The sequence below is a fragment of the Zalophus californianus genome, chromosome 1, assembly GCF_009762305.2.
Source record: "Zalophus californianus isolate mZalCal1 chromosome 1, mZalCal1.pri.v2, whole genome shotgun sequence".
Taxonomy (NCBI): domain Eukaryota; kingdom Metazoa; phylum Chordata; class Mammalia; order Carnivora; family Otariidae; genus Zalophus; species Zalophus californianus.
This window is the reverse complement of record NC_045595.1, coordinates 206462444-206604675: the sequence shown is the minus strand read 5'-3', so window position 1 is coordinate 206604675 and position 142232 is coordinate 206462444. Positions and strand designations below refer to the sequence as shown.

At 43.2% G+C, this 142232-nt stretch overlaps 4 protein-coding genes and 2 pseudogenes across 7 annotated transcripts in view; 3 read left to right on the top strand and 3 right to left on the bottom strand.

The window, feature by feature from the left end:
* The window catches only part of LOC113918757 (carbonyl reductase [NADPH] 3), a 7652-nt gene extending 5406 nt beyond the window's left edge, over positions 1 to 2246 (bottom strand). Inside the window, exons 1-2 of the mRNA XM_027587525.2 lie at positions 1730 to 2246; positions 229 to 336 (exon numbers count right to left, since the gene is read on the bottom strand). Of these exons, the coding sequence (XP_027443326.1) occupies positions 229 to 336; positions 1730 to 2018 (397 nt within the window). The 5' untranslated portion in view covers positions 2019 to 2246. The remainder of the gene's footprint in view (positions 1 to 228; positions 337 to 1729) is intronic.
* A 19378-nt stretch (positions 2247 to 21624) lies between these two features.
* LOC113917624 (aldehyde dehydrogenase, mitochondrial-like) lies at positions 21625 to 23327 on the bottom strand. The gene has a single exon (XM_035721882.1). The coding sequence runs from the start codon at positions 23310 to 23312 to the stop codon at positions 21747 to 21749; it is 1566 nt and encodes a 521-aa protein (XP_035577775.1). The 5' UTR covers positions 23313 to 23327; the 3' UTR covers positions 21625 to 21746.
* LOC113918451 lies at positions 23311 to 39908 on the top strand (annotated as a pseudogene).
* Positions 39909 to 42177: 2269 nt separating this feature from the next.
* Positions 42178 to 43690, top strand: LOC113918456 (annotated as a pseudogene).
* Positions 43691 to 46570: 2880 nt separating this feature from the next.
* On the bottom strand, positions 46571 to 60020 carry LOC113918461 (carbonyl reductase [NADPH] 1-like). The gene is given in 6 exon segments (XM_035722590.1): positions 46571 to 46760; positions 46762 to 46821; positions 46823 to 46939; positions 46941 to 46971; positions 59055 to 59162; positions 59732 to 60020. Coding segments are annotated over 6 exon segments (795 nt in total).
* A 4585-nt stretch (positions 60021 to 64605) lies between these two features.
* On the top strand, positions 64606 to 97507 carry SETD4 (SET domain containing 4). 4 transcript variants are annotated; one of them, XR_003518062.1, is made up of 11 exons: positions 64606 to 65047; positions 66420 to 66589; positions 73049 to 73144; positions 77208 to 77245; positions 79357 to 79445; positions 82755 to 83184; positions 85255 to 85429; positions 86864 to 86945; positions 87973 to 88053; positions 96322 to 96404; positions 97244 to 97295. XR_003518062.1 is itself a non-coding variant. In XM_027583971.2 (11 exons), exons 2-11 carry the CDS (start codon positions 66517 to 66519, stop codon positions 97376 to 97378), a joined length of 1323 nt encoding a protein of 440 aa, XP_027439772.1. In that variant the 5' UTR covers positions 64610 to 64914; positions 66420 to 66516; the 3' UTR covers positions 97379 to 97507. The 4 variants fall into 4 exon arrangements, 3 of the variants coding, with proteins under 3 accessions (XP_027439772.1, XP_027439773.1, XP_027439771.1); XM_027583971.2 differs by having other exon boundaries at positions 64610 to 64914; positions 96281 to 96404; positions 97244 to 97507; XM_027583972.2 differs by having other exon boundaries at positions 64610 to 65047; positions 66484 to 66589; positions 96281 to 96404; positions 97244 to 97507.
* The last annotated feature ends 44725 nt before the right edge of the window (positions 97508 to 142232 follow it).

The window sequence follows — 142232 nt, the reverse complement described above, 5'->3', positions numbered from 1 at the left end:
GTTGAGTTCATGACATGGGACTGAAGGGCATTGCCATGTACCATACATATCTTTTAAAGCTAAGATGTGCAGGTGAGGAGCCAGCTCTTGTGAGAAAATAGTGCAGTTTTCTGTCCCCCCCCCCCCCCCCCCGGGGAAATGGCATCCCTAGGTCACTCCTGAGGGACAGCCCCATGGCCCACTTCCTGCTGAGGGATGCAACCTGACAATCCACATGGCTGGACTTACCATGAGGTTTTATTATTGGCAGTAACTCGATGCAGACATTTCTTGTGCCAAAAAAGTTTGTCTTTAGTGTTATCTCAGCTTGAATGTCAAAGGGCGTTGGATCATCACCTTCCGAAAAGAGAAGGAAACAAAGTCACGCATTTCCCCCTGAAATTATATGACAAAGCGCATCTTACCTCTAATCAAAGGAAAAACAAGCTAACTTTAAAACGATTTTTAAACCCCATAGGTCGGTGGTTCTCAAAACTTCAAGCGTGTATCTGAATCACCTGCAGGGCCTGTTAAAACACAGCGTTCTGGGCTCCGCCCACCAGAGTTTGGGACTGAGAAGGGCTGGGGTGAGGCTCCAGAATTTGCATTTCTAACGCGTTCCCAGGGGGACGCTGCAGCTACTGGTCTGGCCCCACTGAGAAATCCCGGCTTTCACGGCTGCTCCTCAATCCTGAACGGGTTTGGGACGCAGCTGGGGATTCTGTTAAAACGCAAATTCTGATTCAGCAGGTGTGGCATGAGGCCTTAGCTACAGGTGCAGCTGGTCCACCTCCCACACTGTTGAGGGGGCGGGGGCTTCCAGCCGACTTGTGTTCCAGGAAGCGGAGTACCTATTCGTCAGTCGTCAATCGGCCGCTGAGAAGTGCTCCAGCGGGTGCCGGCCGCTTCCCGCCTGCGCTGCCAGAAAGCCCGCAGGCTGATTTGGAGGTGCGGATGCACAGCGACGGTGAGGGGTCAAGGCCGGGGCGGGAATCGATCAGGGCCTCACACTAGTTTTTACTCTGTTCTGCCTCTTGGGTTTCTCTTCCCCATTAGGTTGGTAAATGAGGCCGGCTTGATTATTCTTTCTACCCCCGACACAAGGTAGCTCAATTTCTAAATAGAGCAACAGAGAAATTAATCTCCTTGACTTTTTCTCCCCTCCAAAGATGCTGCTTCAAATCACAGTTAAATGTATGTTTGATGACAAACAACAAATTCCCGGGGGGAGGGAACAAGGCTCGCTTCCTTTCTGCCTGAGCCTATCAAAGCTCTCCATTAAACGAAATCTCAAGTCCACTAATGTGCAAAGTGCGCGCTGATCGCGTCTCAGCGATTCATTTCCTGTCCCGAGCAGATGCCTCTGGGCATCTATGAATGCACCCTTTCAAGGAAAGCGAAAGCCCAAAGTGAGGTCGGAGACCCTTCGCAGAGAAAATGTTTTTTGCATTAGACAGAAAGCTGACGAGCTTGGCGGGGCGTGGTCCCCCTCCCCGGAGGCCGATTTTCTGGCAAACCGCAGCGGCTGACGGCTCCGGGAAGGCCCTAGGCTGCGTCCCGCCCGCCCTGCGCTGAGCGAACCGCTCTGGCGACTCCGTGGAAAGCGAGAATCCACCGCGCGAGGCCAGTGCTGAGCGCGTCCCGAGGAGCCGCCGCTGCGCTCCGCGATCACTCGAGTGGACGAGCGGCGGATGCCTGCGGCTTTCTGCCCCGAACCCTTGGCGCGCCCAGGGACCCACCCCCGACCTACGCTTGAAGGCGATGCCCGCGTTGTTGACCAACACGTTGAGGCCCCCGTACTCCTTGCGCAGGAAGTCGCGCAGGGCGCGGATGCTCTGCAGGTCGTCGATGTCCAGCAGGTGGAAGCGGGGACTCAGGCCCTCGGCCTGGAGCTGCTGCACGGCCGCGCGGCCCCGCGCCTCGTCCCGCGCCGTGAGCACCACGTCCCCGGAGAACTGCCGGCACAGGTCGCGCGCGATGGCGAAGCCAATGCCCTTGTTGGCCCCGGTCACCAGCGCCACGCGGCTGCAGGACGACATGGCCGGGGGAGGCACTTGGCGCGTGGAGAGCGGACCCGGCTGTGGGCCACCGGGGAGCGCGCTGCAGAGGCGTAGACACAGAGAAGCCACAGAGAACTGAGTTCTGGGATCCAGTGCTGCGACTTCAAGAGGACGAGGCCCCAGCCCTCGGTCCCTCCCCTGCGAGGAGTGGCCGTCTGTTCCCCAAGGTTTCGTAACGGCTCACTCCCGGGCCCGCCCCTTCCCCCGGCGCTGCGCGCTCTGGATCCCGCCCCCGAGTCAAGCGGTGGTCTGCGGGGTGGAGTGGTTGTAGTTTTCCCAAAGCCAAAGCGGATGGTGATGGGTCGATGGGGTCTAGAGATGCATTGCAGTTGGATTGAAAGAAACTATTTTAGGAAAACCCCTAAAGGAGAAAAACAAGGGCTGAGTAATTTTCTTGGGCGTGCGCCCACCATCCGCTGCAAAATGAAAATGTTTGCCTTTTCCTCAAATGCGATCAAAGTATTTAGACACGGTAACTGCTTCTCAGGACATAGATTCCCCCTTTTTGCTTAAACTCAAGAAAGGCAATGAGAGAAAAGGTCCTATGTGTAGATTCACAGGTGTGGGCAGGGTTCTTCTCTGTGTGTGATTCCCAGTGCGCCCCCAAGTGGGAGGGAGTGTTAACGAAGCTCTTGTGTGCCAAGCCTCTTACTGGAATGTTTTTATTAATCCTTACATAACTCATGTGGGTGCTAAATGTCTGCATTTTAGGTTTGTCCAAGGAGGATGGATATCGATATATTTTTTTTCCTCCCAGTGAAACCTGTGCACCCAGGAAGTTCAAATGAAAATGAAAATGAATCCCCAGGTGTGTCGAGGTCTGCACAGGCAATTAGAACGGCCCCCCCCCCCCCCCCCGGCTTTAGTGTAATCTGAAGGTGTTTGATTAGTGACACTTAGATTTATGGACAGCTGCGACCTCATTGTGACTCAGCTTTTCCCAAGCAGAGCTGGCTACGCTGCTTGTGTCTTGTCACCTTGACTCCATCCTTCTCCATCAAATCAATAAGGGAGGTCAGGAAGGTGGGCTCTTGCTGTGTGGTCCCCTCCTGTGGCTCAACCTGCAGTTTTTTCCCCTCTAAAAATTATTTGGAACTTTATTTTAAATATGCAGGGCTATTCAGGATTTCTATTTCTTTCTGAGATTAATTCGTGTTTTTCAAAAAATTTGTTTATTTCATCTAAGTTGTTGATTCTTTTGATGTGAAGTTGTTAATAATATGCTCTGATTAGTCCTTTTAATATTGATAGTGATGCCACGTCCTTTATTCCTGATGTTGGTCATATTTTTTCTCCTGTTTTGCCTGGGGAAAGGTTTGTCAATTTTCTGGATTTTTTTCCCCCTCAAGGAAGCATCTTTTGCTTTTACTGATATTTTTCTCTTTTTTTTCCTGATTATATTTTTATTCTAACCTTTACTTCCTTTCTTTTGCTCACTTTGGGTTTTGTTTACTTTTTCTAGTTTCTCACCATGGATGCTGAGGTCCTTAATTTGAGATCTTTCTTCTTTTCTATACAGGTGTTGAGGGCTATTAATTTCCCTTTATTTTTATTTATTTATTTTTGAAAGGGGGAGGGAAAGAGAGACTCTCAAGCAGACTCCATGTTGAGCAAGGAGCCCTATGTGGGGTTTGATCTCATGATCCTAAGATCATGACCTGAGCTAAAATAAAAAAATCAGATGCTTAGCCGACTGAGCCATCCTGGGCCCCTATTAATTTCCGTTTAAGTACTGCTGTTGGTATCACATAAACATCCATATGTTGACTTTTCAATTTTAATCAGTTTAAAATACTTTCTAATTTGCTTATTGATATCTTCTTTGGCTTGTATTTAGAAGTATTTTTATTTTTTTTTAAAGATTTTATTTATTTATTTGAGAGAGAGAGAGAGAGCACATGAGGGGGGGAGGATCAGAGGGAGAAGCAGACTCCCCGCTGAGCAGGGAGCCCGATGTGGGACTCGATCCTGGGACTCCAGGATCATGACCTGAGCTGAAGGCAGTCGCTTAACCAACTGAGCCACCCAGGCGCCCTAGAAGTATTTTTAAAAACATTTTAAGAAAATATTTTATTTTTAAATAATCTCCACACCCAACGTAGGGCTCAAACTCACAGTCCCTGAGATTAAAAGTTGCATGCTTGGGGCGCCTGGGTGGCTCAGTGGGTTAAGCATCTGCCTTCGGCTCAGGTCATGATCTCAGGGTCCTGGGATCGAGCCCCAGATCAGACTCCCCGCTCAGCAGGGAGTCTGCTTCTCCCTCTGCTCCTCTGCCCCTTAGCCCCTCTCCTGCTCATGTGTGCTCTCTTTCTCTCTTTCCCAAATAAGTAAATCTTAAAAAAAAAAAAAAAAAAAAGGTAGCATGCTCTACTGGCTGACCCAGCCAGGTGCCCAGGAAGTGTATTTTTTTTAAATTTCCAACTATTTGGAGGTTTTCCAGATATCTTTCTGTTATTGATTTCTAACTTAATTCCATTGTAATTGGAGAACATACTGTGTAAGACCTGAATTCTTAAAGAGTTTTAAAAGCGGGGAGAGAAATATTAAAACATGTTTTTGTGCAGTGGTAATACTCTCAAAGGGAGGTATAAATTGGTGATGGAGAGAAAGGGAATAATTCAAGAACAAAATGTGTGGGAGGCAGGCGCAGTTGGGATCTAGGGCTCAGATGGGGGCTTGTCATTGGAAGCAGGCACTTCTTGTAACAGGAGGAAAGCAGAGTGTGTGGGTCTATCTAGGTCATTCTTGAAGCCATTATTTTCTCTTTGAAAAATGAGCCGTTTGAGGTCATTAGCAAGAGGTTTCAGTCTGGGAGATTTGAGGAAATAATAGCCATCTTGTGGAGTGTGGAGGTGAATGTATTAGGGAACTGGGCAGCATTAACTAGTGGAGCTGGGGCCCCATTTGTGATCTGTGATCATAAATGTCAAGACAGCATGATCAGCTTCCTGCAATTGCCCCGCCCCCCCAACCCCCAGCATGTCTAGCTGCTAGTGTAGGCTGGGAATGGTGGTGAAGTTGAGGGTTGGTGTTTTGCCAGGCACACACAACAGCATGAAGGATGTTTGCAAGGAAAGGATTATAGTGTAGGGCTATGGCCTCAAAGGATAGAGGAAGGGACATGTTCCCTCATTTATCATGAGGGAAAAACAGTAGGGTTGATAGAAGGGGAGGTCTCCGAAGGCAGGACACCTCTGGAGGAAGCCAGGTCTTGGGGCGTCACTGTGGGATGTTTTGAGATGGAGGTCTCAGAGGTTGTGTGGATGAACCATGTAAAGGGGGCAGGGAAATCTTGTTGGGGTGATGGAGGTCAAGGGACTGGGAAGCCAAGATCCTGGATGGCTTCTGACCTCATCAGAGATGAGGACAGGTGTGGAGAGGAAGAAGATATTGAGCCATGGGCCTCAAGGCGTGTGCCCTTCTGCTGTTGCTGTCCTGAAATTCTTGTTTTTTTTTTTTTTTAAAAGGTTTTATTTATTTGAGAGATAGAATGAGATAGAGAGAGAGCATGAGAGGGGGGAGGGTCAGAGGAAGAAGCAGACTCCTTGCTGAGCAGGGAGCCCGATGTGGGACTCGATCCTGGGACTCCAGGATCATGACCTGAGCCGAAGGCAGTCGCTTAACCAACTGAGCCACCCAGGCGCCCCAAAATTCTTGGTTTTTTAAATAAGGGTCCCTCATCTTCATTTGGCACTGGGCCCTGCAAATTATGTAGCAGGTTCTTGTCACCCCCATGAATGAAGGGGTATGTGGTGAGATTGGCTTGAAGGAAGTGTGTCACTCATAACAATGGGGCCCGGGCATCTGGGTGGCTCAGTTGGTTAAGCGACTGCCTTCGGCTCGGGTCATGATCCCGGAGTCCTGGGATCGAGTCCCACATCAGGCTCCTGGCTCAGCGGGGAGCCTGCTTCTCCCTCTGACCCTTTCCCCTCTCATGCTGTTTCTCTCTCTCTCTCTCTCTCTCTCTCTCTCTCTCTCAAATAAATAAATAAATAAAATCTTAAAACAAAAACAAAAACAATGGGGCCCAAGTTTTTCATGTTAGAATCTCCCGGGGATCTTCAGGAAAAAAAAAAAAAAAACCCAAAACACAAATACAGATGCCTGGCTCCATCCCCAGACATTGTGATTTCATTGGTCTGGGGTGTGACCTAAGCACTGGGACTCCTAAAAGCTCTGCTGGTGATTCTGGTGTCCAGCAAAGGTTGGTAGCCATTGGGTTAGAGTAGCAAGGTGGGTTGATTGGTTAAAATCGGCATGATCTTCGAAAGGGTTGGTGATTTCAAAAGAGAAAAGCTGAGAAAAGGTTTGGCACAGGTTATTGTGGTAGACAGAATAAGCAATGCTCCCAGGGGTTCCTGGCCTAATCTCCAGAACCTGGGAATGTTGCTTTACACGGCAAAGGGGACTTTGCAGATGTGATTCAGTCGAGGATCTTGTGATGGGGTGATTACCTCGGAGTATCTTGGTGGGCCCAGTGCAATCCCAAAGATCCTTAATTACATTTTATTTTATAATTATGATTTAGTAATCTTTACACCCAGTGTGGGGCTTGAACTCATGACCCTGAGATCAAGAGTCACATGTACTACTGACTGAGCTAGCCAGGTGTCCCCTCCCCCTTCCCCCCACAGGGTCCTTATTAAAGGGAAGCAGGAAGCTCAGAGGCAGAGGAGATGAGAGACAAAACAGAGGGGAGAGAGAGAAATTGGAAGATGCTGTACTGCTGACTCTGAAGACCACAGAAGGGGCCAGGAACCCAGGAATGTAGGCAGCCTTCAGAAGCTGGAAAACCCAAGTAAACCCTCCCCCCTCCCCCACATCCAGAAAGACTGCAGCTCTGTTGACATCTTGACTTTAGGACTTACGACCTCTACAACTGTAAGATGATGAACTTGTGTTGTTGTAAGCCACTGAGTTTGTGCTAATTTGCACTGGCAGCCACTGGTTTCTTCGAGGATTCTTGCCTCACCTCCAGGATGTCAGGAAAACACCCTTCACTTGGACCCAGCACAGGATCATACAAAGGATTGGCATCATGAACACATTTTTATTTTTTATTTTTTTTATTTTTTTTATTTTTTTTATTTTTTTATTTTTTTTTTTTTAAAGATTTTATTTATTTATTTGAGAGAGAGAGGATGAGAGCACGAGAGGGAAGAGGGTCAGAGGGAGAAACAAGACTCCCCGCCGAGGAGGGAGCCCGATGCGGGACTCGATCCCGGGACTCCAGGATCATGACCTGAGCCGAAGGCAGTCGCTTAACCAACTGAGCCACCCAGGCGCCCTGAACACATTTTTAAAGAAAAGGACTGGTTTGGGGAAAAAAAAAGCTTTGATACATTTCCTGAGGATTGGGGAAGAATGAATGAAAGGGAGCAAGATGCTTGACATCATCTGTCTCACAGAAAACTTGACTCGGATGGTGGGTTGATGTCAACTAAAAGCAGAAGTGCAGGGCAAACTCCTAATCCAAGTTGCCACCATTTGAATAGTAGTGGGTACCTATTCCGAAGAGTTAGGGGTTCTGGTGTGGGTTTTTTTTGTTTTGTTTTTTACAGCTGTGATTCTTCTTCGACTGCCTTTGCACTCCCTCACTGAGGCTACCATCCCTTCGTGTTCCTAAATCCTGAGGGTAAGAACCAAAGTATTCACCAGCAACATGCTGTGTCCATGGTTCTTCTCCAAAAGGCACATTTTCACCTCGGGGACTGGGTGTCCACGGCATTCATTCACTCATCTGCATCCCTCTGGGGAATGTTTGAGCATCAGTTAGGTTCCAAGCGTATTTAGGAACGAACAGACGGGGCATAGCTCTCTGCCCCCATGGAGCAGCTCTTAGCTTTCCTGCTTACTGAACTCAGTCTGGCCATTTGTAAAATGGGAATGATTACAGTGCTCAGTTCTTAGGACTGGTATATGGGTTAAATGAGTTAATATTATAAAGGTGCTTCGAGTCGTACTTGCAAAGGGGAACCCTTTAGACATGTTTGCTGGTTATATTCTCCAGCAAGGGGAGGCAGTCAGTCCTCTAAAACCAACACACCCGAGCGCTTACAGGCCCGTATTGAGGTCCTCCTGGAAACAGGGGCGGCACTAGGCATTGTTAGAACTGCTGACACTGCTTTGCTGGAGACAGCAACGTCGGCAGAGGTCAGAGGTCGGAGACAAGGAGAACCTGCCTCCAGCCTCGCCTTCAAGGAAGTACTGTTGACTCCCGCAGCTTCTCAGAACACTTAGGAAGCTCAAGGCAGGCCCGGGCAAGAATGGGGCCATTGTCTCTCTGGAAGTAAGATTAAGGTCAGATCCCTGAGTCAAATGAAGAAGTCAACACAGTGTGGTAACTGCTCTCCTCCTCTTCCCCATCCCCAGTTCTTCAGCCCCTGCCCTTCCCAGGAGTGCACAGTGAAGTGGTTCAGAGGCAGAACCACGGAGCTGTTGAGTGCCAGGCAGGCTGTGGGGGTGGGGAGGCAAATCTTGGCAGCGCTGCCTGCCTCCGGTGCCCCCCACCGTCCTGTCGCTTTGCACCTACCTGCGGACAGGGGCTCATCCCAGGCCCCAGCAAGGCTTGACCAGGCAGGCAAGAGGCCGGACAAGCAGGTGTGGGATGCTCTTCTTCTTCTTCTTTTATCGTATATATTTTTACTGTTGTAAGGAACATATAACGTAAAATATTGCCCCTTAACCATTTGTAAGTGTACAGTAAAGCGGCGTTAACCACGTGCCTATTGTGGAGCAGGTTTTCATCTTTCATAACTGAAACTTTGTGCCCCTTGAACAACTCCCTGTTCCCTCCTGCCCCCCAGTCCCTTAACCACATTCTACTTTCTGTTTCTGCACATTTGACCACTTTAGGGACCTCATATAAGTGGCATCAGGCAGTATTTGTCTTTTTATGATTGGCTTATTTCATTTGGTATAATGTCCTCAAGGTTCATCCGTGGTATAGTGTGTGACAGGGTTCCCTTATTTTTTAAGACTGTATAATATTCCATTGTATGTATACATCACATTTTTTAAAGATTTTATTTTTGCACGCACGTGTGAGAGGGAGCATGTGCATGAGTAGGGGGAGGGGCAGAGGGAGAAGCAGACTCCCTGCTGAGCAAGGAGCTCAATGCAGGACTTGGTCCCAGGACCCCAGGATCATGACCTGAGATGAAGGCAGACGCTTCACCTACTGAGCCACCCAGGCACCCTGCGCCACATTTTCTTTACCCATCAGTGGACACTTAAGTTGCTTCCACCTCTCGGCTGTTGTGAATAATGCTGCAGTGAACATGGGGGGTGCGCATTCGACTGCTTTCTTGAAGGCCTGCAGGTGGTTGTACTGCATGTTGATGCCTCCAGGACTAAAAGTAGGTCTCAAACTTCCAGTTGAATTTTCTCTCAACGACATTATTGTCTTGACCAGGACCAGGGTTAGTGCCACTAGCAGGTCCATTCAGGTCTTATTTCTATTAAACTACCCAAGAGTCAAAGTATCCTATCTTTTTTCCAGCTTTACTGAGCTCTGACATAGAATATTTTTTTATGATAAAAATAGTTTTTGTTTTATTTGTTTTTCTTTACAGAAAACAGCATGTTTTTGTTTCTTTTCCCCCCAGCTTTGTGGAGGTATGATAGACAAGCAAAAATTGCACATATTTAGACTTTTTTTAAAGGTATACAACGTGATGATTTAATATACATAGACATTGTGAAATGATCACCATAATCAAGTTAATTAACATATCTGTCACCTCACATGTAGCCCTTTGTTTCATTTTTGTTTTTTCTTTTATCTGTTTTCTTGTTTTTTCAGTATTTTTAAATTTAAATTCAATTAATTAACATACAGTGTATTATTAGTTTGAGGTAGAGTTCAGTGATTCATCAGTCTTCTGTAACACCCAGTGCTCATTATAATATCATGGGCCCTCCTTAATGTCCATCACCCAGTTACCCCATGTTTACTTATTTTTAAAGATTTATTTATTTTAGAGAGAGAGATTGGGAGAGAGAATGTCAAGCAGATTCCATGCTGAGCACAGAGCCTGATGCAGGGCTCAATCTCACGACCCTGAGATCATGACCTGAGCCAAAACCAAGAGTTGGACACTTAACTGACTGAGCTGCCCAGGGGCTCCAATAGCCTTTTGTTTTAAAAGCTCTAGTATGTGCAAGGTATTCTGCTAAGGCATGTACATTGTATTATTTACTCCTTCATATTATTTTACCCATTTACATCCTTTATGTTGTTTCATTTACTCCTCACACCGATCTATGAATTAGGCATCATTCTTATGCCTATTTGACAGGTAAGGAAACTGAGGTACAGAGTGCAGCAAGCTTGTCTGGTGCTGTGTTAAAGGCTCTATACCAGTGGCTATCAACCAGCACTGATTTGGGGGGGGGGTCCTCATTCCCCCCAGGGAACACTTGACAATGTCTGGAGACAGTTTTTGGTTGTCACATGATGTTGAGGGGTGTTGCTACTGGCCTCTAATATGTAGAGACCAGGGATGTTGCTATGCACCCTACAATGTACAGGACAGCACCCCCAGTCCTACCCCTGACAAAGAATGACCAAGCTTGAACTGTCACTAGTGCCCAGGCTGAAAAACCCTGCTGTGTGCAAGTGATCTACTGTAATCCCTACAACAACCCTGGTGAGAAAGTTGAGGTTCACAGGGGTGAACTCATCCACTCAAGCACTCAACTGGTCAGGGGCAGACCTGGGGTTTGAAGCTGTGTGTGTCTAATTCCTAAGCCAGTGCTTTTAACCACACGGGTAGACTGCTCCAAAGGTGTTGGTATGCTACATTTCAGGGATAGAGAAGGCGTGGGCTTGGAAAGTCAGATGTGGCTATCACAATGGGTGAGCTACAACTTGGGGTCTTCTGTGGGAGCACAGTGTTGAGCGTGGGGGAACTGTGTTCCTGTTGACACCAGGGGGAGGGCACATCAGCACCAAGCACCTTTCGGACGGGAGGAGGATATCCCATAAATGGATTTGGTTTCAAACTCATTCATTCATTCATCCATTCCATGTTTATTGAGCATCAATCTTGTGCTTGGTGCTGGCGATATGATGGCAAAGGAGACAGGCCAGTTGGCTGCCCCATCAAGCATATATATTCAAGTGGGGAGAAGGACAATATGCCAGCCGACAAACTCCTAGATTAAGTAGAATGTGATTAGCACCTTGAAGAAGATAAACAGGGTGCTATGACAAAGGATAATGGATTGGTAGATATTTTACATGCGAAGTCAGGGAGGCCTTCCTGAGGTGGGACCACGTCGACCGTATGAAGGCTGGGAAGGAGCCAGGGGAAGGTAACTTCAGGCAGTGGGAATGGTGAGGATAGAGATCATAAACCTGAAGTGTTCTAGCAAAACACAGAAGAAAATCTGCAGGGCTATTCAAAGTACCAGTCTGTGGCTCTGTGCCAGGCTGTGACATGGTAAGGAGCTTACACCAGAGTGCACAGTGTGTGGTGCTTGATTCACTGAGGAAGTCTTGCTATGAATAAAATGTCAGTAGAATCTAGTATGTTTTAATGATGTAGCTGATCAACATTCTGGCCCAAGCTCCTCATCTCATCACAGACTGGTTACATTCTGTGGAAGGGAGCTGGTCTGGGGACCACATACTGAATAGTCCTGAAGGAGCTGGTGGTATTCCATCCAGGTCCTCTCAGTCTGTCTAGGTGGTCATGGCTTCCCGAGTCTTCTGAAGAGTGTTCTCCAGCCCTGGATGGGCACCCGACAGAGCACTGGGAAGTTACATCTCCAGAATGATGCTCAACAGTGAGAGATGGGGCATGGTGGATAAACTCCCCACCTTCCTCACTCTGAGCTGGGATGACTTGGAGGCATGTCCACACAGAGGGTCCCCAGTGGCGCTGATCCCCAGTTGTTCACAGAGGTAATCCACTCATTAATATGCCCTGTTACACTTTCCCACTCGTTCACCATGCTGCCTGGGATCTTCTCTCAGATTATCTACTTGAACCAAAATCCTTGTCTCGGGGACTGCTTCTGGGAAAACCCTATTAAGGGAGCGTGGCTGAACTATAATGTGCAAAGGGCAAACCATGGCAATGGAGGTTAGATAGCTGTGCAGGACAGATCATGCAAGATTTTGTTGACTGTGGTAAGACACTTGGACTCTTTCTAAGCATGTGGGGTGCTACTGAAGAGCTCAAGCAGGGGAGAGATATTACTTTGATCTGTTTGTAATTCAAAAAACTCCTTGGGTTGCAATTTGTGTAATGGATTGGGTAGAGCAGAAGTAGAAGCAGGGGACGAGTTGGGAAACTGCAGCAGTCCAGGGAGGAGCTGGTGGTAGCTAAGGGGTGGTGGTCCAGATGGAAGCACATGCATAGCTTTGAGATCTATTTTGGGGGATAAACCCATAGGACTTGATGGTGGATGGACTATGGGGGCAAAGAAAAGTCAAGGATGACATCTTGATCACTTGATTCCCAGTGTGGATTGAGAGAGCTGGGGGGCAGGTTTTTGCCACAAAAGGCTCTCAGAAAGACTGACATAAAATACTGTGTAAGTTTAAGGTGGGAAACATAATGATTTGATGTACGTATATACTGTGGAATGATGACCATACTAAGTTTAATGAACATCCATCACCTAGTTACAAATATTTTCTAGTGATGGATATTTTTACCATCTACTTTCCTAGCAACTTCAAATACACAATACGGTATTGTTGACTGCAGCCAGCATGCTGTGCATTGCCTCTCCAAGACTTGTGTATATTATAACTGGAAGTTATGAGGCAGTCTCTCACAGTTTTGATTTGCATTTCCCTGATGATAAGTGATGTTGAGCACCTTTTTATGTACCTGTTGGTCATTTGTTTATCTTCTTTGGAAAGATGTCTATTCAGATCCTTTGTCCACTTTTAAAAATGGATTATTTGTTTTTTGTGGGTTTTTTTTGCAATCGAGTTGTATGACTTTTTAATATATTTTTGATATTAACCTCTAATCACATATATGATTTGCAAATATTTTCCCATTCTGTAGATTGTCTTTTCATCTTGTTGATGGTTTCCTTTGCTGTACAGAAGATTTTTAATTTGAGGTGGTCCCACTTGTTTGTTTTTTGTTTTGTTGTTTGTGCTTTAGATAGCATATCAAAAAAATCATAAAAAAAAAAATTAAAAAAAATTAAAAAAAAAAATCATTGCCAAGACCCATGCCAAGGAGCTTTCTTCCTACTTTTCTTCTTCTGGTTTCTAGTCTTATGCTTACATGTCTTTAATCCTTTCCAAGTTAATTTTTGTGAGTGGTGTAAGATGGCGGTCGTCTAGTTTCATTTTTTTTTTTTCATGTGACTATCCAATTTCCCAGCACCGTGTTTTGAAAAGAAAATGTCTTTTCTCCACTGGGTATTCTTGGCTCCCTTGTCAAATATTAGTATATGCTTGGGCGTGAGGGCTGTTGTTGAGGACGCCATGGTGGCTCTGCCTGTGGCACCCTGGCATTGGTTTCAGGCCTCTGTACTCAGAGGGACTGAGGGAAAGGAGTGCTGCTTATTAGAAACATCACAGTCTTGGAGCCAGACCTTCTCCCTGCAGTGTGGTGTGAACCAGTGTAGTGTGTTGTCTGAAAGGCTGGGCTCCATGCCTGAAAAGGGAATCAGTTGTGCCCATGCTTGGCTGGAGAAATTTCGGAAGACTGGGGATCGTTAGTACCCATCACACTGGCGAGTCCCCTGAACTGGGAGATGTGGGTCTAAGGGCCCTTAGCCCTGCCCTTGGGACCCACCTCACTGCTTGTTCTAGAGCAGTATTGCCAAGGTTGGGAAAACCCGCCATTCTTGTACATATCTGGTACGTATGTAACAGGGTATTACCGCCTTGCGGAGGAATTAGGCCCTGTCTTTTGAAATTCGGAATATACACCTGTTCTGGGAAGGGAAATTGTTAGGAGGAATTTATCCTACAGGTACCCTCCCATGGGTACAAAATGGCAGCAGGGCAAGGATGTTCTTTAAAAGCTCCCAGCCAAGTGGTTGCAAAGGTCACACGTTACCCAGCAAGAGGATAATGGTTGTAATTTTTGTAAGTGATAAATTATAACTTGTTTACCATCATTAAAAATGTGTAAGTGTTTAAATGGTCTGAACGTTGTGTGGCGTGCTCTGTAAACTTCTGTCTTGGGCCCTGGTTTATGTGTATGCAGGACTTGCTGGTAGACAGTGCTCTCTGGTGGTCAAGTGGCCAAACTTCATGGCATCTGGATCCATCTCCTGTGGCTGTCATATCAAGTACCACAAACTGGGGGCTTAAAACCACAGAAATGTATTCTTTTTTTTTTTAATTTTTAAAAAGATTTTATTTATTTATTTGAGAGAGAAAATGAGAGAGAGAGAGAGAGCACATGAGAGGAGGGAGGGTCAGAGGGAGAAGCCGACTCCCTGCTGAGCAGGGAGCCTGATGCGGGACTCGATCCCGGGACTCCAGGATCATGACCTGAGCCAAAGGCAGTCGCTCAACCAACTGAGCCACCCAGGCGCCCCACAGAAATGTATTCTGTTATAGTTCTGGAGGCCAGAGGTGCGGTATCAAGGTGTTGACAGGGCCATGCTCCCTCTCAAGGTTCTAGCAAAGAATCCTTCCTTGTCTCTTCCAGCTTCTGGTGGTTGCCGGCAATCCTTGGGGTTCAGTGGTCTGTGGTTGCATCATCCCCATCCCTGCCTCTTCCCCTGTGTGTCTGTGTGTGTCTTCTTCCCTTCTTTTCAAGATACCAGTCTTTGGATTTAGGGCCCTCCCTGATCTAGCATGACCTCATCTTCACTAATTACATCTGCAAAGACCCTCTTTCCAAAATAAGGTCATGTTCTGTGGTTGCGGGTGGACATGAATTTTGGGCGGACACTTTCAACCTCCTACAGAATCTTTCCTTAACCGTTCTATTGATTCATTTTAATTAATCTAATAATTGACTTAGTCCCGAGCTGTTGTTTATCACGAATGAGGATTCTTGTCCGCATACATAACACTAGTTTTCTTTTGCTGTAATTTGCTGTGATACGCACACTTTTTTCTATCACCACGGAAGTTATATATGCTAACTTTACTGTTGTTCTTGTATGGGGTATTAGGTATCTCTACGGAGCTTAACTGGACTGTCAACTTTCTCTTCCCTACCTTCCTCCCTGGCTTGTAAAAGAAATGATAGCTAATCTGCTGAGTTCTTGCCCAGAGCAAGTTGCTGCTTTTAGTGCTTCACACTGCAACTCATCCCATTATCATACAAGGTTCACTACACTGTAGAGTCTCGCTTGGGGGAACCCTTTCAAAAATAGGCTTTATGGGGCACCTGGATGGCTCAGCTGATTGGGTGTCCAATTCTTGATTTTGGCTCAGGTCATGATCTCAGGGTCCTGAGATCGATTCTGCTCCAGCTCGATGCTCAGCGGGGAGTCTGTCCCCATGCCCCTACCCCCGCCCCCTTGCGTGCTCTCTCTCTCTCAAATAAATACATCTTAAAAAAAAAAAAAAAGACTTTAAATCATCTAGGTTGTAACACTGATTTTCTTCCATAGCTGTCTCTGTGCTTTCTGCTCCTCTTTGTTTCAACTGGTGATGGCTACTCTCAATTATCAGTGGTCTACAGAAGAAAAGATTCTTTAGCAATCATTTTCCAGACCTCACATTCCTTGGAAAAGAATCTTGTGCTGCTGTCAAAAGATATATTTATCTTCTGCTATTTGGCAGCTCTTGTTCTTTGAACCCTCCCTTTTTAGAAAAACAGCTTTGAGATATAATTCACGTACTGAACAGTGTACCCGTTGAAAGCCTACAATTTTAATGGTTTTTAGTATGTTCACAGAATTGTTCAGCCATCACCACAGTTTTAGAATATTTTCATCACCCCTCCAAAAGAAGCCCTATACCCATTTGTAGTTATACCCATGCCCCCAGCACTAGGCAACCACTAACCTAATTCCTGTCTATAGATTGGTCTATTCTGGATGTTTCATTTGACTGGAACCTTAAGATGTGTGGTCTTTTGTGACTGACTTCTTTCACTTAACATAATGTTTCAGGGTTCATCTGTGTTGCACTGACTTTTGAAGTTCACATTTAGCAAGTCTGATTCTTGATAAGATTTTATTTTATTTTTTTAAAAAAGATCGTATTTATTTGAGAGAGAGAGAGAGCACAAGCAGGGGGAACATCAGAGGGAGAGAGGGTGAAGCAGGCTCCCTGGGAGCCCGACTTGGGGCTTGATCCCAGAACCCCAGGAACATGACCTGAGCCAGAGGCAGATGCTTAACCCACTGAGCCACCCAGGTGTCCCTTGATAAGATTTTATAATGAACTTTTAGTTCATAGAAATAGTTATCTTTATTTATTTATTTTTTAAAGACTTTATTTATTTATTTGAGAGAGAGAGACAGCGAGAGAGGGAACACAAGCAGGGGGAGTGGGAGAGGGAGAAGCAGGCTTCCCGCGGAGCAGGGAGCCCGATGCGGGGCTCCATCAGGACCCTGGGATCATGACCTGAGCCGAAGGCAGATGCTTAACGACTGAGCCACCCAGGCACCCCTATTTATTTATTTTTTAAAGATTTTATTTATTTATTTGCAGAGAGAGAGAGAGAGAGAGCACAAGTAGGCAGAGCAGCAGGCAGAGGGAGAGGGAGAAGCAGGCTCCTCGCTGAGCAGGGAGCCCGATGTGGGGCTCGATCCCAGGATCCTGGGACCATGACCTGAGCTGAAGACAGCCGCTTAACCGACTGAGCCACCCAGCTGCCCCATAAATATTTATCTTTAAAAGTATTAATTGGAGGGCGTCTGGGTGGCTCAGTCGGTTAAGCGACTGCCTTCGGCTCTGGTCATGGTCCTGGAGTCCCGGGATCGAGTCCCACATCGGGCTCCCTGCTCAGCGGGGAGTCTGCTTCTCCCTCTGACCCTCTTCCCTCTTGTGCTCTCTGTCTCTCATTCTCTCTCTCAAATAAATAAATAAAATCTTAAAAAATAATAAAAGTATTAATTGGATATAATAAAGGTGATACAATAAAGACATTATAGACTTTATGGCTTTCAAAATAAATTTTTCGAAAGTACATGTGTATATTTTGTCAGTTTTTCAGAATTTTAAATAAAACATTTCAGTGTTCTAATTTGCTCATCTGTGCTTAAATTTATTTATTTATTTATTTATTTTTTAAAGATTTTATTTATTTATTTGAGAGAGAGAGAATGAGAGATAGCACGAGAGGGAGGAGGGTCAGAGGGAGAAGCAGACTCCCCGCCGAGCAGGGAGCCCGATGTGGGACTCGATCCCGGGACTCCAGGATCATGACCTGAGCCGAAGGCAGTCGCTTAACCGACTGAGCCACCCAGGCGCCCCTATGCTTAAAATTTTTTAATAATTGATTTGTTTTAAAGTGTTCTGAAGAAGTGGCTGATGTAAAACTTTTTTTTTTGAAATATCAAATTTGTGAAACTGTTAATGTCTTCAATCCCTCAAATACTTTATATCTAAATAGAATTTGACAGATATAGTTCCCCATTACCAATTTTAATTTTAAAATTAAAGCTGTGGTTTAGCAACTTATTGCTGCATAACATATTACTCCAAAGTCCAGTGGTTTAAAACAAGAAACATGTGTTTTCTCACAGTTTCTGGAGATAAGGAATTTTTATTTATTTTTTATTTTTTTTAAGCAGGCTACACACCCAACACAGGGTTTGAATTCACAACCCTGAGACCAAGAGCTGAGACCAAGAGCTGGATGCTCCACCAACTGAGCCACCCCAGCAACCCTATGGAGATAAGGAATTTGGGCGTGGCTTTGCTGTGCAACCTTCTGGTTGAAGGTGTCTCATGAGGTTGCAGTTAGATGTCAGTTGGGGCTGCAGTCATGCAAAGGCTTTACTGGGGCTGGAGGATCCCTTCCAAGATGGCCTTTCGTTGGAGGCCCCGGTTCTTAGCCCTGCAGACTTCACAGGCAGCTTGAGTATCTTCAAGATTGGCACCTGCTTCCTCCAGAGTGAGTGAGCCAGGAGACAAGCAGAAAGAAGTCAAAATGTCTTTTAAGGTCTAGGTTCACAAGTTACATGTCATTACTTTGCCATGTTGTCTGGCCACACAGATCCACTCTGATCCAGTGTGGGAAGAGCCTACACAAGGATATTAATAATAGGCAGGGATCATGTGACAATCTTGGCTGGCTCCACTGGAAAAGTCATCTGACTCCCCAGATTGACCTGGTCGCAAAATAATTTGAAGTCGCTCATTAGGCAGTAAATATTAGGTCAAGTTTGGGTGTGTTTTAACTGGCATCTGAACACCTGAACTTAAAGAATATTGCATGGACCACGTGAAAATATATTTTATATGCGTGTGTACTTATATATGAATGTATGTTGAAAAAGTTTGCATTTTTAAAGCAAAACTGCAACTTTTGAAAAAGTTTAGAAATTGTGTAGTAGCAATCACTAGTCTAATAAATTGAATCCTAAAAAAGAATTAGACAGGAGAGTAACATCTGTACATGCTTGAGGAGAGGCTTCGCTGTTATTTTAAAATAAAACTGCTGTGTCAAATATGGTAGCCACCGACTACATGTGGCTATCAAACACTTGAAATGTAACTAGTCTACATGCAGATGTGCCATAACATTAAAATTAAAGACTTAGTTAAAAAATTGTAAATGATCTCACTAATATTTTTCATACTCATGACATGTTACAATGATGGTATTTTGGTTGTGTTGGGTTAAATACATTCAAACTAATTTTACCAGTTTCTTTTTACTCTAATGTAGCTACTACAAAATTTAAAGTTACATGTAATTGCATTTGTGGCTCACATTCTATTTCTTTTGGGGATTGCTGATTTGAAATGGAAAAGTTTGGCTGGATTTACAATCCTTTGGCGGGATCACAAGAAAACATTAATCTGTGAATAAAAACAAAAGCTGCTAGATTTAAAGAATGGATCATTTCTCTGAACTCTGCATTAAAGAGACTGAATTATCTGAAACCTGGTTAATGGCAAGAACAGAGAACTTTTGGAAAATGGGGAAACAGTCTCCTGTTTGTTACTGCCTACTTGTTTCTTTTTTTTTTTTTAATTTTATTTATTTGAGAGAGAGAGAGAGAGAAAAGGAGCAGGGGGAGGGGCAGAGAGAGAGGGAGAAGCAGGCCTCCTGCTGAGCAGGGAACCCAAAGCGGGGCTCCACGCCAGGACCCTGGGATCATGACCTGAGCAGAAGGCAGACACTCAACCGACAGCCATCCAGGCAGCCCTGTTACTGCCTACTTGTGCAGATGAAGCTGTCCATCAGTGGTAACTCTAAAAAAATGGGAAGAGATCATCTTTAGAAAGTCATCTTGGTCAGGGATTGCATACACACTTGGTCTTCATTATTCATGAACCCGTGTTTGTCAATTTGTCCACTCACTAAGATTCGTTTGTAACCCCCCAGTCGTTGCTTCCAGGGCTCTCAGAGTCATTGCAGAGGTGAACAGTGTGGCAAAATATTTGGGTGGTGCAAAGTGCAGTTTTCCAGCTGAGGTTAAAAAAAGTGACACTCTGCCTTCTTGTTTCTTCTTTCATACTGTATACAAGTGTCCTTTTTTTGGTTTATTTATTGACCTTTTTTTTTTCACATATCTGTGCTTTTCGTTGGTGATTCTGCTGTTGGAAATGGCCCCGGGGTTAGAGCCGCAGTGCTGTCTAGTGTCGTAAGCCCAGGAAGGCTGGGATGTGCCTCATGGAGAAAATCGACATGTTAGATAAGCTTCCTTCAGGCACGAGTTTGTAGGGGAGGAAAAATAATTGTCCCTCTACCCTTCTGGGTTCTTAGCTGAGACCCCTGTAGTAAAAGATTAACAAGAAAAAAAAAAAACCTATCTTGTTTGTTTGTTTATTACCATGTAATTTGCTTTGCTTTGTTTCTATTGAAGTCTGGTTGACACATAATGTTCCATTAGTTTCAGGTACAACAAGTCTGGAGCTGTGTTGTGCTCCCTGCAAGGGTAGCTGCCATCTGTCACCATACAACACGATCACAATGCCACTGACTTCATCCCCTATGCTGTGCCTTTTATCCATCCCCATGACTTATTCATTCTGAAACTGGAAACCTGTGCCTCCCACTCGCCTTTGCCCATTTTGCCCACCCCCCCGCCCCGCCCCGGCAGCAAGCAGTGTGTTCTCTGCATTTATGGCTCCTTGTTTGTTTCTTCATGTTTTGTTTTTAAGATCCCACATGTAAGTGAAATCATATGGTATTTGTCTTTCTCTGTCGGACTTATTTCACTTAGCACAATACCCTGTAGGTCCATCCACGTTGTCGCAAATGGCTGAGTCAAACAGAAGTTTATTAACACATCTACCTCGTGTATAGGTGGGAGATATATAGGGAACTATGAGTAACTCCTCGAGGTGGCTTAGAACTCAGGATTAAATGCCATCTTCATGGGGGAAGGGGAGGGGATGTAGGTCTCTTGGGGCACAGCAGATGGTTTTTAGGAAAGCTAACGGGGCCCTCAGAAGACTAGATGGGAGGCCGACAGTTCTGGACAGAGTGTGTCTGGGTGCGGTGCTGACTTCTAGTCTCGTCTCCTGCGATGAGATTCTGTCTTCCCTGCTGAAGACACTCCCGGGAGGGGATTGATGACGACCCTGAGGTCCTTTGGAGGAGCTGTCTTCAGCAGGTGAGGGAGATCAGAGTCTCTCCTGCACCTGCTGTTTTCCAGTGTCTTCAGTTCAAAGTAATCAGTGTTGGGTGGCATATTCTGCCACCCTTCATGTTTTGGTGCTGTGGTGGTGAGTTTAATGTTAATGCACGAAAAGTACGTTCCATCCAGAGAAAGGAGTAAGAAATGTGCAGACCTGTACAGGAGGCTGCTCTGGAAAGTACTAAAGTAACACCTATAGTGTGTGATGGAACGGAGAAGAAAGAAACGGGGCCAAATGTGTGGATTTATGAGATGACTATTCTTTAAAAAACAATTAAAAATTGCAGTGGAGAGCACTGTTGGGTGGCTGAAAGCCAAAGAAATTCACAGTCACGTTACCCGGCATCAGGAGAATTGTTATGCCCTTCTTGGCTGGCTCAACGTGTGTCCAAATAAACGTGTCGTGTGTGGAAGAGCAGGTTTTCAGTGTTAATGAAACTGGCTCGTTTTACAAGGATGTTGGCAAATGAATCCATATAACACAAATGGCCTCTTGGTTGAAAACATTCTACCAGAGGCTTGCAGGAACCTGACCCTAAGAAATAGTCCAGTAGTTACTAATGCAGTGTCTGCAGGGACTCTACAGAGCGTCACTAACTACTGTGAGTAATGGGAATCAACTCTCTCATGCACACAGCCTGTTGATTTTTAATAAATAAATAAACACTATTTTTTAAATGATTTATTTATTTATTTATTGAGAGAGAGAGAGAGAATGGTAGAGAGAGAGCATGAGAGGGAAGAAGGTCAGAGGGAGAAGCACACTCCCTGCTGAGCAGGGAGCCCGATGTGGGACTCGATCCCGGGACTCCAGGATCATGACCTGAGCCGAAGGCAGTCGCTTAACCAACTGAGCCACCCAGGCACCCCTGAGACTTTCTTGATCAAGAGATTTTGTGAGAGAATTTCTCTTTCGAGACTTCTAGTGTTCAAGTGTCATTTTTCTTGGTTTTGCTGCTGATGTCCTTGACCTCCACCAGGAGTTGGCACAGTTCTTCAGGAGTTCTTCTGAGGCACTTTGACCGTGACGGTTTTCACTTCGGTGTATGCCTGCAGCCCATACTCTCCTAGCCCCCGGCCGCTCCCGGACATCTTGTAGCCGCCGAATGGGGACTGGGCCCCAAACACATCATAGCAGTTGACCCACACAGTGCCAGCCTGGAGGGCTTGGGACAGATAATTGGCCTTGTCCAAGTCCTTGGTGAAGACAGCTGCAGCCAGCCCATAGTTGGAATTGTTGGCTCTCCCAATGACTTCCTCTATGGTCTTGAACTTCAGGATCTGCATCACTGGCCCAAAGATCTCCTCCCTGGCGATAGTCATGCTGTCTTGCACATCTCCGAACACGGTGGGCTGGATGAAGTAGCCATGGTCAGCAGCCGCCCCTCCACCACACAGCAGCTTTGCCCCCTCCTCCTTCCCAGATTTGATATAACCAAGGATCTTCCTAAACTGAGTTTCATCCACCTGTGGCCCCTGCTCAGTCTGGCTGTCAAAGGGGTTCCCGACCACACGAGACTTGGCCCGGGCAACGCTCCTCTCCACAAACTCGGCGTACACATCTTCTTGCACAAAGGTCCGGGAGCCCGCACAGCAGCACTGGCCCTGGTTGAAGAACAGGGCGAAGTGGGCCTGCTCCACAGCCCAGTTCATATCTGCATCTGACATGATGATATTGGGGCTCTTTCCCTCCAGCTCCAGGGTCACTCTCTTGAGGTTACTCCTCCCTGCAGCAACCTGGACTAGGCGGCCAACCTCGCTGGAGCCTGTGAAGGCCACTTTGTCCACATCCTCATGGGAGGTGATGGCGGCCCCAGCTGTGGGGCCAAATCCGGGAATAATATTGACCACGCCAGGAGGAAAGCCGGCCTCCTTAATCAGGTTGGCCACATAGAGGGCAGTCAGTGGAGTCTGCTCAGCTACCTTCATCACCACCACATTTCCGGTCGCCAGGGCTGGGCCGAGTTTCCAGGCTTGCGTCAGGAGCGGGAAGTTCCACGGAATGATCTGCCCGCACACCCCGACGGGTTCATGGCGGGTATAGCTGAAGAAGTCCCCATCGATGGGAATAGTTTTCCCGTGGTACTTATCAGCCCAGCCAGCGTAATAACGGAAGCATTTGAGAACCATGTCCAGATCCACCCGGTAGGAGATGACATAGGGCTTGCCGTTATCCAGGGTCTCCAAGGCTGCTAGGTAGGTCCGGTCCCGCTCAATCAGATCAGCCAGGCGGTTCAGCAGGCGGCCCCTGTCAGACGCATCCATGCGGCGCCAGGGTGAGCCCCGCTGGAAGGCGGCCCGGGCAGCCTTTGCTGCCTTGTCCACGTCTTCCTTGTCTCCTTCGGCTACCTGACAGATGACTTCTCCGGTGCATGGATTGATGGTGGGGAATGTTTTCTTGCTGACAGCATCATGCCACTCATTGTTTATGAAGATCTGGTTGTAGAAGACTTCAGGCTGCTGGTTGGGGGCCGGCACCGCCTGCGTGGTGGCGGCCGGCAGGAGACGGCGGCCCAGGCGAGGCCCGAGGCCAGCGGCGGCGAGGGCAGCGGCTCGCAACATGTTGCAGAGGGCGCGGGCGTGCAGGACGGTGTGTGCCCGGCGGCCGGCTGGCGCTGCTGGGGCGGTGAGGGGTGGGGCCAAGCCCTATTTATTTTTAATAAATAAAAAAAATTAATTGAAGAAAATCAACTTTCTCACTTAAAGATTGAAAAGACTTGAGAAGTTTTATACACATTCAATATTTAATATCTTCCTTAGTGTTCTATATTCTCGTAATTATGTAATATAAAGAAAATACTGTAATCTTTTCTATCAAGGCTCAGTGTAAATGGCCTCTGTGCCTCCGACTCACTGCTGCGTTTTATATAAACAGCAACATATCTGTGTGTGCTATCAGATGAGAAAAACTGGGAATTACGACATCACAGTCTTATTTAGAACTCATTTGTATGCAACTCAAACAGCCTCATGACCGTCCTTGACAGAATGGATAAATATCCATTAAAAAGAATAAGGCAGCTCTAAATGTAGTGAAATGGAAGTGGCTTAAAAATATACTAAATGAGAAAAGCATAGTACCATGTTGTGTGTACATAGATTTTTGTTGCTGCTGCAGCAAATTATCACAAATTCCACGGCTTAATACAACACAAATTTATTATCTTACAATTCCATAGGTGGGAAGCCTGACACAGGTCTTGACTGGGCTAAAATTAAGGTGTTAGCCGCTGCATTCCTTTCTGGAGGTTCTAGGGGAGAATTATTTATTTATTTACTTAAACTTATTTATTTAAATTCCATTAAGGAGGGCACGTGATGTGATGAGCACTGGGTGTTAGACGCAACTGATCATTGAACACTCTATCAAAAATTAATGATGTACTTACTATGTGTTGGCTAACTGAATTTATTTATTTATTTGAGAGAGGGCACACGCGAGAGCACTTGAGTGGGAGTAGGGGGAGCAGAGGTGGAGGGAGAAGCAGTCTCCCTGCTGAGCAGGGAGCCCAACCTCAGGGTGCCATCAGTCGATCAATTCCAGGACTCAGAGATCATGACCTGAGCCGAAGACAGATGCTTAACTGACTGAGCCAGCCAGGCGCCCGTAATTGTTTTTATTTTATTTTGTTTTGTTTGCCTTTTCCAGCTTCTGAGGCTGCCTGTATCCCTTGGCTTCCTACCTCTTCAAAGCTAGCAATGTTGCATGCCTGACCATTCTTCCGTAGTCACATCTGTCCACAACCTAGAAAAATTCTCAGCTTTAAGGGTTAGTATATGATGACATTAGGCCCACCTGGATAATCCAGGATAGTCTCCCCATCTCAAAATCTTTAATCTGAAGGACACCTGCAAAATCCCCTTTGTCCTGTAAAGGAATCTTTTCACAGGTTCTAAGGATTAGGATGTGGACCTCTTGGGGAGAAGGCATTATTTTGCCTGTAGTATGCACCTTTGTGTATAAGAAATATTTATTTAAAAACAGACTATCTCTGGAAGGGCACACAAGAAATTGGTAACAGTACTAGCTTCTGGGGAGAACTGGGTACCTGCGGGATATGGAGGCTGACTTTAGAGTGTGTATCTTTCATTCGTTTTGATTTTTTTTTATTGGCGTGCATATATTTAAAATAAGTGAAGAAAAAATTTAAAAGTCTTAAACTGCGTGGTGGTTCATCAATATTGTATTGTTTGTCTTGTGTACATATCTTAAATACTACTTAAAAGAAAAAATCCAGGGGCACTTGGCTGGCTCAGTCGGTAGAGTATGCAACTCTTGATCTCAGGGTTGTGAGTTCAAGCCCGGGTTGGGCAGAGAGTTTACTTAAAAAAGAAAGAAAAGAAAAGAAAAGAAACAAAAAAAATCCAACTGCTTCTCACCAGTAGGATGGTCACTAGATGGCGCTCTCTCACCCTTCCCGGTCTGTCCCGGTCACACACTTGGTTTTTACTTTGCCTGTGTGTTTATCTTGGGGGAGGAATGATGATAAGGCTTCAGCACAGACTAGTTGCATTCAGTTTCACTGATTTCTTTATAGTCCCATTATGTTTGAAGCCTGTTTCCTCCCCTGTGAAACGGGGTTATAGTAATACCAGCTCATAGAGTCATTATGAGGACTATACAAGAATATCTCTAAAATGCATAAACATCTCTCAAAAGGCACACCTAGTAAGCACTGGATAACTTAGCTATTAATATTAACATCCACCTCCCTGGTTAGTGAGTTTCCCCAACAACTTTTTTTTTTAAAGATTTTATTTATTTGAGAGAGAATGAAATAGAGAGAGAGAGCATGAGAGGGGGGCGGGTACGAGGGAGAAGCAGATTCACTGCTGAGCAGGGAGCCTGATGCGGGACTCGATCCCGGGACTCCAGGATCATGAGCTGAGCCGAAGGCAGTCGCTTAACCAACTGAGCCACCCAGGCGCCCTTCCCCAACAACTTTCTGATTGTGTCCCAGTTTACTAGTCTTTGGATGCCTCCAATACTTGTTCTAGGTAAGAAAGAAGTGTATCTTGCATTTAGCTTTTTGTGAAATACCTTATTCTAGAATCACACTGATTTCCCCAAATAGGGCCAACTCCACAAACCCAAGATGCATACCAAATAAAGTTAAGGTATACCAGAAATCTATGACTCTTGTGAGCTGATCTCTCAGTGAATACCTTAAGGGTTATGATACAATTAGCAGGAACTAGTAAACTCATTTTTTATGAAACCCAAGCTAGCACCACACACATTAAAAGGATGTTTTCTCAAATGTGGCTCCCTATTTCCAATCAGAAAATAAAATTTTCAAAAAGCTGAAGAGCTCTATGAGGATCCCAAATTGGAGGCAAAAAGCAAAGGTGAAACACATAGTAGGTGCTCAAGAAATGCTACTCTACCCTGTTCTATGGGACTGTTGGTGTTGTTCTCCCACTCAAGCCTCTTATTTTTAGAAGGCTCAAGATAATGCCATTAAATGGAAGGGTGTGTGTGCTAAGTACAGAAACAGATGTATTGAAAGAGATTTTATGGATTTAAGAGCCAAAGATATCTTTGGGATATTCACTGCCACATATCCCTAGATGGGACAGTGAAATCTGCATCAAGAAAGGGGGTGTCCTGGGGATAGCTCTGGTGTGGACACAGGGTATCACTATTTTTAAGTTTTTGAAAGATTTATATGTACTTAGAGAGAAAGCAGGAGGAGGGGCAGAGGGAGAGGGAGAGAGAGAATCTCAAGCCGACTCACCACTGAGCGTGGAGCCCGATGCAGGGTCCGATCCCAGGACCCAGACATCATGACCTGAGCTGGACGCTCAATGGACTGAGCCACCCGGGTGCCCCGTGGGTGTCACTATTTTTAGAGGCATGCTAGTCTCTGAGGCTGTACCTGGGAGGACCTGGCTTATCTGTTCTGTTTGACTCTTTAAGCTGATACGTGAGAAGGGTAGGCTGGGTTCACAGCATCCTAGAAGCAGGATGTGCAGTGGTGTTAGAGATGCTGTGGGAAAAGTTTCCGGTTGTGCTGCAGGCTGGTTATGGGGGCAAAGCCCTGGTGGGTGGCAAACCCCTGGGGCAGTCAGAACAGAGAGTCTGAGCCAGCAGCACAAACAGCTTGAAGAAGGTGACCTGGAGGACTCCAAGAAGGAGGCTGACTCTGACTGCAAAGGTCACCATGCCCAGGTTGGTGATAGCCTGGCGGTCATGGGGACGGATAAGACCAGAGCAGTGCGCAGAGGTCACTGACTGCTGGTTGCAGGACTGTGCATGCGGGGGAGTGAGGCAGCCTGAAGGATCCTTCACAATGGCCAGCACAGCTAGGACCTGCACTTTATTTCTGGGTTTCATCCCTAGAATCTCCTTGGCACCGAAGACCCTGATCTCCAACTAGAGCTGAAAACACGAGCCTGGTTGGCATGGAGACCTGGGCAGAAGGACTCCTTGGTGCTCTGGTCTGTGGGGAAGTAGGTGCTGGAGATAGAGTCAGGGAACTTAAGAATGGTCATCTTTGTGCCCAAGTTAACCTGCGCATCTGGATGGGGGCAGAGGAGCTGACTTAGAGTAGCAGCAAACCCCAGTTCTGTGGTGAGATCCCACCTGCTGGGAAGTCAAAGACTTCTTGCTCCAGCTGAAGCTGGCCACTGATGGCCTCTGCCTGAGAGTCCTCTGGGTAGCGAGCACCGTGCTCTTAGTGTGGAGCTTCTTGTGAGGGACAATTGCTTGAGAGGCTGAGATATCCCAGAGGCTGGTCTTGATAACACCCACCTAAAGTGGCCCTTGGAATTCAGATAAATTGTTGGAGTACCTGCATTGAAGATCTTGAGTATAGACGTTCCTGATTCGGAGGATGAGGTCACACTGTCCCAAATACAATGCTATAACCATGATGTTTTTTGGACCAAAATGGCAACAGGCTGAGTCAGGAGTCCTTTGGTTCATAGGAATCCTATGAACCTTCAGTTCATATTGGTCAAAAAGCATTAAGAGTTCTGTAATTTTCCTTGTCAGGTTTTCTGCACCTTGTAGTGAATGGGTGTCTATACCATTAGGTAAACCTCATAAGCTTTATTAAGAACTGCGTTCTCCAAAATCAGCAACTTGAATCCTGCAGGATGTATGTTCTTATAAACTGCCTCCTGGATTTGTGTCTTCTGTTTGAAACTTCTGGTCTTCCTCCTGAACACCAAGAGAGTTTCCCCATGCTCGGTCATCTTCTCCATCTTGGAGGAGATGTAAGTTAATGCATAGATCCTAAGGATTTGAGAAATCTCACAGGTTTTTGTTGGAGTAGGTCATTGAGGGGATGTGACCACTGGTTGAGCCTCTGGCCAGACCTGGGCTGTTGAAGGCCCCTTATCCCTCCCCTTTCCTTGGAATGTATGCTCTGTCCCACCGTCCCCATGGTGGGAGCTGTTTTCAAGGACATAGCCTTGAGAGAGTAAGGTGTTGTGGAGACTGTCTGTCCTGTGCCATCTGCCTGCACCCAGTTAAGGCCTCCATAAAAACTTTTAAGATTCTGGTGGGTGGGTGCAGAGATATACTCATCTTAACAGCCACCCAAGACAAGCCTTGTAAATAAGTTCCCTTGCTTATTAAACTTGCCACCTAACAATCTGGAGTGGTCTGCCTCTTTCTTTGATCTCTCCTTGCCCTCTTTGAGTACAGAACCAACACTTTCTTAGAAGCTGTCTGCTTCTCTGCCCTTCACAATTATCATTAAAGACCGGCCTTGCCAAGGGCTTGGTCGTATTTCCAGTAGTAGCTGTCCGTCAAGGCTTTTAGTGTGGAATGGATGTGCAGGAAGGTCAGAAGTGCTTTAGAACATGGGATTGGGGTGGGAAATAGCACTAGCAGCACCAAAAATGTGAACAGTGATAGCAGTTCCAGGCCCCACATCATGTTGCCTCACATCACCTCCAGTGAAGTTGCTACCTCTGATGCTTCTCCCATGTCCCCCTACCACCACCACCACCACCACCACCACCACCACCACCACCACCACCACCACCACCACCATCACCACCACACACACACACACACACACACACACACACACACACACACACACTTCTCACCTGCCCCGGAAGCGTGCAATATCACACGGGAGAGAGAGATGGGAACAGTGACCTGGAGAGGTACTTCTTAAAGTCATAGTTTTAAAAAAATCAATTATAGTAACTTATTGTCGTATCTTCTACCTATGTAGGTTTGCAGTAGTGATGTATAATCTTGTAGTTTCAACAGATTTCTTTCTCCAGCACTACTAGGGGATGTATCATGCCTCTATTACTGACTGGCTTACTGCAGTTGTGCTTCTCAGTTTTGAGTTGCATAGCAGGTTTTGCTAGAGAATCGGTAAGGTAAGGGGATATGCAATCTGAGAAAACCACTTCCTCATTCTTATACTTCCCATCCCAGAATTGTTGGTGATAAGCAGTATGGAGGAAAGCAAGTTCAAGGGAATAAAAGGTCCTATTTGCTTTTTCCTGATTATTACCCAAGGAGCTATCAAAGAGCCCACATGAAACTATCAGAAAAATCTGTGGTTACTAAAAAAGAAATAACAAAAGCTTAAGTTTATCAGAAACTTGCCAAGCAAGGGAGTCACTGGTTGAATGGATTTCATCTAATAGCCTCCCCTAGGTTCTTGAACTATTGAATTTTATAAGGTTTTGTTTGGATTGTTAGTCACAGGAAGAAATTAGAAGTTGAAATCTAAACTGGAGTTGGTCAGAATTTATAAATTAGGAGAGTTGTTGAAATAGTTTGTATCTGAATAGTTTTTCTCTGAGCTTATTCTTTGGAAACATACAAGGCCACCAAGCAAACTATGGTCAAGCTGTTTCAGCTTAAACAGTCTTCCTGTACTTAAAGTTTGTGGTTTCTGTATAGTTTATCTGGTTGGCAAGAGATAAATGCTTCACCTTTCTCACAGTCATACTTTTTGGATTTTACTTCAACCGTATCTATGGGACAGACCACATCCTGGACTATGTGATCAGTCTAGAGCTATGCCACTGGCTTAAGTACTTAGTCATGATGGAGGTCACTTGAGTTTCAATATTTTGCTTCTGTCAACAAGATCATTTGATAAAGCAGCTGTGGGGCAATATTTAAGATTCTGTGGAGTCATATATTTGATCATGGGACACTGACAAATACTGAGTTGGCAGTCTACTTCTAAGCCAAGTATGTCCAGTTTAAGCCAAGAAAACAGATCTTACCCCAATTTGAGGAGTCTGTTGAACCAAATATGGGGTACTCTCCGGATTACTGAATTTTCTAATATCTTTGTTTTCTAGATCTCTTTAATTAACATTAAAGATCAAAGAAGACTTCCATAGGGATGGAGGTACGACATTCTTTCTTTAAGATGGCACATGTTCTGCCTTGAGAAGGCTATAATATGTCTAGCATGACTCTGTTTTAATCCACTCTCTGTCCAATCTTACAAATTTCTCAGGCAAGGAGATCTTTAGCCTTAGTGGCACTGTCTGGTTTTGCTGTCATTCCCTGAACCACAGCATGAAGGGTTTTTGGCACCACTTTTGGAACCTTCTTTAAAGTGGGAAATGGGTATTCCTGAGGACAGAACAAAGCAGCCCAGAATTTTTCCTTAGAGGTTAAAATTTGAGGTTTCAAATCGAGGCTCATATTTTCTCCTTCTTGAATTAAGAGGTCTAAAGACTGCTTTTTTTTTTAAACTTTTTTTTTTTTTTTAAGATTTTATCCATTCATTAGAGAGAGAGAGAGAGAGAACATGAGTGGGGGGCAGGGAGAGGGAGAAGCAGGCTCCCCACTGAGCAAGGAGCCCGACGCAAGGCTCGATCCCAGGACTCGAGATCACGACCTGAGCCAAAGGCAGACGCACAACTGACTGAGCCACCCAGGTGCCCCAAGACTGCTTTTTCTTAAGAGGGAAAATCAGAGGGCCAAATGGTCCCACAGGAAGATCAGGGAATTTCCTCACAGTGGGCATCAGTATATTGAGATGGTAAGTCACTGTCTAATCTGTGAGCAGTAGCCAACAAGTTTCTTTCTTTTCTTTTTTCTTTTCTTTTCTTCTCTTCCCTTCTCTTTTCTTCTCTTTTTCCTTCCTTCCTTCCTTCCTTCCTTCCTTCCTTCCTTTCTTCCTTCCTTCCTTCCTTCCTTCCTTCCTTCCCTCCTTCCTTTTTGTAGGACAAATCCATTATCAGTCATTGGGGGCCATCCAATGACCCACTGTTGGCCAAAATACCCCTATGAGGTTGTCTGATTGTATCCTCCAGCTTTGACACAAGTCAACAAGTGTAACTGAGCACCAGACAGTAAAATATACGGTGGAGATCAGCAGGTAGATTCATAGTTCAGGAGACCAGCTTTTCCTTGTAGGAACTCTATAAGAGAGGAATTTTCTATTTGCATAATTTGTCTCTTACTTTGTCTCTTACTAAGCTCTATAAACAGGCATTGGTGTCCTGATCTAGAAGGTGCTAAGGAAGGCAATGGACAGGTCTATGACTAAATAAAGTGATTTCAGGTAGCATTAATGATAGGATGGTTTGGGGTTTAATACCACAGAAAAATAAGGTATGACTCTTTGTATTTATGTCTGCAAAGTCCTGGATGAATCAATAGCTTTGTCTATTGGATTTCTCCATCACATTTCTGTTAGGCATGATAAATTTTCTTTCTATCATAATTTGCATTACAAGGCTTTATGTTTTAATTTCTGGTCTGTGAGGGTACCATGAAATTTCAAGTTACATGGATCAATCTGTAACTTAATGACTTCAGCTCCAATAATTCTCCTAATGTCAACGGAATTCTTTGTCCTAAAGCAGTACAGAGTTCCTCAATTTGGGGTTAATTTAAACATAAGGGCAGTGGTAAGTTAATGTCTAAATTAATTTTAACCTGATTATAAATAGGGGAATCTTCAGAATTTCAAGTGGAAATTTCTGGAAGGTCATTTCATCTGGCAATTCCATTGGCATAGTGAGTGTTTCTCTCTTAAATGAGGAGATGAGGTACCACAAAGAAAGGAGGAATGTCCTTCTGTTAAAGTCCAAAAGTGAAAACTAAGTGTTTGGACATAGGATTTGGGGATTGGTGGGCTGGCCTTTACTTCTGAAGGAAGTATGTTAGTGGTACATTCACTGTTGTTTGGTAGTATCCATATTGTATTCATTTCCTGTGTTTGCTATAACAAATTGCCACAGACTGGGTGGCTTAAAACGAACAAACAAAATATTCTTTCCATACTGAAGGCTTAAAGTCTAAGAACAGGGCACTGACAGGGCCATGAAGACTCTAGAGAAGAATCCTTTCTTGCCTCTTCCTAGGCTTTGGTGGTTGTCAGCAATTCTTGGCATCCCTTTGGTTTATAGAAGCATCACCCTAATCTCTGACTCTGTTGTTACATGGGATTCTCCCTGGATATCTTCAGTGTCTTCATATGGCCTTCTTATAAAGACACCAGTTTTTATAGGGCCCACTCTATTCTGGCATGGCCTCATGTTTACTTCATTACAACTGCAAAAGCCCGGTTTCCAAATAAGATCACATTCACAATCTCAGGGTAGACATGAATTTTTTGAGGACCCTATTGAACCTAATATCCACATCAATCAAATTTGCATGTTTGTCCTTTATATTTAGATAAATGTTTCCATGTGAACTTAAAGTTACAATAGGGCATTGGATGCTTGTTTTTCTGTTTGGGCATCTTAATTTTCTCTTTTTATTTCATGGCTAATACAGGATAATTATTTTTCCCATTCTCCCCTTTTGCTTGCAGTATCTGTAAGCTCACTTTCCTGGGAATCTCCTTGTTTATGGTTCTAGCAATTATTTCTGTGGGAAACATGTCATTGTTTATTTTTACTTTTTTATTTTTTTTTTTAAGATTTTATTTATTTATTTGACAGAGAGAGACACAGCGAGACAGGGAACACAAGCAGGGGTAGTGGGAGTGGGAGAGGGAGAAGCAGGCTTCCCACTGAGCAGGGAGCCTGATGTGGGGCTCGATCCCAGGACCCTGAGGTCATGACCTGAGCCAAAGGCAGTCGCTTAACCAACTGAGCCACCCAGGCGCCCCTATTTTTATTTTTTTTAAAGATTTTATTTATTTATTTGAGAGAGAGAGTGCAGAGAGAGAGAGAGAGAGAGAGAGAGGAGAGCACGCGCATGAGTGGGAGAGAGGGGCAAAGGGAGAAGGAGAAGCAGGTTCCCCAGCGACCAGGGAGCCTGATGGAGGGCTTGATCCCAGAATGCTGGGATCATGACCTGAGCTGAAGATCAATGCTTAACCGGCTGAGCCACCCAGGTGCCTGAAACATGTCACTGTTTAAGTTGGAAAACCTTAAGTTTATTATTCTGAGTTTTATTCTGGGTTTGATCTCTTCCCCTCTAAAAGTATTCTTCTGAGTGCTGTAGTTGAGGGAAGGGAGTTATTTTCCACTCTAACTTGCTTTTGCTAGTCAAATATCCAATAAGGTTTTCATTCATTGATGAACAATAAAAACAGGTCTATACTGAAATTGACCCCAGCATCTATGCTAAGTGTTGCTTAATAATCTGTCTTTGAATTGACCATACTTTCATCTTTGCCTTGTTTATAAAACTGAGGAAGAACCTAGTCTATCTTTACAAGATGTGTCTGATGTGATCTTTAGGAGAGTGTCTTCTATCCTTGCTGACCCCACTGACTGTCCTAAGAAATTCAGGGTTCCTAACATTCTCTGTGGTCTCATCCTAGTGAGTCTTTTTTCATCCAAGATTTGACATCTGAGGAGTCCACCAGTGTGTGAATTAGTCAATATAGGCCTGGCAGTCCAGAATTATAAATTCATATGACTATTCTAAGTTCTCAGTAAAATGTTAGGATAGTCATTGATAGCTCTGAATTCTGACCCAGACAGTGGTTTCAAGTCTGTTTTAAGGTTTCCAGTTGTCTGACTTTAAGGAGCTATTGAGCCTTAGGTGATTCAGGTAGACCAGCAGGACAATAAAAAGAGTCAGAGCCAGGTAGAGAGCAAAAGGTAGAGAAGGCATGTGGGTGTGAGGAGGGGGAAGTAGATTTATACATGGTATGTGTTTGCTCATGATGAATCTAATGGACACACAGTTTTAAGCTTTTCACCTTTTTTATTAGCTTTGGCTAAGCTATATTGTAAAGGTCCAATTTTGAATCTGAATTTCTTTTTGAAACTTACTCATATCAGTCAAAAGTGTTGACCAAAAATATTAGGGGTTTTGTTTTGTCTCTCTTTTAATGTACCCCTTAGATGATCAATTGTCATATCAAAAATTCACCAAAGTAGCACCTGCAAATTCATACGACCCTTGGTGGAATTGTGACATATAAAGGCACAGCAGCAGGGGTTGGGATTAAGTGAGAATACATGTAGCCAGCCAGATCTCTGCCAGGAAGAATTGTAGATGTATTCGTTAGCAGGTGAATCCATGTGGAATTGGCGAGGAGTCAGTAGGAAGTGTTGTTTCTATAACCCATGTCTTGGGCCCCTCAACCTGAAGTTGAGCCATTTCCTGTCATTGAAATGATAAATCAATGGCCCTGGAAGATGGGGTATGGTGAGAGATCTTTTCTAGAAGCAATTTCTTACATGTAGACCAAACTAAAGAAAGCTGTTGTAAAGTTTTGATGGGTGACTCAAGAAAAAGATGTCTAAGAAAGGAAGCCAGACTAATAAGACCTTTTATTCATTTATCCTCAGGGCCAGTTTAGAGGTAGACTTATCAGACCTATGTATGCCCCCTACCCTTAGAGCTTCCTCTTATAGACAGAAAACATGAGAGGCAAAAAGAACAAAAAATGGTAAATAAATGCTTTGTCAGTTTTCTAACAAGGAATTTGAATAGAAATTTACTGAAAGTTGAACAATTCCTGAAGGATAATGATTGAATTAAAATAATTGCAGCTAGAGAGTTCACAGGAAAGGAATGGGAACTCAGACTTAATGTTGGAGACTCAGTGGCTTTGAGAGCTGAGGACCTCAGATCAGGGTACTCAGGGGGTTACTGATGTGGGGTCTTGGGCCAAAATGGATGAGGGGATTTTGGCTAGATATCACTGGACCTTCAGGTCTGTTAAAGCTCCCCGTAAAACCACCAGGAGAAAAATTTTTTTTTGATTGAGAAAAACAATCTCACAAGCTGGGTTTATTAGAAACTTGTCAGGCAAAAGTTCCACTGACCAAATGAATTCATCAAATTATCTCCTCAATATTTTGAGCACTTGGATTTTATAAGGGTCTTTTTTTGTTTTGTTTCTTTGTTTTTAGTAAGGAATTAGGGGAGTTTTAAGGCAGGAGTTTACTAGGACTGGGATCTGGGCAGAGATTGACAAGCATTTGTAAATTAGATCCGTTGCTGAAATAGTCTGTGCTTAAACAGTTTACTGTTTATAGTCTTATCTTCCTGGAACACAAAACCAAGCAAGCTGTTGCTGAGCCCAGTGGGAAGAAGCCTGGGGCTCTGTTGACAGAACTCAAACAGAAGTCAGAGATAATCTGGCTTTTTTCAGAATTCCAGAACAAGTTACAGAACAATTTTGTAAATTGCTTTTATCATATCATCACATTGAATGCATGGTTCTACCATCAACCTCTTTATCCTGAATTATGATACTCAAACTGTAGAGCATAAAACCCCTATTGTTCCCACCACTTCTTTCCCCCTGATCTCTTTCCAGCTGATGGACACTTGTTTAGATCCTGCATTTAGGAAACTATACTGGTCACTGGTGGGCAAGAATCAGTTAACCCTCTTGCAGGTGCTTCGAAGTCACCTGCTCCTAGACTGAGGTCCATATGGTAGCCTCTCCTTTCTTGGCCTGCCTAAAGAGCCAGCAGTGTCCTGTACCACTCGATAGCATGTTCTATGTGTAGGGAGAGGTAGTAACACTAGGACAGGGACCAAGAGCACTCACAGAAGAAGAGACATAATTGCTGGTTGTGTGTGTTCCTTTGCTGAAGACAAGGAACTTTCTGAACTCTTTTGTTCTTCAATAGCAATACTTTGGTACAACCTGTAATCCTAAGGAGAGCTGCCAGAAAGAAATGCAAGAGGTTTTTACCTGAGGGCTCTTTAGGGTAATCTCCCAGAACTTATATTGAGTCACAAATGTGGTTGAACTCCCAAATAAACAAAGAACATGGGTATCTTCTCTAGAAACTGGAGAGCGCACAGCACTGGAAGCACCTTGATTTCAGACCTCCGGCCTCCAGAACTTTGAGAGAATAGATGGCTGTTGTTTTAAACTACCCAGTTTGTAATCACTTGTTATGGTAGCCCCAGAAAAGTAAAACCCTTCCTTGCCTCTTCCACCTTGTGGCCGCAGGTGTTTCTTTCCTTGTGGCTACATCAGTCTACTTACTGCGTCCATGGTCACATGCCTCCTCTTCTCCCTCAAAACTTCCTCTGCCTCTGTCTATAAGAGTATACATGATAACATTTGGGGCCCAGCAAGATAATCCAGGATAAGTTCCTTTGCTCAAAATCCTAACTTGAACATCTCTTGCAATATAGAATATTATTTATTCTTTTGCCATAAGTATTAATCAATTAGTCCAGAATCTCGAGAGAGAAATGAACAGATAGGGTGCATGCATGTGTGTGCGTGTGTGTACACATACATAGAGGAAGAGAGGGAAAGAGTGTATGAGATTTATTTTAAGGAACTTTAAGGAATTTCTCACAGTTATGGAGGCTGGAAAGTCCAAAATCATCAGGGTAGACCAGCAGGCTGGAGACCCAGCAAAGAGTAAATGTTGCAGCTTTATGTCAAAAACAATCTGAAGAGTAACATCAGCAAGATGGCAGAGTAGGAAGTCCCATCCATGGTTTTCCCACGGAAACACAGAAATGCAAGTTGGTACAGCCACTTTGGAAAACAGTGTGGAGGTGCCTCAAAAAATTAAAAATAGAGCTACCCTATGACCCAGCAATTGCACTACTGGGTATTTACCCCAAAGACACTGATGTAGTGAAAAGAAGGGCCATATGCACCCCAATGTTCCTAGCAGCAATGTCCGCAATAGTCAAACTGTGGAAAGAGCTGAGATGTCCATCAACAGATGGATGGATAAAAAAGGTGGTCCGTATACACAATGGAATAGTACTCAGCCATCAGAAAGGATGAATACCCAACTTTTGCATCAACATGGATGGGACTGGAGGAGATGATGCCAAGTGAAATAAGTCAAGCAGAGAAGGCCAATTACCATATGGTTTCACTTATTTGTGGAACATAAAGAATAGCAGGGAGGACATTAGGAGAAGGAAGGGAGAAATGAAGGGGGGGAACCAGAGGGGGAGACGAACCATGAGAGACTATGGACTCTGGGAAACAAACTGGGGGCTTTAGAGGGGAGGGGGGTGGGGGGATGGGTTAGCCCAGTGATGGGGATTAAGGAGGGCACATACTGCATGGAGCACTGGGTGTTATACACAAACAATGAATCATGGAACACTACATCAAAAACTAATGATGTACTACTGTATGGTGACTAACATTACATAATAAAAAAATTAAAGCTAGACTTCATGGACATGGAAATGCACATGGAAATGCAAGGACTTTCTCAATGTGAAAGCAGGGTTTTCTTGCCTTTTGAAATAGGAGAGTTCTTCCATTAGTTGGGGGGCTGGCAGCCACTGTGCCCTTGTTACCAGGACTTTGTCGTCTTTGGGGAGACTATCTGAGAGAAACCCTAGCTAGGAAAACCAAAAGCAAATACTGTCCCTCCCCTCCCATACTTCACAACCTAGGATACAAAGAACAATCTTGAATGACTTCACCAGTTCTCTGTGGGTGCAGAACACATTCCAGAGGCCCGTGTTTGCTCTGTTTTTTGGCATGGAGGGACAAAACGAGAAAGAATGTGACCTTCAGGCCAGAGGCATAGTAGACTGACTCTTCTCTTTTAATCCTTTCTTCAAAAAAGAGTTTTACTGAAATAATTGAGCCACAAAAAAGTTAAGAATCTACAACCACCAGGTGCCCACCACCTTTTTAACCAGGCAATCGGTATCTAGGCCATGTACGTCTCCTCCCACATTCCATGGCTTTTCTTCCCCATTCCCCGAAATTCATAGTCCTGAATTTAAAGGATACGCTCTCTAAAGTGATAAACTGTTGTTCTTCTATTTTCTCTTTAAATTATACCATGCATTTAGTTTGAAAAAGATATTAAAAAAACAGATACTCCTTTAAATATAAAAACTGTCAACAATTACACATGTCAATATAAGTTCATTGCTATAAATACTAACTATATATATATATATATGTATTTAAATGTTTTACTTATTTGTTCATGAGAGTCAGAAAGAGAGAGAGAGGCAGAGGCAGAGGGAGAAGCAGGCTCCCCACCGAGCAGGGAGCCCGATGTGGGACTCGATCCCAGGACCCTGGGATCATGACCTGAGCCGAAGGCAGACGCTTAACCCTCTGAGCCACCCAGGTGCCCCAATACTAACTATATTTTCAAAATAGAGGTAGTGAGAACTATGTCAGTGCTTTACACTTCTAGCAGCTTATTGAGACACAATTCATGTATTGTACACTTCACTCATCTCAGATATCCAACTCAGTGGATTTTAGTAGACGGGCCAAGTTGTGGGACCAGCACTGCTTCAAGATTAGCACACTGTCATCAGCCCAGGGAGATCCTGTGACTTAGCTATCAGCCTTCCGTTCCCCCATCCCCCCTGCCCCGAGCACCCACCAATCTACACTCCCCCCTTCATTTCCTCTTCTGGACATCCCATGTATGGAGAAGCATATAATGAGTGGTCTTTTGTGACTGGCTTTTTAATTTTGAATAATGCTCTCCAGGTTCATCCATGTTGTAGCACCAACATCATTTCTTTTAATAGCGTCCATTTAACAGATTCGTTTTCCACGGCTCCTTTCCGTGACCATATTGCCAGGACATTAGTCACTCCTTCTGAGCCAATAAAAACACCAACAAGGAGAAAACCCGCATGCAGTTCAGCCCACTGAGGTGACTTGTTTTTACCTACCTAGAGCACAGTGACAGTCTACCAAACCCGATGCAGTCTGTTTACCTTCAAAAGACCCTCAGTTAAGCGATCAGCTCTTTGTTGTTCAGTAGACACCTATTCATAGAGCACTGCCCAAGTAACCACAAGATCTTCAGATGGTCCCAAAGGGACCAATGAGGAAAAGTGGCTCTCTACTCATGACTACACTGAATGTCTCCTATCACTCTGTTTAGCGTGTTCCTGTAAAAAGCACGTTCTTTTCTTTATGGAGCATCTGGGCACTGCTCAGTCCCATTAGATCATTTCTCTGACATCCTCTGAGACATGATGAGTAAAACAAGGTTCAAGACTGTATCGTGTCCTTCATTTGCAGAGGCAGTCTTCATCGCCACTCATAGCAGACTAGTAATTGTCTCCCAAATGGGAAAAATACCAGCAATTTTGGTATGCATCATCCTCAGGCATGCCATTCTACATGACTGTCTATGTTGTATTTTAGGCAGAGTGGGTGAATGTGTCTAGCGTAATAAGCCTTGTAGCCCTTAAAAAAGTGCAGCCCAGAACTTCAGCAGAAGTTTATGTGAGGCCATCACAGAAGAGGAGCTGGTGGGGCTCATGAACAAGTTCGTGGAAGACACAAAGAAAGGCGTGCACAGGAAGGAGGCTGGTCTGATACAGCCTATGGAGTGACAAAAATCGGTGTCACGGTCCTGTCCAGAATCCATGCGAGGAACCTGAGTGAGCAGAGGAAAGGAGACAAAATACTCCTGAATGCCTGCTGCCCTGGTTGGGTGAGAACAGATCTGAAAGAGCCTAAAGCCATCAAAAGCCCAGAAGGAGCAGAGACCCCTGTCTACTTGGCCCTTTTGCCCTCTGATGCTGAGGAGCCTCATGGGGAGTTTGTTATGGAGAAGAAAGTTGAACAATGGGGACCGCTCTATCAGTTACCTTCATGGCTCCCATCTCAAATCCCACCACGACTGACCAAAAAAACTGTTACACTGTCAACAATATCCTTATCAGACAAACAAACAAACAAAAACTAAAAACAAAAGAACCACTATCCTTACTGCATATTCACATTGAAATGGCCACTAATTCTGTGAAGTTTGTGATTTCTTCTGTGATATAAGAGGAGAAAAAGTGGAATTGATGAAAATAATGAATGGACATCACAGAAGAAATAAACAATTCTAAGTAAATTGTTTTTCTACATGTATGCAGATTGTTTTATGGCAACCAGCCCAAAAATCACCCTTTAGTACACTAAGTACTAACAACAAACCCTAAGGTAGATCAACAAAAGGGACATTTAACTCAGGGCTTGGTAAACATTAGTGAAAGAGGCAAATAATAAGTATTTTTGCCTTTGCAAGGCCAATGGTCTCTGTAGGACCTACTCAAATCTGCTGTTGTAGCTTGAAGGTCACCACAGATGATATATTAACCCATGAATGGGGCTGGTTTTCCCCGGCCAGCCTCTGTGCTTTATCAGCCTCTACTATGACATGGGCGACCCATGAAGGATAGACACCCTCTGTGGTCTCGTTAAATATCAAACTCACTGGGGGAAAAACAATTGTGAGTATGAAATGGGAGTGGGTGCTTAAGATACATCCATAAGACAAGCTGAGACAAGGGGAAAAGTGAATGTGGATTGGTATCAATGGATATGAAAGAATGATTGTCAAATCTCCTCAAGGTGAATGTGTTATTGAAGTAGGGATAAAGGGTCACCCAGTTTGTAACATGAACACAGTTCAGAAAAATATCAACAGAAGGTGAACACAAAACGATAGTAAAATATTCGTCATTGTTGAGGCTAGTTTGGTGGATTCATGGGTGTCCACAATACTATTCTTCCCACTGTCCTCTTTGAAAGCTCTCAACACAAACATCTAGAAACTAAAAGGTCCTGGCTCTGCTACCTTACTGGGTGACCTTGAGCAAAATCCTGCATGTTGCTGTATGTCAGTCTCCACAAGTGTACCATGGAGGAAACGACATAGGATTGCTGTGAAGAGTAAGTGAACTGATACAGGTGGACAAGCTAAAAACAATGGCTGCGCAAAGTGTCCTCCATCATGAGTCCCTGTAGTGGGGCCTGACACATCCATAGCCCTGAGGGGAAGTTCTTACTGCCCTGCACCAAGCCTGGCCCCCCGTGGGCTCAGTGAATGCCCACCACCTCCCTCCCCTCACAGAAGCATCCATGTGGTACAGACTCCTCTCCTCTCATGATTATTTCTCACTCTTCACCAGGGGTTTTCAGGCTAAAAGAAATGAAAACTGAAGGCCCATGCAAGCAAGGGGAAGTTTTTTATTTTGAATGTGAGGTTTCCTTTGGGGTACCTGGCTGGCTCAAATGTTTGAGCGTGGGACTCTTCATCTCAGGGTTGTAAGTTTAAGCCCCAAGTGGAATGCAGAGATTCCTGAAAAACTCTTTTAAAAAATAAACTAAAATAAAAAATAAATATCCGGTTTCCTTTAAATTTTCCCTTCAAGAAGCCTGTTAATTTCCTTCTTGTTAGCTTGTATTTCTAAACTGACCCATGTCTAGGTCAAGACCATAGAATCTCGACTGCTAGTTTGGAAATGTAACCTGGTATCACAAAGACCCCCTTTTTTTGATACTTTAAAAATAATCCAAACTATCTATACGACTCATTAACTATGAGGTTGGACTAAAAGCAGGCATTGTAACAAGCATATGCATGTGTACCCATTAAATAAAACATTCCAATCACTGGCCTGGCTCACACTAATTTACACAAACATCCACTTGCACTGGGAGCCCCCTGGATCACACAGGCGAAGGAGCCCTGCCCACAGCCAAGTCTCAGCACAGGAATGATTTCTCCCTCTTGATTTTCCCTTAAGAAAGCAAAGGGATCTGTAGCCTGAGAAGCAGTCTCCCTGGACATATAATTTCACTGTGTTTTAGAAGAAAGCAACCATTCTCATTCTGCAGAGGAAGGGCACATTCCCAAGACAATTACTCAGCTCTCTTTTTTTTCTCCCTCTAAGGTTTTTCCCAAAATAGTTCACTTGAATGCTATGAATCTCTAGCACTCTAGTAACCCATACCCACGACCTTTGTTTCGGAGAGCACATCTGTATTCCCCAAACCATTGCTTGGCTCAGAGTTGAGATCCTAAGAGGGAAAAGTTCTGGTTGGGTCGGGGTGCAGCCCCAGGAGGGATGGATCTGGTATAGGCTCGTTAGGAAAACTTCTTACATTTGGTCTCTCCTTTGATGGAGGGATTGAGGCAGGGCCTTGGGCCCAAGGAGGCACAGCCCTGATTCCTAGAACACAGTTCTATTGGCATCTCTGACTGTGGCCTGGCCTCTGCACCACAAGCCCTTGGTGTGGCCCACGACACGATTCTCTCACCAGACAGGGCCTTGCATGACCTGCATGGAGCCATGTCCTCAGCCACCTGCCTGGCACTGGTGACCAGGGACAAGGGCATTGGCTTGGCTGTCCCGAGGGACCTGTGCCAGCAAATCCCCAGGGATGTGGTGCTTATGTCCCAAGACAAGGTGCCGGGCTGGTGGTCATGCAGCAGCTCCTGGTCGGGGGCCTGAGTCCCCACTTCTACCTGCTGGACATCGACACCCTGTAGAGCATCTATGCCCTGTACGACTTCCTGCACAAGGAGTACGGGGCCCTGGCCATGCTGGTCAACAACTCAGGCATCGCCTTCAACAGTAAAAACATGGGAGCATGTAGGGCAGGAAACCTCCCTTAGGGGACCTCCCAGGGTGGGTTGGGGGTGGTGATTGAACCACTACTCTGGGACCCACAGCTCCAACGGGATCTAAAACGGCCTCCCTAGGGAAGGAGGTCAGATTGGAGGTACAGGAGAGCAGAAGCCTCTGGGGGTGCAAGCCTTTCCAGCCAGAGCCTCTTGGCATTGCCATGGATCAGACTTTCAGGTAAATCACTAGATTTTTGCAAGTTTCTCTCTGATTGGATGTGACCATTTGGTGAATGTTTAACCTATTTTGCAATACACAACAAACTGCAAAGAGAGATACACAAATATCTCATTGTGCATCCTTCCCATTGCCTCCAAATTACAAAGCTACACAGCATCAACGCACCCCATAAGTAACATTGGGTTCACGATGAATCATGGAACAGTACATCAAAAACTGATGATGTACGGTATGGTGACTAACATAACATAGTTAAAAACACACACACACACTGGGTTCACTGATCCAGAAATTATAGAGAAGTCACCAGATTACACAGGCAAAAAAATACATATACATGTATATATATTACTGTCACTTCATGGGATCTTCTCAGATGGCTACTACTTTTTTAAAAAAAATTTATTTATTTATTTATTTGACAGAGAGAGACACAGCCAGAGAGGGAACACAAGCAGGGGGAGTGGGAGAGGGAGAAGCAGGCTTCCCGCGGAGCAGGGAGCCCGATGCGGGGCTCAATCCCAGGACCCTGGGATCATGACCCGAGCCGAAGGCAGATGCTTAATGACTGAGTGATCCAGGTGCGCCTGGCTACCACTTTTTAATCTATTCTCCTCCTCCCCTAACAGCTGTTGATCCCACACCGTTTCATATTCAAGGAGAAATGACCATGAAAACAAACTTCTCTGGTCCCCGAGATGCGTGCACAGAACTCTTGCCTCTAATGAAACCCCAAGGTGAGCCTGAGCAGGGGCCCAAGCTGTGGTGGTTCTGCCCTGATCTGGCCCCTTGCCTCTCTGACCTCATCTACAGACCCCTGGCCCCTCTCCTCCCGGACAGACAGCCCTCTGCCTCAGGACTCCCACACACTCGTCCTGCAGTCAGCAGTGCCCTCTGCCCCGCCGGTCCTTCACGACTGCCTCGGTCTTATCCTTCAGGTCTCTCCTCAGAGAGGCCTTTTACTCGCTCCATGCCACTCACAGGTGCAGGACCCTGAGGATTCCTTCCTGGACCCTTCTCCCTCTCCCTCCCCCTCTCTCCCAGGAATTTTATTCAGACTAGTAGACTCCTCACTATTCAAACTTAGTCCAGCCCTAAAATCGGGTGACCTGCCTAGAACATTCCCAGAGCTCTAAATACACATAGATATTTTTGCTGCCTCTCCTTTTCCTGATGACCTCCCATGTCTCCCCAAATCCCACCCCTCCACACTCCCACCCTCATCCCCATCCAAACATCTAAGACATTTCCAGGTGACTCATGTACTTTCCCCAAATCATCCTGACCACAGACCCCAATCCACCCACCAGGATGCTGGAGGTCACCATGCTCAGCTCCTGATTATCACTGACCAGGTCCTAGGGTTGTCCTACAAATTGAGTCCCCAGCCCTCTCCTCCATCGCAGCTCTACAACAGACACTTGCCTGTCATTTCTGAATCACTGCAACCTTCCTAAGCGATCCTGCTTCTCCGGCCTTTTCTTTCTCTGTGCTCTCTGAGTACTCATTTACTCCCGAAAGTCCTTCGGGAGCAAAGTGACTTCTAAGGGAGTTGCAATGGCACACCGGCAAGATATTTACCATCTTCATTCTTTAAATAAGAACCATCAGGAAACCATGAAAAATCTGCTTTGCTTAGAGGAGTTTCCTATAAATTGTCATGGGGAGTCAAACGTAACCCGTCAGTAGCTAGTAGTCTTGAGAGGATTCATCAGGCTCCAAATGTAGTCCTCATTGCAAAATCTGATGCCTTAAGTATCTAACCCAGGTCTGGGTAAACGGCAGTTTTTTTTTCATTGGAAAACGTATGTCCCCTGATGGCCAAGAGTTTTAACAGGTGGAAGCTGTCCTGTGAACCCTGGACATTACGGTCCAGGTGGATTGCCATCCTTCCCAAGTGAAGGCAAAAAGTTATTGGCTATCCTTATCAACTGGAATACTAAAAAAAAAAAAAAAAATGCACTGCTTAGGGTAATTACAGGGGTAAAAATGTGCTTTCCATGGGAATGGATGTCAGTAGCATTCCAGGTTTGGGAACAACAGGGTGCTGAGGGATAACGATGTTATCTGTTGCTCGGAGATCCTGGACAAACCTCCATCCTCAGCTGTTGGGGTCCTTTCCCAAGTGATCCTGCTTCTCCGGTCTTTTCTTTCTCTGTACTCTCTGAGTACAGAGGTGAAAACAGGTGCATTACAGTGACTAGCGCACGGGATGATGAGGACCTGAGTCTTGTAATCCATTATGGGATTGATGCCTTGAAGGTCTCCTTTATTCATAGGGTATTAAGTAAATTTGGGGAGAGGTTTTGAGGGATCTATTTGAATCTTGATGGGAGGTACACTGTGGAGTCTGCCAGTATCAGTTGACGATTTTTCCCATGGAAAGACAATGGCAGCTGATCTAATAGGAATGAATGATCAGCACCCTCAGACCCGGTTATGTTGCCATCAGAGACACAGCATAGGAAAGGTGCCCAAGGGCCACTTATTTCCCCTTGTTGGCCGTGTTGGTTCTTATTGTCAAATTCTATAATTTCTTCCTGCTTTGAGGAGTAAGTCTGGTATGATACGTACCTGAGAAATCTCAGCCCAGTAAACGGATAGGGGCAGGGGAACAAGAAGAAAAGGGTGTGTATCTGTCAAAGGGGCTAGACACAAGGGAAGAAGTTCAGAGACAGGAACCTGTTGAGGCTTATTAGAGACCCCTCTATTTGAACTGTTTTCGTACTCTGAGGCAGGGGCTGCTTTATAGCAGGGAGGTTAAGCACCGAGAGTGTAGGTCCTGTGTCAGTAAGGATAGAGAGAGGTTCATTCCCAATCTGGGGAGTGCTTTGCCCTAGTTGATTAAGAGGGAGGATTGGGAAGAGCCCCTGTAGTTCCTCGGAACCCCATCATTGGAGATCAGGGGGACATGGGAGAGGGTGGCTAGTGGGCTGAAGGTGCCTGAAGCACGTGCCTGAAGAGTGTAACAATCTCTTTCCCAGTGTCCTGGTACCTTGCAGTAATAGCAGAAACTAGTCTTTCAGTTTTGTTTAGGGGCCTTCATTTGCCGGAGTTGAACGTTAAAAATTTCAGCAATCCCTCCTCTACGTGACTTATCTGGGGTGCCAGCAAGCTGCTTTGCCAGGTTACTTAAATCTGGAGTGGCCATAGTTCCCTGGTCCATCCTGGTCCTTTTAGCTAAGAGGGAAAGGTCCGAGATCAGCCCAGAAATAAACACAGAGTTAAATGCTACCCAGGTGGATGCAACGCGACAGGACCGGACTCCCTGTCCTGTCTAAGAAAGTTCTACTACTTCCTTTTTTTTTTTAAGATTTTATTTATTTATTTGAGAGAGAGAGAGAGAAAGAGAGAGACAGACAGAGAGTGCACAAGCAGGGGCAGAGGCCGAGGGAGAAGCAGGCTCCCTGCTGAGCAGGGAGCTTGATGTGGGACTCGATCCCAGGACCCCGGGATCATGACCTGAGCCGAAGGCAGACGCTTAACCGACTGAACCACCCAGGTGCCCCGAAGGTTCTACTGCTTCTAAAGGAAGACCATGAACAGACACTTCTCTAAAGAAGACATACAAATGGCTAACAGACACATGAAAAAATGTTCATCATCACTAGCCATCAGGGAAATTCAAATCAAAACCACATTGAGATACCACCTTACACCAGTTAGAATGGCAAAAACTGACAAGGCGAGAAACAACAAATGTTGGAGAGGTTGTGGAGAAAGGGGAACCCTCTTACACTGTTGGTGGGAATGCAAGCTGGTGTAGCCACTATGGAAAACAGTGTGGAGGTGCCGCAAAAGGTTAAAAAGTAGAGCTACCCTATGAGCCAGCAATTGCACTTCTGGGTATTTACTAACATAACATAATAAAATAAAATTAAAAAAACAACAACAACAACTCTCCATGAGGCCTCTCAGCATCCAAGGGCAAAAGGGTCAACTGGATGGGGGTCTCTGCTCCTTCTGGGCTTTTGATGCCTTTTGGTCCACCCATGTCTGTTCTCACCCACCCAAGGCAGCAGGCATTCAGGAGGATCTTGTCTCCTTTCCTCTGCTCAGTTTCCTGGTCTGGACAGGACTGAGAAACTGATTTTTATCACTCCATAACTGGTATCAGGCCAGCCCTCTCCTGTGCACGCCTTTCTTTGTGTCTTCCACATACTTGTAAATGAGCCCTACTAGCTCCTCCTCTGTGATAGTCTTGCTTATAATCTCCTGGTGCAGTTCTGGGCTGCACTTTTTTAAGGGCTACAAAGCTCATTATGTTAGACACAGCTCCTTATGATAGACACATTCACCACTATGCCTAAAATACAACATAGAGAGTCATGTAGAATGGCATGCATGAGGATGATGAATACCAAAATTGCTAGTATTTTGTTCATTTGGGAGACAATTACCAGTTTGCTATGAGTATTAATGAAGACTGCCTCTGTAAGTGAAGGACACGGTACAGTTTTAAAACTTGTTTTACCCATAATGTCTCAGAGTATGTCAGAAAACGATCTAATGGGACTGGGAAGTGTCCAGATGTTCCATAAAGAGAAGAAAGTGCCATATACAGGAACATGCTAAGCAGAATATAAGGAGACACTCTGTGTAATCATGAGTAGAGAGCCACTTTTCCTCATAGGTCCCCTTTGGGATCACCTGAAGATCTTGTGGTCACTAGGTCAGTATGCCATGAACAAGTGTCTATTAACCAGTAAACAGCTGAGCCGTTTATTGATGGCATTTGAACGAGAACAGACTGCATGGGGTTAGGCTGACACTCTGCTGTAGCAGGTGTAAACAAATCACCTCGATGCGCTGAGTTGCATGCTTTTTTCTTTAGGTTTGGGATTTCATCATCTCAGGAGCAGTGACAAACTGCCTGGCAATATGGTCATGGAAAGGGGGAGTGGAAAAGTGACATGTTAATGAGATGCTATAAAAAGGAATGAAGTCCAGGGGCACCTGGGTGGCTCAGTCGGTTAAGCGTCTGCCTTTGGCTCAGGTCATGATCTCAGGGTCCTGGGGTGGACCCCTTGGGCTCCCTGCTCATCAGGGAGTCTGCTTCTCCCTCTCCCTCTGTCTCTTCCCCCTGCTCATGCTCTCTCTCTGTCTTTCTCTCAAATAAATAAATAAAATCTTTAAAAAAAAAAAAGGAATGAAGTCCATGCTACAACATGGATGGACCTTGATAACATTATCTGAAATAAAGAGACCAGTATAAGAGACCATTTATTTTATGATTCTATATATATATGGAATGTCCAGAAAAGGAAATGTAGTGAAAGTAGATTGGTGGTTGCTTGGGGCAGAGAGAATGGGGGAACAGAGGGCTGATAACTAAGGGCACAGGATCTCTCTGGGCTGATGACTGTGCTAATCTTGAAGCGGTGATGGTTCCATAACTCTGCCCATTACTAAAGTCCACTGCGTTCTATACCTGAAATGGGTGAAGTGTATGATATGTGAATTGTATCTCAATAAAGCTGTTAAAAGTGTAAAGCATTGACACATTTCTCACTAACGCTTTTTTGAAAATATAGTTAGTATTTATAACAATGAACTTGTAGTGACGTGTAAATAGTTTACTATTTTTATATTACAATGAATACTTTAAACTTTATGAAAATGTAATACTGCAATTAGATTCAAGAAAATTACAAAACTCTCTTTTCTAACTGTAAATATCCAGGAAAGGCTGTCCTCATCACTGAACTCTGAGCTCCCTCCCACCAAGGATGGCAGTGCCACAAAAAATCAATAAAAAGATAATGCATGGCTGACTCTCATTGGTGATCTTTAGAGATAATTAAAAGGAATTATGGAAACTGTCTTATTAATGTAGGGGTCTTCGAAGTTGAACACCTTTTAGAAACAGGTCAGTTGTTCCAGTTCTTCATTTCGTCTATAACAATGAAAGGATAAAAATAAAAGGAACCTACCTCTGAAATGTTTTAGTAAGCACTTCTGAGAGATTTATGACTTAGCACTACTAGAATTTATTTTATTTTCAAAAATATTATCTGCCTATGTAATACTAAAAATAATACATGTTCATGACTGAAAATTGCAAAACACAGAAGTATATGAAATAAAATAAGATAGGGCAGAGGGACCCATACTGGGTAACTGGTATACCAGAAAGGCAGCTGCCTTTACTCACAGGGGCTTGGGACCATTTTCTTATGTACCTGTAGTGAAGACAGTAGATGGAGAAACTCTACTAACTTTCTGTAGACTGTTAGTAATGAAGTGATGACCTCTTTTCTATTCTGAATTGTCTATCTCAGGAAGTCTAGAATCAGCTGTGGAAATATTGACCTGTTTATATGAGGGAAGCCTGATAGGGAGTAAAAGGTTTTTGTAGGTAAATTCCTAGATGTGGATGCTGCAACCAGCCCCTTTTCTCCAAGCCTGTCCTACCCACTGACCACATCCCCAAGCGGGCAGAGCGGCCACCTGCGGCTTCTCTGTATAACTGAGTAAGACTGTAGACCCTTCGGGACTGATAGCTCAGGACAGGAAACACAGGTGCAGGAAGCATGAACAACTTGTAGAGCTTCCATATCAAAAGACTCTGATCCAAACATTTTGGTTCAAGTGTAGTCATGGCTTTCAAGGGTTATTTCAGAGACTCTGAACTGTAATGTACATGACCTATGTGTTAAGAAGTATATGGGCCATCCTGATGTCCTTGTGCTAAGTGTTTGTGAGTACATGGAAGTGTGTGAGATGTGTGTGAATGTGAGTATGTTGTGTGAGACAGAGACACAGAGACCGTGCTCGTGCACAGTCCTTTAGGTTTCTCAGAGAGGCCCCAGGGGCTCTGTGGTGGGAAGACACTGGCCCCAATCAAGCTGAGTTTTTTTTTTTTTATTGTTTGTACCTCTAGGCTTCCTGGGTAAGAAATCACATGAGGAACAGGATCCTCAGCATAAAATATTTGAGGACCTTGAGTAGTGGGAAGAACCATTAGTTTGGATGCCACACGACCTCAGTCTCAGGCTGAACATGTGATCTTGAGATCTGTTTTTCCTTCATGTTCTTAGTGGGGACAGTAGATAAATTGCCTAGAACATCAAATCTAGTAACATCCCTACACTGCACCTTTCTAGAACCACAATATGTCAGGGTGTGTGTGAGTGAGCTACCTTTATTCCCCCCACACGCCCCCTAGCTTCCTCTAGTGATTTTTCTAGACTATAGGCAGTTGACAAGCAGTACCGTCTCAAATCAAGGTTGTTAACACCTTCTTCAAGGTTTACATGGTATGTGTGGCCTTAACAAGACTGTATTTCCTCCTAGTACTTTTACACTACTATCTGATGGACAAGAGTGTTCAGACTTCACAGGTACGCCTGATTCCTCAGGATGGTCAGTCCGTAATATATTTTGGAAATAAAGGTATATTATAATTTAAAGAGAGTAAAGAAGAATAACAGCTTATCAGCATTAAAGAGAATATTCTTCAAGTTCAGGAATAGGAATTTGGGGGAATAGGAGGGAGAAGACATGAAATGTGGGAAGAGATTTAAATGGCTCTGATATTGATTGAAGCGTTAAGATTGGTGGTGGGTACCTGGTCACTATAGATTCTTATATTTTCTGTGGCTCAATTATTTCAGGAATACTGTTTTTACAGAAAGCATTAAAAAAGAAGAATTCCCCATCTGTTATTCCTCAGTATCTGTAATGTCACCCTATTCTTTTGTATTCTCCTTCCAAAGCAAAAAACAAAGTGAACATTGGCCTTTTCAATGTGTTCTGCGTCCACAGAGATCTGGCGAAGTCATTCAAGATTGTTTTTTTGTTTTGTGTTGTTTTTATTCTTTTTAAAATTCAAACAAGTTAGCATATACTGCATTATTAGTTTCAGAGGTAGAATTTAGTGATTCATCATTGCATACAACTCCCAGTGCTCATCTGGTGCCCTCCCTAATGCCCATCACCCAATTGTCCCTTCCTCCTATCCACCTCCCCTCCAGCAATCCTCAGTTTGCTTCCTAGAGTTCAGCTCTCTTATGGTTTGCCTCCCTTTCTATTTTCATCTTATTTTATTTTTCCTTCCCTTCCCCTATGTTCATCTGCTTTGTTTCTTAAATTCCACACATGAGTGAAATCATATGGTATTTGTCTTTCTCTGACTAACTTATTTCATTTAGCAGAGTACCCTCTAGTTCCATCCATGTCATTGCAAATGACAAGATTTCATTCTTTTTGATGCCTGAGTAATATTCTACTGTGTGTGTGTGTGTGTGTGTGTGTGTGTGTGTGTGTACCACATCTTTTTTTTTAAATTTTATTTTGTTACGTTAGTCACCATACAATACATCATTAGTTGTTGATGTAGTGATCCACGCTTCATTGTTTTCGTATAACAGTCAATGCTCCATGCAGTACATGCCCTCCTTAATACCCATCACCAGGCTATCCCATCCCCCACCCCCTCCCCTCTAACACCCTCAGTTTGTTTCTTGGAGTCCATAGTCTCTCATGCTTCATCTCTCCCTCTGGATCTCCCCCTTCATTTTTCCCTTCTTTCTTCTAATGTCCTCTGTGCTATTCCTTATCTTCCACAAATAAGTGAAACCATATGGTAATTGACTTTCTCTGCTTGACTTAGTTCACTTAGCATAATCTCCTCCACTCCCATCCATGTTGACGTAAAAGTTGGGTATTCATCCTTTCTGATGGCTGAGTCATATTCCATTGTATATATGGACCACATCTTCTTTATCCATTCGTCTGTTGAAGGGCATCTCTGCTCTTTCCACGGTTTGGCTATTGCGGACACTGCTGCTATGAACATTGGGGTGCATATGGCCCTTCTTTTCACTACATCTTATATCTCATCTTCTTTATCCATTCATATGTCCATAGACATCTGGCCTTTGCATCATAGGTTCTGATATATGAGAAAGGAGGGACAGTATTTTCTTTTGGTTATCCTAGCTAGAATTTCTCTCAGATAGTCTCCCCAAAGAGGCTAATGACCTGGTAACATGGCCACAGTGGCTGCCATCCCCCCAACTAATGGAAGAAATCTCCTATTTCAGAAGGCAAGAAAACCCTGCTTTCACACTGAGAATATAGCTTGCATTTCCATGTCCATGAAGTCCAGTTTCCACGAGGCAAGATGAATTGTTTGATTAAAGCCTGCCTTAGCAAATGCAGGAGAGCACTCACTCCTCATTCTGGTCCAAGGTCAACACACAGCAAGCACCAACACTGTTCAGTAAGTGAGAAAAAAACTCGGCCAGAAGTCATTTTTGACTTCTAAGGGGAATACCTGTAGGATGTATGGTGGTGGCACAAGGAACTCCATCCCATTCTCAAGTGTTGGGATGAGTAAAGGAGTCAGGTGACATTTGGAAAAGCTGTCCTTCGTCTGAAGCACTAGTGAACTCAGTATTAGGAGTAGTAGAACTACTAGTTCTTAGAGAGGACAGGGAAAGGGGGCAGAGCTGAGAGTAAGTTGTTCCTGCAAGTATGCAATTCCAATCCACAAATCTTAATCCTCTGTGAATGGCAAACATCACTATATGGAGTTGGAAGGCAGGCTGGAAGGAAGCTCTCACACCCTACTACTCCTACTCAGTTGCAGACTCAACATGAAGAGAGGGACTTGATCATACAATGAGCTGACCTTTACATGGATACAACTGTACTCTTCCAGCCGGAATAAAATATGCTTTCTTTACTTCCTGGAGCAACAGCCTAGCCCAGGAAAAGCCACTACACTTCCAACTCCCACTTTACTCCAATGGACTTTTAGTTTAAAGCAGCTCTCCCAACTTACCTATTTTCTCCTTAAAAAAGTATACCTTTCCTTTTTCCCTATGGTTTTGTTGCAGCCTGTTTTTCCTGGATTGCAATTCTCTTTATTCCCAAATAATAAGTAAAGTAGCTGGCATTTTTTACAAATTTTTAATATATTTTTACAATTAAAATTATTCGGTGATATGTACAAGGATCCAGGGAAGACAAGGACTCTCGGGCTGGTGGACAAGCAGGTGTGAGATCCATGGAGGTGTTTGGGTTCACTGCTTTCTAAGGGACTCTGGGGTTTGAAGGTAAGCTTTTCTCCTGGATTTCTAGCTCCATGCTTTGTGTCTGTGTTCTCTAGGCTCTATTTGGGATCTGTTTCAGGTATTTATTTATTTGTTTCTTAATCTCTGAGAGTATTCATTTGGCTTGTGGTGTGATTCCTTCTGAGAATTAGATTGTTTGTAATGGAACTGTTTTTGGCCTGTGGTCCTATTCCCCTTTGGGATTAGACTGTTCCTGTGGGAATGGCGCCAGTTTGAACTATGTTGGCTCTCGGTCCCATTCTCCTTTGGGATTGGACTGTTTCTGTTGGAAAGGTGCCAGTTGGAATTGCATAGGCCTTTGATCCAGTTTCTTTTTGGGATTGGGCTGTTCTGGTTGGAACTGTGCCAGTTGGAAATGCACTAGCCTTGGGTCCAAGTTCTGTTCGGTACTGGACTGTTCCACTTGTAACTGGCTGGCTTCTGGTCTGATTCCTTCTGGAACTAGGTTGTTTTGTGAAACCTCTAAAAATGAGATCCTTGTCCTCAAAATGCTGTCAGGGCGCCCCTCCCATTGGGACTGTGGCTGGTTTTATGTTTAAAATCTATGGTCCTTCTGCGTGTACATTGTTAACTAAATGGACTGACTTAACCAAAAGTAATTTAGAACTTGTTAACGTTAAAATGGAACAGCCAGTTATTTTACCAGTAACAGATGGGTATATTCGGGGATAAAAGAGAAGTGTAAGCCAGATTGGAAAAAACAAGCTGCAACAAAACCTTAGGCAAGTCCAGGGAATGAAGGAGAGGCATGCTTTCTAAAGGAGAAAAGGGGTACGTTGGGAAGGCTTTTTTTAAATTTAAATTTAAATTTTTTTATTATGTTACGTTAGTCACCATACAGTACATCATTAGTTTTTGATGTAGTGTTCCATGATTCATTGTTTGTGTATAACACCCAGTGCTCCATGCAATACGTGCCCTCCTTAATCCCCATCACTGGGCTAACCCATTCCCCCACTCTCCTCCCCTCTAAAACCCTCAGTTTGTTTCCCAGAGTCCATAGTCTCGCATGGTTCATCAACCCCTCTGGATTCCCCCCATTTCATTTTTCCCTTCCTTCTCCTCATGTCCTCCATGTTATTCCTTATATTCCACAAATAAGTGAAACCGTATGATAGTTGACTTTCTCTGCTTGACTTATTTCACTCAGCATAATCTCCTGCAGTTCCATCCATGTTGATGCAAAAGCTGGGTATTCATCCTTTCTGACAGCTGAGTAATATTCCATTGTATATATGGACCGCATCTTCTTTATCCATTCGTCTGTTGAAGGGCATCTCGGCTCTTTCCACAGTTTGGCTATTGTGGACATTGCTGCTATGAACATTGGGATGCATGTGGCCCTTCTTTTCACTACATCTGTATATTTGGGGTAGATGCCCAGTAGTGCAACTACTGGGTCGTAGGGAAGGCTTTGATAAACTAAAAGTCCCTTGGTGTAAATTGGGAGTTGGAAACGCAGTGACTTTTCATTGGCTGAGTGTTGCCCCAGGGGATAAGGAAAGTGTCTCATTTTCTGGCTGGAATAGTAGAGTAGTATCCATGTGCAAGGCCAAGTCTGTTTAAGGTCAAGTTCGGCTCTTCTTGTTGAGTCTGCAATTGAGTAGCTGTGGTAGGGCATGAGAGCTCTCCCTGTGGACACCTCCCAACTCCATTTAGTGAGGCTTCTTGTTACTAAATTTCAGAAACTTTAGTAACCATAATGGGGGACTTTTACTATACCCAAACATGTTTTATTCAAAATTCGGTTATAAAGCCGCGTCTCCTTAAAAGGAAAGGAAAAAAACTCCAACAACCCCGAATGCAATGCCTATTTTAGCTGGTAACTTGAGGCTTCCAGATGTTTTCAGGATTCTAAGTTTGCCTCTTTGAAAAGTACTATTTCTAAATCAACTGAAGCAAAGAATTGAAAGAAGTCAAAATGGCTTCTGAGGCCTCTCTCTCCCTCCCCTCCTTCTGTATCTACAGAGGGGAGGTGGTCATCTTGGCTTGCCAGGCCTAGGCACCACCTTCTTCTGTCTCTCTGCACCCTATTACTCCCCTCCACCCTCTCATTCTGATCCTTTCCTGAACCTCCCTTTTTGTCTGAAGCTTCATTGGCTCCCTCCTCTCCTGAACCTATTCAAACCTGCCCCTTTCAAGCATCTAAATAGACCCCACATTTCTTATGTTCGGTGGACTAAGGCTGAATTGCGAGCCATAATAAGAGAGTTTGCTAAAGCCACTGAGGATCCCCATGGGTTTGCTGAAGAATTTAACATAATTATTCAAACTTACCAACCAGGTTTCTCAGATTTATATCTGTTGGTGCACATGCTTGTTGGTGAAGTTCAGGCCAAACATTGGATGAAGCTAGCCCAGTGGGAACATCCTGAACAGGATTTAGAGAACAGATCCTTAACTTCTGGCAAGGCACTAGCAAATTTGCTGGAAATCTCCACTGAGCAATTTCAGTGGCTTTTCTTAAGCCTGTGGACTGGAACAAAATTCAGTCCTGTCCACAAGAGTCTGATGAATCTGTTCATGGTAACTACTCCAAATTGTCTTTAAAGAAAATTCTGGTCTTCCTTTATTTTTATTATTATTATTTTTAAATTTAATTTAATTTTATTAGGTTATGTTAGTCACCATACAATACATCATTAATTGTTGATGTAGTGATCCATGCTTCATTGTTTTCATATAACACCCAGTGCTCCATGCAGTATGTGCCCTCCTTAATACCCATCACCAGGCTAACCCATCCCCTCACCCCCTCCCCTCTAAAGCCCTCAGTTTGTTTCTCGGAGTCCATAGTCTCTCATGGCTCAGCTCCCCCTCCGATCCCCCCGCCTTCATTTTTCCCTTCCTTCTCCTAATGTCCTCCGTGCTATCCCTTATGTTCCACAAATAAATGAAACCATAGGATAATTGGCTTTCTCTGCTTGACTTATTTCACTTGGCATCATCTCCTCCAGTCCCATCCATGTTGATGTAAAAGTTGGGTATTCATCCTTTCCGATGGCTGAGTCATATTCCATTGTATATATGGACCACATCTTCTTTATCCATTCGTCTGTTGAAGGGCATCTCGGCTCTTTCCACAGTTTGGCTATTGTGGACATTGCTGCTATGAACATTGGGGTGCATATGGTCCTTCTTTTCACTACATCTATGTCTTTGGGGTAAATGCCCAGTAGTGCAATTGCTGGGTCATAGGGTAGCTCTACTTTTTAACTTTTTGCGGCACCTCCACACTGTTTTCCATAGTGGCTACACCAGCTTGCATTCCCACCAACAGTGTAAGAGGGTTCCCCTTTCTCCACAACCTCTCCAACATTTGTTGTTTCTCGCCTTGTCAGTTTTTGCCATTCTAACTGGTGTAAGGTGGTATCTCAATGTGGTTTTGATTTGAATTTCCCTGATGGCTAGTGATGATGAACATTTTTTCATGTGTCTGTTAGCCATTTGTATGTCTTCTTTAGAGAAGTGTCTGTTCATGGTCTTCCTTTAGAAGCAGTAGAACCTTCGGGGCACCTGGGTGGTTCAGTCGGTTAAGCGTCTGCCTTCGGCTCAGGTCATGATCCCGGGGTCCTGGGATCGAGTCCCACATCAAGCTCCCTGCTCAGCAGGGAGCCTGCTTCTCCCTCGGCCTCTGCCCCTGCTTGTGCACTCTCTGTCTGTCTCTCTCTTTCTCTCTCTCAAATAAATAAATAAAATCTTAAAAAAAAAAAAAAAAGGAAGTAGTAGAACTTTCTTAGACAGGACAGGGAGTCCGGTCCTGTCGCGTTGCATCCACCTGGGTAGCATTTAACTCTGTGTTTATTTCTGGGCTGATCTCGGACCTTTCCCTCTTAGCTAAAAGGACCAGGATGGACCAGGGAACTATGGCCACTCCAGATTTAAGTAACCTGGCAAAGCAGCTTGCTGGCACCCCAGATAAGTCACGTAGAGGAGGGATTGCTGAAATTTTTAACGTTCAACTCCGGCAAATGAAGGCCCCTAAACAAAACTGAAAGACTAGTTTCTGCTATTACTGCAAGGTACCAGGACACTGGGAAAGAGATTGTTACACTCTTCAGGCACGTGCTTCAGGCACCTTCAGCCCACTAGCCACCCTCTCCCATGTCCCCCTGATCTCCAATGATGGGGTTCCGAGGAACTACAGGGGCTCTTCCCAATCCTCCCTCTTAATCAACTAGGGCAAAGCACTCCCCAGATTGGGAATGAACCTCTCTCTATCCTTACTGACACAGGACCTACACTCTCGGTGCTTAACCTCCCTGCTATAAAGCAGCCCCTGCCTCAGAGTACGAAAACAGTTCAAATAGAGGGGTCTCTAATAAGCCTCAACAGGTTCCTGTCTCTGAACTTCTTCCCTTGTGTCTAGCCCCTTTGACAGATACACACCCTTTTCTTCTTGTTCCCCTGCCCCTATCCGTTTACTGGGCTGAGATTTCTCAGGTACGTATCATACCAGACTTACTCCTCAAAGCAGGAAGAAATTATAGAATTTGACAATAAGAACCAACACGGCCAACAAGGGGAAATAAGTGGCCCTTGGGCACCTTTCCTATGCTGTGTCTCTGATGGCAACATAACCGGGTCTGAGGGTGCTGATCATTCATTCCTATTAGATCAGCTGCCATTGTCTTTCCATGGGAAAAATCGTCAACTGATACTGGCAGACTCCACAGTGTACCTCCCATCAAGATTCAAATAGATCCCTCAAAACCTCTCCCCAAATTTACTTAATACCCTATGAATAAAGGAGACCTTCAAGGCATCAATCCCATAATGGATTACAAGACTCAGGTCCTCATCATCCCGTGCGCTAGTCACTGTAACGCACCTGTTTTCACCTCTGTACTCAGAGAGTACAGAGAAAGAAAAGACCGGAGAAGCAGGATCACTTGGGAAAGGACCCCAACAGCTGAGGATGGAGGTTTGTCCAGGATCTCCGAGCAACAGATAACATCGTTATCCCTCAGCACCCTGTTGTTCCCAAACCTGGAATGCTACTGACATCCATTCCCATGGAAAGCACATTTTTACCCCTGTAATTACCCTAAGCAGTGCATTTTTTTTTTTTTTTTTAGTATTCCAGTTGATAAGGATAGCCAATAACTTTTTGCCTTCACTTGGGAAGGATGGCAATCCACCTGGACCGTAATGTCCAGGGTTCACAGGACAGCTTCCACCTGTTAAAACTCTTGGCCATCAGGGGACATACGTTTTCCAATGAAAAAAAAACTGCCGTTTACCCAGACCTGGGTTAGATACTTAAGGCATCAGATTTTGCAATGAGGACTACATTTGGAGCCTGATGAATCCTCTCAAGACTACTAGCTACTGACGGGTTACGTTTGACTCCCCATGACAATTTATAGGAAACTCCTCTAAGCAAAGCAGATTTTTCATGGTTTCCTGATGGTTCTTATTTAAAGAATGAAGATGGTAAATATCTTGCCGGTGTGCCATTGCAACTCCCTTAGAAGTCACTTTGCTCCCGAAGGACTTTCGGGAGTAAATGAGTACTCAGAGAGCACAGAGAAAGAAAAGGCCGGAGAAGCAGGATCGCTTAGGAAGGTTGCAGTGATTCAGAAATGACAGGCAAGTGTCTGTTGTAGAGCTGCGATGGAGGAGAGGGCTGGGGACTCAATTTGTAGGACAACCCTAGGACCTGGTCAGTGATAATCAGGAGCTGAGCATGGTGACCTCCAGCATCCTGGTGGGTGGATTGGGGTCTGTGGTCAGGATGATTTGGGGAAAGTACATGAGTCACCTGGAAATGTCTTAGATGTTTGGATGGGGATGAGGGTGGGAGTGTGGAGGGGTGGGATTTGGGGAGACATGGGAGGTCATCAGGAAAGGAGAGGCAGCAAAAATATCTATGTGTATTTAGAGCTCTGGGAATGTTCTAGGCAGGTCACCCGATTTTAGGGCTGGACTAAGTTTGAATAGTGAGGAGTCTACTAGTCTGAATAAAATTCCTGGGAGAGAGGGGGAGGGAGAGGGAGAAGGGTCCAGGAAGGAATCCTCAGGGTCCTGCACCTGTGAGTGGCATGGAGCGAGTAAAAGGCCTCTCTGAGGAGAGACCTGAAGGATAAGACCGAGGCAGTCGTGAAGGACCGGCGGGGCAGAGGGCACTGCTGACTGCAGGACGAGTGTGTGGGAGTCCTGAGGCAGAGGGCTGTCTGTCCGGGAGGAGAGGGGCCAGGGGTCTGTAGATGAGGTCAGAGAGGCAAGGGGCCAGATCAGGGCAGAACCACCACAGCTTGGGCCCCTGCTCAGGCTCACCTTGGGGTTTCATTAGAGGCAAGAGTTCTGTGCACGCATCTCGGGGACCAGAGAAGTTTGTTTTCATGGTCATTTCTCCTTGAATATGAAACGGTGTGGGATCAACAGCTTCCCGGGGAGAAAGAGAGTAGCGTTAATAGTAGTCTTGTGGGAAAATTCCACAGAATGATGTATGTTAAAAAAGTGCATGTGAAGTCTGGTGAATTTTGTGTAAAACTGGCATCTAGTTTACAGTCTTGTGACACTGACAATTTTCTCATTTGATAATGCTGTAGTGCTATAAGATGGCACCACTGGGGAAGGCTGGGTGAAGGGCTGGTGGCCACATTGGCTTTCTTGTTAACCAATTTGTGCAGTTTTCTTGTTTATTTCAAAATGCAGTAAAAATAACCCAGTTGCCTTAAAATCCAATGAGAGAAACTCACTGACAATCTGGAAAAAAATCCCCGGGAATCGGAGGAAGCACAAAGGTCCCTCTGGCTGATAAGCACTGCAATTTCTGCTGGACTCTGCCTGAGCCCCACCCCTGGCCTTCCATCCCTCCTCCTGCCCTAAAGAGCCAGTTGGATGCCCCAGGCCTGAGGAGCCGGACCGCATTGATTCCCCAACAGACGGAGCCCACCCGGGCTGGAGGAGCTCAGGAGGTCCGCCTCCCCTTCTAGCTGCCATCCCCTTACGCTTGAAGGCGATGCCCGCGTCGTTGACCAGCACGTCCAGGCCCCGGTACTCCTTGCGCAGGAAGTCGCGCAGGGCGCCGATGCTCTGCAGGTCGTCGATGTCCAGCAGGTGGAAGCGGGGACGCAGGCCCTCGGCCTGGAGCTGCTGCACGGCCGCGCGGCCCCGCGCCTCGTCCCGCGCCGTGAGCACCACGTCCCCGGAGAACTGCCGGCACAGGTCGCGCGCGATGGCGAAGCCGATGCCCTTGTTGGCCCCGGTCACCAGCGCCACGCGGGTGGCTGACGACATGGCTGTGTGCGGGACGCCCTACTTATATCCAAGCCCTGTGGTGTACAGGTGGGAGGAGGGTTTTGAAGCCCTTTCTCAAACTTAAAAAAACTCGTCAGGGTCCGTCTTATTTTCCCCACTTTAAAGTGAGGAAATGGATCCTCAGAAATTTCGTAAATTAGTTCAGTGTTAGGAAATGATTTTTCTTCCTCTTATTTCCTATTTACAACAGAGGAATAGGGGACTATAAAATCAAATCTCATTTGTGTACTGTCCCGCATGGGAGCCACAGCCACTAGGGTTAGTTAAACATAAATTTAATAGAAATAATACAATTTAAAATTCAGTCTTTAGTTGCATTAGTTATATTTCAAGCACTCAGTAGTCACATGTGTTAGTGGACACTGTATTGGACAGTGCAGATCTATAGTATTTCTGTCACAATAGAAAGTTACAAGCAATGCTTTAGATAGATTCCAATTATGTTGCAATTTAAGGTGGGTTTCCAAGCAGTTGCAAAAAACAAAACTAACACTCTGGGAAAGACCTTTGCTTTCTTTGACCTAAATTTTTATTGAGATAATTGCAGATTCACATGTAGTAGTTAAAAAAAAAAACCCCAAAACCCCAAAGATTCCTTATACTTTACTCAGTTTTCCTCTATGGTAATATTTTGCAACACTATAGTACAATATCATAATGAGGATATTGACATCAAAACAATCCACCAATCATATTCAGATTTCCTCAGTTTTACTAGTACTTATTATTGTTTATATTTGGATTTATACAATTTTACCACATATAGGTTTGTGCACCACTACAGTCATCAGCACAAGGACCCCCCAGTGTTGCTTTTTTATAGCCAAACATATCTCTTTTGCCCCCCACCCCCCATTCCCACTGCCTCGGAACCAGTAATCTGTTCCTCATTTTTTTTTTTTTTTTTTTTTTTTTTTTTTTTTGTTTTTTTTTTTATTTATTTATTTGACAGAGAGAGAGAGAGAGAGCACAAGTAGGCAGGCAGGCAGGCAGAGGCAGAGGGAGAAGCAGGCTCCCCGCTGAGCAGGGAGCCCGATGTGGGGCTCGATCCCAGGACCCCGGGATCATGACCTGAGCCGAAGGCAGACGCTCAACCGACTGAGCCACCCAGGCGCCCCTGTTCCTCATTTTAAAAATTGTTTTAAAAATGTTACATAGATGGAGTTGTGCAGTGCAACCTTTGGGGACTTTTTTTCCACTCAAGATATAACTAAGATCTTTGTTTTGCATTTTCCTCTTTTATCCAAGTGTATACTTGGGTCTGTCATTTGCTGGCCTTTCTCCACACCACTCGCTACTTTCTTCTATAGCTGGGTGAGCTAATGTTATTAAATTCACTGAGAGCCATTCACAGATAGCATATGGTGTGCAGGAAATTTTGGGCATGGTGAGGGCCTGCTGTTTCAAAAGGCAAATTCCAAAAGGGCCATGAATTATATTTTCTGCCTGATTTGTTTATCCTTTCAGTACTGATCCCAACACAAGACTTGACAGGTCAATGAGGCAGGACACTCAAGAAAATACAATACATAAAATATCACAGGGAAATAAGAATTTAGCATATGATGAAAGTGGTGTTAACAATTATGGGGGTAAGAAGGAATTATTCCAAAAATGGTACTGAGGAAAGGGAGTGATAATTGCATAATGTCATCAGTTAATATCTAAAAAGAGAAAAAAGTGCTTTCTCACTTTTAAATTTACAGCTTTATAAATGTAACCATAAAACAAGTATAAGAAACTATAACTAAAATTTGTGGGAAAAGGACTTTGTAAGCATAAGAACAGCGAAGAATCACAAAGGAAAGGATAGATTGGAGTATGGGAAATGTTTTGAAACTTTTTTGAAAAGCATGCTAATTTAAAGCCAGTGAATTAAGCTCTATTTGCATGATTTTTAATTTTTTTTCTCCTGTCAAATTTGGATCTTGACCCTGGCTGTGTGTTTGTGAAGCCCCTACGACTTTCCATACAGAGCACCTTGTCTGACCTCTGAACAACTTGAGAAATGAAACAAAAGAGTAAAGATGGAGGCCCCAGATCTCTGCTAGTACTAGCTAGCTTGGAAGATATTGCTTAGCTGTGAGTCAACTCTGAGATCATCCTGGCTGCTAGATGGAGAAAGAATGTTTATCACATCTTTTACCTTGTGGAATAAACTCACATCTTTACTATGCACTGGTTCAAAGCAGTTATTTTATTTGCCTGAGAGGACCCAGTTCTATGGTGTCTATTAACATAAAAGATGTAGGGAAAACAGCACTGTTAAATGACAAGTTATTAAGCTCTCAGGGTCTTTTCTTGCCCATGATTATTTACACTCATAGAGCTCCACTTGGCACTGGTTTTCTTCTTACACATTTTGCTTGTTTAGGATGTTCAATAAGCCTTCTTAAAAGGGTGGAGCATGGATTTTGATTCCCAGAATCAAATTGTGGCTGAGATGCTTAGTAGATAGGCAACTCCAAGCAATTTACTTAATTTTGCCAAAGATAAACAACACTGGACACTGTTTAATGTGTTAAGGAGAGATTTTAATCAGCAATATACTACTGAAATAGGGAAGTGGGTCCAGCATGAACTGAACTCAAACTTGGATTTGTACAGAGGTGGCTGATAGTTTTAAAGGGAGAATGAGGGAGTAGGGAGGGGGAATGGAGGGGCTTGAGTAGAGTCGGGGAAATGAGAAATTATAAAGAGTGGGTCAGTGTAAATGTCATTAGGCCAGCTGTGTGGGCTACACAGAGACTGGGAGACAGAGGCCCTATCTTTTCTGATGATTATATTTCAAAGGAATGGCTTTCAAATCCTTGAGAAAGACACTACTGAGTTGTAGGAGGTAGATATATACCTCAATTGGACAGAGGAAGGACTCACAAATTATAAACCCTTTTTAGTAAATGCTCTAACAAAAGGTGGTGAAGGGCTTATTATCAGTTGTTGGCTAAAACAAATAGTAAATTCTTTTTGGCAGCCTTGAGTGTGTTACAGAGGGCGAGGGTCATCTTAGGGTTGCAGCTTTGAGCTATCAGAAACTATGTTAGTGTTCGCTTTTTAAAAAATATAATTTTAATGTGTATGTGTGGGAAGGGGGATGAAATCAGTGTATTGAGTATGTAGATTTTATAGGCCAAGACTGAGGTCTAGTTCAGAGGAAGGCTCAGAAGAGCCTGGCTAGAGTTTGCTCAAGAAGAGACTCTGCCAATTCCCATCTAGAAAATGGGAGTATGCATTATTTTCCTCCCTCATAAAGGAAAATACTTCTCTCTTCAGATCCCTTTCTTCCTGTCTTGAATTCATTTGTGTGAGAATGTGATGCTTGGAGGTGCAGCAACTCTGTCTTGACACTACGAAGAACAAACTAACAGGTGAATAGCTAACTCCCTAAGAATGGCATTGTGGAAAATTAGACAGAGCCTTGATCCTTGATGACAGCCTTGAATCATAGGTCCAAATCTGGAACGAACTATTTCCAGTCCCCCCTTTTCTTTCTTTCCTTATTTTTTTAGAGAGAGAGTGTGCTAGAGTGGTGGGGGTGGGCAGAGGGAGAGGGAGAGAGAGAATCTTAAGCAGGCTCCATGCCCAGTGCAGAGCCCAATGTGGGGCTCAGTCTCATGACCCTGATGTCATGACCTGAGCTGAAATTAAGAGTCAGATGCTTAACTGACTGAGCCACCCAGCGGGCCCCTATACCCCCTTTACTTTTCAATAAACTTAATTTTAGAATATATTTACTAAAAAGTTGCAAATATGGTAGAGAATTCCCTATTATTAACATCTTACTATTATTTGTCACAAGTAAAACAGCAACATGGAATAGTAGTATTCACTAAGCTCCGTGCTTTATATGGATTTTACTAGCTTTCCCCCTAATAGCTTTCTTCTATTCCAGGACGCCCTCCAGAATATCACATTTCATGTAACTGTCATGTCTCCTTAGTTTTTTTTTCTTTTTTTGGTTTATGAGAGATTTTGAGTTTGCTTGTTTTTCATGAACTTTGACAGATTACACGATCGGCTGTTTTTGGGTTTGTCTTATATTCTTCTCTATAAGAATTGGGGTTATGGGTTTTGGGGAGGAATACAATAGAGGTGAAGTACCCTTCTTACATCTGGGGAGCACGCTACTAACATGATTTATCACTATTAATCCTCATCACCTGACCAAGGCGGTATTTGCCAGGTTTCTGCACTGGAGTTAATTTTCTTCCCTCTCCATACTGTACTCTTGGGAAGCAAGTCACTAAGCCTAATGGGGCGTGGGTGGGCAGAAACTGAGCTCCATATCCAGGAAGGATTTGGAATTCTATAACGCCAGGACTTCGGAAGCTAGGCTCAAGCATGTGAGGTGGGGCGAGGCCAGGCCCTGGCCAACCAAGGGACGGGTAGGGAAGGGTGGGGAGGGGTGGGGAGGGGTGGGGAGGGGTGGGGAGGGGCGGGGCGGGGAGGGGCGGGGAGGGGCGGGGAGGGGTGGGGAGGGGTGGGGAGGGGTGGGGAGGGGTGGGGAGGGGCGGGGCGGGGCGGAGGGAAAGGTTGCCAGGTAGGGCCAGATGCGGGCCCCGGGGCGTGGCGAGGGTCGAAGGACCGAGGGAGGAGGAGGGGAGCTGGCAGCCTTAGGGCCCGGACTGTGCCGGCTCTGCGCCCTAGGAGGTCCCTCCCCTCTTCTAGGGAGTCAAAGACTGCAAAGGCGGACGCTACGGAGCGCAGCTTCCCCGCCCGAGTGCCGCGGGGTTTATTTACCCCTGACCCCGGCTGGGTGGGGCGGCCGCGCCGCCTCCGGGAAACTAGGCGCAGGCGCAGGCGCAGGCGCACGCCGGGAGGCGGCGGCCACAGCACACGGAGCCCTCTGCCCGGCGACTGAGGACTTGGGTTGGTGAGGACTCGAGGCGGGCGTGCCTGCGCTCGGCCTCTCCCACTGCTGCTTAGGCCCGCTCCTTAACTCGCGTTCATCTGGGGTGCTCTTCTTTCTGGGTTTCCTCGCGCGCTGGGCCCGCCGCCGCGCCGAGGTGAGCCGGAAGGACTTGCAGGGTGACGGAAGCTGGGGAACGCGGGGTGCCTGGGTCCCGGCGCGGGTAGTGCTGGAGCTTTCCGTATGTTTTCACTTTCTGGTGTGAAAAAACAGCTCGCAGACGCCCACCAGGCCTGGCGTTACGCTGCGCGCCGCAGTAACCCCCTTCCCCCGTCGTCTGGAGATCCTTCAGCGGATGTCGCCCCAGAAGCCGTGGCTGAGGCGCGCTGGGGGATGCGCAGGAGCCTGCGGCCGAGTTGGTCCCTCCAGGGCCCCAGGCTCAGCCTCAAGTGCGAGTCCGAGGCCGGGGGGGTTAGCCGTGCTGTCACCGGGCGTCCGGGTGCTGGCGGCGCTCTGGGCCCCGGAGGGGACGAACTGCGGTTGGCTCTGGGACCCGGCTCGCAGGCTTTGTGTGGATCAGGGAGCCTTCCACTGCTGCAGTGGGATGTTAATAGTGCCTGGACTTGTTGTTACTCGTTTCTGTCGGTATTTATTAGTAGTAGATTTTAAAACCAGTTGTATGGTTAACATGTACATATATGCACATAAGTAATACTCATGTCATTTATGTGCTCATACATATATAAATCACAGAATAGGAGGATACAAAAGTAATAGTAAAAGCCCCCTCCTCAGGCACGTTTTTGAATAGTCTTCCTTAAATTCTCTTGTTTTATTGACATACAGAATGTGTCAGAAGCAAATCCAAAAGGGATCATTAAATGTTCTGCAACTTTATTTTTCATTTAATATATCTTGAACATTCGGACACCTTAGCACATACCTTCTTCCTATTAATGGCTGCATAATACTCCATTGTATCACTCTGGTGTGTTTAATGGACTTCATTTTTTATGCTTCCAAAGAAGTAGCATGTAGAAACTACAATAGTAATTTTGGATTTTATGGTCATTTTTTTGCCTGCTTTCTTGGCTCTCATTTCCTCACTAATCTGTTGCAACCCCCCATTTACTTATATTGATTTCAGTATCCTGGTTCTAAGAACAAATCATTATTTCCTTCATATTAAAAGAGGATCTTTTTTTTCTCTAAGACTTCCTAGCTGATGAGAGCTTCATGGCTACCGTTTTTTCAAAGTATGTTAGGTTGGTGCTTAGTAAATGTTGATTAGAATTGAGATATGTAAGTCACCAAAGCACACAGTTGTGCAATCAGTTATGAGGATTTCGATGATTAATCAGCATTTAGTAGGACCTCAAAATAAAACTATTTTAGAAGGACCGGTATAATGAGCATTGCCTTACTGCACAAGGAGTCATGATTTAGCTCACAGTATAAATGTTTTATGTACAAAAACACTTTAGAGAAATGGTTTACCAAATAATGTTTGTGTATTTAAATCCTTGTAGGTTTGAAGAACAGTGATTATCATACAATTGGAAAGAAAGGCAAAGAAAATGCTTTTTGTTCTAGATTGGGCAACTGAACACAAACTGCAATTTTAGGATGAAGAAGGGAAGAGGAAGAACAAGCCGGATCAGAAGACGGAAACTCTTCAGAAGTTCTGTATCAAGAGGAGGTACAGTTTTCATCTTTCGTTGCCAGGGATGAAAAGAAGGAATCCTTTGTTGAGTGGTGTTAACAGATACACATAGGTTTTCTCAAAGGCGGATGGGCAGTGTCCAGAGAGAATATTTCCTTTTTTTTTTTTTTAACTTTCTGTCAAGGTGCTCAAGGAGTATGAGTGTGCTTTATTAATAATACTGATCAGTACTTACTGTAAGCTCTTACATCAAATTTTTTCCCATCCAGGGAAAATTAATTCTGCCATTCAAGACTCATTTCTATTAGGATGCATGTTGAATAACTTATTTGGTAGTAGATAAAAGAGAAAAGAGATAAAAGAGAAACTAATTTTGCTTATCTTCCACTATTTAACAATGCCATTTGAACATAATTTTGAAAGAACATATTCCATTTCAAGTTGTCTGGTTTAGGAAAATTGTTAAGAAAGTAATGCATGTTTTGGAAGATGATAGACCTTCTAATTAATTATCCAGATGCATTTATTTCAACCTGTATCTCATTTGTAATCTCATCTAACTCCAGGTACATTAGGTTTCCTAACACCTCTTTCTTAAAGAATACTCTTTTTAATAGTGTCATTATGTTCTTTTAAACCCTTGTGGGACTGTGAATATATTTCCCATTGCTTCAACTGTGTCTTCTCTAGGGATGACTCCCAGGTTTGTTTCTAGTCCTGACCCTCCTCCTGACCTCCAGCTTCCTGTAGAATATCAGTGTTTGGATATAGATTCATCGTTTCACGTTCAGTGTAACAGAGTCTGAACAAGACATTGTATGTGGAAGTGCTTGGCCAACTGGAAAGTACTATGTAAATGCAGTTGTTATTTTTGATAAAAATTAATAAAACACCTCCGAGTTGACCCCAAGCCTGTCAGAAAAATTATTAAAACTCCTAGTTGACCCCAAGCCTGTCCGCACCATCTGGAGCAGTCTTTTTACTATTTCCTTCTTTGCTCTCTGTGGCCAATATCCTACTAAATGTCGTCTAGTTTTTCTTAGGTTAGCTTCCCCCTCTGTTTACTCTTGGAAGATGATTTCGGCGACTCTTCGCTGGTTTACCTATACCTTGTTTTTCTTCCCTGCTTGTTATTTCATTTGTTGCCGAGTCTAACTTTCCTAAGGAACTACTCATATGTTGCCTTTTTCATGGATTTTGATTCCCTTTGGCATGATATCTGTGGGCTCCATCCTGCCACTCCTGTACCAGAAGTATGTTCTCTCCATGCTGCTCCCTGGGCACACCCCACACATGTCTACCTCTGCCATTCCTCATAATTCCTTCAGTCTAGAACACCTGTTTTCCTTCTCCCTGCTTATTCAGTTTTTCTCCAACCTTTAAGACTGAGCTGAGATCTTATATTTTTGGTAATGTCATTTTCAGTTTTCACTAACATCACCCTTTGTTATGATGCTTATTGGGTGTTATTCTTAAGGAGCTATGGTTTTTTAGTTTCTTATGGAAGTCTTATTTCCCAACTAACTTGTCAACTTTTGAAGTTGAAGAACATGTTGAACATTCCCCACTGTGGTTAACATAGTGCTGTGTGTATAGGAGTTGCTCATTAAACGCTCATTGATTAAATGCTGTTACTGTAAAATCTATTCTCTGGTTTATGGTGGTATATTTTGGAAGGCTTATATCCTGGATCTTGGTTTTTTTTAAATCATGTTTTTAAAAAAGTTTTATTGAGGTATAATTGACATACAATGAATGTCAATATTAAAGTGAGATTTTGACATATGTATTCATATACGAAACTATCACCACAATCAAGATAATGAACATATCCACCCATCTCAAGAAGTTTCCTTGTTTGCCCTTGTAATCCTTTCCTTTTGCCCCTCTTTAACTGTACCTCCCCCCCCATCCAGGCCACCACTGATCTCCTTTGCGTCCCTGTTGATTTATTTGCATTTTATAGTTTTATATGATCACATAGTATATGATATTATAATAACATATAGTATTTGGCTTTTTTTACTTAGCATAGTTATTTTGAGATAATTGTGTGTATCAATAGTTCATTATTTTTTAATTGCTGAATATATTCCGTGATTTGTTTATCCTGTTGATGGACATTTGGGTTGTTTTCATTTTTGTTTTGACTGTTAGAAATAAAGCTGTTATGAACATTTGTGTACAAGTCTTTGCATGGACACGTGATTTCTTTTTTCTTGGGTAACCACCTAGGAGTAGAAAGAGTGGATCATATGGTGGGTATAGGTTTAGCTTTTAAAGAAACTGCCAAACTGTTTAGAGTGGTTCTATAATTTCACATTTCTTTCAGCAGTTTATGAGAATTCCATTTGCTCCACATTTTTGCCAATACTTCTTATTGTCTTGTCTTTTTGATTATAGCAATCCTAAATACTATCTTATTGTGGTTTTGATTTGTATTTTCCTAATGACTGGTGTGCTTATTTTCCATTTATAGAAGCATTCTTTGGTTGACTGTGTAGATCTTTTGCCCATGTTTTTTATTAGCTGGTTTTCTTTTTCTTTTTCTTCTTTTTAAAATTTTGTATTGTGGTTATAGTGAGGCATTACTTTTTAAATTTTTTTTTAAGATTTTATTTTTTTAAAGATTTTATGTATTTATTTGTCAGAGAGGGAGCACAAGCAGGGGGAGTGGCAGACAGAGGGAGAAGCAGACTCCCCACTGAGCAAGGAGCCAGATGCAGGACTCGATCCCAGGACCCTGAGATCATGACCTGAGCTGAAAGCAGACGCTTAACCGACTGAGCCACCCAGGTGTCCCGACATTACTTTCCATTACATCTTCTTGCTGGCTCTTGTTTGTACTTGTGGTGGCTGTTGATTACTACACACTGGTTTTTTACTGCACTATTTTAGTATAAATTCCCTTCTATATATTTTTTTGCACCTTTATTCTTTTATTATTTTTTGAGCTGAAAGTGCTAATTTTTATTTATTTATGACATTCAATTTTTAAAATTCCAGTATAATTAACATACAGTGTTATATTAGTTTCAGGTGTACAATATAGTATACATTACTCAGTGCTCATCAGAGCTCATCAGTACATATAAATGTATTCTTCGTCACCTTCACATCTTTCACCCATCCCCCCACCCACTTCACCTCTGGCAACCATTGTTTGTTCTCTGAATTTGAGAGTTTGTTTTTTAATTTATCTCTTTTTTCTTCATTTGTTTCTTAAATTACATATATGAGTGAAATCATAGGGTATTTATCGTTCTCTGACGGACTTATTTCACTTAACATTATACCTTCTGGATCCATCCATGTTGTTGTAAATGGCAAGATTTCATTCTTTTTTTGGCTGAGTAAAAATCCATCACCTCTTGATGAACACTTGAGTAGCATTCATATCTTTGTTATTCTAAATAACGCTGCAGTAAACATAGGGGTGTACATACCTTTTGGAATTAGTATTTTTGTATTCTTTGGGTAAACACCCAGTAGTAGAATTACTGGATCATAGGCTAGTTCTATTTTTAATTTTTTTAAGAAACTTCATACCCATGTTCCACAGTGGCTGCACTGGTTTGCATTCCCACCAACAGTGCACAAGGATTTCTTTTTCTCCATGTCCTCACCAACACTTGTTGTTTCTTGTTTTTGATTCTGACAGGTGCGAGGTGACATCTCATTGTGGTTTTGATTTGCATTTCCCTGGTGATGAGTGATGTTGAGCATCTTTTCATGTGTCTATTGGCCATCTGTGTGCTTTCCTTGGAAAAATGTCTTTTTTATTTTTCTTGACTATTTTTCTTGACTACTGAGAGTTCTTTAGATATTGTGGATACAAGTCTTTTATCAGATAGGTGTTTTGCAAATATTTAATCATTCTGTGGCTTTTCTTTTCATGCCCTTAATAGTGTCTTTCTTTTGAAGAACAGAACTTTAAAATTTTGGTAAAATCTTGTTTATCAATTTGTTGTTTTAAGGATCTTCCTTTTGGTGTTGTACCTAAGAAATTTGCATAACCCAAGGTTGCGAAGATTTTCTACTATGTTTTCTTCTAGCAGTTTTATAGTTTTAGATTTTATATTTAAGTCTGTGAATAATTTTGAATTAACTTTATATATTGTACAAGATAGGACTACATTCTTTTTTTTTGTTTGTTTGTTTAGGTAGGTCCAATTGTTCCAGCAACATTTATTGAAAAAACTATCCTTTTTCCATTGAATTGCTTTTGCACCTTTGTAAAAAATCAACTATTCATATATGTCTGGGTCTGTTTTTGGACTTTCTATTCTGTTTCATTGATTTCTTTGTTAGTCTTGATGACAGTGTTATATAATCTTGGTTACTGTAGCTTTATAATAAGTTTTGAAATCAGTATTTCAAGGTGGTTTTGACTATTGTAGGTCCTTTGTATTTCCATATGGATTTTAGAATCATTTTGTCATTTTTTTTTTGCAAAAAATCCTGCTTGAATTTTGATTTGGATCATATTGAATCTATAGATCCCTTTGGGGAGAATCTGCCAACCCATAAAGAAGGTATATTTCTCCATTTATTCAGGTTATTGACTTGAGATCTTTTAAAAATTTTTTTGTTTTAATTGTGGTAAAACACACATAACATAAAATTTACCATTGTAACCATTTTTAAGTGTAGTCCAGTAGTGTTAAGTACATTCACATTGATGTCCAACGAATCTCCAGAACCCTTTTCATCTTGCAGAACTGGGATTCTATATCCATTAAATAGTAACTCCTCATTCCCCTCTTTTCCCTAGCTCCTAGCTGGTACCATTCTATCTTCTGTTTCAGTGAATTTGACTGTTCTAGATTTATACATGGAATGATACAGTATTTGTCTTTTTGTGAGTGGCTTATTTCACTTAGCATGATGCCTTCAAGATTCATCTGTGTTGTAGCATGTGTCAGAATTTCCTTCCTATTTAAGACTGAATAATATTCCATTGTATATATGCCACAGTTTCTTTATCCATCTATCGGTTGATATTTAGTTTTTTTCCTACCTCTTGGCCATTTTTGAGTAATGCTGCTATGAACATGGGCAAGTATCTCTTCAAGATCCTGCTTTCTATTCTGGATATATATCCAGAATTGGAATTGCTGGGTCAATTCTATTTTTAATTTTTTGAGGAATCACCATGCTGTTTTCCACAGCAGCTATACCATTTTACAGTCCCATCAACACTGCTCAAAGAGTTCCACTTTTTCCACATCTTTGCCAGCACTTTTTATTTTGTTTTGTTTTGTTTTGTTTTTGATAGTAGACATCCTGATATCATCCTGGGGTGATACACACTGTAGTTTTTGAATTGTATTTCTCTAGTGATTAATAATGTTGAACTTTCTAAAATACAATTATCAACCATTTTTATACCGTCATTGGAGAAATGTCTCTTCAAGTCCTTTGCCTGTTTTTTATTTTTTTAATTTTATTTATTTTTTCTTTGCCTGTTTTTTTTATTGGGCCTTCTTTTTTCATATAAGCCTTTACAGCTGTAAATTTCCCTTCTTCACAGTTCTGGAGGCTTGAAGTCCAAAATCAAGGTGTCAGCAGGATTGGTTTCTTCCCAGGGCTGTGAGGGAAGCATCTGTCCCAGATCTCTCTCTTTGGCTTAGTAGATGGCTATCTTCCCCCTGTGTTTCTTCTATCATCTTCCCTCTACACATGCCTATGTCCAAATTTTTCCTTTTTATAATGACACTAGTCATTATGGTATTGGAATAGGGGCCACCCTAATGACTACATTTTAACTTGATTACTTCTATAGAGTCCCTATCTCTGAATAAGGTCATATTCTTAGTTACTGGGGGTTAGGACTTCAATATAGAATTTTGGGGGTACACAATTCAACCCATAATTGATGCCTTTTATTTATTTTTCTTTCATTTATATTGGCTAGAACCACTAGTACAATGTTGGCTGGAAGTGTCTTGTTCCTTGTCTTGTTCCTGATCTTGGGAAAGCACTCAGTTTTTCATCATTATGTCAGCTGTAGGTTTTTTTGTTAGATAGTCATTATCAGGTTGAGGAAATTCTCTTCTATCCTTGCTTGTTCTCATTATTTATCAGGAATGAATATTAGATTTTATCAAATGCTTTTCCTGCATCTTTGAGATCATATGGTTTTTCTCTTTAGTTTACATTATTTAGGTATTATTTATTCTCTTATGATATGACCACCTGTTTGAGACAGTTACTTTTTATTTATTCATTATTTATTTTTTTTGAGATAGCGTGAGTGGGTTCGGGGGAGGGGCAGAGAGAGAGAGGGAGAGAGAGAATCTTAAGCAGACTTCATGCCCAGCGTGGAGCCTGATGTGGGGCTCGATCTCACGACCCTGAGATCATGACCTGAGCTGAAATTAAGAGATGCCTAACTGAGCCACCTATGTGCCCTTGAGACAGTTATTTTTTATAAATGGTGCTCTGATTATATAGTGATTTTAATCACCATTTTTTCTTTCTTCTCTTGATTAGTGAGTGAGAGCTATAAGCCTGAATTTATAGAGCTTAAGAAGTGGCTGAAAGACAGGAAGTTTGAAGATACAAACTTAATACCTGCTTGTTTTCCAGGTAAGCTCTGGCATCAAGTCAGCTCTCAGGACTTGGCTCCCATGAGACATGTGGGCCCAGATGATGGGAAAGCAGGGGTAGTTCTTGAAGGTGGGCTGTATTCTCTGGGAGCACATTGTGTGTCAGACTTCCTACTTTGTAGCTACAGTATTTATGCTTTGTTCTCAAAATAAATTGAAGCAGCTTTTGGAGAGAAATTCCAAAATGGTAAAATACTATTAAAAATTAAAAAAGGGAAGTGAGAATAGAAAAATAAGGCGAAGGCAGGGATAAGGATAATACATGGAAACCATGATTCTAAAATCTTGTTGTATACCTGTCAGAGATCAGCCACAAATTTGACTTATCATTTAAACAGCCAGCCGATTTAGATGGTCAGTTACCTGAACCTTTGTATTCTGTAAACAAAACTAAGTTGTTTACTCAGCAGAAGCGCAGGTATTCCTGGAACTCAGACCCGAGGGGAATGTCTTCACTGGGTCTTCATAGGGAAGGCATTTATGTAATGCGACCGGTGTCCTTATCATCATACTCCTAGGGATTTCAAGGGATATTTCAAACCATGCAGGCTGATGGGATTATCCCATAGCTCAGGTGGGTCAGGAGTTTTCTAAGGGAAGGAGGTGCTTATTCTCTGGTGGTGTGGCGGGCGGAGAGGTGTCCTTAGGGAGGCCTCAGCAGATACTGCTCCCTCAGCCGGTTTGTGGCTATGCTCCCCAGGTGTTAGAAGAGGAGCTCTCTGTGTGGCCCTAGCTTCAACAGTCACCTGAGCAGAGGTAGATTAACAAAATTTTCTGGAATTGAGCTTGTCATGCAGTTTGGGTTAGCATTTTCTTCTAGAACATTCTCTCACTGAAGTTGGCAGCTTACTCTGGGTGTGTGCATGCATTCAGCACCACCCAGGTCTGTCCAGAAGTGGGCTTGAGGTCACCATGGGGAGGACCAAGATGCTCTTCAAAAGGATTCCAGGTCTGCTGTAGTATAGAGACAGTTGTGCAATCAGGGCCTTGAAGTTCTACATCACAGGGCAGGCGCAGATCTTTTACAGAAAATTAAATCGTATGCTTCTGAGTGCTCCTTTTGGACACTGAAATGATTAAATACCCATTAGGTAATTTAACTTTGAGCAAATTAACTTCCTTATACAAAATCAAGGTAAATGATTTACCACATGTGGCCCTGGTTGAATGAGGTGATGTGTGTAAAGTTGTTCCCTATGCATCATGATGACATTGGGCTAAAATCCTTGCTTTGAGCCATTACCTGTTAAGGCTCCTCCTATTTAAGATGGTAAACTATTTTTGTCACCCTCTAACAGAATGTTTAACTTTCTGTTTATGTGTGTCAAGAAGCACAGAAACAGGAAAAGCCACACTCCTAGATTTTACTGGATGGAGTTCTTCACAAGATGGTCTAGAGAAAATAGTGTCAGGAGTGGACTTGTGCCTTTGGCTGATCTATGCTGCAGGTGTCACTTTGCCTTAAGGATAGGATTAAAATTATCAAGCAGGGATTGGGATATGTTTAAGTGGAATGCCTGAAAAGAAATAATCTGTCTATAATGTGGAGCAGTGAAGAGTTAGCCATTTTTAATGGAACAGCTCTTTCTGGGCCTCCAGATTCATGGTCACAGAGAAGTTAAAGCAAAATGGTTTGGTAGTGATCATAGCTCACTGCTTACAGTTGTGGGGGGAAGGAACCTTCTGTCTTAGTCAGTTTTGGCAGCTATAACAAATTACCATAGACTGGGTGACTTGACCAATTTCTTCCTCACAGGTCGGGGCTGGGAAGGCCAGGTTCATGGTGTGGGCAGATTCAGGGTCTGGTGAGGACTGATTCCAGGTTTGCAAATTGCCATCTTATAGTTGGGTCCTCACAGAGGGTTGGGAGCTGGACAAGATTTCTGGTCTCTTAGTGCTGCAGTAGGCACTGAATCCCATTGATGAGGGCTCTATCCTTATGACCTAATCACTTACCAAACATCCTCACCTCCTAATGCCATTACTTTGTGGGTTGGGATTTCAACATATCTTCCCTAAATGCTTTATATACCTTTAGCTCTTATTCTGATAGGAGGGAACTTTTTTTTTTTTAAAGATTTTATTTATTTGTCAGAGAGAGAGCACAAGCAGGGGGAGTGGGAGAGGGAGAAGCAGGCTCCCCGCTGAGGAGCTAGCCCGATGCAGGGCTTGATCCCAGGACCCTGAGATCATGACCCGAACGGAAGGCAGACACCTAACTACTGAGCCACCCAGGTGCCCCCCAGGTGGATTTATGATAGCAGAAATTTTCAGGTGCAGGAAAGTCTGTAATAAGCTTTCCTTTTATAAGATCCTAATGGCCACTTCCTGCTTTGCCTTAGTAAATGCAGGTTACTGTGATGTTGTGTTCTGATACTGAACATTATGTTGTAGAAATACAGGTAAAGTGTCTTCCAGATTTATTCCATATGCCACGTTCTGCTCATATATGTATTTGAAGAGAAATTTCCACTTAATTAGCACATGAGTCTTTTAAAGGATGACCCCATAGGAAAAAAAAAATCCTTCCATTAGTAGTTGGTTCCAGGAAGGGTTCTGGCCCACAGGGATGATTAACTCTGCTATGGGAACTCTGCTATGGAAGAAATTAAGTAAGTTTTTGAAACCAAAACCATGTGTCCGAACAGACAGTATGCTTCTGGGTGGGTAGATGAGTTAGGACTCATCAAATCAGACTTGCCAGACACCTGATCCAGGATCAAGGCAGGAGTTCCCTCCATGAACTAGGAACTGCCCGTAATCCTGCAGGGCTTGACCTTTGCTGAATTATATTCCCTCCTAGTTGAGAGAAAAAGAGGAAGATCAAGAACTATGAATTTAAAAAGATGAATATTCTGTAGCCCATATAATAATTATAGGTCACAGGATACCTAGGCCTGCTGGAAAAGCTGCTGACTGTTACAGGGAAGGAGCCTTGGGCTTAGAAGGGTAAATTTCTGGGCGGTAGAGATGTTGACAGTGCAGCTCGTGAAGTTACTTGCTGTGACTGCTCTGGCAGAGGCCTTGGCTCACGGGCAAGGGCTAGTCCTGGATCTCCCCTGTTGAGCCCACCCAGTCAAGGAGAGTCTAATGGCTTTCCTGGCCAGGGAGGGGAGGGTATAGTCTTTAGGCTTTGTGGGAGCTGAGTGGGTTTATTGGTCAGCCAATCAGAGGTCTCAAGATCATCACTGGGAAAGCTGGCTCTGGTAGTGGGTAAAAGTGGCTTGAGGGTCCAGCCTCTCAGGTTGGGTGGGCATTGGGAGTCGGCCCCCAGCACAGCTGCCAGGCCCCAGGGGAGCAGGTCCAGCTTGAAGGGTCCTGTAAGACACCCAGTAGCAGATTTGTATAAAGTCGATGATCTTTAGGTCTTGACTCTTTGCCCTTCAAGGGTTATAAACCCAAAAGGAGGTCAGGACATTTTCTAGAACAGCTTCTTGATCCTCTCTTTCCCCTGAGAGTCAAAGAATGAGAGAGATACCTGGCTTCAGCTTTGTGTAATTTTGAGGTTCAATTGCATTTTTTTAAAAAGATTTATTCGGGGGCGCCTGGGTGGCTCAGTCGTTAAGCATCTGCCTTCGGCTTAGGTCATATTCCCAGGGTCCTGGGATCAAGCCCCGCATTGTGCTCCCTGCTCTGTGGGGAGCCTGCTTCTCCCTCTCCCCCTGCTTGTGTTCCCTCTCTCACTGTGTCTCTCTCTGTCGAATAAATAAAATCTTTAAAAAAAAAAAAGATTTATTTGAGAGAGAGCGAGCCCCAGCAGGCCAGGGGTGGGGGGAGTGTAGAGGGAGAGGATCTTTAAGCAGACTCCCCGCTGAGCACAGAGCCTGACGTGGGACTCAGTCCCACGACTCATGAAATCATGACCTGAGCTGAAACCAAGAGTCGGATGCTTAACTGACTGAGCTACGCAGGCACCTCAGTTCAGTTGCATCTTTTATTCAAAATGATATCCTTAAGATCTTGAAGATACCATAGGTTTTTTTTGTTTTTTTCTTTTTTTGGATATTGTAGGATTTATCCTTTTTTTCTTCTTTGTGTCTTAGGTACAGGAAGAGGGCTGATGAGTAAAACATCCCTGCGGGTGAGAATTTCTCTTATCCTTGAAACGTAATGTAGATTTTGCTGCTTTGTTTTTTGTGGTTCAAATCAAGTGAATTAAAAATATTTCAGATACACAGCCATTTTTTACCTAATGATAGGTTTGAATATAATTGTGTCAGTTAGCTTTAAGTTTGCTGCATAGAGGAGACAAACCCAAAGTAACAGCAGAAGTTTATTTTGCTCTCAAGTAAACAAGCCTAGATGGGCAGACCTGGGCTGGTGTGGTGATCCCATGGCCGTTCGAGGCCCAGACTCCTCCCAGCATTCTGTCCACATCCTAGAGGAAGCCCCACACCCTCAGGTCCAGGGAATAGCTCCTGGAGCTTGAGCAGCAAGATGGAACGAGGGGGTGAGGAAGGGCAGGTCTCTTTTATTTTAAGAAAATTCCAGGCCTGTCACATCTACCAGTGACCGGGTACCCAGCCGCAGCTGGCTGTGAGGGAGGTGAGACATGTCCTTTCCCTGGCATAGTGACCTCTCCATAGGATTGCATTAACGGCAGGAGGAGAGAAGGCCTGTTGGGTTGGCAGCTAGCCATCTCTGCCACAGCAAATTGTATAAAGCAGACCATATTTTAAGTGTGCCAGGGGAGGGAGCGGTTCTCATCTGAGAGCATGTGCTGGGTATGCTAAGTACAAGCCTGAGTAAGCAGCAGGCAGAGCCTCGGAGCCTGTCTCAGGATTGCCTTCACCTGGTGGTGGGAACCCCCCTTGGTTTGTTTTCTCACCTGGAAAACGAGGAGGTAAATGACATAGATGATCTCCAAGGTCCATTTTAGTTCTTTCTATGCTATTTAGAGGATATCTAATGCACAATTTTCTGTGAAGCTAGAAATTAATTCCTTAATTTATTTTTACTTCCTTAATTTTAAAATCCAGCTACGTAAATACACATTTAGCCTAAAGAATGGTACTTTTTAATGTTGTAATTCTCTTATGCCACTTTTATTTTTTTATTTAAAACTTTTTAATTGTAAAATATATATGACAAAATTTATCATCTCAGCCATTTTTAAGTGTACAGTTCAAAAATATTAAGTACAGTGACATCGTACAATATTTTTATTTTTTGAGGGAACATATAATTGTGTTCTGACTATTTTGGGAGGGGAAATATACTTCTCATGTGTATGGCAGTAAATGTAGGTAGTCTTTGTTTAGATTATGAAATGATAATTGCTTCACATCTGCTTTCAAATATGACCTTTGGTTAAACTTTGAAAACTGGGACATATTTTACGCATAGTGAAATGCACAGATTTTAAGCGTCCAGTTTGGTAAGTGTTGAAGATGAAGAGATTTACTCTAGTCAGGATACAGAACATTTTATTAAGTGGCTTTTTTAAAATCAGAAAATTGTGGGATGTTGGAGCAGGAAGGGACTGTAGTGATTGTCTAACTTAATCATGATTTACAGATGAGGAAACCAGAAATTGAACCCAGAAAATTTTTGGCTGAGATTTTTTAACCAACTTAGATGCCAGTTATAATGAAAGCCAGGATCTTAATTAACATCAGGCTTCTTAATGCTTTATTTGTTTCTGGTGTCTGTGACTTGACATCTTAATTTTTCTTCTATGTTTCTATCTCAGTGGGAGGAACTGAAAACTATACTTTTGTAAAATGAGACCCTTGTGCTGGCTGGGCTGCCTTTTCTTAGTCTAGTTGGCACAGGTTATATGGAGGGTAGGCCTTTGCTGGGAATAGTCGCTGGACACATGGATTTCACCAGATAAGAGTTGTTTTGAGTGGTTTCTGCCTGCTTCCCATAGCACTATTTCCTGGTATAAGAAAGTGAAGGAGTGATATGATTTGTCAAGAGTGTTTCCACATTCTTTTCTGGTGAAGGGTTGACTGCTAGTGGATGTTAGTCACATAATTAGCCTTTAATTCATGTTGGCGTTGTAGTACCTGCTGTTGGAGCAGACTTGCCTGCAGCTGCCAACTCAGGGACTTGGGAGCCACACTGTTGGTGGGCTCTTTGGCGTCTATGTTTGGGGTATCCTGGGTTCTTAGTGGACGATTGTAGACTCGGGTACGCAGGTCCTTCTCAAAGCATGGGTGTTCTAAACTTTACTTTCTTTCTGGTAAGGAGGGACAGATGATTATTTCGTTGCCTGAGAGTTGCCTGCTCACCACGGACACAGTGATTAGAAGCTACTTAGGGGCGTACATTGCTAAGTAAGTGAACTGCTCGTCGGGTGCAGGTGCTTGTCTTGTAAAGTCTACAGCATTGGCAGATAATGTCCTCTAAGGCATAGTTTGTTAGGACCAGCCCCTTTGTATACCTTATACATATTTGAAATGATTCAGAAGGTTTACTCTGTGCTTGAGTTTGTTCTTAATTCATTTTAAGTTGCATTTTTAAGGGTTTTAATAGGCTGCCTGGGATGTGGGTTTGAATCCTGATCTATCACTTACTAGAAAATGAAGATAAAGTGGGAGAATAGATGTCAATCATTCTGAGTGCCTTGACTCCTCCTAGCCTGTTCTCCATCATAGTAGGTCTCCACAGATGTTACTCTTATTTTCACCCTTATTATATTTGCTTGAATTCTTCAACTACGAAGAGTTCTTGACATTATGAAAGCGTAGTTTTGTTTAGCATAGAAGAGAGAAGGCCAAAATAGGAGAGAACTGTTTTCTGGCTTTTGTTATAGTGGTCCTTTGTTCTGGGGGACTTTCTGAGGACAGAGTGAGTGGGATCCTTAGCAGAAGGGGTTTCTAAATTATGAGGGTTGTAAGGTTGTATTGTTTCTTAACTCAGAGTCTAAGTTCTGGACTTTAACCTCCTTGGCATGTTTTTATGAGGGCAAATGTATCTTTTTATTGGCCTTAGTAGAAGCAGGGATGTTCTTCGTATTAACATTTTCTATATCATTCTGAAATTTTGAGCAGGTTATTTGGCAATATAGGAATCTGGACTTTGAGGGATTAATGAAAACTTTTCTAAATATATTCATGCAACATTAGATCTTTTTATTGATCATAAAAATACTGCAGTGTAGCTTTTTCGCAACGGGTTTGCCGCCAGAACACAGGTGTCGTGAAAACCACCGCTCAACCTAAACCAAAATGGGAAAGGAAAAGACTCACATCAACATCGTCGTCATTGGACACGTAGATTCGGGCAAGTCTACCACTACTGGTCATCTGGTCTACAAATGTGGTGGGATCGACAAAAGAACTATCGAAAAATTTGAGAAGGAGGCTGCTGAGATGGGAAAGGGCTCCTTCAAGTATGCCTGGGTCTTGGATAAACTGAAAGCTGAACGTGAACGTGGTATCACCATTGATATCTCCTTGTGGAAATTCGAGACCAGCAAGTATTACGTGACCATCACTGATGCCCCAGGACACAGAGACTTTATCAAAAACATTACAGGCACATCTCAGGCTGACTGTGCTGTCCTGATTGTTGCTGCTGGTGTTGGTGAATTTGAAGCCGGTATCTCCAAGAATGGGCAGACGCGTGAGCATGCCCTTCTGGCTTACACACTGGGTGTAAAACAACTGATTGTTGGTGTTAACAAGATGGATTCCACTGAGCCACCCTATAGCCAGAAGAGATACGAGGAAATCGTTAAGGAAGTCAGCACCTACATTAAGAAAATTGGCTACAACCCCGACACAGTAGCATTTGTGCCAATTTCTGGTTGGAACGGTGACAACATGCTGGAGCCAAGTGCTAACATGCCTTGGTTCAAGGGATGGAAAGTCACCCGTAAAGATGGGAATGCTGGTGACACCACACTGCCTGAAGCTCTGGATTGCATCCTGCCACCAACTCGTCCAACTGACAAGCCCTTGCATCTGCCTCTCCAGGACGTCTACAAAATTGGTGGTATTGGTACTGTCCCTGTGGGCCGAGTTGAGACTGGTGTTCTTAAACCTGGGATGGTGGTCACCTTTGCTCCAGTCAATGTTACAACTGAAGTAAAGTCTGTTGAAATGCACCATGAAGCTTTGAGTGAGGCTCTTCCTGGGGACAGTGTGGACTTTAATGTGAAGCACATATCTGTCAAAGATGTTCGTCGTGGCAATGTGGCTGGTGACAGCAAAAATGACCCACCAGTGGAAGCAGCTGGCTTCATGGCTCAGGTGATTATCCTGAACCATCCAGGCCAAATCAGTGCTGGATATGCACCTGTGCTGGATTGTCACACAGCTCACATTGCTTGCAAATTTGCTGAGCTGAAGGAGAAGATAGATCGCCGATCTGGAAAAAAGCTGGAAGATGGTCTCAAGTTCTTGAAATCTGGTGATGCTGCCATTGTTGATATGGTTCCTGGCAAGCCTATGTGTGTTGAGAGCTTCTCTGACTATCCTCCTCTGGGCCGTTTTGCTGTTCGTGACATGAGACAGACAGTTGCTGTGGGTGTCATCAAAGCAGTGGACAAGAAGGCAGCTGGAGCTGGCAAAGTCACCAAGTCTGCCCAGAAAGCTCAGAAGGCTAAATGAATATTATCCCCAATACCTGCCACCCCAGTCTTAATCCATGGTGGCAGAACGGTCTCAGAACTGTTTGTATCAATTGGCCATTTAAGTTTAATAGTAAAAGACTGGTTTTAATGATAACAATGCATCGTAAAACCTTCAGAAGGAAAGGAGAATGTTTTGTGGACCATGTTTTTTGTGTGTGTGTGTGGCAGTTTTAAGTTATTAGTTTTTAAAATCAGTACTTTTTAATGAAAACAACTTGACCAAAAATCTGTCACAGAATTTTGAGACCCATTAAAACAAAAGTTTAATGAGGAAAAAAAACAATACTGCAGTGTATAGTTTGTAATAGAGTGGGTAAATTTAGGAATTAAAACTTTAGAACTGTAGCAAATATATAATGAGCTGATTCAGTTTTCTGTCTCGGTTAGTGTTATACAGTAGAACTTTTTGCAGGAATAGAAATGTTTCACTCTGCTTTTCCAGTATGGTAGCTGTTAGTCACATATGCCTATTGAGCACTTGAAATGTGGCCTACATGACTGAGGAATTGAATTTTAAATATTATTTAATTTTGAATAACTAAAACTGAAATAACTACATGTACCCAGTGGTTACTGTATTGGGTGGGGCAGGTCTAGGTTCTTTCCGCCAGTTTCCCCCACCTCAAGTTTGATACCCTTATCCAAGTGAAATAAGTGAACTTGGAGCAGAAGCTTTAAAACTGGAGAACCAAGTTGGAAGCAAAGAGGTTGTTTATAAAAAGGACTCTCTTGCAAGCAAAGCTGGTACTTGGGTTAGTGAGACAGTCCTTGTCACTCTTTCAGTGTGACTTGTTTAGGGCATTTACATTGGGATGCACTCTGGAGAGGAAAATCTCGAGGAAGCAAAACCCTCTCTTGGGTGCATGGAGTAAACTCAGGAGTGCACTGACAGTTTGGCCACAGTCCCTCTGGGAGTGGAACAAACCACTAGGATATCTGTATCTCTAGCTTATTCCATATTTTAAATAAAAGTAATTCTTTTAATCCGGTTTGTATTTTTTAAAAGGTGGCAGCCTCCTCCATCTCCTCTGCTGGCTCTTTGCACCTTTTTAGTTTCAGAAAAGCATGCTGGGGACCAGTCTCTCTGGAAGCCTTACCTGGAGATTTTACCGAAGGCCTACACCTGCCCTGTATGTTTGGAGCCAGAAGTGGTGAATCTGTTTCCCAAACCTTTGAAGGCAAAGGCTGAAGAGCAGAGAGCCCAAGTGCAGGGGTTCTTTTCTTCCTCCAGAGACTTTTTCTCTTCCCTACAGCCTCTGTTTTCTGAGGCTGTTGAGAGCATCTTTAGCTACAGTGCCCTCCTGTGGGCTTGGTGCACGGTCAACACTAGAGCTGTGTACGTGGAACACAGGCAGAGGCAATGCTTGTCCACAGAGCCGAACACCTATGCGCTCGCCCCGTACTTGGATCTGCTCAATCATAGCCCAGATGTCCAGGTGAGAAGTCGACAAGGGTACACATGTTCTGTTCTGATGGGAAGGACTCTGACATGTAGAACCTGACTTTGAAACCATAGAATGAGGTGTTGCTGGCTTCAGGTAAACCTTACCTGCCACCAGGTATTTTCCTGTCTTTTCTCCCAGCCCCCCCTTCCCTTTCTGGCATCCCCTCCCTGTGTTTTCCCACTCTGCTTTCCAGGCCAGTAGAGCTCAGTGCTATGTCTCCTGAATGGCCTTGACCAGCAGCATTCCCTCCATCCCCCAGCTTTCGTGCAGAGTCCTCTTTCCTCCTTCAGTATGGGGACTGAAGTCCAGATTGCTTTCCTGTCCATTTCCCTTTGATACCTGGTGCCCTCGTTGTCAGTGTTATTTTTGCTGTGATCCCTGGTTGACTTGCTCTCTCCCTCTCTGAGTTGTGCAAGGATGGGGACCGTGCCTTGTCCCTATAACCCAGCGCAGGGCCAGGCATGTAGTAGGCACTTGATAAACCCTTACTGAATGGATGAATATTTGTGGGGAAAAGGAGTCTGGGAAATATTAAAGAATCCCTCTTTGGGAGATAGTCCTAGATCTCGTCTCCAGCCCTTTTCCCCTTGGGCACGTAAAGGAGACGATTATATGTGTAGGCATGCTGGGGTAGGTGCCTGGCTTTGAGGGCAAAGGTGTTCCTATGTCGGCTCACCTGTAACCTGTTCAGGGTCCAATTAGAGGTGCTGGGTCCTTGCTCGTGTGGTTCTCTTCATACTGCACCCTACCTGGAGAAGATCGGTGGCACCTGGCTAGCCCACGTGCTGGTGTGAGGCAAGTGTAGGGAGACCCGTACTGTGCTTTCTCAGGCGGAGGCAGTCTCTTTGCCTGTCTGCTTGTTACTGTTGTAGAAGATGCATTTCTGACAGTATTCAGCAAAGGAGATGGAGGTTAGATGGCCATTTCTGTGACGGTGATGAAGAAATGTTGGGAGCATGCCTGTAATAGGGTGCTGGGCACAGGGACCGAGTCAGTCCTCACTTTGGTGACTTTATCTTTATTGGGCTGTTAGTGCAGTTGTGCTCCAAGCCAGTGATTTGACAGCCATCGTAGGGGCCCCACAAACTACAGCCTGTAGGCATGTGGCCCAGGGCTCTGGCAGAGCCTAAAATACTTGCTCACCAGCCCTTTATGGAAAAAAGATTGCTGACCCTTGGTCTAAAGCGTATTGCAGCTGGCTTTTGCCGTGTAACTCAAGGCCATGGCCCTAATCTGTTGATGCTGCAAGCTGGGAATTTGAGCCCTGTTCCTTATCCTTGTCCTCGTTGGGGTTTACTGTGTAGTGTGGTGGCCTCAGCGCTTGTACCCACTCCTTAGTATGAAGAGCAGGTGGGTCATCTTGGACCTTTCCTCTGTTACCTGTTAACAGAACTGTCACAAAATCCATATGATGGTGTCAACCAATATCCTGCTGCTCAAAGGCTATGTATTGTGAGACCTGAAATTCATGTGCTGCTTTGACATCTTTGGGCATCACAGGACCCCAGGGGCCTGACTGTGAGTTCCTCTGCTCTCCCTGGATATGCCCCCCACCCAGAGGGAAAGGCCCCATCAGCTGGACTAGCCACACCCCGCCTGGCCCTCAGCCTGAGGGTTTCCCCTCCCTGTCTGCTTCTTCACATGAGCACTCACATCTCCCTGCGGGAGCCAGGGGGTCACCTCCTGTTACTCCCAAGCCTGCTTCCTGTGGCCCCTGCTGGTCACACAGCTCGCAAGTGTAGCCCCTGCATGCTTGGGGTGTCCTTTCCCTCTAGGCTGTATATGTGACTAGTGAACTGCTCTCCGGCATACCTTTCCATTTTCAGGAGTTGTGCGTTTGGCCATCCTGAGAGCCCTTGGGCAGGACCCCGTCCCTCACTGAGCAGGGACATGGAGGCACACAAGAGCCCCATGTGCAGGGCTGGCATTTTCCCACCTGTGGTTAAATTAACATTGTGATGAGTGTTTGAAAGCTGCATCTGACTGTAATACAATAAACTTTAATATTTTAATATTTTCTGTTTTACGTTTGGCTTTAAAAAAAATAATTTTCCTTCCTAGGTAAAAGCAGCATTTAATGAGGAAACTCGCTGTTACGAAATTAGAATGGCTTCAAGCTGCAGGAAACATGAACAGGTGTTCATCTGCTATGGCCCTCATGATAACCAGCGGCTGCTCCTGGAATACGGATTCATTTCCATCCAGAATCCTCACGCTTGTGTTTATGTCTCAGAAGGTCGGAATCAATTTTGTTCTTACTAAGAAGATACAGTTCTTTTTGTTATCCCTATTTGGGGATATGGTTTTTTTAAGTTTTAGAAAAAATGGCAAAACCTTAAAATGTGTATCATTTATTTTCCCCTAGGTAGGGGAAGACATTCACTGACCATGTATTTTGAATGTTGAAGTGAAAAACAAGGCTCTGGTCAGTACTGAGGAAAGGAAGAACTGAGAAAAGTTTTGTTGCATTAGGTCAGACAGAATGGGAGAAAAGGAAGACCCACTAAGGAAATGAATATAATATTAAAAAGATGGGAAGAAATGGAAAATTTTGAACTGAGACATTGTCACTGTCACTAAACACAGGATAGATTAGAGAAAAAAATTAAAAAATGTTAATTTAAGCACCTACTGTGTGAGGCGCTGTGCTAATGACAGGGATAAATATATAGTCCTTGTTTTGGGGGTTTAATACCATGATGAAATATTGATTTATGTTTTTCTGTGGCCTACTAATTAGCCATCATCGGTATTACTATTTAAAAAAATAATTTAGCTATTAAATTTATGCTGTGGAAATTCCAAATATTAATAACAGTGCATAGAAAAATGTTTCTTTCCCCCTTCTGAAGCAGCAGAGAAATGGTTTTGTAGTCTATGAAGAAATATGGCCAGAGATTTACTGAGTATATAATTTGGGGTAGTTTTAATATACATTGTAGTGGAAATAGAAACTTGTTCAAGGTGAAACTACTCCATCCTATAGGCAGAATAATAACGTTATTTCTGAAAATAGAAATTAAAAAACAGAAACTGGGCCTGGTCAGGTCTCTTAGAAAACTAGCTTTGAGATTATCCTCCTGTTATCAGAATAATATTGATGACCATGAAATACTGATTTGCAACCAGTTTGAGCAAAATCTACATTTTAGTTATTTTTACACTTAAAAAACCAAAACATAGAAATATAAAAAAGAAATTTTAAAAATAGAAAAATCAGTCATTACCCTGCTACCCCAAAAAGCTTTGTTAATTTTTACATGTTCACTTTGAATTGCTTATGATTGTAATCACTAATACCCAGTTTTGAATTCTGGCTTTTGAAAACTTACTGTTAGAAACAATTCCTCATGTTTGTACAGCTCCTATACTTTTGGTGGGTGTAACTTCCCACATCCTGCCACTGTCTTAATTACCAGGTTTTGTGGATTAATTTGCTTAGTGGGGACATGTGTTGAGGTTGTGGATGTTTTCTCCCCTGCCCTGGAATTCTGTAGCTTTTCAGGGGCTAAATAAAGATCTCATTGAATTGGACTCACTGGAGCTTTTTGGTGTGAATTAGGTAAAACTGTTTACACATGTCTTGATTGTTGGTGGAAGGGACAGTAATTTTAGAGGGTTCACACTTTGATGACACCCTAAATTTCTTTCCTTTTGTTTTTTTTTGTAGATATACTTGTTAAATATCTTCCATCAACAGATAAACAGATGAACAAGAAGATTTCCATTTTGAAGGATCATGATTTTATAGAGTAAGTGATTTCTCTGTCTCTTAAAATTATTCCTTCAGGAAACTTTGATGAGAAAATTGAGGTAGTGTTTGTGTAGGTACGAGCTACCTCCTGACTTGTACCAGTTGACAGGTAGGTATTTATTGAGCATTTACTATGTGTAGTAAATTGTGCTTGATGTGGGGCACGCAAGGAGTGTAAGATACTTTTCAATAAACTTATTTGGGGACATAAGATACAAACTTGAAGTATTATTGTACTAAAAGCCCTATTTATACTGATTGGTAGCCCAGTGTTTGGGATGGCACTGGGCTCCTGCAGGCCAGGCTGGCCCTCCGTTACCCAGCAACATGGTGCACGCGCTTAGGGCGCAGGGCTGGGGGTGGTGGCAAGGTGATTCCACACCAAGTGGAGGCTCTCTCTTTCAGAATGTCTTCTGTAAATAAACTTAAGTTTTACGTGATCCGGCAGCAGTGTGAAGGCAATCTGGCTGTGGGGGCTAACATTTGTTTGATGCCCAGGGGAACTCTGATTCTTCATCTTTCATCTCACTAGGACCTGTGGCACCGGCCCTCTTCCTCTGGCTTCCTCAACCAGATTCAGCTCCTTACCGAAATTAATTGGAAAGTAGTTTTTTACCCTTTTGTTTTTTTTAAAGACTTATTTATTTATTTGAGCGAGAGAGAGAGAGCACGAGTAGGGGAGAGGGAGAAGCAGATTCCCTGCTGATCAGGGAGCCTGTCTCAGGACTTGATCCCAGGACCCTGGGATCGTGACTTGAGCCGAAGGCAGATGCTTAACCAACTGAGACACCGGGGTGCCCCTTTTACATTTTTTTTTTTAAACAGAAAGAATTTTTTTTTTTTTTTTTACTCTGGCTTTACTTTTAAGTATTTGCAGACTTACTTTTCTCTTTTGCCTTTGTGACCAAGATACAAGTTACATAATGTTTAGCCCCTTCAGAAAATGTTTGGCTCTTCAGTCATTTGCCATGGTGTCCTGAAGTACTGAAATGACAGGTGTGTTGTTATTTGTTTTTATGCTTTAGAAATTTGACATTTGGATGGGATGGACCATCTTGGAGATTACTCACAGCTCTTAAGTTGTTATGTCTGGAAGCCGAAGAATTGTAAGTTTCATATGTGTTGGTCATGAGCTGTAGTTACAACCTGGACATAACCTTGGAGCTTCTCTTTGTTTACATTCAAATACCCAGCCTGGGAGGAGAAAGGAATGCCATTGTACGCCGGGAGGCTTATTCTTTATGGAACTTGACCATGCCCTGAGCATTTTACTTCTAAGTTTTCACTATTTCTGGAATTCTGGTCTTAGAGTCATAATCGGAGTACATGGCCCTAAGAACATTTTTTCCTCAGGTATTTTTTCCCTGGTGACCTGCAGCTAGTTGTTTAGAGTAAATTTTTTTTCCTTTTGCCATGTCAAACACCAAGATCTGTTTTATTAATACATTTGAAGAAAATATATATTTTTTAATTTTATTATGTTAGTCACCATACAGTACATCATTAGTTTTTGATGTGGTGATCCACGATCCATTGTTTGCGTATAACACCCAGTGCTCCATGCAGTACGTGCCCTCCTTAATGCCCATCACCGGGCTAACCCATCCCTCCACCCCCTCCCCTCTAAAACCCTCAGTTTGTCTCTCAGAGTCCATCGTCTCTCATGGTTCATCTCTCCCTCTGATTTCCCCCCTTCATGTTTCCCTTCCTTCTCCTAATGTCCTCCATGCTGTTCCTTATGTTCCACAAATAAGTGAAACCATATGATAATTGACTTTCTCTGCTTGACTTATTTCACTTGGCACAATCTCCTCCAGTTCCATCCATGTTGATGTAAAAGCTGGGTATTCATCCTTTCTGATGGCTGAGTAATATTCCATTGTATATACGGACCACATCTTCTTTATCCATTCATCTGTTGAAGGGCATCTCGGCTCTTTCCACAGTTTGGCTATTGCAGACATTGCTGCTATGAACACTGGGGTGCATATGGCCCTTGTTTTCACTACATCTGTGTCTTTGGGGTAAATACCCAGTAGTGCAATTGCTGGGTCATAGGATAGCTCTATTTTTAAATTTTTGAGGAACCTCCACACTGTTTTCCAAAGTGGCTGTACCAACTTGCATTCCCACCAACAGTGTAAGAGGGTTCCCCTTTCTCCACAACCTCTCCAACATTTGTCATTTCTTTCCCTGTCCATTTTTGCCATTCTAACTGGTGTAAGGTGGTATCTCAATGTGGTTTTGATTTGAATTTCCCTGATGGCTAATGATGATGAACATTTTTTCATGTGTCAGCCATTTGTATGTCTTCTTCAGAGAAGTGTCTTTTCATATCTTTTGCCCACTTTTTGACTTGATTATTTGTTTTTTGGGTGTTGAGTTTGAGAAGTTCTTTATAGATCTTGGATACCAGCCCTTTATCTGTAGTGTCGTTTGCAAATATCTTCTCCCATTCCGTGGGTTGCCTCTTTGTTTTGTTGACTGTTTCCTTTGCTGTGCAGAAGTTTTTTATCTTGATGAAGTCCCAAAAGTTCATTTTTGCTTTTGTTTCCCTAGCTTTTGGGAGATGTATCTTGAAAGAAGTTGCTGTGGCCGATGTCAAAGAGGTTATTGCCTATGTTCTCTTCTAGGATTTTGATGGATTCCTGTCTCACATTGAGGTCTTTCATCCACTTTGAGTTTATCTTTGTGAATGGTGTTAGAGAATGGTCGAGTTTCATTCTTCTGCATGTGGCTGTCCAATTTTCCTAGCACCATTTATTGAAGAGACCGTCTTTTTGATTGCATGTTTTTTCCCGCTTTGTCAAAGATTATTTGACCATAGAGTTGAGGGACCATATCTGGGTTCTCTATTCTATTCCATTGGTCTATATGTCTGTTTTTGCGCCAGTACCATGCTGTCTTGGTGATCACGGCTTTGTAATACAGCTTGAAATCGGGCAACGTGATGCCCCCAGCTTTGTTTTTCTTTTTCAACATTTCCTTGGTGATTCGGGGTCTTTTCTGATTCCATACAAATTTTAGGATTGTTTGTTCCAGCACTTTGAAAAATGTCATTGGAATTTTGATCGGGATGGCATTGAAGGTATAGATTGCTCTGGGTAGCATCGACATTTTAACAATGTTTATTCTTCTGATCCATGAGCATGGAATATTTTTCCATCTTTTTGTGTCGTCTTCAGTTTCTTTCATGAGTGTTCTGTAGTTCCTAGAGTATAGATCCTTTACCTCTTTGGTTAGGTTTATTCGAGGTATCTTACGGTTTTTGGTGCTATTGTAAATGGAATCGTTTCTCTAATTTCTCTTTCTACAGTTGCGTTGTTGGTGTATAAGAAAGCAACTGATTTCTGTGCATTGATTTTGTATCCTGCCACATTACTGAATTGCTGTATGAGTTGTAGTAATTTGGGGGTGGGGTCTTTTGGGTTTTCCACATAAAGTATGTCGTCTGTGAAAAGAGAGAGTTTGACTTCTTCTTTGCCAATTTGAATACCTTTTATTTCTTTTTGTTGTCTGATTGCTGTTGCTAGGACTCCTCGTACTACGTTGAACAATAGTGGCGAGAGTGGGCATCCTTGATGTGTTCCTGATCTTAAGGGAAAGGCTCTCAGCTTTTCCCCATTGAGGATGATATTCGCTATGCATTTTTCATAGATGGATTTTATGAACTTGAGGAATATTCCCTCTATCCCTATACTCTGAAGAGTTTTAATCAGGAAAGGATGCTGTATTTTGTCAAATGCTTTTTCTGCATCAATTGAGAGGACCATATGGTTCTCCCTCCTCTTCTTAATGTGTTCTGTCACACTGATTGATTTGTGAATGTTGAATCACACTTGCATCCCGGGGATAAATCCCACTTGGTCGTGGTGGATGATCCTTTTAATGTATTGTTGGATCCTATTAGCTAGGATTTTGGAATCCATCTTCATCAGGGATATCAGTCTGAAATTCTCCATTTTGATGGGATCTTTACCTGGTTTGGGGATTAAGGTAATGCTGGCCTCATAGAATCAGTTTGGAAGTTTTCCTTCTGTTTCTATTTTTTGAAACAGCTTCAGTAGAATAGGTATTATTTCTTCTTTGAATGTTTGGTAGAATTCCCCAGGGAATCCATCAGGCCCTGAACTCTTGTTTTTTGGGAGGTTTTTGATCACTGCTTCAATCTCGTTACTGGTTATTGCCCTATTCAGGTTGTCAATTTCTTCCTGTTTCAGTCTTGGCAGTTTATAGGTTTCCAGGAAGGCCTCCATTTCATCCGGATTGCTCAGTTTATTGGCATATAGTTGATGATTTTAATAATTGCTTCTATTTCCTTGGTGTTAATCATGATCTCTCCTCTTTCATTCATAATTTTATTAATTTGTGTAATATCCTTTTGGATATATTTGGATATATATTCTTTTGGATAAGTCTGGCCAGTGGTTTATCGATCTTATTAATTCTTTCAAAGAACCAACTTCTAGTTTCGTTGATTTGATCTACTGTGTTTCTGGTTTCTAATTCATTGATCTCTGCTCTGATTTCAGTTATTTCTCTTTTAATGCATGGCTTTGGCATCTTTTGTTGCTTTTTCTCTAGTTCTTTAAGGTGTAGAGTTAGTTGGTGAATTCAGGATTTTTCTATTTTTTTTGAGTGAGGCTTGGATGGCTATGTATTTCCCCCTTAGGACCGCCTTTGCAGTATCCCATAGGTTTTGGACCGATGTGTTTTCATTCTCATTGATTTCCATGAATTGTTTAAGTTCTTTGATTTCCTGGTTGACCCAAACATTCTTGAGCAGAGTGGTCTTTAGCTTCCAAGTGTTTGAATTTCTGCCAAATTTTTTCTTGTGATTGAGTTCCAGTTTTAAAGCACTGTGGTCTGAGAATATGCAGGGAATAATCTCAATCTTTTGGTATCGGTTGAGACCTGATGTGTGACCCAGTATGTGGTGTATTCTGGAGAAAGTTCCATGTGCTCTCGAGAAGAATGAGTATTCTGTTGTTTTAGGGTGGAATGTTCTGTAAATATCTATGAGGTCCATCTGGTCCAGTGTATCATTCAAAGCTCTTGTTTGCTTGTTGATTTACTGCTTAGATGATCTGTCCATTGCGGAGAGTGGAGTATTGAGGTCTCCTACAATTAACGTATTGTTATCAATATGACTCTTTATTTTGGTTAACAGTTGGCTTATGTAGATGGCTGCTCCCATGTTGAGGGCATAGATATTTACAATTGTTAGATCTTCTTGTTGGATAGACCCGTTAAGAATGATACAGTGTCCTTCTGTGTCTCTAATTACAGACTTTAGTTTAAAATCTAATTTGTCTGTTACAAGAATTGCTACCCCAGCTTTCTTTTGAGGTCTGCTGGCATGGAAGACAGATCTCCATCCCTTCACTTTCAGTCTGGATGTATCTTTAGGTTCAAAATGAGTCTCTTGTCGGCAGCATATGGATGGGTCCTGTGTTTTTATCCAATTTGCAACCCTGTGCCATTTTATGGGAGCATTTAGGCCATTCACGTTGAGAGTGATTATTGAAAGATATGAATTGTCATCATGTTGCCTGTGAAGATGTTGTTTTTATAGATTGTCCCTGTAAATTTCTGTTGTATGTGACTCTTGGGGTCTTTCTTCTTTTATAGAACCCCCTTTAATATTTCTTGCAGGGCCGGCTAGTGGTCACATACTCTTTCAGTTTCTGCCGGTCATGGAAGCTCTGCATCTCTCCATCCATTCTAAATGACAGCCTTGCCAGATAAAGTATTCTTGGCTTCATGTTCTTCTCATTCAGTACCCTGAATATGTCTTGCCAGGTCTCTGTGGATAGGTCTGATGTTATTCTGATGTTCCTCCCTTTGTACGTGAGGAATCTCTTCCTCCTAACTGCCCTTAAGATAGTTTCCTTGGTTCTAAGATTTGCAAGTTTTACTATTACATGCCAGGGTGTTGGCCTGTTTTCCTTGATCTTGGGAGGGGTCCTCTCTGCTTCTAGGACGCGAATGTTTGTTTCCTTCCCCAGATTAGGGAAGTTCTCAGCTACGATTTGCTCAAATACATCTTCTAGTCCTCTCTCTCTCTCCACTCCCTCTGGGATTCCAATTATTCTGACATTGGAACACTTCATGGCGTCACTTATTTCTCTGATTCTATTTTCATGGATTCTGAGTTGTTTTTCCCTGGCCTCCTTTTTTCCCTTTTTATCTATTATATTGTCTTCCAGGTCGCTTATTCGTTCTTCTGCCTCAGTTACCCTAGGTGTTAGATTATCTAGATTGGATTGGATCTCATTGATAGCATTTTTAAGTTCTGCCAATTCAGCTTTCATTTCTGCCCTTAGAGACTCTATGTTGCCATTAATTGTGATTTCTCCATTCTAGCTATCATCTTCACAATTGCTAGCTTGAATTCCATCTCCGACATCTTGGTTATATCTGCATCCATTTGTAAGTCTGCAGCGTAAGTCATAATCTCTGAGTCTTTTCTATTTTGGGGGTTCCTTCTCCTAGTCATTCTGTTGATGGGTGTTTGAGGGAATGTATAGAGTCCAAATTATTGACCAGAACCCAAGGAAGATGCACCTGTTTTCTAGGGACCTTAGGGTTGCTGGCCTCTTGTCTTCCCAGCCTGTCTTCTGGGGGCGGGACCTGCCACGCTGTTACTCAGGCAACCCTGTTTGGGCGGAGTTGCCCTGCCCCCCTGTGGGGGATGGGCTCAGCGGGAATCCGTTTTGGGGGCTTTTGTTCTCAGGTGGCTTTCCCTGGCAGCTTTCCGCGTCTCTTCCGCAAGTCAGAGCAGAAGAGACCGTTTCCAACCCTCTGCCTCAGAGCAGAGAGATCGCAGTCTGTTCTTCAGTGAGCTCTCCAGGCCACACTGCCTCCGTTTCTGTCCCTGCTGCTATAAACTGCAGCGTCCTGGGTTGTGCACCTCTCCGCAGCGCCCCCAGTCCTGCCTCCAGGTCGGAGCACATCTCTGCCTTTTGTGCTTCTAGAACCGCCAGCTGCTACCAGTCTGCGAGTCTGTGCCCCGTCCCCAGCAAGGGAGGCTGTCACTCACTGGCGGTGTAGGATCCCCATGGCCAGGCTCCCTCCCGCTGCTGTTTATCCTTTGATATCTGCCCGTGGAATCAAGGCTCCCCGCTTTGTACCTGGAACCAACCGCCTGCGATATTCTGTTTGTAGAGATCCAGATCTTCCTACATCTCAGGCTGGTGTTGTGGGTGCTCAGAGTGGTCTGGTAGATATCCAGCTCAATTCTGGGGACCAGTTGAAATAGGGTCCTCTACTCCTCCGCCATCTTTCCTTTTCTTTTTTTTTAAAAAGATTTTATTTATTTATTAGAGAGAGCTCGTGCACCTGCGTGAGTAGGGGAAGTACAGAAGGAGAGGGAGAGAGAGAATCTCAAGCAGACTCTGTGCTGCCCTGGAGTGCAGATCCAGCCCCCTGCTAAAGGAGAGGCCTGAATATTTCCATGGGGAGGCAGGTAGAGGGGAATCCCTGGTGGAGATATGCGTCTTGGTTAGGCTCCTTAATTTTACCTTGAGGCTGCCGGTCCCTCCCCCAGCATGGAAAGGACTGTCCGCTGCCCATTGCAGGGACCTCCTTCAGCCTGGGTCCACTGCTTAGCAAAGGATCAGATGAGAGAAACCTTATGAAGAGAGGACTTGGTGAAGATGGTGACCCCATCCTCGAGTGGTTGGGAGGACTAAAGGAGATAATGCATACAGATAGCCCTTGCACGGTGCTGCAAAGTAGTTGGTGCTCATTCAGTAACTCCTGTTGGGATATTGCTGACTTCTTTTTCTATAGGGACTCAGGGAAAAAAAATTACTCCATCTAAACACCAGAAATAATCGTGTTTATTCTCAGCAGATGGTGTGTTTTTATCTTATAGCCACTGTGGATCCTGTATCTGATACATTTCCTTCTCTTTATTGTTTGCTAGAAAACTCAGTGGCAAATTTGTGGCCCGTCCAAATATGCAGGATTTTAAGGCATGCAGTTTATCTTGGTTTATCTCATCCTTCCTCCTTTTACCTTTCCTTTGTCTTGTTTTCACTGTCCGTGCATCTTACTGTTTATTTCGTCTTGCGTGTGCCCACGTAAGCGTCTTTAAGTCCTTCGTGGAAAAAGGTATGAGAAGTCACCCCGAGGCCTCTTTTCTTCCCTTTGTGTTAATGCTAACGGTCTGCCACAGTGCGGCACAACAGGCCCGTGGTGGCGATTCTGCCGGATGTTGTTTGCATGCTGTTTCTACCTCCTTAGCTTTGTCACCTAGGGTGAGTTCTTTACCGTTCCCGATTCTGTTTGTGGTTAACATGGGAATACTAAATGCTTTCTTTGCTAGATAGTTGTGAAGATTAAATTAGATAATTGTTTTCCATGAAACACTATGCCTGACATATAGTGATTTCCTTCCTTCCTTCCTTTTCTTTCCTGAGAACTTAGCCGTTCCTGAGGTTTCCATTGTTGTCTCTAAAGCTGAAGACTTTTAAGACTTTACTCCGTGTGTGGCTTGTCAGCTGTTCTGAATTTCTGAGTGACTTCTGTATACTTCCACTCTGATGTGGCAGTTGTCACCTTACCTTTCCCTTCCTAAGCCATTGCACTTCGGATTCTTGGCATCTAGAATCTTTTCCTCCACCTTCTTCCTCTCTGCTTGGTGCTTCTTGGGAGTGTGTGGATTTGGCTCAGCCGCCTTCTGACTCAGCGCCTTGCTGTGGCTCCCTCTTGCTTACCCTGAAATGTTTCTGCTCCTCTGCCTGCAGAAAGTTGGCTCCACTTGTCCCCTGAGCCCCATTTCCTGCATATTTTCATAGTGTAAAATGGGGATGACCTGCATGCAGAGAAGGACTTCACTGTAGATTCCTCCTTCTGTCTCCAGAGCATTTTACCTTATGAAACGTGTTCTGTTCAGTTTGCCATAGTTTAGGAAAGACTGTCACTTCTGAAAAGAAGGAAAGTTTACTGTCTTTGCTCCTTAGCCCTGAGTCCTTTTGGCTGGGAGTCACCTGTTCTGTCTTCTGCTCTGTTCCCATGACTGGTGGACATGACTCCACTTACTTAATTAGCCAGACACAGGATTACAGTGATAATCGCATTCAGTCCCTCCCTGCAAAGAGTGTCAGTTCCCTTGATTCTTATTCTCAGTTGTTCCTCCTCCTTCTGTACCTTGTCTCCTTCAGTGTGGGAGCTGTGTGTGGTGGGAGGTGTTAGGGAATCTGCTAATGGAGTGAGTTTATTATGCTTCTGGAAAAATGGAAGAGTTTGTTGTGTTGAAGTGTAAAAAGTCGCTTTTACTTTTTTGAGAGCCTGCTGACATTATCTTACTGAACAATTTGGTTCTAGTACATGCTGGAAAAAAATACTTCTTGGGGAAATCATTTCAGATGCAAATGAGAAGAGAAGTTTGGTCATAGCCCAGAAAATATGCCAGTATTTCATAGAGGAGACCAATGCTATGCTGCGAAAGGTATGTTTCTAGATTATTGCATTCTTTTGTTAAAGTATTTTGATGAAGAAGTTACTTGTTTGTACATGGTACACCTTATTAGGGCATTGTTTGATGCCTTAAATAGATGAATGTTGATGTAATTTCTGAGTTTTTTTTTTTTTTTGCTGTTAACGTTGTGCTTATATCTTCAGTAGGTAAAATTATTGGATGAATTTTCAAGTACTCTTTTTTAAATATTTCTATTCAGTAAATGTTTTAATTATGGGAAATCAGCTCATTTTTTAAAAAAGATTTTATTTATTTGAGATGGAGAGAGAGAGACAATGAGCAGGGGGAGGGGTAGAGGGAGAAGCAGACTCCCTGCTGAGCAGGGAGCCCAACACAATGTGGGGCCCCAGGGATCATGACCTGAACTGAAGGCAGGCAGATGTTTAACCAACTGAGCCACCCAGGTGCCCCGAGAAATCAGCTCATTTTAATGAAAACATTGCTGGGATTGAAAAATAATTTTAATGAACCTTCAAGACATTATGCTAAGTGAAATAAACCAGAATACAAAAAGACAAATATTGTGTGATTCCACTGTCCAGCATAGGCAAACTCATAGAGACAGAAAGTAGAGTAGAGGTTACCAGGGGCTGGGGGTCGGGGGAATGGGTAGTTTTGTGTAATGGGTGCAGAGTTTCTGTTAGAGACCATGAAGGAATCCTGAGGACGCATAGTGGTGACGGTTACATAACACTCTGAGTGTATTTAATGCCATTTAACTGTACACGGAAAAGTGGTCACAGTGGTAAATTTTATGTTATATGTATTTTACTACAGTAAAAAAAAATTAATTTTAAAATATCTTCCAGGTTTCTCATATGAAAGATGAAGAAGTGGCTTTGATAAACCAACTAACTTTGGTAGAAACATTATGGACAGAAGAGCTAAAGATTCTGCAGGCCTCTGCTGAGATTCTAAACCGTTTGCAAACACCTTTTAGGTAACTTCACCTAATGCATTCAGTCGCCTCCTGTGGTGGGTGTGACTTCTTAAACAGTTTTAAATGAAGGTTTATTTTGTACAGAATCATTTACAGTCACCGAATGGTTTCTATTAAACGATTGTATACTGAATCGTACTCCTTTTGCTTTCTTTGCTTGTGGGATGGAGTGGTGGTTGCTCTCAGACATTGAAGGGTATCTGTGGTGGGCAGGGCGGGCTCTGCGGATTCTGTAAGTGAAGATGGATGTGCCATCCTCACAGCGCCTCTGATATTCTCAAAACAGACCACAGTCCTGCAGGAAGAAGTAGGAGGAAGGCACTGCACGGTAAGGAGAGGGGGCTGTGAGGGGCTCCGTGTGTGGCCTTTGGCTCGCTGTCCTACTTCCCCTCTGACTCAGCACCTGTAAAGGGGTAAGCAGTCGTATGTTTATTATGTTCCGATACCATTGGGTTTAGCTGGTGGTGGGAGGCTTTGGGTGGGGAGTATGGGGGATTGTGGGGCTGGCCTGGATCTCAGCTGGGCTTCACCTGCAGCTGCACTGAGCTGTAGCAGACCACATCACATTTTTTAGTTCTGATTTGCAATCTGGAAAGGAGATTGGTGGGCCGGAATGGGGGTGGACACTCTGTGCATCAGCCCTGAGCCCCCACCCAGCGGAAGGGCCGAGGCGCTGAGACGCATGTCGGGCAGAGGCCCCAGGTGATGCTGCTTCTTCCCCTTCTTGGCCTCACTTCCTAGGGACCAGGGAATTGGGAGTAGGAGGGGCAGTCGGGGTGCTGTCAGCCTGTAATTTTTACGGAATGGAAGTTCAGTCATTAAATACAGGAGAGAGTGGGGCCTGCCTTAGCAGACTGCCCTCTGTTTGCAGTTTTCCAGAATGTGTTTGAATCTCTTAGCAGACATGTTCCTTAGCCATTCTCTTTCTGGTGGGTGTTTAACTCTTTTATTGTGCTTTTCTGTCATTTTAATGGGAGTTTGGGAGGAATGGGAGATGAATTTTTGGGCTTGGTTGGCCATTTTGAATTCAGAGTCTTTACTTTTTTTTTTTTTAAATAAAAACATTTTAGGCTATTGACTTCCCTCTAAGAATGGTTTTTTATATAAAGTGTGTACTAGTTAGTACTTTTTAGATCTTGGCTCAGGATTTACACTTTTCATAGCATTCTCATGCCTGTCAGTGAACAATCAGGACCACTGTGAGGAAGTCAGCAGGTGTTCTATATCACAGAAGCAAATATGTACCTATTATAAAAACTGGACTATGAACCATAAAACAAATAATGTTTATTAAATATTAGCATTGCTGGATGGGAGGCACTGTGCTCAGGCCTTGGTGTGCAGTGTTTTTATTTAAGCCTCATAGTTATCCTGTGTTATAAATTAAAAGGGGAAGAAATTGCCTAAGATGCTATGCCTAGTGTGTGTTAGAGTGAAAATGCCCGCTCCCCCTGCCCTCAGAGGGACCAGGCTCCACAGCTTGGGTGTGTTTGTGTCCTGTACGTACCGTGCTGTCCCGACGTGGGGATGGAGTTCATGGGGATGTTGCCTTCATTTCAGTCAGGGAGCCTGGCACAGCTGATCCTCAGTGGGGGTGTCTGCTTGATTCTGGGGTTCAGTGTAAGTAAACTGCCCCAAAGCCATGGTTATATGTGAACTTCCATCCTTGCTCTTTTCTTCTTCATCATTTTCCGAACCAGGTGGGAAGAAGGGTTGTTTCCTCTTCAGCCCTCGCTAGTCCTTGGCCTCAGGGGATCCTTGGATGAATCTTGCAGGGGGAGGAGTCTTGGAGGGACCACCAGGCTGGACTGGAGCCGGACTGGGGCCACACAGTGCAGGGGCTATCCCAGTCAGACATTGGTGCCCAGAGTCCGGTGTTCCCTCTCCGGTTTGCATTCTTCCCCAGTGCTGGAATTCCTGCCCTTGTGGAATACGCCCCAAACAAACAAATGGGGCCCGCTCACTTCGGAAGGCAGTCAGAGGATCTGGACATCTTTCCCTGTTCATACGTATAGTTGATGTTGACTTTATTTTTAAATAGCTGCAGTGTGTTTCAGGATATGCTATACCAGGGGTCTGCAAACTTTCAAGGGTCAGATAGTAATTACTTTAAGCTTTCTGAGCCATACAGTCTTTGTCCCAACTGTATGGTATAACGTATAGACAGTATGCAAACAGGTTGCATGGCTGTGTTCCAGTAAGACTATTTACAAGACAGGTCATGGGCCATGGTTTGCTGACCCCTGTGCTATACCATACTTATTTTTTCTGTCCCCACTTGTGGGCATTTAGGACCTAATTATCCTAATACATATATAAAATATTTATATATATTACATGACTCCTACTTGAAGGTGCCTTATACCTTCTGGAAATAAAGCCCCCCCTTAACATGAAAAACTTCACAGACTTGTGTGGTAATAGTTGTGCTTTAGTTGTCCAGTGCTTAGGAAAAAAATAGACAGTGACAAAAGTCATTACACATTTACAAACAAGAAGTGTTTCATCACCCACACCGGATCTATGTGTATTTGAAAAACATCAGAGTAAGACTTTTCCGTTTGTAGACGATGCTTGCGAGAAATCTGTGGCTCTCGTAAGGCAGTCTGGCCCTCAGGGTAACCCACTGTTGACAGTGACGGCATGACCTCCTTTGGCTTATCCTTGAGAATCATGAGGGCCAGCAAAACCGTCTCTACCAAAACAGGAGGGGCAGCCTGTGCTGATCTTTTCCCAGGAGCACCGTTTTCCCCCTTCTTCAGTGTCCCACCCCCTCTTCCCCCAGCACCATTTCCATCTTCCTCCTTTTCTGTTTTCTCCTCACTAGTGCCGTGGGCATGGCTGAGGTTCCTAACACACCAGCCCCTTGCTGCTATCTGGTTACAGAGTTTGAGGGTGGGAAGCCTCCCACAGCGAGGGCTGACTTGACCTGAGGGGACAGACACCAAGAGGTTCAGGGCTATTTGAAGCCTACCTCAAGTCTGAACGTGGAGACTGGTAATGACCTAGGAAGTCAGAGCTGTTAATTCTATGAAAGTGGCTTTTACCGGAGTACCTGGACACCACCCTGAGAGGAGCCATCGAAGTCCAGAAATAGGGAATTTATTTTAGCTCCTCAGTTGGCAGACAGCCACCATGTTCTGTGTGACAGATTAATATTGGGCAATAGGTTTGTCCAGAGGAGTAAAGTATCACGAAACCCAAATCAGTTTGTCAGCTGACATTTGCAGCAATGCCGTGTGCTCTCTCTCGTGCTGTTCTGTTCCACCTTTCGGAGGGCATCTTTCTGTCTTTATCCTTATGTTGTAACCTTTCCTAGTGGGGATATTTCCTTGTCTTATTCCCTTCTATTCTATAGCTAAATTATTCCACAGTTTTAACAGCCTGCGAGTAAATTTTTAAAAACTCACAAAAATATAGTAGAATTTAATAAAAATGCAAGGTTACCACTGCACCCCCATGAGGACAGCTGTAATCAAAAACAAAGTGTTGAGGATGTGGAGAAATTGGAATGCTCTTAACGCTGCTGAGGGGGAAATCCAACGGTGCAGCTGCTTGGAACAGTAGTCTGGCAGTTCCTCCAAAGGTTTAGCCCAGAGTTTATGACCCAGCAATTAGCCTCCTAGGTATGTACCCGAGACTTGAGAACATGTCCACACAAAAACTTGAACGTGAATGTTCATAGTTTGTATAGCAGTTGTTTATAACAGCCCCAACCCAAAGGTTCATCTGTGGATGAATGGATACATAAAATGAGATTTTTCCATAAAATGGAATATCATTCAGGCTCAGAAAGGAACAAAATACTCATACATGCTATAACATGGATGAACCTTAAAAACATGCCAAATGAAAGAACCCGGTCACAAAAGAGCACATATAATTGTATTTATATGAAATGTGCAGAATTGGGAAATCTAGAGCAATGGGAAGTAGATTAGTGGTTGCCGCAGGGCAGGCTGGGACACTGTCAGGACTGGGGGGCAAGGGCTAGAGTGTAGGGTTTCTCTCTGGGGTGATGGAAGTGCTCTCGAGTTGTAATGGCCACGTGCTCTGCACGAATACTGAGGCCCATCAGATTGTACACTCTAAATGGATCAGTGGTATAGCCTGTGAGTTAAAGGTCAGTAAACCTATTTTTTAAACAAGTAAGGTTAGTGCCTAATTAGTGAGGATTCTACCCCTCTTCTCACTTGGAGCTAACACTTTTTCCAGGAAGGTCCAGAGGCTGTCAGTCTGACAATGTCAGCAAATGCCCTTGCATTGTGTTTATCACCTTGTTAATCCTGATCCATGATCTGATGAGGTAATATCTTCCTGATTTTGTAAAGGTAAAGTTATTGCTGAGGTCACATAGCTGCTGAGGGGTAGAGCTAGGATTCAAACCTCAGTCAATCTTGAGATATCGTGCTTGTAATGTTCATACAGCAAAGACTGTGCTTGTGAAAGGTGCACACAGGCTTAGGGAGGCACCTGATCTCACCTGATCAGAACTCTGTAAAATTAAAGTGTAGCTGGATTGGTCATCCTTGGAAGAACATTTGGAGGGCTGAGATGCTACAGTCTTGCCAGTTTAAATCTGCTCTCTCCTGGCACTTACTTTTGATAAGCAAAGGGACTCCTTAATACACAGACTAGCAGACTCATGGCCCAGGGAACCCATCTTCAAAAATGACAGCCCAGTCCCTGAGAGAGGGTGTTAACTAGCCACATTTTATAGAAGAGCAAATGGGTGCAGAGAAGGGAAGTAATGGGGCCAAAGGTATTCAGCAGATGAACACAGAGTCCCATGGGGTGGGGTGGAGCTACCTTCAGTCACAGGTAGTTGAAGCTCTTATTAAGAGCATGCTTGTCAGGATGTGAGCTCCTGACTGTGGCATCAAACGCTGCTAGGTTCTATGAGCCCATCCCAAACCCATGGGATCAGGATCTCTGGGGCTAGGGCCAGGAATATGTATTTTCACTGAGCCCCCAGGTGATTTCAGCGCCCATTGTTTGTGAACCACTGATCTAGAGATTTTTTTTTTAAAGATTTTATTTAGTTTTTGACAGCGAGAGAGGGAACAGAAGCAAGGGGGAGTGGGAGAGGGAGAAGCAGGCTTCCCACCGAGCAGGGAGCCCGATGCGGGGCTCGATCCCAGCACCCTGGGATCATGACCTGAGCCGACGGCAGATGCTTAACGACTGAGCCACCCAGGCGCCCCGATCTAGAGATTCTGATGGAGGAGTGCCCCCTGAGGCGCTGGTCCCTGGGTTTTGGTTGTCTCATGACTTTTTTTTTTTTTTAAAGATTTTATTTATTTATTTGAGAGAGAGAATGAGATAAAGCACGAGAGGGGGGAGGGTCAGAGGGAGAAGCAGACTCCCTGCTGAGCAGGGAGCCCGATGCGGGACTTGATCCCAGGACTCCAGGATCATGACCTGAGCCGAAGGCAGTCGCTTAACCAACTGAGCCACCCAGGCGCCCGGTTGTCTCATGACTCTTGATGTGAAGTGTTAGACTCCAGATTGTGTGACTCTGAGGCCAGGCCTCTAAATACAGGTCCTGTATTCAGACATGTGAAAGAGGGCCTTGAGATGATCCACTCATTTTGTGGTTGAAGCCCTGAGAGATTGAGGAACTTGCTTCGGACCCTGAATTTGGCACATCAGAACCCACATTTTCTTTCTGATTCTAGCAGACATCACACTGGCCTGCATTCTCCTTCCGTAGTGTAAGGTCTAGACATTCTCCCAAATGGACTCCCCAAACTGTATTCTTCTAGGGAAGAATCAGAGTTGGAGCGAGGCAGTTGGAGGAGAAAGGGAATTTAGCCCCAGCCCAGGAAGGGGTGGAGAAGGCACTTACAGGAGCCGAGCCTCTCCTTGCGCTGGCCTTAATGTTCTCATCCGATTTTCCCATCTTATTCCACAGTAGCTCTGTGGGGCAAGTATTCCATGTTTTACCAGAGGTGAAGAAACTGAGGGACAGAGGGGTCACGGGATTCGAACCCAGGAGTCTCTGAATTCAAGCCTATCACTTGCCAGTTATACCTATTTCGGCTTCCGAAGATGGGCAGTGCATCCCCCTAAGGGGATAGACCCCCTTACAGTGGTGGTTTTGTCTCGTTTTCATGTTCTAATAGGCCACTTCCTCGACCTCATCATGCAGACAGGTAACAGGGAACGAGCAGCACCCAGGTGCGAGGAGAAAGAGGGCCTGCCCAGGGGTCCCTGGGGGCCAAGCCCTCTCCCTATGGTTTTCAGTTTTACAACCCCCTCCCTGTCCCTGTGACACCCACATCCCATAAAGGGCAGCAGGGTGAGAAGGGGTGAGTGATCCCGAAAGGCAGCCTTCTCCCATTTCAGAGGAATTTGTCCCGAGGGTGGCAGACTCCCCTTTTGATCTCAAGGGTCCCTGTCTGGTGACGCAGCTCTGGCGATGGACATTTAAAAGCCTTCTGCTGGTGCCTAGAGTCAGAAGATAAGGCAAAAACCAGGACTGGGCAGGGTCTGCCTAGCAATTATTAGGACAGTAACGAATTCCAATTCTAACTTTGACCTTGTCACACAGGGAGACTTCAAAACGTTTATAATAAAAGGGAGTTCAGGATGTTGCTCATGATGAGGGTCAAGCGTAAGGGGGTGTTTGTTGCAGGCAGCATATATCTCTGCTTCTCAGGTCCTCCAAAGCCTCAGTAAGGTGGCAGTAGCTGTGCCAAGCCTTAGCTGTTCATGGGAACCACATGTGAAGCATTTTTAAAAACTTTGTTGTGGAATAATTAACAAATATATTTGTTTAGACTTAAAATGTACACATGATGATTTGATATATGTACACATTATAGAATGATTACCAAGATCAAGATAATCTACACATCCATCAGCTCACATAGTTAACATAGTTAACTTTTATTTTCTTTCTGTGGTGGGAATGCGTACGATTTGCTCACAGTGACTTTCAGGTAGACAATACCGTAGCATTAACTAGTCACCATGCTGGACATCAGTCCCTCTGAACTTATTCTTACAACTGAAAAATTGTACCCTTTGATCAATGCTGCTCCATTTTCCCATCCTTCTAGCCGCTGGCAACCACTATTCTGTTCTCCGTTTGTAGGAAACTGGATTTTCTCCTCCCGTTAATATTCCAGGTAGGTGATAGAATACAGTATTTGCTTTCTCAGTCTGGCTTATTTCTCTTAGCAAAATAAGGCCTTCCAGACTGATCCATGTAGTTGCATGTGGCAGGATTTCCTTTTTTATGGCTGAGTAATATTCCATGGTATATATGTACCACATTTTCTTTACCCATTCATCTGATGAGGGACACTTTACATTGTTTACATTGTTCCTGTATCTTGGCTATTTTGAATAATGCTCTAATGAATGTGGGTGTGCAGGTTATCTCTTTGAGATACTGACTTCAATTCCTTTGGATATATACCCAGAAGTGGGATTGCTGGATCATATGGTAATTCAATTTTAAATTTTTTGAGGAACAGTTAATACCTCTTTCCATAATGGCCATACCAGTATACATTACCACCAACAGTGTCTAAGTGTCCTTTTTCTCCACATCCTCACCAACATTGATATCTCTTGTCTTCTTGATAATAGGCATCTTACTAGATGTTATCTCATTATGGTTTTGATTTGCATTTTCCTGATGATTAGTAATGTTAAGCATCTTTTCATATATCTTTTGTATGTCTTTTTTTGAAAACTGTCTATTCAGGTCCTATGCCCATTTTTAAATTGTATTATTTGCTTTTCTTGCTATTGAATTGTGTGAGTTCTTTGTATATTTTGGATATTAACCCCTTATCATATATATAGTTTGCAAATATTTTCACCCATCCTATAGGCTGCCTTTTCAATTCATTGTTTCCTTGCTATGCAGAAGCTCTTTAGTTTGATGCAGTCCCACTTGTTTATTTTAGCTTTTGTTACCTGTACTTTTGATGTCTTATCCAATAAATCAGTGTTAAGGCCCCTGTCAAGGATTTTTCCCCTATGTTTTCCTCTAGGAGTGTTATGGTTTCAGGTCTTACATTTAAATCTTTGATCTGTTTTGAGTTAATTTTTGTGAGTGGTGTAAGATAGGGGTTCAGTTTTAGTCTTTTGCATGTGAATATCCACTTTCCCCAGCACCATTTATTGAAGAGACTCCATTGTGTGTTCTTAGTGGCCTTGTCAAAATTTAGTTGACCATGTCTGTGTGGGTTTATGTCTGAGCTCTCTATTCTCTTCCATGTGATCGTTTTTATGCCAGTACCATACTGTTCTGATTACTATAGCTTTGTAATTTAGCATGAAATCAGGAAGTGCCATGCCTCTAACTTTGTTCTTTTTTTTTTTTTTTCAGGATCACGTTAGCTATTTGGGGTCTTTTGTGGTTCCATACATTTTTCTATTTCTGTGAAAGATGCCATTAGGATTTTGATAGGGATTGCATTGAATCCGTAGATCACTTTGGGCAGTATGAACATCATCACAATATTAATTCTTTTAATCCATGAACCTGGAATATCTTTACATTTATTTGTGTCTTCTTTAATCTTTTTCATCAGTGTCATAGTTTTCAGTGTACAGATCCTTCATCTCGTTGGTTAAATTTATTCCTATGTATTTTATTTATTTTTTTAAAAGATTTTATTTATTTATTTGAGAGAGAGAGAGAGAGCACATGAGAGTGGGGAGGGTCAGAGGGAGAAGCAGACTCCCTGCCGAGCAGGGAGCCCGATGCGGGACCCGATCCCGGGACTCCAGGATCATGACCTGAGCCGAAGGCAGTCCCTTAACCAACTGAGCCACCCAGGCGCCCCTATTCCTATGTATTTTATTGTTTTTGATGCTGTTTAAAGTGGGATTGCTTTCTTTGTCTTTCAGATAGTTTGTTATTAATGTATGGAAATGCAACTGATTTCTGTATGTTGATTTTGTATTTTGCTTCTGAACACCTACGAACCCAACAGGAGACCGAAGAAAAGAAGAGCATCAACTCTCTGAACAGAAAAGCGACCAATTTCTGGAAGAGTCATATTCTATCCCTTCACTGTAGTTAACTTATTTTTGGTATATATATAAGTTGTTCTCTCTTTAAAATTTTGGGATACAGTTTCTTCTAAGAGACCAAAATATACCCTAAATCTCTAGTGTATGGCTTTGTTCTAGTCTCCTGCCTGATCACATTCTCTCCCTTTTTTTTTCTTTTTTTTTTAAAATTTCTCTTCTTTCTTTTTTCAACCAACTTCTTATCAATTCCTTTTATAAAATCTTTTATAATTTTCATCTTTACAGTCATATTCTATCCCTTCATCATATTTACCCTTATTTTTGTACATATTTGTTTTTCTTTAAAAATTTTTGGAGGTAGTTTCTTCTAACAGACCAAAATATGCCCCAAATCTAGTGTGTGGCACTGATCTATTCACCAGCCTGATCATATTTGATCATATTCTTTTTTCTACCCCCCCCCCCCGGTTTCGGGTCTCTTCTGATTTGTTTAGTGTATATTTTTCTGGGGTCATTTCTACTCTGTTAGCATTTTATTCTCTCATTCATTTATTCTCCTCTGGACAAAATGACAAGATGGAAAAACTCACCTGAAAAAAAAAGAACAAGAGGCAGTACCAACTGCCAGGGACCTAATCAATATGGACATTAGTAAGATGTTGGAACTAGAGTTCAGAATGACGATTATAAAGATACTAGCTGGGCTTGAAAAAAACATGGAAGATACTAGAGAAACCCTTACTGGAGAAATAAAAGAACTAAAATCTAACCAAGTTGAAATCAAAAAGGCTATTAATGAGGTGCAATAAAAAATGGAGGCTCTAACTGCTAGGATAAATGAGGCAGAAGAGAGAATTAGTGATGTAGAAGACCAAATGATGGAAAATAAAGAAGCTGAGAAAAAGAGAGATAAACAACTACTGGATCACAAGGGCAGAATTTGAGAGATAAGTGCTACCATAAGATGAAACAATATTAGAATAATCGGGATCCCAGAAGAAGAAGAAAGAGAGAGGGGCAGAAGGTATATTGGAGAAAACTATAGCAGAGAACTTCCCTAATTTGGGGAAGGAAACAGGCATCAAGATCCAGGAGACACAGAAAACCCCCCTCAAAATCAAAAATAGGTCAACACCCCAACATCTAATAGTAACACTTACAAGTCTCAGAGCTAAAGAGAAAATTCTGAAAGCAGCTCGGGACAAGAGGTCTGTAACCTACAATGGTAGAAACATTAGATTGGCAACAGACCTATCCACAGAGACCTGGCAGGCCAGAAAGGACTGGCAAGATATCTTCAGAGCACTAAACGAGAAAAATATGCAGCCAAGAATACTATATCCAGCTAGGCTATCACTGAAAATAGAAGGAGAGATAAAAAGCTTCCAGAACAAACAAAAACTAAAGGAATTTGCAAACACGAAACCAGCCCTACAAGAAATATTGAAAGGGGTCCTCTAAGCGAAGAGGGAGCCTAAAAGTAACATAGATCAGAAAGGAACAAAGACAATATACAGTAACAGTCACCTTACAGGCAATACAATGGCACTAAATTATATCTTTCAATAGTTACCCTGAATGTAAATGGGCTAAATGCCCCAATCAAAAGACACAGGCTATCAGATTGGATAAAAAAACAAGACCCATCGATATGCTGTCTGCAAGAGACTCATTTTAGACCAAAAGACACCCCCAGATTGAAAGTGAGGGAGTGAAAATCATTTACCATGCTAATGGACACCAAAAGAAAGCTGGGGTGGCAATCCTTATATCAGACAAATTAGATTTTAAACCAAAGACTATAGTAAGAGATGAGGAAGGACCCTATATCGTACTTAATGGGTCTATCCAACAAGAATATCTAACAATTGCAAATATCTATACCCCTAACATGGGAACAGCCAATTATATAAGCCAATTAATAACAAAATCAAAGAAACACATTGAAAACAATCAATAGTAGTAGGGGACTTTAACACCCCCCTGACTGAAATGGACAGATCATCTAAGCAAAAGATCAACAAGGAAATAAAGACTTTCAATGACACACTGCACCAAATGGACTTCACAGGTATATTCAGAACATTCCATCCCAAAGCAACAGATTACACATTCTTCTCTAGTGCCCATGGAACATTCTCCAGAATAGATCACATCCTAGGTCACAAATCAGGTCTCAACCAGTACCAAAAGATTGGGATTATTCCCTGCATATTTTCAGACCACAATGCTTTGAAACCAGAACTCAAACACAAGAGGAAAGTCAGAAAGAACTCAAATACATGGAGGCTAAAGAGCATCCTACTAAAGAATGAATGGGTCAACCAGGAAATTAAAGAAGAATTAAAAAATTCGTGGAAACAAAAATGAAAACACAACTGTTCAGAATCTTTGGGATGCAGCAAAGGCGGTCCTAACAGGAAAGTATATAACAATATAAGCCTTTCTCAAGAAACAAGAAAGATCTCAAATACACAACCTAACCCTACACCTAAAGGAGCTGGAGAAAGAACAGCAAATAAAGCCTAAACCCAGCAGGAGAAGAGAAATAGTAAAGATCAGAGCAGAAATCAATGAAGTAGAAACCAAAAGAACAGTAGAACAGATCAACGAAACTAGGAGCTTGTTCTTTGAAAGAATTAATAAGATTGATAAACCCCTGGCCAGACTTATCAAAAAGAAAAGAGAAATGACCCAAATAAATAAAATCATGAATGAAAGAGGAGAGATCACAACCACACCAAAGAAATATAAACAATTATAAGAACATATTATGAGCAACTCTATGCCAGCAAATTAGATACCTGGAAGAAATGGATGCATTCCTAGAGATGTATCAACTACCAAAATTGAACTGGGAAGAAATAGAAAACCTGAACAGACCCATAACCACTAAGGAAATTGAAGTACTAATAAAAAATCTCCCAACAAACAAGAGCCCTGGGCCAGATGGCTTCTCAGGGTTATTCTACCAAACATTCAAAGAAGAACTAATACCTATTCTGAAACTGTTCCAAAAAATAGAAATGGAAGGAAAACTTCCAAACTCATTTTATGAGGCCAGCATTACCTTGATCCCAAAACCAGACAAAGACCCCATCAAAAAGGAGAACTACAGACCAATATCCCTGATGAACATGGGTGCAAAAATTCTCACCAAAATACTAGCCAGTAGGATCCAACAGTACATTAAAAGGATTATTCCCCATGAATTTATCCTGGGTTGCAAGGGTGGTTCAACATCCGCAAATAAATCAATGTGATACAATACATTAATAAAAGAAAGAACAAGAACCATATGATCCTCTCAATAGATGCAGAAAAAGCATTTGACAAAGTACAGCATCCTTTCTTGATCAAAACTGTTCAGAGTATAGGGATAGAAGGTACATACCTCAATATCATAAAAACCATCTATGAAAAACCTACAGCGAATATCATTCTCAATGGGGAAAAACTGAGAGCTTTCCCCTTAAGGTCAGGAACACAGCAGGGATGTCCACTGTGACCACTGCTATTCAACTATTCAACATAGCATTAGAAGTCCTAGCCACAGCAATCAGACAACAAAAAGAAATAAAAGGCATCCAAATCGGCAAAGAAGAAGTCTGTCACTGTTTGCAGATGATATGATACTTTATGTGGAAAACCCAAAAGACTCCACCCCAAAACTGCTAGAACTCATACAGGAATTCAGCAAAGTGGCAGGATATAAAATCAATGCACAGAAATCAGTGGCATTCCTATACACCAACAACAAAACAGAAGAAAGAGAAATTAAGGAGTCGATCCCATTTACAATTGCACCCAAAACCATAAGATACCTAGGAATAAATCTAACCAAGGAGGCAAAGAATCTGTACTTAGAAAACTATAAAATACTCATGAAAGTAATTGAGGAAGACACAAAGAAATGGAAAAACGTTCCATGCTCATGGATTGGGAGAACGAATATTGTGAAGATGTCAATGCTACCTAGAGCAATCTACACATTTAATGTGATCCCTATCAAAATACCATCCACTTTTTTCAAAGAAATGGAACAAATAATCCTAAAATTTGTATGGAACCAGAAAAGACCCCGAATAGCCAGAGGAATGTTGAAAAAGAAAAGCAAAGCTGGTGGCATCACAATTCTGGACTTCAAGCTCTATTACAAAGCTGTCATCATCAAGACAGTATGGTACTGGCACAAAAACAGACACATAGATCAATGGAACAGAATAGAGAGCCCAGAAGTGGACCCTCAACTCTATGGTCAACTCATCTTCGACATAGGGAAGAAGGTCCAATGGGAAAAAGACAGTCTCTTCAACAAATGATGTTGGGAAAATTGGACAGCCACATGCAGAAGAATGAAACTGGATCACTTCCTTACACCACACACAAAAATAGACTCCAAATGTTTGAAAGACCTAAATGTGAGACAGGAGTCCATCAAAATCCTAGAGGAGAACACAGGTAGCAACTTCTTCGACCTTGGTTGCAGCAACTTCTTCCTAGACAAATTGCCAGAGGCAAGGGAAGCAAGGGCAAAAATGAACTATTGGGACTTCATCAAGATAAAAAGCTTTTGCACAGCAAAGGAAACAGTCAACAAAACGAAAAGACAATCGACAAAATGGGAGAAGATATTTGCAAATGATGTATCAGATAAAGGGCTAGTATCCAAAATCTGTAAAGAACTTATCAAACTGAACACCCAAAGAACAAATAATCCCATCAAGAAATGGGCAGAAGACATGAACAGACATTTTTCCAAAGAAGACATCCAAATGGCCAACAGACACATGAAAAAGTGCTCAGCATCGCTCGGCATCAGGGAAATCCAAATCAAAACCTCAATGAGATAACACCTCATACCAGTCAGAATGGCTAATGGCTAAAATTAACAAGTCAGGAAATGAGAGATGTTGGTGAGGATGCAGAGAAAGGGGAACCCTCCTACACTGTTGGTGGGAATGTAAGCTGGTGCAGCCACTCTGGAAAACAGTATGGAGGTTCCTCAAAAAGATGAAAATAGAGCTACCATGTGACCCAGCAATTGCACTACTGGGTATTTACCCCAAAGATACAAATATAGTGATCTGAAGTGGCACCTGCACCCCAGTGTTTATAGCAGCAATGTGCACAATAGCAAACTATGGAAAGAGCCAAGATGTCCATCAACAGATGAATGGATAAAGAAGTTGTGGTGTGTATACACACACACACACACACACACACACACACACACACACACACACACACACACACAATGGAATATTATGCAGCCATCAAGAAAAATGAAATCTTGCCATTTGCAATGACGTGGATGGAACTAGAGGGTATTATGCTAAGTGAAATAAGTCAATCAGAGAAAGATATGTATCATATGATCTCAGTGATATGAGGAATTCTTAATCTTGGGAAACAAACTGAGGGCTGCTGGAGTGGTGGGGGGTGGGAGGGATGGGGCGGCTGGGTGATAGACATGGGGGAGGGTATGTGCTATGGCGAGCACTGTGAATTGTGTAAGACTGATGAATCACAGACCAGTACCTCTGAAACAAATAATATATGTAAAAGAAAAAAAAGAGTAGGAAGGGAAAAATGAAGGGGGGGAAGTCGGAGGGGGAGATGAACCATGAGAGACTGTGGACTCTGAGCAACAGACTGAGGGTTCTAGAGGGGAGGGGGTGGGAGGATGGGTTAGCCTGGTGATGGGTATTAAAGAGGGCACGTATTTAATGGAGCACTGGGTGTTATACGCAAACAATGAATCATGGAACACTACATCAAAAACTAATGATGTAATGTATGGTGATTAACGTAACATAATTAAAATAAAAAAAAGTCTTGTCATCTGCAAACAGGTAATTTACATCTTCCTCTCTGATTTGGATGCTTTTATTTATTTTTCTTGCCTAATTGCTGTGGCTGGGACTTGCAGTACTATGTTGAATGGAAATGGTGAGAGTGGGCATCCCTGTCTTATTCCTGATCTTAGAGGAAAGACTTTTAACTTTTCACCATTGTATATGATGTAGCTGTGGGCTTGTCATATTTGACTTCTATTATGCTGAGGAACATTTCTTCTATACCTAATTTGTTGAGAGTTATTATTATGAAAGGATGTTGAATTTTGTCTGATGCTTTTCTGCATCTATTAAAATGATCATATGATTGTTATCCTTTATTTTGTTAATGTGGTGTATCACATTTATTGATTTGCTTATGTTCAACCATCCTTGCATCCCATGGATGAATCCCTCTTGATCATGGTGTGTGATCATTTTAATGTGTTCTTGAATTTTGTTTGCTAGTATTTTGTTGAGAATTTTTGCATTTGGGTTCATCACGGATATTGGCCTGCACTTTGAATATGTTATCTCCTCTTCTGGCCTGCAAGGTTTCTGTTGAGAAATCTGTTGATAACCTTATTGGGATTTCTTTGTATGTGATTAATCCTTTTTCTCTTGCTGTTTTCAAAATTCTCTGCAATTCTCTTTTTGTCTTTGATTTTGAATCTTGGTGATGATCTCTTTGGGTTGTATCTGGGGTCCTTTGAGCTTCATGTACCTGGATGGCCATACTTTTTCCAGATTTAGGAAGTGTTCATCCATTCTTTAAGTAAGTTTTCTGTCTCTCTGTCTCTTCTTTTGGGACACCCATAGTGCAGATATTGTTTCATTGAATGTGTCCCATAAATCACACAGGGTTTCTTCATTCTTTTTCATTCTAATTTCTTTTTTCTCCTTTGGCTGGATAATTTCAACTTGACCTGTCTTCAAGTTTCCAGATTCTTTTTTTTTTTTTTTGCCTGATTGAGCCTAATGTTGAAGCTTTCTATTGTACTTTTAGTTTCATTCATTTTATTCTTTCAGCTCAGAGTCTTGGTTAGGTTCTTTTCATGTGATTTATGTCTCTGTTGAACTTCTCATTTTGCTCATGTATTATTTACCTGAGTTCATTAAATTGTCTGTGTTCTCTTGAATCTCACTGAGCTTCCTTAAAATTCCTTAAAGTGATTATTTTAAATTCTTTTTCAGGTAACTCACAGATCTGCATCTCTTGGGATTGGTTACTGGAAAATCATGTTTCGTTGGTGGTGCCATGTTTGCTTTGTCATGTTTCTGATGGCTTTGTGTTGATGTTTGCACATTTGAGGGTGCATTCACCTCTTCCAGCCATTTGAACTGGCTTTGGCGGGGAAAGACTTCCATCTAAAGGCGGCTGCAAGGCTGCCAACTGGGTGGGATGCAGCGTCTTTCATTCTTGGAAGGCAAGCAGTGTAGTCTCCATGTGATTGCATCAGCTGAGGTCTGTGTAGGCACAGACTTGTGGGTGTTTTCTGTGGCCAAGACTGTGGGTGGCACGGTGACTAAGGCTGTTGGGATATTCAGAGGTGAAGGTTGCTAGGATCTTCTGTTCTATTTTTGCCTGTGGGAGGAAGTTCTAGCAAAAGGGGATCCCTCTTGGGGATCACTCAGAGCAATAGGAGAGCTGGAGTCCTGGGATCGGGCACTCAGAGCATGTGGTACTACCACAGTGTCTGGGTCCGGGGGCACAGGTGCACTTGCTGTGGGTATATGTAGAACCTTGTTAAACCAGGGTCTGGGTCTCTGGTCTTGTAGCCCTTCTGGCCAGGTAGATGATGCAGCAGTGGCACAGGCCCTGGGACAGCAAGGAATAGTTGTGGCTTGGGCCCAGGGTGCAGGGGGCAGTAGCAGTAGAGCCTGTGGATGGTGGCGGGTCACAGTCCCAACTTTGGCCTCAGGGGCAGTTTCAGGATAGCAGAAGCACATCTCTAGTGATGGCCTGTTAAAGCCCCATGTTAGGATCCAGGGAGCAGGACTCAGGGCAGGAGCATTCGAGGGCAGGGCTCAGGGCAGTGGCAGCTCCCATCTTGTATATGGTGAGGCACTGTGAAGTCTTGATCCCAAAGAGCTGGGCACAGCAGTGACAGGGCTCCTGAGGGCAGATCTTATTGTGGTGACAGCTCAAGCCACGAGGAGGGGACTCAGTGGTGGGAAGTCCGGGCAGCGGGAGCAGCTGGGATCAGCCCTGGTGTAGAATGTGGGAGGCCACGGCAGTAAAGGCTGCAAACATCCAGAATGGCGTGGCTTGCTGGGGTTCTCCTGCATCCCCTTTACCCCAGCTTCCCTTGAGTGGATCCCCCATGCATCAAGCTGCTCTTGAGAATGGGGAAGTGTGGGTAAAACACTTCCTGTCCTTTTCTGTGTGACCGTGCTTGGGTTTTAAGCTCTGCAGGGTTTTTGCTGCTTTTTTTTTTTAATTGTAGCCTAGAGCTTTCTCTGAGTTATTTTCATTGGTTTATAGTTGTTTATGAACTCTTTTTGTTGTTTTTTGGGGGGTGATGAGCACTGGGACCCCCTAACCCTCCATCTTGCTGATGTCACTTCCCTTGCTGATGTCACTTCCCTTGCACAAGGCAGAGCTTTATAAACTACTGAGCCCGGGTCCCACCCATAGGCTCTGATTTAATTGGTCTGGGGTGTGCCAAGATATTGGGAGCCCTAAAGCTCCCAGGTGACTGATGTATGTCACAGTTCCCTTTCTGAGCCTCTGCACTATAGGAAAAGCTGCATTAACTAGCCCCAGCGGGAGCTGTCTGGTTTTCCAGTAGCTACAATGACACTAGTTTGGGAGGCAGGGTACAGAGTGCCCATTGCTGTGCTACCATACACGGTTATGCTGCTTCAATTAGTCTGCAGTCAATCCATATTGAGTACACATTAATCCCAAACTCAGATACTTTAACATTTAGTTCAGTGAGTACATTTAAGTATGGGTGGCCAGACCACAACAGATGCTCAGTGCATTTTAGTTCTTTTCATGCAACTCTTTTAAAAACAAGTCATACCTGTAAGTGTCCCAAGTATTTGGCTGGATGCCTGAAATATACAAAGTGGGATCTCTGAATCTTTGTGGGACTTTGTCATGAGCTGAGACACTTCTATTTTCGTACAGTAGATGGCACAAGAAGACCGCCGGGCTGAGGCTGCTGACCCAGGTCATTGAGGCTCCTCAAAATGAGCAGCAGAGGAAACCAGAGAGGGAGACAAACCTTAAGAGACTCTTAATCTCAGGAAACAAACTGAGGGTTGCTGGAGTGGATGGGGGTGGAAGGGATGGGGTGGCTGGGTGATAGACACTGGGGAGGGTATGTGCTATGGTGAGCACTGTGAATTGTGTAAGACTGATGAATCATGGACCTGTACCCTTGAAACAAATAATACATTATATGTTAATAAAAATAAATAAATGACAGAAAACCACCACCACCAAAAAAAAAAAAAAAAAGAAATATTTGAGTGGTTGTTTGCAATAAGATTGGTTAGCTACTACTCCAAAAAAAAAAAAAAAATGAGGCAGCAGAGTATCATTTTTTTCATATGTCAGTAGGATCCAGACAAGGCAAAACAACTCTTTGTGTTGCTACTGGGATAAAATGCAGAGATTCATATTCTCTGGGGGGTGTTGGATCTCCTTAGGTGAGAAACACAGGCAGCTAAATAGTTCAAGGTGACAGCTGCCCAACAAGGGGCCAGGTGTGTTGAGCTCAGAGGAAGGGGTTGGGGTGGGGGAGGGGTTTTGAAAAGAGGCAGAAACCACCTGGGCTCTGCCTACAGACAAGCCATAAGTAAATGTTGATATTTAGCACTTTCTTTTGAGAAAGAAACAATGTCTCGCTGCAGATAGCAGGTTTCCATTTCCAACATCACTGATAGCATGTCCCGACACGCAGGCAGACAGAGGAAGGGTAGCTTTTAAAGGAGTTTGAATTGACCGCCCCCACAGAGAAACGGGTCTAGTCCTGTGACTTCTCTTCTGCGAGAGGCTTCTGGAATTAGAAAATGGTGCATTTTGTGGAGACAGCTGGCAAGGAGCCATTCCTTCTGACTGATGGGAGGGCTGGTGCCTCCGTCGTTAGAAGTATGTGCGTTTGATCTGAAAACTGAGCTTCAAGGTAGAGTGAAAACGCCAGGGTGTTCTTTGATTTCCCTGTCCACAGGCGGCTGACGGCCTCCAGATCCCAAACTGTGGGTGATGTGAAGTGGCCTAGCACGGCGTCACACAGTGCCTAGGCCTGTGGTCCTATTTGAAATGATTTCTTTGGTCGGCTGGGCTCTCTCTGTGCCTCCGTGATCTGTCCTTAGATCAAGACTAACTCACCTGCAGATGGGAGAGCTCCTGTCACATGTGTTTCCTTTTGATTTCTCTGCTCCTTCGACACCTCTTGCTATTGATATACATTCTGGGTTTGCCTTGAGTGGATGCTTGTTTTCTCTTCGGCATTTTATCTAAGTGTGCCCTTACTGCAGTATTGGATTTTTTCCCCCTTAATTGAAAGAGTAGAGGAAACTGCAGGTGACTGTTTATGTGATTGGAGTTGCCGTACTGGTGGTGGCTGCCTGTTTGGGAAACAGATCTTGCTCAAGAGTCTTCAGGTTGGGATAACGAGCTTGTTCTGATTGTTGTGGGTCAATATTCAGAGCCGGCAGCCACAGCATAGCCTAGGTTGGGAGCCATGGCTCATATGGACACAAACATCAGGAGAAATTGTGTGAAAGATGAAATATTCAGTTTCTTTATTCAGAAGACAGTGTCTCCGATTCCCAGTAGGACCAAACACTGGCAGTGGGCAACCGTTAGAACGGTTTTCTTTTGTGGCTGGCTAGTGGCAGGAGTCTATAGGGGAGGCCCCTGCCACCAGAAACTGTCCCTCAGCAAGCTGAGTGGTGTCAGCATCTTTTACTGGGGTCACATAGAACCCGGCTCCTCAGAGGCTGAAATGCAGACCAACAGTATCAGCACTCCTGGGAGTTTGTTAGAAATGCAGAGTCTCAGGCCACCCCGGACTTACTGAATCAGAGTCTGTGCCCTCAACAAGGCGTGTGTTCCTGTGAAAGGAAGGAAAGCCGTGTCTCAGGAGCGTGTCTAGCTCCGGGGATTGTGTTTGGTAGAGTCTTACCAGTCCCCGGGGGCCAGCCAGTCTGACCATCAGCAATCAGCATAGCTCAGCCGGGGGTTGCTGCTCCTTGGCAAAAGGCGCCATTGGAGCCAGCTCATTCCAGAGAGTGGGGCGGGGCTGTGGGCTCTGCGGAGAGGCCAGATTATCAGAGCAGTTAGCATGGTTTTGCCCCTTTCACTTTGGGCCATGGCTGTCCCCCGTCTGCTCCGCAGTACCAGGAGAGGTGGCCCCACAGAAGCAGCCAGCCCCTCACCCACACTCCGTGCCGGGGACCTGCTGGGCGGTCGGCTGTGGGACCCCAGTCTCCCTAACACACATTTCTGAGGTTCACCTTTACCAGGAAAAACTAGATGCCCACACATTGGTGTTGTTATGTAGTCACTGAGGCACTGCAGATACATTAGCACGGGTGGGCCTTGACTGGAAGAGTCCAGGGACTTTTAGACCGGCCAGTGTTTCCTTAGTGTTTCCAGGAACTGCCGAGCTACTAGAGGCCAGCACAGTACCAGATGCCCTGTTCTCTGTCCGATAGATGAAGAAGGCCCAGCTCAGTGGGTCACTCGGTAAAGTCCCTTCCTTGCCCAAGAAGGCAGACTGGGCTGAACACAGCCCTGGGCTGCTGGATGCCGCGTGGGCTTTATACCTATACAGCGTCTTTCGGGTCATTTCTGTGGACCGCTCTCCGACTTCCTGTAACACTGCGATTAAAAGTAGGGAGGAGTTTGCATGGAATCTCAGGGAATGAGGCGGTGGGGATGGGGGCAGCCTTCTTATTCGCTTCCCTTAGGCTGTCCGTGGGTTTCTGGGGGTGGGGGGTGGGGGCAGACAACTGCACTCTGAATCCCGGCTGTGCCTTTCCTTTCTTGTGGCTTTGGTTACCCGCAGCGGGTTCTGCCATGCTCCTAGCTCGCCGATTGAGCCAGGCACAACTGCTGGCCGCCACCGGCGTCCCGGCCCCGCTGATTTCACAGCACTGTTCCCGCGCATCAGCTCATATTTGTGCTGAACGATGGGCAACAGTGCCTGGTGTCCCTTCTTTTGTTTATACACATTTATTTTCTTTGCGGCGGGGGGGGGGGGGGGGGGGGGGCGGGGGCGGGGAAGAGCTGCCTCCCTTTTAAGGGACATGAAAACTGAGTTTTGTCTTCCCTTTCTCCTACTGTCAAACAAAAGTCACCTTAGAACTCAGAATCACCTGGGGTCCGTCCCTGGCAGGAAGCAAGGCCTTTCCTCGTGAATGTATAACTTACAGTAAGCTCTCAGCAGACCAAAAAAAATGCCTTTTATCATGTTCTGGGTTTTCCCTCCCACTGTTTTATTTCACTTACAACATCACTCAGGCCCAAATGGTATTTGTCAGGAGTAATTGGCAAACGCTGGAGGCTGTGTTCAAGGCTGCTTGAATGGAAAATCTCAAAGCAGTCGCCCATGTTGAAAGAAAATATTACATTTGATCTTTTTTTTTATGATTTCTGCAGACATGATGCGTGTCTGCATTCTTTAGCCTCATAACCCCTTTATATTTGAAAGAAAAAAAAATCCCTGCAGGAAGTAGCATTTCACAGTTAATTTACAGTATGCCCGAGAAGTAACCACAACACATGGGAAGTCATTTTAAAAACACCTCCATGATTTATTTTTATTAGCCTTCTAATAAACCTGCGCTGGTTTGCAGGTTGTTATATGTTGAATTATGACTTCGAGCCTCGCGTTTCATGTCTGTTTCTACGAGGCTGTTTATTCTTCTGGACGAACATATGCCTAAGGATGCTGGCAGCCATCCACAAACGTGTAATGCCCTCTCCACTTGGTCTTGTTTATAAGCGGCAAGCTTTCAGATAGAGCACATTAGAATCATTGGATCAAACTGAGGTCGCAAGCAGAGGTGATGTGACAGCAATGCGGTGAACTGGGACTGGGTGCCCTGAACCGCTGGGCTGCTCGCTCTGCCAGATGGTCCCTCTGTGTTTTCTCTCCTAGGCACGCAGCACAGTTAGGTGACAGCTTGGAGGCTTTTTCAAGTCACCCAACCTAATAGAAATCCACCTTCCTCCATGTGTTCCAGATGTGGATACAAATGTCCTAAGAAGGAAGCAACACAGGATCTCAGAGCTCATGGTGAGTCTTTACCACCTTGTAGCTACTACACTGGGGTCGTTCTGGAGGAAGAACGTACACAAAGAGTCCTCTCAGTGTCATAGAAACTCTAGATCACGGGTCAGCAAACTACAGCCGTTCCCTATTTGTGTAAATAAAGCTTTTTTTTTCCTAAATGCAAACTTTACAAAATTATGGTAAAATATGCATAAAATAAAATTTGCCAGCGTAACTTTTTAAGCATACAGTTTATCAGCATTGAGTATGATGTTGTGTAAGCATCACCACGGTCTATTTCCAAAACTTCAACACCCCAAACAGAAACTCAGTGTCCATTGATCAGTAACTCCCCCTTCCATTTCCTACCTCCCCCTGAGATGGTAGCCTCTCATCTACTTTCTGTCCCTATAGTTTGCCTATTCTAGATATTTCATAGAGGTGGAATTGCATACTATGTGTCCTTTTTGTCTGGTTTATTTAACTTAGCATCATGTTTTGGAGGGTCATCCATGATGTGGCATGTATTAGGAGGGATTCATTGCTCCTTCTGGCTTTGTTGAGGTTTAACTGAGAATTAAGCCTTGTACGTATTTAAGGTGTACGACTTGATGATTTGACGTATTTTTACATTATGAAATAATCACCACAATCAAGCTAATTAACATATCCATCACCTCACGTAGTTACCATATAATTTTTTTTTCTTTGTGGCGAAGACACTTAAGATCTACCCTCTTAGCAAATTTTGGGTATACAAAATAGTACTATTAATTATAGTCACAGCATTGTATATTAGGTCTCCAGAACTTACTCATCTTGCATTGCTGCTTTTTTTTCTTTATGATAAAAACATAAACATAACATAAATGTTACATAAAATTTGTTATCTTAACCATTTTTAAATGTATAGTTCAGTAGTGTTAACTATATTCACATTGTTGTACGACAGATCTCTAGAACTTTTTCATCTTGCAAAGCTGAAACTCTATACCCATTGAATAATACCTCCTCTTTTCCCTCTCCCCTCTGCCCCTGGGGACTACCGTTCTACTTTTTATTTCTAAGAGTTTGACTCCTTTAGATACCTCCCAGGGCAGGAATCATAGAATATTTGCCCTTGTGAGATTTATTTCACTTAGCATCACGTCCATAAGGGTTATCCATTTTGCAGCATGTGATAGGATTTCCTTTTTTATGGCTGAATCATATCCCCCTGTATGTATATAACATATTTTATTATTTATTCATCAGTTGGTGGACATTTGGGATGTTTCCACCTTTTGGCTATTGTGAATAATGCTGCTATGAACATGGATGTACAAATATCTGTTTGAGTCTTAGCTTTCAGTTTCTTTGGGTGTATACCCAGAAGTGTGTAAATAAACTTTTATTGTAACATAGCCATGTCTGTTTGTTTACCAGTTGTCTAAGGCTGTTTCCCCTTACAACAGGAGCGTTGAGCAGTTGTGACAGAGACCATATGGCTCACAAACCTGGAAATATTTACTAGCTGGCCCTTTCCAGAAAAAATTTGCTGACTCCTGCTCTAGATCTAATAGAATATGTACTTTCTACATTTGGTGGCTCTGTTGGAGAGTTACTTCTCTTGGTGACTGGCTTTGAATCAGGCCTAGTTATTTACCTGGTGTTTGGTATACACAGAACAGTCACAGACAGCATGCTCCAATCATAGACAGACTCTTTTGGCCCTAATACATCTGCTCACCTCCCAGGGGCTTGACTGACAATGATGAAGTACAAGATCTGTACTGAGGCAACATTTTTTTTTTCCTGCCACAATACATATGTATTAGTTTCCTAGGGCTGCTATAACAGATAACCACAAACCTGGTGGCTTAAAACAATAGCATTTTAGGGGCACCAGGGGGGCCCAGTCGGTTGAGCATCTGACTCTTGGTTTCAGCTCAGGTCATGATCTCAGGGTCGTAAGATCGAGTCCCATGTCAGGCTCGTGCTCAGTGTGGAGTCTGCTGGAGATTCTCTCTCTCCATCCCCCACTGCCCCCCCTCCCTGCTCTCTCTCTCCCTCTAAAAGAAATATATTAGTTTCAGGTGCATGACATATTGATTTGGAAATTCTGTCCTTTGCTCAGTGCTCACCTCAGTAAATGCAGTCACCCTTTTATTCTTGTCTTGATCCTGCTATTAGGGGGAAAACTTTTGGTCTTTCACCTTAAGTATAATGTTAGCTATGGGTTTTTGCAGATGTCCTTTATCAGGTTGAGAAAGTTCCCTTCTATTCGTACTTTATTGAATTTTTTTTTTAATCATAGAAGGGTATTAGAGTTTGCCAAATGCATTTTCTGTGTCTGATCATGTGGTTTTTGTCCTTTATTTTCTTTATAAAGTGTATTACACTGATTGATTTTCATATCAACCAACCTTGCATTCCTGGAACAAATCCCATTCGGTCATGGAACATGATCCTTTTTATATGTTGCTGGATTGGATTTCTTAATATGTTGTTGATTTTTATATCTATATTCATAAAGGATATTGGTCTGTGGTTTTCTTGTAATACTTTGGTTTTGGTATCAGGGCAATCAGGTAATCTCACTTCATGAAATAAGTTTGGAAGTATTTCCTCTTCTTTTCTTTGGAAGAATTTGTTAAGTATTGGTGTTTTTTACTATATTTTGTAGTATAATGTAGGTCTTCTCATGTTCCATTCTGTAATGTAAAAAGAGACAAGTGAGGAGGAATAGTACCTTTGTGCTTCTAGATGTTGTCATCTCTGTGTGATGCCTGGACCTACGGCAGCCTCTTCGGGACTATGAGGGGAGTCATCCCAAGTCAGTACCCTGAAGATGACAGAGTAGAAAGAAGGAAAGAAGAAAAAGGGAAAGTTCTTTGTGAGCAGCTGAGTAATCAACCCTGGAGTCTTCCTCTCTCTCTCTCTCTTTCTCTCTCTCTTTCTCTCTCTCTCCCTCCCTCTTCCCCCTCTTCCCCATCCTGGATCTCTTGCTATGTGAAGTAACTCATGTCTTTATTATTGTTTAAGCTCCTTTTTGTTAGGTTTTCAGTTATGTGCAGCTGAAAATATCTGAGAGTGATTATTGCATCCTATGCAATAGGAGTATTCCTTGTTTTCTTTATTGTCTCCCTCTTTCTATGTCATCAGGCTAAGAGAACACAAATTGTGCCTGTAGAAAAAGTAGCATCAAAGGGACCAGACGGTCACTGGCTTTTGTGTAAAGCAGACCAAGTACAGCCTCAAGGTTACATGGAATATAACTTTGCTGGGATCCTTTAGGCTGCCCTGAACATTAAAAGGTTTACCATTTTTGTCCCTTGCATGAAAGTGGGTAAAATAAAGGACAGATTGGATTTGGAGAGACATACAGTGGAGCCTCAATTGTTACTCACAGAATGACCATGTATATTCATCAGGGTTCCCCAGAGAAACCGGGCCAATAGAATTGGTCCCACATTTCTGCCCCCTGGCACACACCCTATGTAATTCCCCTTCCTTAAGTGTGGATGGGACTGCAAACACAATGATTAGGGTATGTTATGTGACATAAGTGAAGGGGTTTTTCAGATATAATTAAGTTTCCAAATCAGTTGACTTTGAGCTAATCAAAAGAGAGGTTATCTTAAGTGGGCCTGACCTAATCAGGTGGGCCCTTAAAGGGGACTGAGTGCCTTCTGAGAGATAGATTTGAAGTATGAGGGGGCCTCCACGGGGGGTGGGGTTCATGGCAAGGGCTTGAGAGCATCCTCTAGTAGGTAGAGTGGTCCCCAGCTGACAACTAGCAAGAAAATGGGGACCTCAGTCATACATCCCCAAGGAAATCAGTTCTGTCTACAACTTGAAGCTGCTTGGAAGTGGATTTTTCCCTCATTGAGCCTCCGAATGACTATGTAACGGGCAAACAAGTTGATTTCAGCCTCGTGAGACTGTCTTAGTCTGCTTGGGCTGCTGTAACAAAAATACCATAGACTGAGCGGCTTAACCAACCGACGTTTATTTCTCATTGTCTGAGATCTTGGAAGTCCAAGATCAGCATGCTGGCAGATTGTGTGTCTGGTGAGGGCCCTCTTCCTGGTATGCAGATGGCTGGTTTTGCAGTTGTCTTCACAAGGCAGAGAGAGCGAGCGAGCTCCAGTCTCTTCATTTTCTTATTTCTTCTCATCATGGGGGCTCACCCTCATGACTTCATCAAAGGCTAATTAATTCCCAAAGTTTCCAGCACATTGATGATTAGGGCTTCAACATATGAGTTTGGAGTGATATAAACATTTAGTGCAAACTGAGAGCAAAGAACCCAGTTAAAATATGCTGGAGTCCTAGCCTACAGAAACTGTGAAATTAATAAAATGGTGTTGCCTGAAGCCACTAAGTTTGTGGTAATTTGTTAGGCAGCAATAAAAAATTAATATAGGTAACATTTCAAATATCATTCCTTTATATTGGAAAAAATAAGTTAATGGTTAACATAGAATAAATTGTGAAAAGTAATGTTTGACAAATCAGAAAATTACATAGATCAATTCCCCAGGAAATTGCCTTTTCTTTTTTTTCTATTAAATTTTGTCACTTCTGATGGGACCCATAGACAAGGAGCAGGTTTGGGGAGAGTGTAGGGAATGCTTTTCTATCTTCCCCCAAAGAGTTGGCTAGGTGTGTTCAGCTGTTGGGAGGCCGGTGCCCCTGAGGGGCCCTCGTCCTGGCCCTGGGATGGCCTTGGCCCTGGGAGGCCATAATCAACCCTACTTTGTACACACTCTGGGGTTCCTTGTGTGCAGAGGAAATCTATTCCAGGCAAGTGCGTCCAAGTTAAGAAGAACCATGGCATTGGGAAAGATGGCTTCAAATACACGGGGCCAGTATCTGGTTGAGTATTGTTTCTCTATGGCATGAGGTGTAGTCATTTCTTGAAACCTTCTTACTCAGTAAAAATTGTTCAGGCAAATCTAGTTTGCTTGGTAGCTGTCCTTGTCCTGTTCTCAGCTTGGGCATCAGTCATAGTTCTTAGGTATAGCACTAAGATCATGTCTGACTCCATGTTATTAAACTGACAACAAAGTGATTTCTTAAAGATAAATGATGATCAAAACTACTGACCTTTTATTAATCTTACTTAAGTTCTTGGGATTATTTCTTAATGTTACAAGTTAATACAGAACAATTTTCTTTTCTCTCTTTGGCTTTGATGGGATCACTGGTAGTTGTGTGCATTTCTAGCTTTCTAGAAGTACCTTTTCTCTTGTTTTGGATTGGCAACGAAAATGCGAATTAGATGGAGTTTTTTTTTTTTTTTAGCAAATTTAAAAAAATGTCCAGTCATTTGTACAAATGGTTTAAAAGCCTTGAGATTTTAGGAACGTGTATTTGCAATTATTCTCCTTTAATAATTAATCACTAATATGTTTTAATAACTGAGAACATTGTTTTGATCATTAAGAATTTACAATGTAAAGATTATTTCAAGGTCAAATTTCAAATGTTAATTATTGTAACCTAATGCATGTAAATCTCTACTGAATTCAGTTTAAAAATAAAAAGTAAATCATTAATTCGAGCTAGCATACTTACTGGAAATTGTCTTTTATTATTCTCTGCTGTGGGTCAAGGTCATTCTTTAATCAAACCTCAGTTTGATCCAGAGTCGTGGGAAGAAAAATCAGTCTTCTCCTGTCTTTCTTTCCCTAAAAATACAGCTCTCACAGGGAGGCTCTTCCAACTTCCCTTTCTCTTAACTCTCATCTGTAATTATTGCTGCTGCTGTTTTGCTTTTTTTTTTAATTTTTAAATTTTTTTAGTTTTGAGCGCAGATTGTGTCACCGGCCACAAGACACTAAGAAGTCATGTGGCTTTGCCAGCTGGTAGGGTATTTTTGCTTGATGCTTTGATATGAAAGCTTTATATGGTATCTTCCTTTTGCTTGAATGGGCATTCTGATTACTGAGGACCTCTGCTTAACTGTCTAATGATCAGGGGCTGTAGGGTATGGGTTACCAGCATGGGTTGTAGATGGAGCCTCATCTGGGTTTGGGTCCTGATACACACTATTCATTAGTTCTGGGACCATGGAAAGTTTTTATCATCCATCCCGTGCCTCTCCCTCTTCATCTGTGGATGGGGACAAGCAGAATACTGATTTCCAGGGACTGTTTTGAGGATGAAATGTACCTTAGCACATAACCAAGGCTGGCAATTGTGCAGGGCCATCAATTTAACTCATACTACAGAGAAAAATGTAATGCCTTCATTGTGGCTGCATGATCCAATTTCCCCCTGAGCCCACCCCACAGGTTACTGGGTAAAATCTGGCTTTTAGTCCCATCCGGTTTAAATTTTATCTTATCCAATTTGATTTAAAAGCCTCAATTGAATTTAAATAGCTTCTTTAGGCAATTGCCTGAAGAGAAACATGGTCTAGTAGCCTCCCTGTTTCCTTCCCTAAAATGGCACTGGGTGGGAGGAAGGGTTTTATGTTTACAGTTCTACCCTCCCCATGCTGGTTTTTCTGTCTCTAACTAATGAACTTGCAGCATGTCCCAGGCACTGCCTTTGGGACACATCTATCTCTCCCCTACTGGCTTTTGCTACTTGCAGACCTCTGAGCCCAATTCTCTATCTGGCCCCAGGCCAGGAATCCATGTGGCCCATCCTCTAGAATGACCATGCTTTTTGGTGCTGCCAAATTTTGCAGGATGTGTCCGGTCCCTGAATTGGAATGTGGGACGGCCTGTGAGCTGGTTCCTTTATATCTGCCATATGTAGTATGGATATCCTCACTTGAAAAATAGTCCATCTGTTGGCTTGTAGTTACGGACTGCATGTTTCTGTCTTCCCCCACCCCCCATTCATATGTTGAAACCTTAACCTCCAGTGTGATGTTTTTGGGGCCTTTAAGAAGTGGTTAGGTTTAGACGAGGTCATTGAGAGTATAGACCCCGTAATGGGATTAGTGCTCTTATAAGAAGAGAAGGAGCCCAGAGCTCCTGGTCTCCCTTTGCCATGTGAGGACACATACCAAGAAGAGGGATGTCTACACAGCAGGAAGAGAGCTCTGACCAGAACCTCACTATGCTAGCACCCTGATATCAGACCTCCCAGCCTCCTGAACTATAAAAGAGAAATGTTCGTTGTCTAAGCCACCCCAATCTATGGTATTTTTTTTTTAAGATTTTATTTATTTATTTGACAGAGAGAGAGACAGAGAGAGAGAGGGAACACAAGCAGGGGGAGTGGGAGAGGGAGAAGCAGGCTTCCCACTGAACAGAGAGCCTGATGTGGGGCTCAATCCAGGACCCTGGGATCATGACCCGAGCCGAAGGCAGATGCTTAATGACTGAGCCACCCAGGTGCCCCTATGGTATTTTTTTATAGCTGCCAGAGTGGAGGAAGGCGATTGTCTTGCTCTCCTGCCTCTGGGCTCCCTTCTCCTCACCACAGTTCACCCAGGGCCCAAATAGAGCAGGTTCTGTCCAGGCCCCCAGTATAAAGACCCCATGGCTTAGTCCTCCAAGCCTGGCTGTTGATATACTATTGGGGGGATAAGGAAAGCTGGACGCCCTTTCTCAGGACAACAGCCCAGACTGAAGGGCCATCTCCTGCTGCAAAGTCATCACTTTGCCCGAAGGTGAACATTATGTAAGTCTGTCCCTTTGCATGTCTTCTATAATCCTCATTCTCCCCCTAAACAGAGGGATGTCTCAAAGGTCAGAGCAAAGAGAAAGGCAAAAGAGAAAAAAGAAAAGCACATTAATGCTTTCCAAACTGCCACCCTTGTAATACTGATCCTGGACTGAAGTTTCTTGCAGGCTGAGACTGGGTCTGCATGCTTGCCAGTGTCTACCCAGGACCAAGCACAACTTTTGGTCAAAACCCAATAAATAAATAAATAAATAAATATTGTTGAATGAATGATGATAATGATGAATATCTTTAGAGTTCCCTATGAACAAATGTGGATGGATTTCTCAGACAGCTTGTCAGCAATTAACAGCAGAAGTCTCATAGACATTTTACCATGAAGAAATAATGGATCCCTTGCTAATCGTGAAGAGAGTAACTCTTTGAAGCTGAGAGAAAAGGAGTTTTTCCTTTTTCTCCATGAAGAGCAGACTTATAGGAATGATAAACTCTTGTCAAAGAAAAAATTGCAATGGACAAAGTTAAACAGTCAAGGATGACCTTATTCAAGACTGTTACATGATGGGGGAGAGACTAGAATGGAATATGAACTCAACTCTACTGAAACGAAGGGCAGGAGGGCTTCTAAAGGCTGGAATGGGCTAGTGGAGGATGTTAGCGGGAGGTTGATCGATGTGATGTGTAGAGCACATTGGGTTATTTCCTAAGTTCCCAAATGTTTCTCTGTGATTAGGCCACCAAATGAGGCTCCTGCCTTCCCACAGAGACTGGGAGGTAAGGGTGCTATCTCCCTTGATGATTACATTTTAAAGCAATGGCTCCCGGGTCCTCGAGAAAGACATCCCTGAACTGTGAAACTGGCAAGACGCTTTAAAAAAAATTTACATATATCTCAAAGTGGCAGAGAAAGAATATACAATTACAAGTTTTCTAGACAAAATGCTCGAGGGAAAGGGAGGTTGGGGCCTAGGGTTGGGAATAAACTTGTCTAAAGTTTAATCAAGCTGAGGGAAATGTTAAGGCCATGTTGGTCACTCTGAACCAAGGGAACAGATGGTTTCCCCTTGGGAATTTAATGTGAATGTAATGTTTTATATTGTTCACTCTAAATATTCCTTCCTGAAGTAAAATACGATTTACCGTAGAATAGTAACAGGACAATGTAGCTACCATTCCTATGCTATTTTTGGGTTCATAATTTGGGAACAGTAATCGGAGAAGAAATTAGGCAGAGTAGGTCCTGTCTGTGGAAGTTCTTCAGAGCTTGAGTGCCACTGACAGAAAAAACTTGGCCATGGTTCTTCCCACTTTAGAGTAAGTGTTAGCAGTGTTTTCCCAGTTCTGATGCCATTACCAGCCATATATGTACTGAATCAGACACTTTAAGATAAAATATGTCATATACATACAGATTTCTTTACTACAAAGAAAAGTCTGTTCTATGGGCTACTTGTTCTTGTGTACCCCCCACAATTCTGTATTTCCCCCCTACCATCCTGCTTTGCTAATAATTATTAGTAAGTCTTCATCGCTGTAACTCTCCAGCATTAGTGAAGTTAAATAGAAAATGTTCATGGGAGGTCAGACACACTGGACACAGACACGGGCATCTAAAGTAGCATGGATTTGGGGCTGAAAAGAAAAGAACCCAAATGCTGGAAACAAGGAGAAAATGATAAAGAACATAAAGATAAATGGGAAATTTTAGCTAACAGTATTGGTTAGGCCAAGAAGGCACCAGCACATTTTCACTTAGATGATGTCAGGTGTGGGGCAGCTGATAGAAAGGTCATAAGCTGCCAGAAAAGGTTGGACACTCTGAGGTTCGGAAATATCTATCTGTAGGTCTTGGTTACATCTGTTTGAAGATGCCATTTTAATATACGCCAGGGCTGTTTCCAGGACCTTACCCGTCCTTTAAATGCTCCCATGTTATAAACTGCTCCTTGGCCACGCTGTGCTGTGTGTACAACATATAATCTGTCAGGGCTCAGAGAATTGTAGAGCCATGCATCTTTTTTTAAAAACATTTTTTATTGTTATGTTAATCACCATACATTACATTATTAGTTTTTTTTAAAGATTTTTTTTATTTATTTGACAGAAAGAGACACAGTGAGAGAGGGAACACAAGCAGGGGGAGTGGGAGAGGGAGAAGCAGCCTTCTGTGGAACAGGGAGCCCTATGTGGGGCTCAATCCCAGGACCCTGATATCATGACCTGAGCCAAAGGCAGATGCTTAATGACTGAGCCACCCAGGCGCCCCACATCATTAGTTTGTGATGTAGTGTTCCATGATTCATTGTTTGTGTATAACACCCAGTGCTCCACGCAGAATGTGCCCTCTTTAATACCCATCACCAGGCTAACCCATCCTCCCACCCCCCTCCCCTCTAGAACCCTCAGTTTGTTTTTCAGCATCCATCATCTCTCATGGTTCGTCTCCCCCTCTAATTTCCCCCCCTTCATTCTTCCCCTCCTGCTATCTTCTTCTTCTTTTTTTTTTAACATATGTTGCATTATTTGTTTCAGAGGTACACATCCATGATTCATCAGTCTTGTACAATTCACAGTGCTCACCATAGCACATACCTTCCCCAATGTCTATCACCCAGCCACCCCAACCCTCCCACCCCCCACCACTCCAGCAACCCTCAGTTTGTTTCCTGAGATTGAGAATTCCTCATATCAGTGAGGTCATATGATACATGTCTTTCTCTGATTGGTTTATTTCACTCAGCATAACACCCTCCAGTTCCATCCACGTCATTGCAAATGGCAAGATCTCATTCCTTTTGATGTAGAGCCGTGCATCTTTTTTTTAATAATTTTTTATTGTTATGTTAATCACCATACATTACATCATTAGTTTTTGATGTAGTGTTCCATGATTCATTGTTCGTGTATAACACCCAGTGCTCCATGCAGAATGTGCCCTCTTTAATACTATTCACCAGGCTAACCCATCCCCCCACTCCCTCCCCTCTAGAACCCTCAGTTTGTTTTTCAGAGTCCATCGTCTCTCATGGTTCGTCTCCCCCTCTGACTTACTCCCCTTCATTCTTCCCCTCCTGCTATCTTCTTCTTTTTTTTTCCCCTTAACATATATTGCATTATTTGTTTCAGAAGTACAGATCTGTGATTCAACAGTCTTGCACAATTCACAGCGCTCACCATAGCACATACCCTCCCCAATGTCTATTACCCAGCCACCCCATCCCTCCCACCCCCCACCAGTCCAGCAACCCTCAGTTTGTTTCCTGATATGAAGAATTCCTCATATCAGTGAGGTCATATGATACATGTCTTTCTCTGATTGACTTATTTCACTCAGCATAACACCCTCCAGTTCCATCCATGTCATTGCAAATGGCAAGATCTCATTCCTTTTGATGGCTGCATAATATTCCATTGTGTATATATACGACATCTTCTTTATCCATTCATCTGTCGATGGACATCTTGAGAGCCGTGCCTCTTGATGAAGGAGAAGAACACGTACCAGGGGCCAGTAGTAAATTAGTGCCAGAAACTCAACTCCCCCATTGGCTGCTCATATGTGATGATTTGCATAGATTTTATACATTTTGGATTAAGTGCCTTCTGGGTTGTGCTCACTGTTTATTGAAATAGTAATGGCTATTAAATTTAACAGTAGCAGTTTCTCAGATCCTAAGGATATTGAGTGAAAAGCCCTCCTCTCTTATTCATTAAATGCTATATCCACAATATTTTTCCCCTATCAGAAGCTAGAAATAAGTGGTTTCCAAGATATATATTTTGACATACTTTATTCATTTGGATCTGAAATGAATGTCTAAGTGTTTCTGGTTGAGTAGAAGCCCCTTTTAATTATATTAAAAGGTAGAAATTAGCAGCAGGACCAATCCCTTCCCATAAATACAGTGCTTTTATTCTATAGATAGTTGATTTATTTCAGGAGGATGGTTTAACTCATAGTATTTGTACACTGATGGTGTTATGAGTCGAGTTAAAATAGAGTAATAGCTTAAACTTCTCCACTGTTCTATAGCGTTTTTATATTTCCTTCTGCTAATGTGTCTGGTATATACTCTGTTAAGGCCTGCATTGTGTTCCTCCAAATTCATATGTTGAAGCTCTAACCTTCAATATGACTGTATTTGCAGACAGGCCCTTTGAGGAGATAATTAGGGTTAAATGAGAGTGATAGTTAATTTTATGTCAACTTTACTGGGCTAAAGGATGCCCAGATAGGTGGTAAAACATTATTTCTATGTTTGAAAGTGTTTCTGGAAGAGATTAGCATTTGAATTGGTGAACTGTCTAAAGCAGATGGCCCTCTCCAGTGTGGGTGGTCATCATCCAATCTGTTGAGGGCCCCAATAGAACAAAAGGGCAGATGAGGGTGAATTTACCCTCTGCTAGAGCTGAGACATCCATCTCCAGCCCTCGGACATTGACAGACCTGGTCCTTGGGCTTTTGGACTCAATTTGGGACTTAGATCATCAGCCCCTGTTTCTCAGGCCTTTAAACTTGAACTGTATTCCACCACTGGCTTTCCTGGTTCTCCAGCTTGCAGACAGCAAACTCTGGGACTTCCTGGCCTCCACAACCACATGAATCAATTCCTATACTAAGTCTTCTTCTCTGGAGAACCCTAACTAATACAATGAAGTCCTGAACCTGGGGCCCTCCTTCAAGAGTACTCCTTTCCTTATAAGAAGAGGTAAAGACACCAGGGATGTGTGCACACAGATGAAAGGCCACGTGAGAACATGGTGAGAAGATCCACATGCAAGCCAAGGAGAGAGCTCTCAGGAGAAACCAAACCTGCTGACACCTTGATCTTGGACTTCCAGCCTCCAGAATGATGAGAAATAAATGTTTGCTATTGATGCTCCCCCATCTGTGGTATTTTGTTATGGCAGTCCTGGCAGACTACTAAATCCTCTAAGGAAGTAAGTATTGGACCAGTTTGAAATCCAAGGACTCAGGAAATGCTCCAAAAGATCAAAGCCATACCATGCAAGTACTTAATCTCTATCCCATTGAAAACATCTTTCCCCTTTGGTAATTTGCATCTGAATAATAATAAAAAATGCTGGAAATGGAATTACCAAAGTGACTGTGTGTAAAAGCTGAGAAAAATAAGGAAGTTTTTCTTCCTTAGGTGGGTGAATGAACCCTGGTACCATCTGCCACATAGGCTTTCCTGGGGCCCCTCCAGTTAATGATGAGTTACACTGATTTGGTACAGCAAGTGTTACACAAATGACTGACAAAGAGATTCCTAGCATATGTGAGGAAAATATGAAAAAGCACACGAAGATGTCTTTTTTTTGTTTGTTTTAAAAAGGAATGCCTGGGTGGCTCAGTCATTTAAGTGTCCAACTCTTGATTTTGGCTCAGATCATGATCTCAGGGTCGTGAGATGGAGCCCTTCATCGGGCTCCATGCTGGGCGTGTAACCTGCTTAAGATTCTCTCCCTTTGCCCACTGCCCCTCCCCCAACCTAAAAAAATAAAAAGAGGAAACACAAATGATAAATTATTATGGAGATGGCTTGTTAAGTAAATAAAGGGTCCTATTAGTACAGAAAGAGATGAACATATCTGCAGTTATTGTGACAGAAGCAGTCAGGATGCAGTTATCCATGTGACATGAGCACGTTTTACAGAAACTGGAAGTCGAGCGTGCTAAGCCACCTTGCTGATCCACTCTTCATGCTTCAGGAGCTCTCACTAATTAGCCTCATGACACTGCTGTGAGGTAAGTGAACTTCTCTGCCCTCATTTTCCTTACTGGACCACTTTCCGCTGGACGGAGCTGAGCAAATTGACCCGTGTTGAGCTCCCATTATGGCTACTCCACAGCTGTGGCATCCTGCTAGCTTTTTTCCCCCTAGAGTGTCTATCGGATACTGCAAATCCGAAAGTTGGTCCATTTACCTGTGGCTCTGGGCAGATCTGGTCCTATTTCCAAAACAGTATCGTCACTTGATATTTAAGAAGTGACCGGAATTCTTATTTTTACTTGCAATTTCAAGGTTTTTTTTTTTTTTTTTCCTTTCCCCAAATCTCCTTGGGCTATAAAATTAATCTTAGTCAAAACATGCTTTTAAGAGAAGGGGACTCAAAGTAGGACAACGACTTGTTCTTTTTGAAATTGCATATAATTTAACATAGTATAACCTTTGAAGGGGAAATGTGATCTGTTCAGAGCATCACAGTGGTATTTAAGGAGGCTCTATGTCTGAAAGCCCCATCTCAGAGAAAGCAGGTATTTGGTTTCAAATGATCAAAACAGCCCTGTACTCTTCTTGGAGTTATTTTGACATCTAAATAATAGTTCTGGCGTTTCTTTCAGAGTGTAAATCAATAACATTGACTTAGTGCATTCTTTCCTCTTATTTTCTTTTCTTACTCTTTTATAACCTTAGATCAAGTATTAATAATTATTTTAAGCCTTTGCTTAGGTTTGGTACTTTGCCACTTAGTGATGCAGGAGGTACTTCCCCATCCTCCCCCTTTACCAGTTGCCTAGTTTTTCCAGAATATTCTCTTTCTGAGATGAAGACAACATCTTCAAAAGCAGATAAGTAACCACATACCTTTGACATGTTTCTTTTTCCTCTTTTCTAGTACACACAGTATTGGAGCACATACATCTTTCTGCTATTCTTCTTTTTTTAAGATTTATTTATTTTAGAGAGAGAGACAGAGAGAGAGCACAAGCAGGGGGAGGGGCAGAAGAAGAGGGAAAGAGAATCCCAGACTCCCTGCTGAGCACAGAGCCTGACATGGGGCTTGATCTCACGACCTGAGATTATGACCTGAGATGAAACCAAGAGTCGGATGCTTAACTGACTGAGCCACCCAGGCGCCCCTCTCTCCTAGTCTTCTCACACTCTGCTATTATTAATTGCCCTGGTTTCTCACCAGTGTTTCTGAATGCTTGTCTGCCAGTGGCCTACCTTAGAATCACTGGTGCTTGTTGAAGCTGCCATTCTTGGGCTTCACCCCACACCTAAAAACCCCGAATCTCTGGGGATGAGGACCTAGAAGGTGCAGTTTTTTTCTTTAAAAATTAAAAAAAAAATTAAAAAAAAATTTTAGTAGACTCCACACCTAATGTGGGGCTTGAACTCACAACTCCGAGATCAAGAGTCCCACACTCCCCAGACCGAGCCAGCCAGGCACCTCTAGAAAGTGTAGTTTTAACAAGCACCCAGGGATGCTTTCAGCATTAATACCCAAGGAGCATGACCTTACACCTTGCTGGTTTTCCAACTGTATTCTCTCCATTCTAGTTAGACTCCCATTAGTCATTGAATTCTTATACACTAACTTCTATTTATGGCTGTTATTATAGTTTCAAAAATGCACCAGCTCCAAAATCCTCATGATTTGACTTTAAAACTCTGCAGAACATGGGAGACAGTATGGTGTGGGAGGGGGCTGAGGGGGCGGGTGAGGACCAGAGAGACGTGGAAGGGGTTAGAGAGGTTTTGAGGTCTTTCAAACCTGGGTTTGATTTCCAATTCTGCTGTGGAACTAGCTAAATGACCTTGGTTGATTTGACCTTGTGAAACTCAGATTTCCTAGCTCTTGGGGAATGGTAATTTGTCAGGCAGGGCTGTTAAGTAGGACAAAATGAAACCACAGATGTAGGGCTGGGAGGTATGACTGTGTGGTAGCTTTTGTTGATCTTTAGTTTATTCCTTTTATCCTCTGCGTTCTTATTCTTCTGTCTTTGGTCGTCTTAGCTCCTTATCATTGTCCTTATTATCTACTTGGATATGATGGTTACCTTCTTAAATTCTCTTTCGCATCTTCTGTTTAAGATACTGCTTTCTAAAATGATTTCAGCTTATTCAAACCTTTTATTCTTTTTTTCTTTTTACACTTTTTTTTTCTTTTAAGTAGGCTCCATGCCCAGTGTGGAGCCCAGCATGGGGCTTGAATCCCTGACCCTGAAATCAAGACCTGAGCTGAAACCAAGAGTCAGACACTTAACCAACTGAGCTACCTGGCACCCCCAAACCTTTTATTTTTGAGGTAACAGTCTAGAAGTTTCTCAGGCTGAGAGTCTGTGGTAGATACCTGCTCTTTGGTCCTCTCAGCACCCCTCCCTCCAATATCAGCACTTCTTTTCACCTGTAGGGTCCTGCCATTCCTCCCCCACGACGGATGGTTAGGGGAGGCTGGCTGGTGGGATAGGCAACTGACTTGGGCATGCCACTTGTGGCACCATGTGCTTCCCACCGTGGGATTGGTCTCAGGAGTTGTCATGTGACACAAGCAGGGCCAATCAGTGTGATTTTCTGTAGTCTTCTGTGTGGGACTTACAGGGAAGGCTTGCTTTGCTTTTGGAGCCCCAAGTCTCCTGGAGGTTTGAGATTCCTTTAGGCTGCTGACACTTGGTTGAGGGTGGGGAGTAGGCGTGGGGGAAGAAGGCAGTGTCTGTTGCTCCTGAGGCTTGCTCCCACTCTTGCTTGTAGGGAAACACCTTTCTAATCTCTTTTGGAGGGGGACCCTCTGTGGAGATGCTGGGTGCTGGCTCCTCAGGACTTACAACTTTTTTAATTGTCTGTATTCCATACCTCTTCTCTTTTCCAAGTCATGTACACAGTCAATGTGGTCGAGTTTGGGGAAGCATCTAGGCAGAGGCATTTGTCATACCTGGAATTGCCATTCCCCCCATCCCTTAGGTTCTGTTGGTGAGATTGACCCATCAGATCCAACCCTTTTCTCTAATACAGTAGACTCTTTCCCAGGGACCCCCACAATCTCCCTATCCCTACCTTATATTGATTCCCCTTACTTGGCCCTATTCTACCTGCCCCTAGGCTCAACAGATATCCAAGTAATTTCTGGGAGGCTTCTGGCCCTCATGATACTTGGTGGATGACATGTGTGTGTTGCTGGGCCATCTATCTCTACAGGCCTCATTCATACCCTAGCCAGGACTTTTGTTATACATATCCTTAGAACCATGCAGAAGTGTGTACATATATCATTGAAGTATGGGAATAATTAATAATACAGGAGTCGGTAGTGGATGCAAGTTCAAAAATACAATTCTATTTAATTGGTGAAAACTTCAGTGGGGTGTGGTGGAAATAGGAGGAGGTGGGAGTCAGGGTATATATATAATATTTTTGCCTCTGCCTTTGGGTAGATGTGAAGTTCGGACTGGTCAGGAAGACCCTTCTTCCCACAATTTTCTCATTGACAAAACAAAGGATTTGGTTTACATAAACCTCCCAACTCTATGGATGACTCTGTGACAAAGGTTTTGTTTTTTTTTAAAGATTTTATTTATTAGAGAGAGAAAGTGGGAGAGAGCGAGTGAGGATGGGGGAGGGGCAGAGGGAGAAACAGACTCCCTGCTGAGCAGAGAGCCCAATGTGGGGCTCCATCCCAGGACCCCAGGATCATGACCTGAGGTGAAAGCAGGCACTTAACCGACTGAGCCACCCAGGTGCCCCCGTGACACAGGTTTTAAATGGAAATTTAGTGTCACATGGCAGTGGACTTTGAGCTGTGAGCCCAGGGCCCATAGTGTTGAAGGGCAGGGGTCTGTGGTCTAGAGGGGTTGACTCAGAGGATAGGAGAAAGTCAAGTAGATGAATCTCTGAATCTCCATCCTCCTGCTATAAGAAGACCAGCTCTGATCTCATCAATCTTATATATTGAAGACCTATATGTAATTTTATTCATTAAAATGGCACTGCTGCTAAAAAATGCTAGAACCTGGAACCCCCCCTCCTGTCCCATTTATTCAAGCAAGTAACACCATTTTTATCTTGGTCTAGCTTGGTATAACCAGACTTACCTTTCACTACTCCCCAAATGAATTCTACATCAATCAGGCAGATAATCTCACAGTCTTTTAAATATGTCATGCCCATTCCTGTTTACATGGGAAGTTTACATGTTAACAATGATCTAGCCTTGGAAAATAGGAAATTGCCAAGTGCAAGAATATTTTAGTTTCTCAAGTTACTAAAATTAGTCTCACTTAGCAATATACTGTGTAGTTGGGCTAATGAGACAAGTGAGGCCACACTGCTGGCTGGAGGGCCATAGGAGTAAAGTAGTTGATAGCTTTGAATCTTTGATGTTTCTGATGTAACACCTCTGGGGACAGGAGCAGCAAGTCATGAGATTCACTTCTAATGAGATGAGCAGGAGAAAGGCATCAGCCTGTCCTGAGCTGTGGCCATAGGGCTGCTGTGGGGTGCACCTGGCTAATTCATAAGATTTGATCAGATGAAATAATTTCTTTGAATAGTTGCCTGGAGAAGGGGGGCACCAAAATCATTAGGAGTCACTGACGTGCTCACTGTTCACTCTGCTTAGGATTCCCTCCTGGAACACATGGGCTAGAGGCTTGACATCTACTCTCTGGGTCTCTGGGGGCCAGGACAGTGGGTACAGGACAGGCTTTATTCTTCACATTCATTTACAGCACCACCCTGCAAGCGTGTGGATTTATCAGGAATTAGTGGAAGGGTTGGGGTTTAATTAAGAAAAATCACAACATAAAAGGGATGATAAAAACTTTCTATGTAAAATATAGCCTTTTTTTTTAAGTTGAAAGGCAAAGTTACCATGAAGTTCAACATGCCCCAGTTCCTGGTATAGCTTCTCTGGCCTAAAGTTTCTTTTCTCATCTCATTCTGTTTTTGGCATCAAGATTATATAAAAAGTTTATGAGATACTAGAATCAAGATTATATAAAAAGTTTATGAGATACTAGAATCCCTCTTCCTTGAATGTTTGATAAAACTTATCTGCAAAAACATTTCTATATGAGAAATTATTACTATTATTTTTACTTTAGCATATACTTAAAATTTTCCATAATAAAAAGTGGAGGGAATAGTATAGTATAATAAACCCCATGTATTTATTTATTTTTTTTTAATTTTTATTGTTATGTTAATCACCATATATTACATCATTAGTTTTTTGGTGCAGTGTTCCATGATTCATTGTTTGTTCATAACACCCAGTGCTCCATGCAGAACGTGCCCTCCTCAATACCCATCACCAGGCTAACCCATCCCCTACCCCCTCCCCTCTAGAACCCTCAGTTTGTTTTTCAGAGTCCGTCATCTCTCATGGTTCGTCTCCCCCTCCGACATACTCCCCTTTTCTTCCTCTCCTGTTATCTTCTTCTTTTTTTTTTCTTAAAATATGTTGCGTTATTTGTTTCAGAAGTACAGATCTGTGATTCAAGAGTCTTGCACAATTCACAGCGCTCACCGTAGCACATACCCTCCCCATTGTCTATCACCCAGCCACACCATCCCTCCCACCCCCAACCACTCCAGTAACACTCAGTTTGTTTCCTGAGATTAAGAATTCCTCATATCAGTGAGGTCATGTGATACATGTCTTTCTCTGATTGACTTATTTCACTCAGCATAACACCCTCCAGTTCCATCCACGTCGTTGCAAATGGCAAGATCTCATTCCTTTTGATGGCTGCATAATATTCCATTGTGTATATATACCACACCTTCTTTATCCATTCATCTGTCGATGGGCATCTTGGCTCTTTCCACAGTTTGGCTATTGTGGACATTGCTGCTATAAACATTGGGGTACACGTACCCCTTCGGGTCCCTACATTTGTATCTTTGTGGTAAATACCCAGTAGTGCAATTGCTGGATCGAACGGTAGCTCTAATTTCAACTGTTTGAGGAACCTCCATACTGTTTTCCAGAGTGGTTGCACCAGCTTGCATTCCCACCAACAGTGTAGGAGGGTTCCCCTTTCTCCACATCCCCGCCAACATCTGTCATTCCCTGACTTGTTGATTTTAGCCATTCTGACGGGTGTGAGGTGGTATCTCATTGAGGTTTTGATTTGGATTTCCCTGATGCCGAGCGATGTTGAGCACTTTTTCATGTGTCTGTTGGCCATTTGGATGTCTTCTTTGGAGAAATGTCTGTTCATGTCTTCTGCCCATTTCTTGATTGGATTATTTGTTCTTGGGGTGTTGAGTTTGATAAGTTCTTTATAGATTTTGGATACTAGCCCTTTATCTGATATGTCATTTGCAAATATTTTCTCCCATTCTGTCGGTTGTCTTTTGGTTTTGTGAACTGTTTCTTTTGCTGTGCGAAAGCTTTTTATCTTGATGAAATCCCAAGAGTTCATTTTTGCCCTGGCTTCCCGTGCCTTTGGCGATGTTTCTAGGAAGAAGTTGCTGCGGCTAAGGTCGAAAAGGTTGCTACCTGTGTTCTCCTTTAGGATTTGGATGGACTCCTGTCTCACGTTTAGGTCTTTCAACCATTTGGAGTCTATTTTTGTGTGTGGTGTAAGGAAATGGTCCAGTTTCATTCTTCTGCATGTGGCTGTCCAATTTTCCCAACACCATTTGTTGAAGAGACTGTCTTTTTGCCATTGGACATTCTTTCCTGCTTCGTCAAAAATAAGTTGACCATAGAGTTGAGGGTCCATTTCTGGGCTCTCGATTCTGTTCCATTGATCTATGTGTCTGTTTTTGTGCCAGTACCATACTGTCTTGATGATGACAGCTTTGTAATAGAGCTGGAAGTCCGGAATTGTGATGCCGCCAGCTTTGCTTTTCTTTTTCAGTATTCCTCTGGCTATTCTGGGTCTCTTCTGGTTCCATACAAATTTTAGGATTATTTGTTCCATTTCTTTGAAAAAAGTGGATGGTATTTTGATGGGGATTGCATTGAATGTGTAGATTGCTCTAGGTAGCATTGACATCTTCACAATGTTTATTCTCCCAATCCATGAGCATGGAACGTTTTTCCATTTCTTTGTGTCTTCTTCAATTTCTTTCATGAGTATTTTATAGTTTTCTGAGTACAGATCCTTTGCCTCTTTGGTTAGATTTATTCCTAGGTATCTAATGGTTTTGGGTGCAATTGTAAATGGGATAGACTCCTTGATTTGTCTCTCTTCTGTCTTGTTGTTGGTGTATAGGAATGCCACTGATTTCTGTGCATTGATTTTATATCCTGCTACTTTACTGAATTCCTGTATGAGTTCTAGCAGTTTTGGGGTGGAGTGTTTTGGGTTTTCCACATACAGTATCATATCATCTGCAAAGAGTGAGAGTTTGACTTCCTCTTTGCCGATTTGGATGCCTTTGATTTCTTTTTGTTGTCTGATTGCTGTGGCTAGGACTTCTAATACTATGTTGAATAGCAGTGGTGAGAGTGGACATCCCTGCCGCGTTCCTGACCTTAGGGGAAAAGCTCTCAGCCTTTCCCCATTGAGAATGATATTCGCTGTAGGTTTTTCGTAGATGGCTTTTATGATATTGAGGTATGTACCCTCTATCCCTATACTCTGAAGAGTTTTGATCAAGAAAGGATGTTGTACTTTGTCAAATGCTTTTTCTGCATCTATTGAGAGGATCATATGATTCTTGCTCTTTCTTTTGTTAATGTATTGTATCACGTTGATTGATTTGCGGATGTTGAACCAGCCTTGCAGCCCAGGAATAAATCCCACTTGGTCATGGTGAATAATCCTTTTAATGTACTGTTGGATCCTATTGGCTAGTATTTTGGTGAGAATTTTTGCATCCATGTTCATCAGGGATATTGGTCTGTAATTCTCCTTTTTGATGGGGTCTTTGTCTGGTTTTGGGATCAAGGTAATGCTGGCCTCATAGAATGAGTTTGGAAGTTTCCCTTCCATTTCTATTTTTTGGAACAGTTTCAGGAGAATAGGTATTAATTCTTCTTTAAATGTCTGATAGAATTCCCCTGGGAAGCCATCTGGCCCTGGGCTTTTGTTTCTTGGGAGATTTTTGATGACTGTTTCAATTTCCTTAGTGGTTATAGGTCTGTTCAGGTTTTCTATTTCTTCCTGGTTCAATTTTGGTAGTTGATACATCTCTAGGAATGCACCCATTTCTTCCAGGTTATCTAATTTGCTGGCATAGAGTTGCTCATAATATGTTCTTATAATTGTTTGGATTTCTTTGGTGTTGGTTGTGATCTCTCCTCTTTCATTCATGATTTTGTTGATTTGGGTCATTTCTCTTTTCTTTTTGATCAGTCTGGCCAGGGGTTTATCAATCTTGTTAATTCTTTCAAAGAACCAGCTCCTAGTTTCGTTGATCTGTTCTACTGTTCTTTTGGTTTCTAGTTCATTGATTTCTGCTCTGATCTTTATGATTTCTCTTCTCCTGCTGGGTTTAGGCTTTATTTGCTGTTCTTTCTCCAGCTCCTTTAGGTGTAGGGTTAGGTTGTGTATTTGAGACCTTTCTTGTTTCTTGAGAAAGGCTTGTATTGCTATATACTTTCCTCTCAGGACTGCCTTTGCTGTATCCCAAAGATTTTGAACAGTTGTGTTTTCATTTTCATTGGTTTCCATGAATTTTTTTAATTCTTCTTTAATTTCTTGGTTGACCCATTCATTCTTTAGTAGGATGCTCTTTAGCCTCCATGTATTTGAGTTCTTTCCGACTTTCCTCTTGTGATTGAGTTCTAGTTTCAAAGCATTGTGGTCTGAAAATATGCAGGGAATGATTCCAATCTTTTGGTACCGATTGAGACCTGATTTGTGACATAGGATGTGATCAATTCTGGAGAATGTTCCATGGGCACTAGAGAAGAATGTGTATTCCGTTGCTTTGGGATGGAATGTTCTGAATATGTCTGTGAAGTCCATTTGGTCCAGTGTGTCATTTAAAGTCTTTATTTCCTTGTTGATCTTTTGCTTAGATGATCTGTCCATTTCAGTCAGGGGGGTGTTAAAGTCCCCCACTATTATTGTATTGTTGTCAATGTGTTTCTTTGCTTTTGTTATTAATTGCCTTATATAATTGGCTGCTCCCATGTTTGGGGCATAGATATTTACAATTGTTAGATCTTCTTGTTGGATAGACCCTTTAAGTAGGATATAGTGTCCTTCCTCATCTCTTATTACAGTCTTTGTTTTAAAATCTAGTTTGTCTGATATAAGGATTGCCACCCCAGCTTTCTTTTGGTGTCCATTAGCATGGTAAATGGTTTTCCACCCCCTCACTTTCAATCTGGGGGTGTCTTTGGGTCTAAAATGAGTCTCTTGCAGACAGCATATGGATGGGTCTTGTTTTTTAATCCAATCTGATAGCCTGTGTCTTTTGATTGGGGCATTTAGCCCATTTACATTCAGGGTAACTATTGAAAGATA

Bases quoted from the DNA above. Each gene is read 5' to 3' on its own strand.
- LOC113917624 (XM_035721882.1), bottom strand. From the start codon at position 23,312: ATGTTGCGAGCCGCTGCCCTCGCCGCCGCTGGCCTCGGGCCTCGCCTG.
- SETD4 (XM_027583971.2), top strand. From the start codon at position 66,517: ATGAAGAAGGGAAGAGGAAGAACAAGCCGGATCAGAAGACGGAAACTC. The intron at 73,145-77,207 runs GTAAGCTCTGGC...TTTGTGTCTTAG, and splicing joins AATACCTGCTTGTTTTCCAG to GTACAGGAAGAGGGCTGATG. The intron at 83,185-85,254 runs GTGAGAAGTCGA...TTTCCTTCCTAG, and splicing joins ATCATAGCCCAGATGTCCAG to GTAAAAGCAGCATTTAATGA.